This window comes from Triturus cristatus, chromosome 9 (assembly GCF_964204655.1).
Source record: "Triturus cristatus chromosome 9, aTriCri1.1, whole genome shotgun sequence".
NCBI classification, from domain to species: domain Eukaryota; kingdom Metazoa; phylum Chordata; class Amphibia; order Caudata; family Salamandridae; genus Triturus; species Triturus cristatus.
This window is the reverse complement of record NC_140592.1, coordinates 979084826-979229004: the sequence shown is the minus strand read 5'-3', so window position 1 is coordinate 979229004 and position 144179 is coordinate 979084826.

Here is a 144179-nt window from a genome sequence, read left to right as displayed (position 1 = left end):
ACTATAGGTTTCAGGCACGGTATAGTTAGGAATTAGCACTTAAAAAACCTTAGAAATTCACTGAACAAACCATAGGTTTCAGGGGCGTTATAGTTAGCTGGACTTTTCACTCGTACAAACCATTGAAATTCCCCCGTTATAGTTAGTTCAGCTTTTTACATCGTGACGCATCTATGGAGTTGCGTCACGGTGTAAAGCCCTGCACCACATGAAACCTGCATCAGGTTTCATGAGGGCGTTTCCACGCAGGGGGGGCGTTCCGTCGCAGGAACGCCCCTGAAAAGTGACTCAGTGAAATCTAGAAGATTTCACTGAGTCACTTTCCCAACGCTGATGCGTCAAAACCCTGCGCCTGCTTGAAGCAGGCGTAAGGCTTGACGCACCATGTTAGGTATGGGGTAGATTGGAACAGTGCTGAAGTTGCGTCGCGCTTGCGACACAACTTCAGCACTGCGCCAACCTTACACCGGCAGATACATCACGCATCTGCTTGCCCTTGCACCACGATGCACCGCATTGTAAATGCGGCGCATCTGCGGTGGCGCAAGGGCAAACTTGCGTGACGCATCTTCCCTGGCGCATCCATGCTGATTTGTAGGGATGCGCCAGGGAACATAAATCTGCCCCTTAGTGTTTGTGCGATCGGCCCTGTGCCGCCATCTTGTAACTCGTCGTGAGTAATAGGTCGGGTCACAGACAGTGTACATAATTTGATTTTTAAACACAACGTTTGTCGAACTCGGAAAAGCTTCAGGGATCTTATTATAAATGAATCCACTAGGGTTACACAAGAGCACTTTTTTACCATTAACATTCACACAAAGAAAGAAACTACAATAGTTTGTGATTATACTGTTTCACTTGGCCACGCACTGTGACATACCGTATGTCTGAAAATCATGTAAGTCGCAGAAGAAGCGGCGTAATTAAAATCATGTTTATGTAAAACAAGCAACTGAGTCTGGGAGAAGATGACACTGAGCTAGAAGTTAGGTAGAATGCACTTAAAGCCACAGGGAGGTAAATGCAAATAGAACAATTGATGAAGAGAATGCTGCACAATGTCAAACATTCACCCCAGTACAGAGATCTGCGCCTAAATCCAATTATTCTTTTGTTCACCTTGCCGTTCCAGTTCAGACCCAGCCATATAATTGGATAGCACTTCTGGAATATTCCTATTTGTGGGGTTCAGAGTATGTAGTCCCGACGTGTACTCCGTATGGGTGTGGTAGTGCGCAGGAGGTGCAGGCTTTTAGAGCATGTAATGGAACACGATCGTTCCAAATGGCACGAGGGGCTGCTGCTCCTTCTCAATATTTATATAAATTGTTTACATCCATTGTAGGGGGTCTTACCCGATGGCAAGCCGTGTCTGCCTGCACCCGGACCACTGCAAAGCAGAACAGCGTTAGTCTGTCTGCTCAGTAACTGAACCCAGCAGACAGACTAAAAGCCTGCACCTCCAGTGCACTACCACACCCATACGGAGTACAAGTCGGGATTGCATACTCTGAACCCCACAAATAGGAATATTCCAGAAGTGCTATCCAATTATTTGCCAGCCTACCTTTAACCTCACATTGGGCGCCCGGCTGGGTTCCATGTGAGTACTGGTTTATTTCACTACACTCACTGTGGCACTTTCTCTACACTTGGTTGTGCAGACCCAACTTCTGGTGTCTCTCTACCCCCAGGTCCTGAAGAGACCCTACATTGCACACAGGGGCGAAACGCCATCGACTGATTTAAAAAAGTGAACCATTTAAAAAAACAGCACTTATCATTGTATAAAGCGCAGTTTTACACAATGTATATCTTCTAATGGTCGTTTTCATGTGATAAAGGAAACCTTGTACATAGGTCACCAATATGTCACCACTATTTTAGGTTCCATTTTTTTACTGGGACACCACTCACTCATGTTTAACTATTATTTCAATACTATGTATGCATTTGTTCACTCCATGAATAGTGTATAAAAAATTATTTACGGAATACAAATCGTTGGTGTGTTCGGCTTGCTCTCTTTTTGACATCTAATTAACCGTTCTCATTGTCATTGTGCATCAGTTTACTTAAATTAAGTTACTATTAGTCCACAGGAGTCATTGTTTTCTGTTCATAATTTAATTACCCTGGTTCCTAGTGAGTAGGGTTCCCTTGTTGCTGGTTCTCTTCATCCAAGGAAGGCACACCATCGGAGCCCTACAACCCCGCTGCATGAGCACTTCCTCTCACAGAGTAGGGCTGCTGCTCACAGCTTGTCTCTTCCTACAAACAGCCTCAGGTCCGGGGGCATGCTGACCTTAAAATGCACACTCCAAGCGCGGTTTGCCAGCATACGCCAAATCGTAGTAGGTGCACAGGAGAGCGCTACCGCAAAAGCGCTCAAACGTTTCCACTCTCTCCTTTCCTCAAGGAAGACCGTGCACTCGTGATGGAGTCAACTGGATTTTATTTCCTGCGAGAGACCGTTTCGGCACCTACTGCCTCTTTCAATCTTGCCAATAAAGTTGGAACATATTGACTGCCCTTTTAAGCACATCCCCTCCATAAACATAGAGGAAATACACTCAGCATATTAAAGAGATTATTATTACTTTCTAGAACCCATCTTGGCAGCCCCAATTCCTTGGCACTCCCCCCTCGCCAGTTTCCAAAGCAAGGAACCTCGGGGTTTCTTTTGTTGGTCAGATCAACAAACTGACCTTGTCTTTTTTTTTCATGTTGAGAATGTTGAGAAAGATGTCACCCTTTGTTCCCTTTGATAAGCAAAAATCAGTCGTGATCGCTCCAGTCCTAACTAGGCTTGATTATTGTACTACCTTTTATTTGGGTATTAAACAGATGCCACTAAACCAGCTCCAGATGCTGTAGAATGCAGCTTGCCGCCTACTTAAGAAAATGCCAAAGTTTAAGGTACTGGTACTGTTTAACGAAGGTATGAGGTGCCTTGGAGGAGCTAGGTGCAGAACAGTCAACTCTTCCCCTGGTTATGGGTCCCAAATTTGGCACAGAAAGCTAATTGACAGCACCTCAACCATTCCACTCAAAGATATTTGCAGCTCACCACTTGAAGGGGACCTCATGCCTTTCATCGGGAGATCTTGGCAAAGGGGGTGGAGTTTTATGCCTCTTCTTTATACTTAAGTTACCTGCAGTCCTTGTTATTGCAGCAGTTCAGTTCTGTGTCTGATTCCGGGCAATTCTGCATTTATGTGTTTTTCAAGCAACTTTCTTTGAGCCGCATGCAAAACACATGCTAAGCAGTGCTAGAAAGCACGTGACAATGGCATCACTCTGGTAGCATGCACCCTTGATGGCAGCTGAGTATCTGTTCTTCATTTTTAGAGAACAAATGAAATAGTTTAATTACCTAACGTATACTACATGTTCTACAATTTTGCAGTGGTAAAACAAACTTAGATATTGATAAAAACAGATTTGGTTATATGAACCTCTTTACAATAATCTTTGGAGTAATGCTAAATAGAAATGTAATGAAAGATTAAAGGTGGATGCTCTCAAGTTGAAAGAATTTAGAATTACTAGATGTTTAATTACTGCTGTATCGAATTAATTGAAGCAGGTGCAATCAGTAGTCTTAGAGCACCACCAATGATCATTATAACATCCGTCTCACACACAGCCATAGAAAAGCAAACCATTTTGTAGGAGCTGTTTGGTTTTGTTTGTCCTTTAGTGAAGGTTAAGGCATCTCCCGAGTTTACAAGAGACAAGGAAGAGATGCACAAAACTTCTTTAAAAAGATAAGCATTGCATACACGTGTTGGGGACGTTAGACTCAAGCTAGCATCTGGGGACACATAGCCTGCAAAGTAGCTAATTATGCAGTGCCTGCTCTACATTCAATTAAAGGAAGAAGGCAACTGCTCTCACATTCAACTTATTTGGTGCCTATTCAGAAAGGTTCATTTAGCTATAAAGTTTATGACCTCACTTATGTATTCCAGGAATCCATTTGTAAGCCCTTTAACAGGTGCAGAGATCTGCACAGGTAGATCTCACTCCAGGGTTGGGACTGAAGTCGTTACTAGGTGCTGCTAAGGCATGCTTTGCGTGATGTTTGGGAACACCTTTAACCAAGTACGGCTATAGGCTTCACAAACTAGTATAATTCCTCTTTCCAGCCTGGCAAGGATTCTATTTTCACTTCAACTTATGTAAATCCCTTCCAGGGTGGGAATGAGAATGTATTACCCCCAAATAGAGGTCTTATTTATGAGAGCCCTGTGTCACTTTTGCACCACTTAAAGTGGTAAATGCATAACGTAGGGCTCTCATTAGGATTTATGAAGCCACGCAAAGCCACCCTGCATGGCTTCGAGTGGCCTCATAAATCACAAGTAAGGAGATGCAGTGCAAATCGCTATGTCACCTTACTCTGCGCCCAAGAGGCATTCCATGCTTTTGTAATGGGTTTTCCCACACAACACCCATGGAATTTGATCCTGCCTCAGATTTACAAAAACATGCAAACCTGGGGAAATGCCAAATCCGTACACCTCCTGAAGTGGGGCGTTACTAGGAGAAATAATTGTATTTCTCCCCTTTATTCCTCTTTCTATGTGCGCTGCATTCTTCAGCACACATAGAAAGAGGAAAATGCCTCATAGGATTGTTTTTGTGCAGGAAGGTGCCCCTTCCTGCACAAAAACAATCCTGCCTGCAATGGAGGCACCCTTGCACCATGGTGCAAAGGTGCCTATGTTGACATTAGGCTCCCGAAATGGCACCAGCACAGGCAGAAAGGACAGGAATACACCATATTGCTTAAATACAGTGCATTCCTGCCTTTTCATTTCATTTTGTCGCAGGTCAGAGCAGCAAGGTGCCTTGCTTCACTGCCATACACCAAAATGCCATCAATTAGGCCCCCGATGTGGTGTAGGAGAAAACCAAAACTAAAAAAATGCGCATTAGCTCAGGGGATTTCAGGTCCATCTTACCAGTTAGATTCCAAGAGGCATCTGTGTATTCCCCCAAAAATATAAAATCTACACTTGTTAAATATGCAAATGCATATATTTGATTCACTACAATTTGTGTGGACAGGTCTCGTAGTGATCAAATAAGAATGTAGCTACTTGTAGTGTCTGCAATGCGGCAATCATAAAAAGCAGAAGGAAAATAAATAATATTATTTCCATGTCTCTTTTGTCTCATGGTAGAATAGGAAACACTCACAGAACTAACTATAGACCTGTCAGAGTGGACTATATCAGTCAATTAGCATCTGACCCAAGAGATTTTTTAAAGTAATTTTTCAGATTTATGTAGGTCCATGGGATTGTTATAGGTAAGTCACTCGAATTATGCAGCACTGAAGTACAATATTATGTGCCTGGGTTAATTATGTGGAGAGTAAAACAGAAACATATTTTGAATTATACAGCACATTCTACAACAGTATTACCATCGCTATAAAGTCAATTTGACAAACTTTAGTATAAAAAAGTCCCAAACCATATCCAAAATGTAAAGGCTTCTTAAGAATGAACAGTATACACACATTCAGCAGATTTGTTTGAAATATTGTTTACTAACAAATATTGGTTTTGTCCCATATGGAAGACTAGGAGCACCATTTGTTTAATGTCCATTTAACTCCCACTGCAAAATAGTCTGTGTGACTCATTCAGTGCTACACACAGTCGAGAACAAGACTACATATGCACACCTCATGTACTAAAACGTGCGCCTTCCTTGTTCTGCCATGTCCAGCTACGTTTTACAACTGGAGGCATATTTACTAACATTTAACATAACTCAGGGAAGCAAGGGAAATTGCTGCACTCTGTTGTGGGAAAGAGAGAGAGCTGAACAGTACTATATTTACAAAGATATGGTGCAGTTCAGCTCTCTCCTTGCAATGGCACACTTTGTGCTGCTTAGTGACAAAGCAGGCACCCTTGCACCACGGTAAAAGTGTGCCTGCATTAAGGTCTTAATAGTTTTTGTGCTTGTGCAGGAAGGAGTACTTTCCTACACAAAACTATAATTTGAGGCTATTTCGTCTTTGTATGTGTACTGCGGAATGCAGCACACAAGTAAAGAAAAAATAATAAGGAGAATAAAGACATTTCTCCTTGTTACACCAACCTCGGGTAGACACACCTTTTTGGTGTAAACCCATTTTACTGACTTTAGTAAATATGGATTTGCGTCATAATGGATGGGTAGATGCCCCACCCCTATAATGCATCCATGACTCAATGTAAATGTTGTAGACTTGTAAAGCGCACAGCTACCCCAGCAACGGGGTGTCCCGGCGCTGTAGACCGCTGGGGAACCCGTCCTGGCTATCCCTGTGAGATGGTCCCTTTCTGGGTATCTCCAAGGTGAAACCAGGCATCCCCGGCGTCTGTGGGGGGCCGTTGTAGAGATGAGGCAAGCTTAATGCCCAGAGTTGCCGAGTGTGTTCCTGGTTAGAGTAGGTACCGAGGCGAGAATTATCGAGTCCATTTTGACCCTGGTCCACGACCCTGCCGCGTCGGGAATTGAACCCTGGTCCCTGGCCGATTCTCTGCTTACCGGTCTGCCGCCTCTAACTAGTGAGCCACACCTCTCCACTCAAGGTAATACAAAACAACTCTACGCTGTGTGTTATGTTATGCAGTTTTTTCACTAAAGCCACGCAAACTTCCTTTGCATGGTTTAGTCAATAAAATAGATTTTGCTTCATGGCTTTGAATCTAACTACAGCCCCAGTCTAGATGACATCCTTCAAATTCTGGATGTCTGTGTTATCACCACAATCCAACATGGACTACAACTATAGCACATCTACTTCCCCAGTAATTTAAAATTTAGCATATTTATATTACACCTAGTTCACTAAAACAGAAAAAAGGAAATGTAAGTGCAGATTATCTTGTGACAATCATCACTGACTGTCAAATTTTGCACATTACAAAATCCTTACACCATTGAGGTTTACGCTTAAATCTCCCTCTGAACATTTGTACATCATCAGGAACAGCACAGGTTGCAGATCTTTTCTGAATCTCATTATCATCCTAAACCTTACTGGCTCTCTCGAATCTAGACAGACTGCATACATTTCCAAAATATATTACTACTATAATTCTCTTCACTTATATAATGATTAGGCCCATGAGTTGAGAAACCTCAATTTTTAATCCACCCTGGCTTTCTCCCCAGAACCACATGACCCACCTTCCTTGGTACTTCGATTTTCCTGAAAGCGATTAACTATTCATCTAGGATTTTGGACCTAATCATTTTTTTCCAATACTCAACCAGGCAGGATTATGTTTTTAAAGTGACAATCTCCCTTTTAAAATAGAGAAAAGAAACTTTAAAGTAATACTATTGGGAGCTTCATCCCATTACTGAAGCAGATGGAGACTTTTAAATTTCCACTTAAAAATAGTGAATATCAAACAAGTGGAAAATTACACCCAGGTATAGAAGTAGATCTACACATTAGTAGATCAACACAGATCTTCACAGACAAATTAACCGTTGTGTATTAGGCCTAATGTGTATTAATAAATTGAACAAAACATGTTGGATTGTGACATCATGTTAATGCAACAATATTGTCTCAGGATGTCATTTTGTTTTGTAATCACTTTGGTGCTGTTTGACAAATCAGCACAAAGTTTTACAAACATAAAAGGTTAATCCAGTTCATCTCCTTCCTGGAAAGTTTCATGCTGCTCTGGCAAGTGGGGGCCAAGGTGAAATTTCCCATGTCAATAATCATACAAAATGTTGCTCTCTGATGCACAACAAATGTCTGAACAGAATTACACTAACTTTAAACAAAACACTAGAACTTTACTCAGAATGTGTGCTTTATGTTATGTGGTGTAGCTCCCTTGAGCTGTTTTAGAGAAATTTGCACTTAAAAGGGTGCTTGGGTTGGACTTGAAGGGGATAAAAAAAAGTTTGCTATATTTGGAGGGTAGGTCCTGCTGGAGTCCCTAAGTTTTAAAAATAAGGTATAAGGGATACCACGACCCCTTGGCAGGGACTTGTGTCAGGGACCTAGAGTGCCCCCTCATGGATCACCGCCTACTCTTAAAAAATGAAAAGGTATTTTTGAAAAGCATCCCGTTTTCCTTTAAGGAACTGACACCTGTTGGCCACCATCCCTGTAATTGTAGTCATTCACAAAGCAGGTCCATTTGTGACCCACTGCAAATATCTAACAGTGTCAAACACACTGTTGTGCATCCGGGTTTGCGATTTCCTAATAGTGACTCGCTAACATTCAATATTAGGAAGTCACAAACACGTGATTTCGTACATCTGGCCCAGACATTTTTATCAGTGCTCTAGAAAGCTAAAGTAAGTGCACATCTTCTACAAATTCTCGAATTTCTTCTTGATCATTGTCAGAAAAAAGTCTGACATCCTCAGTGAAACATACTTCTAACACAAGCAACAGCCTGCCAGTTGATTCCCCATTGTTCTACTGCAGTGCCACCAGTGTTCTAATGAACAACTAGAGCACTAACATTCTGGTGCCGATTCTGATCCTGTAAAACCCTGGTACAAATGGTCGTATGGAGCGTTTTCTCCGTACGACTCGTACCCGGGAATTCCACCGTACAAACCAGCAAGTATGATTCGTACAGAAATACCATTTCCGTACGAATCGTAAAAAACACCGTAAGGTAAAAAAATACATACAATTCCGATCCTGGACAGCGCGTACGCGACGTCCGCACGGAGTCAGGCAGCGTTTTACGGACCAGCAAGTACGATTCATACCTACAGCACTCCACACAGCTATATTTTTACGGGAGCCAAAAAGTGCCGGAAAAGCTAAGTACGCTGAGATGCACAAGGAAAAGGGGGCCCGCTACGCGACGTACACGCCATCACCCACATCGCACGCGTCATCATGTACGATGGAGAGGGTAAAATGTTTTCTTTTTATATACCCAAACCATTTATATATGTTTGTATTAAAATGACTAATGATTAATCATACTAATTAATGGAGTGTTGTTTTCAAACTAATCAACCTTATTAACCAAGAGAATATACGTGGGAATGCTTTGCATGGCTAAAGATAATATGTAAATTAAGTCTGTATGCATATTAATAGGATAAACGTTGCTTATGTTATGTTATCGTGAATTCCGCTTAAATAAACAAGGCTTTGGATGTGGCATATGGTTAGATAAATGCACACACATATGGGTAATAGCAAGGGAAATAACACTGTTTAACCATTTCAATGTATTAATGACGTTTTTGTGTTTCTTTGCTTAAGTTGACCATATGGGCCTGCTATAAAATGGCCGCCGACTGAATCAGACCTTACGAAGTAAAAGCAATGAAGGGAATGGAGAAACGCGCCTGCGCAAACCTCAGCAGCTGCGACCTGCCGGTGAACTGTCATCGCTGTGCCCATCAAGGCTGCACCAGGTGAAAAGCCAACCCTTCAATACAAATTGTTGCGACCTAATCCAAGAATTGCCAACGTTCCCATACATTCGTTTTGGAACTTTTAGCCTGTGGGAACGTCATCGAATGTTTCCTAATGAATTAAGATGTACTTTGATTGTCCAATGAGAAGCTCTGGAAAAGAAGATTGTAACCTTTGAATGTACATTTTTTAGTATAAATAATAGTAGACTAGAGAGGGTCGCTCTGAACGCACTTCATCATATCCAGTATCCTGATGTTATGCTGACGGAGAGGACGGTGACTGTGCATGATAGAACAGAACTTTGATGATTTAACTGAGGACCAGATTCTGACTTAGAAAACGACAAATAGCCAGAATAGGTAAATATGACAAAAGATGAAATTTACTAATTAGGTTTAACCTGCATTTAATTTAGATAAAGAAAGATTAAATTTAATTCATGTGTTGTGTTGTTCTTTCATTAAAATGTATTATTGATTGAGTCAGAGAATTAAGGAGTCATTAAGCTAATTCCAACTAAATGATTCATCATGTTTGTTGCTTCTCCTTGATGGGAGGAGGAGTAGAGGGATTCTGTTAAGTGATGTTAGCGAGTTCCCATCAAGGGAAGCAGTGTAGTTCGGAACCCAAATGTCTTATCCCCTTTCCTGAATAAAAATATACGGATAGATTGATTAGAATGAATGTTGGTGTTATGGGCCCCACCAGTGTGTGATGTGTATGTGTGTGTGTGACTGAGAAATCACTCTGTCCGTGGTAGAAAGGGGAAATTGAGGAACCCAAACTGCACCACGTACCTCAACATTGCATATGTACGGACCGTACCCCCCCCCCCTGTATGTACGGACTGTACCCCCCACACCCCCGTATGTCCGCACCGCACCCCAGGCGTACCCCCACCCGCATATGTCCGCACCGTACCCAAGGCATACCCTAATCCTCGCGTATGTACGGTCCGTACCCCAGGCGTACCCCCCACCTGCGTATGTCCGCACCATACCCCAGGCGTACCACAATCCTCGCGTAAACCCCAGGCATACCACAATCCTCGCATATGTACGGACCGTACATACGTGAGGATTGGGGTACGCCTGGGGTATGGTGCGGACATACGCGGGTGGGGGGTACGCCTGGGGTACGGTGCAGACAGACGGGGGTGGGGGGGTACAGTTCGTACATATGGGGTTGGGGGTACGGTGCGGACCTACGCAGGAGGGGTGGGAGGCTGGGGGGGCCGTACGACTCGTACTCCGGGCACAAGTGTGCTTGGGGTAGGGCTCGTACAAAGTTCGCTCCGTACGGAGCCTTTTCCATGCGCTTGTGTTTCCGGACGGGCGGTACGGATCGTACTTGCGCGCTCGGACTTCAGTTTTACGATTTGTATGTAAAACTGTCCGGGGAAGTCTCGTAGACTTTTCCCGAGGCGATTCGTATGTATTTTTCACGTACGAATCGTACTTCGCCGTTTGTACTGGACTTGTACGATTCGTACGTAAAAAAATACGGATACGAGTCGTACGGGAAAAAAAAATCCAGGATCGGAATTGACCCCTCTGTGTTTATGACAAGAATGTTGGACACCCTAAGCTGATCTTGGTTGAATGAATGCTGTAAAACACAAAAATTATTTAATCTAGAAATGAACAAACTTCATGTTTGTTCTGGAAATTATGGTTAGTGCTCTAGAAAGCTAGAATGAGGACATATTTTATATAAATTCTCAAATATCATCCTCAGCAATCTCAGGAAAACATTCTGGTATGCTGATTTAAACATGTAATTTCAACACCATCAGCAGCCTGTCAGTTGATTCCCCAGTTTTTTACTGCAGCTTCACTACAGCGTTTTACCTACAGTGCTAACATTCCATGTTTATGGCGAACGTGTGGCTCACCTAAACACCATCTTTCTGAAATCAAAGCTGCAAAACTGAACGGACTTCCTACAGAGGATACTTTGATAAATGAAGAAATTAGTGGTTTCTCTTTGTCATACAAATTAGGAGAGTGTTCTAGAAAGATTAAAGCAGGACACATTTTATGTGGGTTTTCAAATGTTATCTGTATGTCAGTAAAGCATGCAGATTTAAACCTGTACTTCCAACATCAGCAACAGTCTGTCAGTTGACTCCCTAATGAGCAACTGCAGCTACACCACAGAGTTCCTAATGAAAAACTATCGCTCTAACATTTTGTATTCAAGACAAAAGTGAGGTGCCATTTTGCCCTGAGGCGCAGGCTAAAGTAACTTTGCATTGAAATGTTAATGCAGGTAGAAAAAAAGCAGGTGAAAAATGTGAGGGAAGTTATGTGTTTTTAGTAATTTGAGGCATAATGTCTTTTTAAAGTGTGTAAAAATTGTTAAAGAAGTCAACATCTACATGGATACAGAATTATCTTATTACACCTGTTTACACACTCCACCTATCTTCTGCATCACCGGAAAACTCCTTAATTTTAGAATAGCAGTCCAATTGTGTTTAGGTCCCTGCAATGGGATACCTGTGGATAATTGGGTGTAGGCCCAGTGGCCTACGCCCACTGCACATGTCCAGAGGCATAATGCCAGGGGGTAGACCACCTGCTAAGCATTGGGTGGAGGACATGGACCTGCAACCAGCCACCATTGAGGATGGCTAAATGATGTGCACAGCAAAGGTTGGTTGCCAGTGGTGTGTTAACACCATGCTTGACCATGAGGACAGAACCTGTAGCCAACTCCAGCTGTGCAAAGACTTGGTGGTCAAGGATAGACATATGAAAAATCTGGAATTCCTCAAGTATTATTCACAGGAATGTTTATAGATCCCAACAGGTACTATATTTTGATGTTTACGTTTGTATTATTTTTAAGTAAATTAATAAATTACTAAATTATGTTATCAATATTTTATTAATAAAACACCACCCATACCAACTCCCGAAGTAACCAACAAAAACCAAAACAAATTCACACCAAAAAATAACACTAATTAAATTAAAACAGCCTCAAAAATATTATTTTAATAAAACAACACATGCAGTCCACAGTAAATCCTATAATTTATATATCCAAAATAAATGAATCCCTTTTTTTTTTAATAAAAAACATTTGTGAATATCGTATTTACCATAATAAAGTAATGTTATAATTTAAAAACTATTCACTCCAAACTTCAACATAACCTATAAACCATTTAAATTGAAATACAAGGAACAAATAAGAATCAATAATAACTAACTAAAACAGCTTCATATAAAAGAATATATTATTAAACATTTAAACTAGTATATTAATACTAGATATGTTGAATACCGCAATTTTTAGTGAACAAAAGTTTGAATGAGGATAATATTAACAAACAGAAAAAAAAGGCATTCCTTCAATAAAAAGTTCTATGATATTTTTTCAGTCACAATATTGTGGTCCAACACCATTTCCAACCCATGATTTGGGGTTCCAGTCTATGGGCCCGGTATAGAGTTTGGCATACAGGGATCTATGTTACTTCCTTACGGTAAACCCTCTTATACAAGTCCAAATAAGTGTTGGGTGGACCATTAGCGTGTCTTCAGACTTGCCCCTGTTGGATCAATTAAAACTCTGCACTGCCCTCCATTAAGGGGGGGGCAGTGTGATGCCCTAACTGACAGTGCAGTAAAGGCGTGCAAGTGCAGTAAGGATATCACACTACTGACCTTATCTAGGGTTGACAGTCTGATGTCCTTTTTTCAGGTCATATCTGCCAGGAAAAACCTGGTAGTGATGAAGAGAATAATTAAACTAATGACACCCACTCCCGGAAAAAGCTCCCTCCTTGTTGGAGTCAATGGTTATTATTTTTTCAAAACTTAGGACCTGATTACTCACCGAAGTTCAATGTGAGGATTTATCCAAGTTCTTCATCAATAAAGAGGAGAAAATCTACTCAGCACTGAACGTAGTGACAACCAATGTGATGCAGCAAACTAAGAACTTTCCCCTACATCGGGTAGCTCCGCTCCACTGGTTAATCAGACCGCCGTTCCCTCCAACACTTTAGACAATTGGCTGTCTCTGGATACCATCTCTTTTAAACGCATTGTAAACAGCCTTAAATCCGGCTCTCCTAGAGATCCTCTTCCCATCGCCATACTTCAGAAGCTTGAGCCATCATCACTAAAGCTAATCATGGAGTTGCTCAATGCATCCCTGCATGAAGCAGTTGCTCCATCTGAATGGAAACATGCCATGGTCTCCTACTCCTGAAAAAAGCCAATGCTGATCCGGATGAACCATCCAATTTCCGCCCGATCTCTCTACTTCCAGCCTTTTCCAAAATACTAGAAAAACATATTAACCAGCAATTGACACATTTTGTTGACTCCCCAAAAAATTTACATGCATCACAGTCTCGTTTCAGAGCTGGTTTCTCTATGGAAACCACTCTTTTGGGAGTTACGGAAACATTGCGCCACCGCCTTGATATGGGTGAAACTGAGGCACCCATACTGATTGATTTGAGAGCCGCTTTTGATACTATGTCACATACCGCCCTACTAAAAGCTTTACAATCCCTGGGCGTTGTCGGGGCAGCACTCAAATGGCTTACTGATTTCCTGACCGACCATACTTTTCAGGTCTTTTCTCCGTCAGCCAGTTCTAATTCCCATGCTTCTCATCACGGAGTACTGCATGGCTCCATTCTCAGCCCACTACTTTTCAATGTCTACGTCAAGCCTCTGGCTACGATTGCTGAAGACGCTGGGCTGTCTATTTTTCCCTACGCCGATGACACCCAGCTAATCTTGTCCCTTTCCACCAAAGAGGCATCCAAGTCATCTTCTCTCCAGGCAGGGCTAGAAAAATATAGCAGGTTGGATGCAAGCCAACTTGCAAAAAACTTAACGGCAAAAAAACAGAAGTACTCATTTTTGGGAAAAATAAAGATCTCTTGGGCCCCCAGCACAGGCCACCTCAAAAGGGCGCTCTTCCCCAACCTGCGCAACAGGTCTGCAATCTAGGCGTTATCATTGACGACCATCTGTCAATGAGGCAGCAAACAGTTAAGGTCGCCTCAACCTGTTTCACCATCCTAAAGTAGATAAAATAAATCCTTTGGATGTTGGCTGGTCCCACGCAAAGAACTGTGGCCCAGGCTCTTATTACTTCCAGGTTGGACTATGGCAACATCCTGTATTTAGGAGAATATAAGGAGGTGATTCGTAAATTTCAGGTAGTGCAGAACCCGGTGACCAGGTTACTCTGCCAGGTTCCTAGAAGGGCCTCCATCTCAGGCTCACTCTGCAACCTTCACTGGCTTAGGGTGGAGAACCGCATTAAATTGAAGGCCCTGAGCTATATGCATAAAATCAAATCTGGTACAGCACCACAGTATCTGAACGCCTTAGTCCATCCCTACCTTCCACCGCGCCTCCTTCGCTCTTCCACTCAGGCTAGGTTTTCAGTTCCTAGGACCAGACTGTCGGTCATGGGCGGCCGGTCTTTCTCTTGCCTGGGCCCTGCTCTGTGAAACTTACTTCCTACGTCACTTCGGAATGAAACCATCTATACAAATTTCCGCAAATGCTTAAAAACGTGGTTATTCAATCAACCGTTTCCTTTCACTCTGCCCATGTCTGATGGTTCCGGGAAACCTCCGGATAGCTGTCCGCTTTATAAAATTAATAATAATAACAATGGCGGGGAGACAGTCACCGACAGCCTGTCAGTGGTGGTCTCCCCACCATTTTTAACAACTTTACCGCCCGCCACAATTGGATGGCGGGTGGCTGTGTGGTGGTCAGACAGACCGTCCGCCACAGATTCGACGGGCTCAAGGAGCCCAACAGTCGATCGGAGGCAGAGTAATGCCTACAATGGTGGTGGTGCCTACTAGGCACCGCCATAGGCATTACGAAGTTCCATTCCCGCTGGCCCTTTCATGGCGTTGAACCCGCCATGAAAAGGCAGGCAGAAAGGGACATTGGGGGCCCCTAGCAGGCCCCCTTTACCCCCTGGCCACAGACACAGGAACTAGGGGGCACCATAGATGCCCCCCTATCATATCCCTGCACCATGTGGCAGGCACCGCATAGTGCCTGCCATGTAGTGCAGGTATATGTGCGGGTGTATGTTTTGTATTGCGGTGGACACCGGAGAGTGCAGCACCCGCCGCAATACAAAACATGGGCAATGTGACTGCCACAGTGGCGGTCGCATCATAATTAGCCATGTGGGACTGCCAACTTGTAGGCGGGTGGTCCCAAATTCGAAACAATGGTGGATGGACATTATAATCGGGCCCCAAGTTCCCATCATGAGAATTTTGTTTTTTAAACAAGACCTTTGGTGCATGGTCATAAAAACAAATGGCAGCTGTTGATCAAACTATGGTACCTTCAGACAATTGGATTAATGGTGGTCCTCTGAAGGTACAGAGAATACCACTGAGCCAGCTGTGAACTCTAAATTTGATAGGCAGTTTTCCGCCAGGTTGGCGGACATAATGTGCTTGCCACCATGATGGACTGTGGCTGCCAGCCAAAAAATAAGTCAGGCCTATGAGAGTGTATCACTGTATGACTGAAGTCGTGAAATTTTAAATATAAACAAATATGCTTTGCAAACTGCATGACACCCACAGGGAATGCTATATTTTCAGGATAAATATGAATTAAACATAGTTGATGAATGTATACCTCTTCCATCTCAAGAAATAAGCTAGAATTGTTATGTTAAGTTATGCTATGGTATGTTAAGGTATGTTATGTTATTGTTAAACTTATTCAGGTAGAATATGGTCACATCGACGGCAGTTTAGAATGTTGGTATTTTGTTAAAATGGTTGAACTGCAGTTGACAGCAAAGGAGCTCCTGAGTGTGCATCCTCTGCTATCGTGTAGCTCAAATATGATATTAAACTTACCTGAACATCTATGAAGATCCCTGCATGATAACTACAATCTGTTGGTGATGAGCTGACCTATACAATGGGAACAGAAACCATCGCAGTGGGAACAGAAACCCTCTTACCACCGGTCTCCTGGAAGCGCCTGTCATGGTCTACTGAATGCGACCCACTATAATGAGTCCAAGACTGGTATGTGGATCAATGGCCAAGCAACTGATGAGCCCAGGGGGTGAATGCGTACTGCGAGTACTTTCTGCATGTCTGATTAGACGTGTGCACCATCCGCTTCACTGTTGCAGCTGCTTGTTGCCAGCTTTCATGGGCTTCTGACAGTGGGTTTGTGGATGCCATTTTGGTAGTAACTTTTACTCAAGTTACTGTCAGCAGTATCATCTTACAAATGCTTACGTAAACCAGCATCATGCAGTGTCATGGTGACACGCTTGTGTCACGGCGTCAGACGGGCAATTTCTTTTGTACATCTTTAGTCTTCATGCATGAGCATAGTCATTAGTTAGAGGTCTAGTTTAACGGGTGCCATTGCTGAAGTAGTCTGCCAATGAGTTACTGTAGGCAGTGTCAGCACTCAAGCATGTAATTAAACGAGTGTTATGTTGTGACATGGTGATGCACTCCTATCACTGAAGTAGGGGGCTATTTCTCAAGAATAAGTTAAATCCTCGGTTATGAGCAGTGGTCTAGGAATAATTTCTTGTATGCTGAGGAGAACTAGGGCCATCACTGGTTTTAGGGCCGGTAACTTGCTGCTGCTAATTCTTCTTGCTGCTAATTTTTACTGACCGGATCCTCTGTCTTTTACTGTGTTTGTACTGTGTTCTTACTTCGCATACCCTCACCTAAAACAAAACTCTTACTCACCTGCTGCTTAGAGCGGGGCCTATCTTCTCATTGCTGAAGCCGCGAGCGCCATCTTGGATCGGTCTGGATCCAAAAGCTGTGCACCATTTTGAAACGCGCGTTAGCGTTCTTAGACGGGGGAACCATAAAAGCAGAGCAATGCAAGCGCGCAGCTGATTTCTGACACTACGCGCTAGCATTAAGAGTGGACTGCCACGAGGGCCATCACTGGTTTTAGGGCCGGTAACTTGCTGCTGCTAATTCTTCTTGCTGCTAATTTTTACTGACCGGATCCTCGGTCTTTTACTGTGTTAGTACTGTGTTCTTACTTCGCATACCCTCACCTAAAACAAAACTCTTACTCACCTGCTGCTTAGAGCGGTGCCTATCTTCTCATTGCTGAAGCCGCGAGCGCCATCTTGGATCGGTCTGGATCCAAAAGCTGTGCTCCATTTTGAAACGCGTGTTAGCGTTCTTAGACGGGGGGACCATAAAAGCAGAGCAATGCAAGCGCGCAGCTGATTTCTGACACTACGCGCTAGCATTAAGAGTGGACTGCCACGAGGGCCATCACTGGTTTTAGGGCCGGTAACTTGCTGCTGCTAATTCTTCTTACTGCTAATTTTTACTGACCGGATCCTCGGTCTTTTACTGTGTTTGTACTGTGTTCTTACTTCGCATACCCTCACCTAAAACAAAACTCTTACTCACCTGCTGCTTAGAGCGGGGCCTATCTTCTCATTGCTGAAGCCGCTAGCGCCATCTTGGATTGGTCTGGATCCAAAAGCTGTGCGCCATTTTGAAACGCGCGTTAGCGTTCTTAGACGGAGGGACCATAAAAGCAAAGCAATGCAAGCGCGCAGCTGATTTCTGACACTACGTGCTAGCATTAAGAGTGGACTGCCACGAGGGCCATCACTGGTTTTAGGGCCGGTAACTTGCTGCTGCTAATTCTTCTTGCTGCTAATTTTTACTGACCGGATCCTCGGTCTTTTACTGTGTTTGTACTGTGTTCTTACTTCGCATACCCTCACCTAAAACAAAACTCTTACTCACCTGCTGCTTAGAGCGGGCCTATCTTCTCATTGCTGAAGCCGCGAGCGCCATCTTGGATCGGTCTGGATCCAAAAGCTGGGCGCCATTTTGAAACGCGCGTTAGCGTTCTTAGACGGGGGGACCATAAAAGCAGAGCAATGCAAGTGCCCAGCGCGGGCGCGCCGGAGGCGCGCCAGAGGCAAGCCCGTCCGCGCCCCGGACGAGAGCCGGACGCCGACCGACGAGCATGACTCCAACAAGGTACGCCATGTTTATTCCAAAAATCAGCTGATTGCGATCGGCATGAGGGAAAACAGTGGAATTGTTGTTGCCAATGACCTCGATGGCAGCGCCATTGACACAGGGGCAAGCATAAGAAACCTGGATTAGAGTGGATTCTGCTGTGGAGATTGGACTTGCCTGCCCGGATTGATTTAAAATAAGATATAAATCCAGGGACGAGGGCATGGGAGGAGGGGTAGGGCTGATCTTTAGGGAGGAACTTAATTTCACTCTATTACAAGTGGATAGGCTAGAGGGATTTGAACTGATGGCTTCTCGCTACAGGAAGCCAGAGGCAATCTCTTATCAGGACTGCTATGCTACCGCCCTCCGGGGAGTAAAACTTTACAGCAACCGCTTCTTGACACCATTGTCAACCTATCCCTATCACACTCCAACATGATCATCCTGGGAGATTTTAATTGGTGGGAGAACGCTAGCCTGAGAAACCAACTGAGGGATCTGAAGTATACATGTCATAATCTTGGCCTTCAACAACTAGTCAACTCCCCGACTCATCAGGGAGGACATATACTTGATCTCTTATTTGCAAATGAGTCGGAGGTGGAACTCTTAAACATCTCTCCTCAAATTTGGACGGATCATTTTCTGGTACACTTCACAATACGGCTATCTGATTCTCCTGCCCAAGTTAATACGGCCGGGCTGTATCGGGTAGGGAGAAATTGGGCTAAATTAGCAAGGACAGGCGCCCTCCTTACACCACCCACGGTGAGCCCCTTCCAGAGCTCTAATACTGTGGAGGATAACTACAACATATACCATGAGTATATCACGACTCCATTGGATAATTTGATTCCGATGGAAAAAGTGAAAATCAGAAAGAAAATTTCAGCACCCTGGTACACCGATGATCTGAGACAACTAAGATCACAATGCAAGAAGGCGGAAAGGGCATGGAGGAAGGGGTACTCGGATAGGGATAAGGCTACTTTGAAGTCAGCATTAAGCAGATACAAACTACTTATTCTGGAAAGTAAGGCTCACTTTTATGCTCAATCTATCCTGCAAGCTCCAAATGGGATTACGGAGCTTTTTAGAATAGCAAAAACCATCTCAGCTCCAACCTGCTTGGAGAATAAAGTAGAACCTTCTCAAAAGCTATGTGATGAGATTGCCACTCATTTTCAAGATAAAGTGGCTAAAATTGTCAACCTTTTCAAGGATAACGAAGCGACTGCCCAGAATCCCGGTAAAAAAACCAGCAACTAATGGGACTCTGGACCAGCAAAACTCGATGATCGCCTTCCCCACCATGTCGGTCTTTACCTTCGACTCTTTGGTCAGGAGTATCTCCTCCGGCTCACCCCTTGACCCCCTGCCCCAGAAGGTGTGGAAATCATATGGCCATTTAACCTTCCCCTGGCTACGCCAGATCTGCAACCAATCACTGGAAGCAGGACTGGTCCCGGAAAGATGGAAGCAGGCTATGGTTTCCCCTCTTATCAAAAAGCCCTCCCTGGACCCTACCAATCCGGCCAATTTTCGACCTATTTCCTTGCTCCCTTTCCCTATTAAGATCCTGGAAAAGGTTGTGAGCAGATCTCTCTCGGAATTCCTGGAAGAGCATCATCTGCTAGACACGAACCAGTTCGGTTTCCGCCTTGGGCATGGGACGGAGTCGGCTCTGGTCACCGTGCTGGATAACTTGCGAATGCCGGCTGACACCGGGAGCACCGCTGTCTTGGTGCTCCTAGATATGTCAGCCGCATTCGACACAGTAAGTCACCCTATCCTACTGGAGCGACTGGAGGAGATAGGGGTAAAGGGCCGAGCATTACAGTGGCTCAGCTCCTATCTTGCGGAGAGACAACAGATGGTAACGCTGGGACCATTCTCTTCAGGAAAATCTCCCGTAGCCTGCGGGGTTCCACAGGGCTCCAGTATCAGCCCCATTCTTTTTAACATATACCTGTAACCACTATTTGCGGTTATTAAGGCGTTTGAGGTTGAACTGGTAAACTATGCAGATGACACACAACTGGTGTTCTCGCTGGAAGGAAAACAGGCGCCGCCCCTAGAACAGTTTCAAAACTGCATGCGCTTGACCACAGACTGGCTGCGGAGTAACTCCCTGCAGTTTAATGGAGACAAAACTGAGGTGCTGTTCTACTCGCCACTGAGGCAAAGTCATCATCTGTCGATGGAGTTCAGGCTGACCCCGGATGAGGCTCCATTGATACCAGCAAATACTATCCGGAACCTCGGCGTCTTGTTTGATAGCAATCTTCAACTAGATTCACCAGCAAACAAGACAGCCAGCGTGTGTTTCGGGCTACTACGAGTACTCCGCCGGATCCTCCCGTTTTTTCCAGGCAACTCGCGTGCCCTGATTGTAAGGAGTACAGTACTCAGTAGATTGGACTACTGTAACTCCCTGTATTTAGGAGCTCCCCAATATATCCTGCAGGGACTACAGAGAGTCCAATCAGCCGCAGCAAAGCTGGCGCTGAATCGCAGGCGCGATTCCTCCTCCACACAGGCGCTGCGAGAGCTTCACTGGCTACCGGTCAGAGAAAGGATTCATTTCAAGTCCCTCTGCCTGGTCCACAAAGCAATGGGATGGCCCGATCCCTTTGCAGGAAAGATTCTCACGTTACTCCCCTCCAAGACAGTTGCGCTCCTCCAACGCTAATCTATTGTCACAACCCAGATTCAAACGTGCCAGGATGGGTGGGAGGGCCTTCAGTGTGGTAGGGGCCCGACTGTGGAATGAGCTCCCCTGGAACATCAGACAGCTAGACTCCTTATTGGAATTTAGAAAGAGTCTTAAAACCTGGCTTTTTCCAGAAGCCTGATTGCCGTCGATGTCGTCTCACCTCTTGTAGCTTTAGCAATTGATTGTTTTGTCAGAGCGGCAGGATACCCGTAGGGTGACAGTCTGCGCTATACAAATGACAATATAACTTGCTGAAGTGCTTCGGGTGCTTTGGCTTCCGGTGATGAGCACACCTTGTCATTGTAAGCCTTAGTTTGCGCACATGTTCTAACAGATAGGATCTGCTCATTACTTCAGTGTTGCGCACAGCTTTCATTGACAGTGCTACTTGCCTCGGATCTAGTGTGCGTTCTTAGACAGTGATGCGTAGATATGCACAAAATTTGAGGATTTTAGGTTATCCAGTGGTGGTATATTCATCTCCTCATACACTTTTAGTCTGCTCTTCAAGGGATCACTGCAATTCACTGTAAATAGCCATTGTTTTTTAAGCTAAGGGCAGGTATTAATGGTGATGTGCTCATATTTACGAGACAGTATGGTGCTAGCTGTATTTTGTTTTGTGTGTTAAAGACCTCGATATGCACACATGCTCCTTAAAGCTGGTGAAGGCGCAAAATTGTACAAGTGTATCTCCTACAGTGTTCTTCTTGTTTTACTTTATGCAGTCAATCGCACTTCCGTAATTGTTCTTAGATGCAGCAGGGGAACCACCTGTCAGTTGGGGTGCGTGGTTTGATGCTTTTGCGATTTATCTGGGGGTGATTAGTGCATCAAGATTCAGGGCTGAGCGGAAAACATTTCTTTCTGCTCTTGCACTCTCTTGGTTTTTAGGGAAGGTCTGCGTTCAAGCATTTACTAGCATTATTGCAGGATGATTCTGAAGATTTTGATGAATACGTGCAGGCTGTGAAGAAGCTCAAGTTAAGGTTAGACAAACAATCTAGCTTGATGGTTTTAAGGCGCAAGTTCTTTAAATGTAAGCAAAGTACAGAGGGTGGAGGATGTGGATATTTTGGTGCTGTGTAAGCTGATTTCTGATTGTCAGTTTGATAATTTCAGGGGCTAACTCATCAGAGTTCAATTTTAGTGTCATTGTAAGTCAAACAGATTCAACAGAAACTATTGGGCATGGGTAACCCGTCACTGGATGAAACCATCAAAGTGGCAAAAAGCATTGAAATTTCACAGATAGATTTTAAGGAATTGTAGAATAAACCTGTTGAGGCCAAAAGTGTTGTAAAACCCTCTGCAGGAAAACCTCCTCAATCCTCAAATCGTATTGGGAAAACAGATGTGTCTAAAAATGCTTTAAAGAGCAGAGGACATTCTCAGAGAATTCTAATGTTTATCTCTGGTGTGGTAATCCACTGCATGTCAAGGGAAGCAGGTGTCCTGCGACTAATGTCATATGAAATTTCTGCAAAAGAGTTAAGCATTTTACAAAGGTCTATTTCCAAAAGTAAAATATCAGGAAGTCTGTTGTGTGTGTGGCAGATTTGTACTCAGAGTCTTATTATGAGACATGTGGTATGTGAGATATGGCACTCGCCATTGGCGAGGAGTGCAATGGGGAAGAACCCGACTCCATGGCTTATATTTTAGTGGGAAACAAGGTGTTGAGGCTTTTGGTGGATTCAAGTGCCCGAATTGCCAGAATTACACAGCAATGTTTTGCGGAAACGTGGGGTGAGAGACCTCTGATGCCTCTGGATCGCTCCCCTGTTTCTTACAAGGGCCACAAGATTGAACTTGTGGGGTATATTAAAGATGTTATGGAGTTCGATTGTAGGAGGATCAGAAGGAAAGTGTATGTGGCAGTCAGGGTTCTCAATGCTCTTGGTTGATTTCATCAAGGGTTTTTTGATATGATTTTGAAGCCTGGTGCCAATGCGCATGTTCTTGTTGTTTAATACAATGTGCTTGCAATGGAGTGGAATAAGAAGTTTCCTTCTGTGTTTGGGGACGATCTTGGTAAGATCTGAGGGTTTAAATACAGAATCAAGATAAATGATGGAGCTATGCCTGTCAAGCACAAAATCAGAGGTATACCTTTCAGTGTCAGGGAGAATCTGGAAAAGGACCTCAGACTGTTATGCGAGAAGGGAATAATTGAATCAGCTGAATCTTCACTGTGGCTTTCTCCCTTAGTTGTGGCACACAAGAGGTGTGGTCAATTGTGAGTGTGTGTGGACCTTATGTCCCTTAATAAGGAAATATGGGGAGATTCTCATCCATTTCCTAAAATTGATGATTTGTTTCCACGTATGGCTAGCGCCACTATATTTTCTAAACTTGAACTGGCTTCTGCCTATTATCAGGTGGAGCTTCATCCCAATTCAAGACACCTGACTGTTTTTATCTCACCTATTGGCACATTCCAGTACCGATGGATGCCGTTTGGGCTGGCCTCAGCGGCTTATGTCTTCCAAAGAGTCTTGTCCAACTTGCTCAAGGAAGTAGAGGGAGTTCTAGTCTTCCAGAACAATGTGTTGTTGTTCACAGAAAATGTGGTAGCCCACAATGCTGTTCTCCAAAAAGTGCTGGGTTTTTTCAAAGACGACAGAGTTGTACTGAGAAAAAATAAATGCTAATTTTATACAGAGAGATTAAATATTTGGAGCACATTGTATCCAAGGAAGGCTTTAAACGCGGACCTGGGTTAGTGGAATTCAATATTGCTGCTCCACCTCCCTCTGACAAGGTGGGGGTTAAAGCTTTCCTTTGACTGTGCAAGTTTTACTCTTCTTTTATCCCCAATTTTGCGACTATGTTCAGGTCCATTAGCAATTTACTCAAAAAGGGTACCAATTTTGAGTTGTGAGCGGAGTGTTCGGCAGCCTTTCAGCATACTAAATGTTTTCTGAGCCAAAGTAAGACTCTTAAGCCTTTTGACTTGAGTCTGCCTTGTTGCCTTACAGTTGTTACTAGCAAAGTAGGGTGAGGTGTGATTCTCATGCAAAGGGATGGTGCAGCTAAACACACTATAGCTTTCAAATCTAGAGTACTACGGGAACCAAGGTGACAGTACTTGGTGATATAGAAAGAACTGTTGGCTTGCTGGTGAGCTATCGAAAAGTTCTGCATGTACATGTGGGGAAGACGGTTTAAACTGCAAACCGCAAGCCATTTGTTTACATTGTGGGTGGGCCTGGAATTAAGTGTTGTACACCCAGTATTTTAAGACTCTCCGCTGAACTGACAGAGTACCAATTTGATGTTTCCCATATCCCAGGTGGTAGGAACAGCAGAGCTGATTTTCTTTCACGTTTTCCATGCAAAGGGGAAGATGACAGTGATGTAAAGTTGTCTGACTTAATAGATGAAGACTTTGAGGATTGCTTAGTAGCTTCTTTTGAAATTCCATATTTGAAGGTTTGTTCAGAGAGAGAATGGACAGAGGCTGTGAGGTGTGATCAGGTGTTGCTACAGGTCATAGATCTAGTTAAAGGACGTTGGCCTAGAGAAAAGGTTTTGTAGGGTGAGTGGTGAGATTTCAGTTGAGGATGGCCACCTTCCAAGGGCAGACATGTTGATCCCTCCACATTCTGTGAGAAACAGTATAAGTAAAAATGCCCATGAGGGACACCTGGGGATGTCTCTCACCAAGAGATGTATTCACAAATCTTTTTGGTGTTCAAGAATAGATACTGAAATAGATGAGATGGTGGAAAAGTATTGTGTCTGCAGCAAAGCTCTCAAGAGCCTGAAGGGGTCTAGTCCACAACTCATTCCTATTGAATGTTCTTCAAGTCCATGGATCAAGCTGTGGATCGATATTGTGGGTCCATATGATTCTTTGCCTGGTGGTGCCAGATGTATCATTGTACTGGTTGCTTATAGATCGAAATTGCCTGAACTCAAGTTGGTTATAGAAACGAGTGTGGGTGTAAGTGTTTAAATTTTTAGAGACATTTTCATGAGAGAAGGATTTCCTAAATTCCTTGTTTCAGATAATGGCATGCAGTTTATTAGTAAGGAACTGCAAGTGTTCCTAGAGGTGTGTGCTGTGAAACATCTGAGGAGCTCCCTATGCCACCCTCAAACTCATGGACTGGTTGAAAGAATGAACTGAGTGGTGGGTGAGTGCATCAAGTGGGCGAATAGTTGGAATCTGGATGTGGTAAAGTCTGTCCGGAGCATGTTGTGGTTATTTAGAATTATGCCCCACTATACCACCAAGGTTTCCCCCTTTGAACTGCTGAGAGTTCAGAAGACAAATACTAGTGTCTGTCCAGCATGGATGTGTGAGTCAGATATGGACTAGTTGATGGACTTGGTGAGAAAAAATTTGAGTATTACACATGAAAAGCCGAAGGGCGGGTATGACAAAAGAAATGTCAAGTTGATCACTGTGGAGGTTGGGAACATGGTTCTCATCAATTCTTCAGTCCATGTGCCGAAAGGGAGAAGTATGTTCAGTAGTCCTATCACGGTGAAAAAGAACTCTGGTACTGCCATTAAAGTTAGTGGAGGGCACTGGTATAATCTAGCCAAAATTGTTAAGGTGGGTAAGGTGCCTGATATAATGGTGAAGTTTCTCATTACAAAATTGTATCCCTTCTGATAGTCTTGTACACGGCAAGAGATATGAACAGCCAAAAGGACCTCAAGATGACTCTGTGAAATCCCAGGTCAAGCCTAGAGGATTAAGGGCCTGATCTAGATCTTGGCGGGACTCCTGTCGTCCCTCTGCAGCTAAGTTTACAAGTACTTTGACAAGCTGACAGAACCCCGCCAGCCCAATTTAGATGTGTACTGACGAAATAGCCTTCCGCATTGAGAAAGTGTTTTCTGTCACGTAAATGGCTCACTGCTGTTGACACAGTGGTCTTCTCTGCAGGCTAAAATTATTCTGTTGCCATCAGGTTGGCAGGATTGCTCCGAGCCTATTGAGATTTCACAGTTGTGCTGGTGGTGTTCTAGCGGCTGATTGCTGGCAAAGTGATTCTGTTGCGAGATGCGTTCAACATTGGACTGCTCCTGTGGCTGTCGGATGGATGTTACCATCACACACCTGATGTGTTTTGGCCAATTGTGTTCACCTTCATACTACACTATAACACACACTGCATTTCAGACCATGATCCTTTGTAATTCTACTGCACAACAACATTTTCAAGTAGAACATTTGCCATTTAAATTAATTTTTTTAACTCTCTCTGGGGCATATCAGCAACAACCGGCGATAATTAACGCTAAGCGCACTTAGCGGTAGGATAATTACCGCCGGCTAGCGTGTATTTTTATCGCTGAGATAGCGTGCTATTAGCAACGTTTATCTCAAAAGCGATAAAAATCCTAGCGCTAACTGCCTAACGTGAGATTATCGCTGGAAACCCAGCGATAATCTCACGAAATGTGGCGTTAGCTTGTTGATAGGGACTCACAAACTTAGCCATGATATCCTCCTTCCATAGGATATCATGGCTAAGTCAGTCCTGAAGCAGGCGTAAGGAAAGTAGCGATAACAGGGGTTATCGCTACTTTTCCTGCTGCTATGGTTCATAGCGTGGGGCTTGATGATTGGAGAAATGTCGCTTAGCGACATTTCTTCTGTCATGTCAGGTCAGGAACGCCCACTTTGCATCTCATTAGAGATGCAAAGCGGGGCGTTAAGAATAGGTGCGCTAATGCAAGGTTTCACGTGTTAGCGTGACCTTGCTAATTAGGCGATAAAATTATCGCCTATTTTTGGCCGAAAACGGACGCAAAAGCGGCGATAATTTTCTATCGCCGCCTTGTAAATATGCCCCTCTATTTCTTGACCCTTATTTTTCTTCTCATTTATTTACTTCCGGGTTATCACATTTAATTAATATATTGTTTGTTTGATCGCGGCAGGGAGGAAAAATCCCCATTTTACAGAGGAAGAATTGTCAATTATAGAGGATGAAATATTTCAGTAGAGCTACAACTGTTTGGAGCCCAAGTACAAAATACAAACACATCTGAGAAAAGGCAAATGTGGACCAGAATAGTTGTAGCAGGCAATCTGTACACATAGGAGAAAATTAAGAAGAGGTGGGAGAGTACATTCTCTGGCCTCCAAGCATCACCTGGACACCCAGAGGACTGGTAGTGATTCTTCCAGCCGCTCCATACAACTTTTTTCGTGGGGAGAGAAAATCTTGCAGATCCTATTTCCTGAAGGCTTGACAGGAATCCCTGGTGGAGTGGAGACTGGTAAGTTGCACTTTTGAATGTGTCACTAAATTTGTTTTGCACCTTTTGTAAACATATATATATATATATATATATATATATATATATATATATATATATATATATATATATATATATATATATATATATATATATATATATATATATATATATATATATATATATATATATATATATATATATATATATATTACCTACTGGCGGTCGCCAGTAGGTAGTTATAGTTAGGACCCTGTTTCCATAGGAAAACCGCAACATTCTATTTTGAATAACTTTGGCGCCGGTCGACGAATCCTCGCGAAATTTTCAAAATAGGTGGGGCGCTACGCTCCGCTCCTACCCTGAATGTCTCGGGGGGATTCGTCAAGCGGGGGCTCAGATAAAAGGGGGGTCCCAAAACGCGTTTTTCCCATGCATTTTTCCATAGGACCTTTAGACACAGCTACAGCCCGAACGGCTGAACAGAGTTCCTTGAAATTTGGCAGAGAGGTAGTCTACAGGTCAAGGAAGTGCCTTTTGTAGGTTTGGTGTAAATCTGTTCAGTAGATTCTGAGAAAATAGCCTTTAAATCAATATATATATCTGAGCCAGCTTACAGTGCGCTTACCGTGCGCTTACCGTACGCGTACGGTGACGTGTGCGAGCGCGATTCTGATTGGCTGTTCGATCTTAGTAAACATTCGAATCGGTCGAAACCAGGAAGCGGCGGCCGCCATTTTCTCTCTCGCACTCTGAGGGGTGGAGGATTAACAAAGGGAAAAATCATGTAAAGGGGCTGTTTAGACAGCTCCTAATCACATAGCCTTGCTGCTGGTGTCCCCAATGAACCCCCAAGGCCAAAAAATCAATTTTAATTTTTTTCGAAAAATCGTCGATTACGCTTACCATACGCGTACGGTAAAAATTTCCAAAATAAAAAAAAAAATCAACCACACTCTTCCCCACCCCGTGTGCAAATGGTTCCCGGAGCGCACCATTTGTGCATGGCATTTATTACACTTTATGAAAAGTAAAATGATTTCCTTTCGCAACGAAGCGCTTAATATGTCCTCCATGTGCGCACGGTGCGCGAAGCGCATCGTGCGTACATGGCCCATCCAGCGTAACGTGGGCACGCGGTGCGCGTAGCGCACCGCGTGCCCATGCGTGCACGGCACTAACTGCGTAAAGTGGGCGCGCGGTGCGCGCACGGAACGAACTGCGTTAAGTGGGCGCGCATCCCACGAATGGCGTAAAGTAACTTAGCATTTAAAAAAACGTACAAATTCACTGAAAAAACCATAGGTTTCACACACGTTATAGTTAGGAAATAGCATTTAAAAAACCTTGCAAATTCACTGAAAAAACCATAGGTAACTATAACTCACGCGACCGCAATCCTCTGCTGATGACATATGTGTCTTTATGAAAAAAAAATATTTGTAATATATGTATAGCTAAAATTTAATGGAAGAAGACATGGGCAAATAAGTGTCTAAATACAGTATTAGCATCAGCAGAGGATTGCGGTCGCGTGAGTTATAGTTGCCTGCACTAACTATAACGGGGGAATTTCATTGGTTTTTTATCAGTAAAAGTCCAGCTAACTATAACATGTGTGAAACCTATGGTTTTTTCAGTGAATTTGCAAGGTTTTTTAAATGCTATTTCCTAACTATAACATGTGTGAAACCTATGGTTTTTTCAGTGAATATATATATATATATATATATATATATATCGTGAGCAAGGTGCCAGGCGGCATCGAAACGCGTAGATCTGCTACGGCCCTGATGTAATGAAATAAATAGATTTAAACTGATACTTTGGGAGTGCGGCCCGTTTTTCTTCCTGGCCAGGAGGATTGTGTGTAAATTGAGTAGCGGTGTGGTTCAACCGCAGGGTAACGCACCCGCAAGGAGCGCTGCAAACAACCGGCAAACAGGAACCAATGTGGAGGAGATATATATATATATATATATATATATATATATATATATATATATATATATATATATATATATATATATATATATATATATTGTTGTTATCAATTCTTTTGTTGACTTGTTTGCTTGTTTAAATGCATGTTGTTGAATATATGATTACAGGTATCAATGTCCATAACATTTCCAATGATGTAATAGTGCTTGTGTTAGAACTGTGGTTATCTAATTGGAAGAGGCAGGTACCTTTGTTCAAGTAGGGACCCTTGCTTATAGTCATGGTAAGTGGGATACACATTTCAGATAACCCCTACTCACCCCCTTGGGTAGCTTGGCACAAGCAGACACGCTTATCCCAGAAGCAATGTGTAAAGTATTTATACACAAAACACACAGCAATATAGTGAAAACACCACAAATGGACACCACACCTGTTTAGAAAAATAAAGTATCTTTATCTAAACAAAACAAGACCAAAGCAACAAAAATCCACCATACATGTAGTGAAATAGCAGAATAAAGCTTGTACAAAACAAATAGCTCCACCTGGGGCTATTACTACATCGTGACAGCAATAAACTCAAAGTATGGTGCGGACCACGAGAAGCGCGGCATTGGGCACAGAGTCACACGGGCCCCCGAACAAACAGTACCTTGGAAAACGAAGTCTATGGTGATGCACTGTGTCACAGAGGTGAGGAGTTAGTGCCGAGGTCAAGGCCGGCTCCCTTGCTGCTACGGTGTCATGTTTGCTAGAGACAATGTGTTGAATCCAGGACAGGGGAGGTCGGTTGCATCGGCAGTGAGGCGTCGGTTCTGGTGGGGCGGTGCGAAGTCAGCGAGTTTGTGGAGTCACCCTCAGTGGTTATCAGCACCACGATAACTGAATGCAGGCACTGGCTGTGATTAAATTGGTGCAAGTGATGGCGTTGGGAAGGCCGATAACTGCAGGCGTCAGCAGGTGTCGAAGGGCAACGGAGCCGGGGTGCATGCACTTCACGAGCGGTGCCCTTGTCTCGGTACAGGTTGCGGCATCACGGCTGCATCACTGATGGTGTCAGAGATTATTTTTCTTGCTTCTCTTAGGTTTCTTCCAGTTACCAATAGCAGGAACAACCTCCAGAGGCCCAAAACTAGAACAGGCACCTCCTAGCAGGTCAGAACTCTCAGCAGTAGATTTCTGGGAACTGGGGGTGAAGTCTTTGTGTACCTAAGACTCCAGAACAGGTAGCCAGCACACACAAGCCCTTGGAGATTCTTCTTCAAGGAGGTTCCAGTCTTTGTCCTTTCCTTGGCAAAAGAGGCAACTGTAGGCCAACCCCACACAGCACACAGCAAAGGGGCAGTACTCCTCACAGCACTCCAGCTCTTCTCCTTGACAAAGGTTCCTCTTTAGTCCAGAAATTATCTAACCTTATGGGGTTTAAGGTCTTCTACTCATACCTCAATTTGTCTTAATTCTTCTTTGTACCAGGGTTTCTGAGCCCAGTCCAAACCAGTTCTGTCCTCACTGGTGCAGTATGGCCACAGGGGGCGGAGACAGCATTGTGCAAGGGAGACAGGCCCTATTCAGGTGTAAGGAAAAACTCCTCCTACTACTCTTTTTTTTTTTTTTTTTTTTAAATGATAATAGTTTATTCACCGTCATAACTCCATTCACTCAACTAAAATTAAGTATCATGTCAAAACTGTAGAGACACTGCGTATTATCTATGTGAAGCACAATTATCCAAGATTATTCATATCATAAGAAACATTAGACAGTCAGTTAATGAGGGTTTTTTTCCCCACAGTCCTTCAGCCTTTTAGAACGCGAGGTTATCCAACTTTGACAACAAAGTTTCAATGAACGTAACACTTCATGGCCTTCCTCAGGAACACTACTGTTGACAGTGAAATTACGAATTTGCTACAATAGATTTTTGTAGATGGAGAACTTTAAAAAAAAAAAAAAAAAAAATCTTCAGATAATGTGTTACATCTCCAGAATAAACATTTGATGTTTTTTTTTTGTTTTTTTTAAACCGTTTCTTGCACGATGAAAAAGTTACAGGTATGGGCCTACAACCATCCGGCCGGCCGCTAGAGTAGCAAAGGCATATAAAATACATACAGTGAGAGTCTCTTGGCGGCACAGATTGGCAGATCCGGTGACATCAATAGCGTAGGCCGCATAACTCCTAGCCCACAATACGGTTTCCTTTTGTCAAACAGAACAACACAAAAAAACCACACCACACCCGCAAGGCAACCCGCGATCCAAGTGACAGCACGTGCTCCGTAAATGGGGGATCCTAACCAGCAGCAAAACTCTGAAGAGGGGAATGGGAGTATAGCAGGGACTGGGGAACCACGTGCCCACGGCTGAGGGAGGGGGTCGGCTAGGGGGATGGGGCGGGCGAGGCGGCCGGTAGCAGTGGTGGCTCACAAATACCCCCACGGTAGGCGTTCCAGGGGCTCCAGATTTTCACCCACGCCCCAGGCTTACCCCTCGCCACATACACTACCTTTTCACGAAACATACACCAATCCATATGCTCTTTCCAGGCCAACACCGCCGGGGGCCTCTGGGATCCCCACAATTGGGCAATGTCACGCTTCGCTATCATGTATCCCAGAGTCACCCACCGCGTCTGCGGGACCGAATAATCATTTGGTTCCCACACATTCAGCAAGCATCTCCTCGCCTCAGGCAGCAGCGCGACACGCGTAACCACACGCAAGACCTCATGCACACCACGCCAGAATCGCTCCACTTTCGGGCACTCCCACAGTATATGCATGAAATTTGCCAAAGCACCACAGCCGCGCTTACACAATCCGTCACAAGCAAAGCCCATACGTAGAAGCCTCGGCCCCGTCACGTAAACCCGGTGAAGGATCTTAAGCTGGACGAAGCGAAGGCGAGCCGGGATGGCCACCTCCTTTGGAGAGGCCACCGCGGAGATCCAGTCCTCGTCGTCCAGCTCCAGCCCATCGGCAACCCAGGCCTCGCGGAGGCCAGTCAGCAGGCACGATCTGTCATTAATCAGTTTTTTATATATAAGGGAGATCGTGCTGTCTGGTACATGGCCATCCAGCACCCTGTCCTCTAGGGGGGAAGACTCCGGAATGGACGCAACATCCGAGAAGACGGAGGCCAGCGCGTGGCGGACTTGTAAGTATCGAAAGTACTCACTGCCTTGCAGCTGAAACTCCGTTTGCAGCGTCTCAAAAGTCTTGAAACCCCCCCTCGTCCAGAGATCTCCCACCGTGCTGATTCCGATCGTGTCCCACTTCTCGAAGCCCTTCGATGTCCACAGGGAGCCCAACCTCTCAGACGCCTCCTACTACTCTTAAAGCAGCCAAGCTCTATTCAACTCAGCTCTGAGTCATCCAGGAAGGGCCAGACATACCTCAATACCTCCCCCCGGGTGGCTGTCTACAGTGAATGCACATCCCCAGCCCCTGTCACTCTGAAACCAGACAGTCAATTCACAAACATGCAGCAGCATTCAGAATGGTTAAACAAGAAAATTGCTACTTTCTAAAAGTGGCATTTTCAAACACGCAAATTAAAAACAATCTTTATTAAAAGATGTGCTATTAAATTCTTAGTTCAGGGCGCCTAAGCTTTATTTTTCTATCTGGTTCTAATGGGAATTTATACTTGTATGATGTTACAAAGTATCTCCTATGTTAGCCTATGGGGCACATACCCTTTCAATAGTGAAAGATGAAATTGACAATATTTCACTATCAGGACATGGCACACACACTAGTACATGTCTTACCTTTCACATACACTGCACCCTGCCCATAGGGTACCTTGGGCCTACCTGAGGGTTGGCTTACCTGCAAGAAAGGGCAGGTAAGGCCTGGTAAGTGGGTGCCCTTGCCAGGTCAACATGATAGTTTAAAACCTGCATGCAGATGCTGTAGTGGCATGTCCGAGATACATTTACAGGGCTACTCATGTGGGTGGCACAATCAGCGCTGCAGTCCTACTAGTAGCATTTGATTTACAGGCCCTGGCATACTCAGTGCACTTTGCTAAGGACTTACCAATAAATCAAATATGCCAGTCAGGGATACCCAATTACAATAGCAAGTTGGGCAAGGAGCACTTATACTTTGACACTGATCACCAGTGGCAAAGTGTCCAAAGCATCTAAGCCAGTAGAAACGAATCCTGCACAGCATCAACAATACAGGAGGTACAGAGAAAAAGTCAGGGAAAACCAGCCAAAGATGCCCAGTCTAACAGCTTGTAAGTGTGTTTATACCAAATAACATATTCATATTGCATAATGTATTTTTATATTGTAAATGTCTGTTCTTTTGAAACAGCATATTTGCACTGGGTATGTTCAACTTAGAATGTTGCTAATTTAGTTACTGTTTAATTGAAATGACTATAACTACCATGATGCCTTGTTTTTGCCTTGTAATAATCATATTGCAAGGTTACCTTGCTAATTCCCTCTTTCCTATCACATTTTTACACGTCAAAATATTATGTATTGATCAATCTCTATATTGTGCTATGTTTAAAAATATTTTTGTGTTTAATTTTGTATGTTGTCCAATCCCTGATACTGGATGATATTGATGTCATCTGTTTCACAAAACAAAGTTTATTTACAAAAACATTTAAGGTATATAATTTTGTATGCTGAATACAATTGGTAGTTTTTGTAAAATAGTACTCAACAAAGTTCATATGATGACTAATGCTAAATATCCTTCTAAGTTATGTAAAGGTCAGAATATTAGTCGCTGGCCTTGGAATGTTTGAATTCACATTTCACCTCTCTACTGTATTGTGTGAAATGTTTGGTATATTTTATGTATACTTTCTAATAATCTTATTATATTTCAGGACATCTTTTCACCTGCTTTTTGAAGTAGTTTTGTGTCATTTAAACTGTTTGTGTAACTTATTATAATAACACTGAAAGGTACAATCATTATAATATTTTACGTTTTACTTTTTTTTGCTTCAAAATAATTAGTTGTATCATCAAGATCTTTATATTTTGTATTTTTTATTAATTCATAATAGATCTAACACATTTATCTTTCTATTGCAAGTTGCATTTCGAACATTGGACTTCAAACAATTTTGGATCTGCAAGAATAGTTTCATTCACCATGATTGACTGTTTCAATTTTTTTAATATTTTTTCAATTTCTTCCTGTGTTGTTATTTGTTTAGGTATGTTGAATAAAACAAAAAATACAAATTCAAAATCTGTTGTATTTCAATTCACAATTGGTTAATTTTTTTCTGTACATCATCCATATTAAAAGTCATAAATAATTTTCATGTAGGTATGTGTCTGACATGTTTCAAAAATTAGCAAAAATAACATAAAAACAGATAATTAAGTAGTACTTTATTAAATTGGAAGAAATAAATGTTTTTTTTACTAAACATTACAACCAAAGCATAACCCAAATACTTAGTGTCTTATTCTCATTTACAATTCCAGACCTTGTCACCATGGAATTATGGAATATAATCAAATACATGAGATTCAGTAGGCTAACTATTATTGATTTTATGTAATAAGTTGGAGACAGATCTCAACAGGGGTACTGCGGTAAATAACTCTGAAATAAAAGTCCTGCTCAACTCAATATTGGAGCTGTGAAAAAAAGTATGTTTGTGCATGCATTCTTTTCAATGAGAGAAAATGACAATGGAAGGCCACCTGGATGAGTAAATTACCTTATCATTTTAGTTTTCTCCCATTTCAAAGTGTTGCTTTTACAAAGAGCAGGCCCATTACTCCCAGTGGCCAGTTAACACTCTTCCATAAGTATAACAGTAAAATGCAGCTATTTTTTTAATTAAGAGAGAAATTTTAAGTGCAGAAAAATGTTCCATATTCAGAACTTTTTGACAGATTATTAATCTGCACTTTAAAGTTCTCCCATTTAAAACAATCAAATTGTATGTTTGTGTCATTCATGTAACGTGCCACATATGGTGAAAGGTGTATCATGTGCTGCAAGTACATATGACACAGGCTCTAAGTGAGCCATACAAATATGTCCCATTCATACACACACATGTTCATACATCCCTCAAAAAACGCACTCTCGCTGACACACATGGCAGCCCCTTTATAGTGCCCATAATCATAGTATGTTGTTCAAACCATAGTATGCGGCTCTATGGATATTAGCTTTAAAGTAAATTAAGCTGGGTGTGAGGGTGTCGGGTTACAATGCGCAAGGTATTTAGTCTTCAGTAGTTCAAATGACTTTCACTGATCAGAAGTAGCTCTTACTGCAGAAAATGTTGTAGACCCCTGGCCTAGATGATGTCAGTGCCCTGGATCAGGAAGGTAAAGACATGACGAGGCATAAGGGTACTCGACAGGTTACTGCAATTTTGTTTCATTATATTAAAAAAAATTTAAGGAAAAGGCAGCTGGAACTTTTTACTAATGCTTGTGTTGGATGTCACAAAATTGTGTTACATCAATACCAACTAACCAAAAGTCACAAAACACTTTCTTTTTCTATATCCATACAGGTCAATGCTCATCAAAAGAAAGCAATCTGGAAGGCCATCGCCAAGAAGGTATGGACCCTGGGGTCTACAACTGGCGCAGCATCCATTGCAGGAATAAAGGTGAGGACCTACGATGCTGGCCCAAAAAGTCTGCTGAAGTCCAGATTAGCCAGTACTCCCAACATGGCAAGTGTGTGTGCCACACCCTGACCCCCCAATGGACTGCATACTTGCAGTGGCCTATCCCAAGCTTGATGGACATTAGAAAGCCCAACAGCAGCATCAAGGGGGTGAGTTATTGGTGGAGTTTTTCAAGTTACATAACTATTTTTTGTTTCAGCACCAAATTATGGCATCAACATAAAGGTTGACAGACGTCCAATGCACAAGAAGAGCTCTTGGACGTGTAAGTTTTGCAGAAGGTGTGTGATGATGTGTTTTGTATATGAATGTGTGTAAAATGATTCCACTACCTTTCTGTTCAGTACCAAAGGACTGTTTTGAGCAGACACATGCCTGCCTAAACAACAAATATTAATGAGTTTCTTAAGTGTTATAAGGGGCAGTTGTACCAAACAGGCTACAAGTTTTAATTGTGTCAGGTGTGATGCTCTGTCACCATTATACAGTGTTTTACCTTAGCCCTATTACAGGTGACAGCATTAAATGCACTTATGACACAGTGGATTTTCTAAACATTACATTGATGAGTTGGTATTATAAACAAACAATAGTGACCACGTGAGCAATGAAACATAAGATTAAAGGCCTCCATTTTTTATTAAAAACATCTCACAAATACGTTTTTAATCAAAAAACACTGTTTAATTTACGTTAAAAGTGAAAGATTTGCATAATGCCTTACTCCTTCACAAATGTGCATGTACGCCTGTTTGCTTTTTTAACCCTTCGGGTGCTCATGACGGAATGGTTCAGTCATGAGCACCAGTTCTCCTGTGCGTAGGAAGGAACCATTCCTTCATGAGTACAGGCAAGGAAAATTCCTCTGCTGCAGACAACAGAGGGATTTCTCATTTTATTTGGCCTTGGGAGGTGGGAAACAGATTCAACCACCTCCAGAGGCCTTTTAGGGGTTTTTATTGTAATGATGAGTGCACGCATGGCGCACTGTCGTCATTACAATGAAAACAAAACTGAAACTTAGTTTTAGTTTCACAGTTTTGGTGCTTGTGGGGTTATCTCAGCCCCCCGAATCCCTAAACACATGGGAGAGGTATCGTTGAAATGGAGAGAATCTCCCCTTTCCAATGGTACCCTTCCCTAGTGGATCCCTGCTTGGGGATCTCCCTAGGAGGGTGATCCCCAAACAGGGATCCACCCACTAGCACCAGGGATGGGGGATCGGCCCTTTGGGCAAGGACCTTTACTCCCCCCATAGCTTTTTGCCAGAGACAGTCTTTCTGCCCACCCCCCTGGAGAGCAGATTGGGGCAGTAGCCCTCAATCTGCCTTCCCAGGGGGGCAGAAAGTACCTTAGATGCCAGGGATAATTTTTTTATAGGCCAGGAGTGGGGGCTTCCCAGAATAGGCATCCCAATGCCCCCACCCTACCCCTGCAAAGAAGGCAAATGACTTTCTGCCCCCCCCCCCAGGAGGCAGATGGGGCAATAGCCCCTGATTTGCCCCCCGGGGGGGGGGGGGGCAGAAAGCCCAGTAGGCACCAGGGATTTTTTTTTTGTTTTTCCAAAGTTTGGGTTGGGGGCTGCCCAGAATGGGCATGCCAATGCCCCCCCTAAAAAATGCCACTGTCTTTCTGCCCCCCAGGAAGCAGATGGTGGAACTAGACCCTGATCTGCCCCTCCGGAGGTGGCCAGAAAGCCCAAAAGACACAAGGGACTTTTTTTCTTACATGTGTTGGGGTGGAGGCTGCCCAGAATGGGCATGCCAATGACCCCACTCCAAAAACATTGCCACAGTCTTTCTGCCCCCGGGGTGGCAGATAGGGGCATAATCCCCTTATCTGCCTCGCGGGGGGGGGGCAGAAAGCCCAATAGGCATGAGGGAATATTTAGTTTTTATGTAATTCAGGGGTTTGGGCTGCCCAGAATGGACATGCCAATGCCCCCACCACACCCCCAAATATGCCACAGTCTTTTTGCCCCCCGGGGTGGCAGATAGGGGCAAAATCCCCTTATCTGCCTCCCGTGGGGGGGGGCAGAAAGCCCAATAGGCAAGTGGGAATGTTGATTTTTTTAATTCAGGGGTGTGGGCTGCCCAGAATGGATATGCCAATGCCCCTACCACACCCCAAAAAATGACACAGTCTTCCTGTGCCCAAGAAGAAGTAGCCCCTGATCTGCCTCCCAGGGGGCGTCAGAGAGCCTACAAGGCGCCAGTGATTCTGCTGGCTTTTTTTATGTGTGGGGGCTGCCCAGAACGGGCATACCAATGCCCCCACACCCCAAAGAAATAGCCACAGTCTTTTTGCCCCCCTTGGGGGCATCTCAGGGCAAACCCCCCCTCAAATCCCCCCCAGTGTGGCAGAAAACTCACTAGGCACAGACTTTCTTTTAGCAATGTGCCTACCTGTGGATTTTGGGCCCTAGCGCAGCCGGCACATAGGGAAACCTAACAAACCTGTACATTTTTTTAAACTAGACACCAAGGGGAATCCAGGATGGGGTGACTTGTGTGCCTCTCACCAGGTTCTGTTACCCAGAATCCCTTGCAAACCTCATACTTAGTTTTAAAAAAACACATTTTCCTCATATTTCTGTGATGAAAAGTTCTGGGATCTGCATGGATCCACAAAATTCCACCCACCACACATCCCCCAAAGCCTTCCAAAACAAATGGTACCTCACTTCTGTGGGTAGGTCTAGTTTCCTCCACACCAAACGGCCCAAAACACACCGTGGACACACCACATTTTTACAGTGAAATCTGCCCCTTTTTTGCAAAGTGATTAGCTGTAGATTTTAAACCCTACCTCTGCTGGCACCTTGGGAAACCTATCAAACCTATATATTTTTGAAAACTAGACACCCAGGGAAATCCAGGATGGGGTGGCTTGTCTGCCTCTCACCAGGTTCTGTTACGCAGAATCCCTTGCAAACCTCAAACTTTGTAAAACAAAAAAAAGAATTCCTCACATTTCTGTGATGGAAAGTTCTGGAATCTGTGTGGATCCAAAATTTCCACCCACCCCGCATGCCCCAAAGTCTTCAGAGAAAAATGGTACCTCACTTGTGTGGGTAGACCTAGTGCCTGCGACAGAAAACGGCCCAAAACACAATATGGACACACCACATTTTCACAGTAAAACTGACCCTTTTTTTGCAAAGTGCCTAGCTGTAGATTTTGAACCCCAGCTCTGCCCGCACCTATGGAAACTTAGTAAACCTTTACATTTTTGAAAACTAGACACCCAGGGGAATATAGGATGTGGTGACTTGTCTGGCTCTCACCAGGTTCTGTTACCCAGAATCCCTTGCAATCCTCAAACTTTGTCAAAAAAACACATTTTCCTCATATTTCTGAGGTGGAAAGTTCTGGAATCTGCATGAATCCACTAAATTCCACTCACGCCGTATTCCCCAAAGTCTTCCGAGAAAAATGGTACCTCATTTGTGTGGGTAGGCCTAGTGCCCGCGACAGGATACGGCCCAAAACGCAACGTGGACACACCACATTTTCACAGTGAAAACAGACCCTTTTTTTACAAAGTGCCTAGCTGTAGATTTTGAACCCTAGCTCTGCCAGCACCTAGGGAAATCTAGCAACCCTATACAATTTTGAAAACTAGACACACAGCGGAATCCAGGATGGGGTGACTTGTCTGGCACACACCAGGTTCTGTTACCCAGAATCCCTTGCAAACCTCAAACTTTGTAAAAAAAAACATTTTCCTCACATTTCTGTGGTGCAAAGTTCTAGAATCTGAGTGGATCCACAAAATTCCACACACCCTGAATTTCTCAAAGTCTTCCGAGAAAAATGGTACCTCACTTGTGTGGGAGGCCCAGTGGGTGGGTTAAATACCCGTGACAGGCAAGGGCCCAAAACGTATTGAGGAGACAAAATTACCTATCATTACCTATGCTTATTATGTCTGGCACATGTGGATCGTTCTATTACTAATCTGTCCGAAGCCCATACAACCCACTTGTTTATAGAGAAATATGGGCGGGACACCCAATTATATTAATGTACTTTTAATGTGCATTTACTAAAACTTGTTCAGTTTGGCCCGAGTCAAGCATTCTAAGCTGAGCCCGTTCCGTAACTTGATCCTGGTGTCTCCTGCGCTCAAATATTGTTTCGCAAGCTAATTTTTTTAAATAGCAAGTCAATCTATTATGTACGAGTTCGGGTTCTAATGTAGTTACCCTCCTTGGGACAACAAACTAACCTCAAATACCTTAGGCTCACTTTACGATATCGTACACACCGTAACAAACGTACCAGCTATACTAATAGTGGCATCGTACTTAATAATGCTATCTACATTAATGGAGCTGCAAGGACGCCTGATTGATATTTAAGCAGGCAATTCTCTGTACGGGCTTAGGACAGATTAGTAATAGAACGCTCCAAGTGTGCCAGACATAATAAGCACCTCCACATTCACAACACTTTAACTGTGTTCTCCCTCCCTTAACTTTTCTAAAAAACGAGGGAAGGGAATGGTTAATTATTCGGAAGGCATGAATTACTAGGCATTGAGTGCCATGCGTATAAACATAAGTCTATTTCAAAGTGCGCACCTAAACGAATGGATACACTGTGAAGTCCTTAAATGAGATCTCAGGAGTGACAGATTAAAAATAAATGGAAGATAGAGTAGTAGAATATTGAAACTAAATGGCAACAATTAAAAATAATCCCCATTTTTGCCCTTCCTTTGAACTCAGGAGTACATACCGGACCCAATTGATAAAAGGCGGCTGTACATCCTAAATACAGGGAATAACGTACAGATTTTACTGAGACGATTCCCCAATAGAAAGTCTTTGATTTTAGACAAGGATTGGATGCAAAAGAAGTTCCAGAATATTGGTAAGTGGCCATATATATGAGCTATAGAATCTGAGATTAGAATGACAGAATGTGGAATTAAATATACAATTTTATATACAGGAAAAGAAAGACTACATCAATGGCCATCACATCATAAGCACAGTAAAGGAATAGTGTGCAGCACTTGTAAGTAGTGATAACAATTATTTAAGATAAATCTTTGAATCAAAAGGCACTATCTTAATTAATAACAAAAGACATTGTCCACAGGGGAAACATCCCCAGATATTTTGTCTATACTGAGGAGCCAAGATGGAATATCAATTCTAATCAATCGTCTTCACTGAATTTTCTTAGCGAATACAACTAAGGGTAAGACATTTTTATATCTGATGCCCTTTAAGCATTCAGGTGGAAGGGTGACCGAATAATAAGGGCTTATGTACCCAGTCTCCTAAACACATCGAAGTGCTAAACCTCCATGGTTTTTGCTGCCTTGTCACTATCTAAACTATGTAGAGTATGCATTGAACCAAATAATTAAATAATGTTTGCACACGTAATGTTTTGCATTTAATTGTATTTATTATTTATTTTTAGATAATATGGTCTGGTTTTATAAGAAAAATATCTTGTTTTTAATCTGAGTCCTGAAGAAGGTGTTTAGAAACAACAAGACACACCGAAACACGTCGACAGACGGACATAATAAAATATGTATTGTTTTTAACAAATTTTAGATGTACTTTACACACTGTGGCAGAATTTACCGCAATTTAGAATTGTACACAAACTGGTGTGGTTTTGTCAACAACTTGTGAAAAGGGATAGTGTGAGAAAACGTAAATATATGTCAAAAGTGGCAAACAATTCTTGCAATCAGTTGTAAACCAGTGTGTAGAAGAAGGTGTTTTTATATGTATAGTTTATTGACCTAAAATTGTAATGTGTATAATAAAATGACAAGAACACAAGGTTTCTTACGTTGCGTGATGATGTGTAATAATTAACTGTATACTTTTGTTTCAGTGCAAACTAAGGGTGACATCATTATAGGAAATATATAACAACACAGAAGGGAATTTTCTATTTTTTGAACATCAAGTCAAGAGAAAGACAGAGAACAAGTCACTAACAAAAATAAATTAAAAAGAGGACATTCAAATCCATGAAAAATCTGTGGAGACGAATGCAATGAACCATTTTACCAGAGCTGACTGAGGCATTCCATAATACAACAAAGTATGATCTCCATATGACTCATACTGGCGGCACTGAGAGGATAAACAGCTCCATCTTCCACAGGCCAGTGTAGTGTGAGGGTAGCTCCTTCTACAGAGACCGATAGTATTGTATGGACAGCTGCCTGTAACACACAGGCACATGATAATTCTCACTGAATTAACAGAATTTTGGGCAAGAATTACCGAGGCTAGGAAGGACAAATGCCACAATAACACATCCTCTTGTTTCTGATGAAGGCCGACAGCACAAAAGAAAGCTGTAGGCGCCACCACTGCTGAATTCTAATGTGGCCGGCTCCAATAGCAGAGACGTCTGCCTGCGTCTCTTGGGCCAATCCAGATGCTGCTTCACTGCCGTTTATGTTATTCAAACAGCATGGGGGCAATGCCAGGATTAGCTTGAGTGGGGAAATGCAGAACCCTTAAGAGACTGAGAGGCTGCAGCTGCAACACCCCCAGCTCACTAATGTTGTACATAGGAGAAGTCTGAAGTGGGCATGTCAGGATGCACACAGAAAGGCTTACGTCTAACCCGACATGTAACCTTTACTTCAAACCCCACCCTGTGCTCTGACTTATGCTGGTTGGCACCTGGCCTGAAATCAAAGCAACAGCGTGGCTGCCTGGCTGGCTGGGAGGAAAAAAAACTAAACCTTATATTCGCTTCTGGAGGAGGCAAAGGGGCAAAAAACTACAGGGGGCGATGCTCCAGCGCCCTAATAGGGTAGCCGCCCCTGCTATTGACCTCCTATGTAACATCTCTGTAGGCCAGACTGCACTCCAGATTGGCATCCAGGGCCTTAGCTGCCAAATGCAACAAATGATAGCATGCTTGTAAGCCATTCATAGTACTATGTCTGGCTTGCAGAGAGCATTTTCAGGACTAGCCTCCGCACTAACCCTGGGCATAGTGGGCATAGCAGGGCCACGCGGAGGTCCACGGAGTTGAGAACAAACTCCATGGAACTCCACTACGCCACCCGCCTCCACCCCCCTATATTAACAAGTAATTCTAAATTAAAACCACTTACCTGAACTGAGGCATCCCCAGGCTGCCCTCCTCCTCTTCCTCGCCATCTGGATAATCCCTGAGAAAACTGCGCATGCGTGCATGCCCGTTTATGCGCACATGCCCCTGCATTGGCATTTCATGCAAGAAATGCGTGGGCTCACGCACATGCACAGTTTCCTCAAGGATTATCCAGACTACGAGGAAGAGAAGGAGGGCAGCCCGGGGATGGGTGGAGGTGGGGGCTTGCCAACTCCTCCGCTCCGCTCCGCTGCAGAGTGTGCAGAGATTTGCCTTCTCCGCATTCTCTTCGGAACGTGGAGGAGGCAAATCTCCGCACACTCTGCAGGCGGAGCGGAGTTCTCCACCCGGGCTTACTCCTCACTGACAGTAGGCTTCCAAACAGCCCAACCTTGTGGCCCAACTCAGATCCCTTCCTCATTTCAGTTCCAAAGTCTCATCCCTATCTCAAGCACACTCACGTCTTTGCAGGCACCCACTCCAACACACATAAGCAGCTCACGCACACACACACATAAACACAAACACACAAAGAAACACAAGCCAACACCCAAGCAACATACAGACACAATTGACACTACAACCACAACCACAACCACCTCCACACCCACAACCACCACTACCACCACCAAACCCTCAAACACTACAACCATCAGTACACCCTCAAAACAACCACCACACCCACAAGACTCACAACCAACTGCAGAGCCACAACTACTAGCATGACAACCACCAGCACATCAACAACCACCAGCACATTCACAACCACGACTACACCCACAACCACCACAACCACACTAACCACCTCAACAGCAGACTAATCCAAATATACACCTACATGCAAACCAACACCCTCCATACAAAAACACACACACTCAAATACAAAACACCTGAAAAACCTCACACATCCAAACATACACCACACAAACATGCAACTGTAAAACATACATCCACAGACACCACAACATCCACCTTAGCAGCACACTTATGCAAACCAACACCATCGCCTAAGAGTACACCTACACGCAAACCAACACCCACCATAAACAAACACACACAGACACCAGAACAACATACACCTGCCAGGAAAGAAACACACAAACATGCACTACATACAGCAGACCCACATGCAACTGCAAAACCAACAAACACATGCACATCACACACTGCAGCTTCCTTTACCTACTAAACCCAATACTCTCCCACACCTCCTACCCCACCTCTCCCAAGAAAGATCCCTGAGGTGCCTGCTCTGTGACTACTAGATGCCCCTTCCTGAAGAGGTTCCCCTTTGAAAGTCTGTTTAGGAGGCAAGTTTGGGACAACACTCCATTTTCATGTCTTTGTTACATTTACTTTTTGTTACTATTTTATGTTTTGAAATAAAATATGGATTTGAGAGAAGTATCTAAATGTTTAATAAAAAATATTTTAAGTTAACCAATTTTGCCCTGACATTATTTTTTATTTACCATTATTTGATTCCTAGAACTGTTAATGATTAAAATGTGATTTACATATTTTTTCTTCAAATGTTGACAGAATATGCAACCGTTGTTTAATTGTCTAGTTTGTAAAGTCCATACACCAGTAATAAAGTATGTAATGGACATTTACAATTTGGTGCAAGCATTCATTATGATGATGGACCCTTGCACCAACAAATGGACTTGTCATATATTTTTTAAGAGTAAATACAGATGTGTTTATTTGAATTTGATGAAAAAGAACACATTTGCATTGCACCTTAAAATAATAATGACACAAATAACATTTCATAAAATACAGGAAATGCACTAGACTAGGGAAAATGTTAAATTGATAAATATATTAATTGATTAAAGTTTGGAAGTAACATTCATTTTACAGTCATTTAAAAAGATGTTTCACCTTGTCAAGTGTCACTTCTACATTATATTACATTTCTATTATACCAATAATGTGTAATGCATGTTTATGATTTTATAGTTTAGGGAAACTAAGTTAACACACCTGTATGCTTAGTTGTTGATTTTTTGATTGATGTCTATTTTTGTGTAAGTGTCTATTATCATGAAGGCAACCTGCACCAAATGTAAAATTACAATAAAATGATATAGGTGTGTTTCTTTAAATTTTGTAAACGACATTACACACACACATATGCATAACACAATGACATGTTATTGCTTGTTAGAGAGATTTCAACATGCATGAGTCCAGATCAAATGTAAATAAACAAGTCAAAAGGTAACAAGTTATAAATGAAGCTTACCTTCGATTTGAGGCAAATACTGTGTTAATTTGCTTCATTGTCAAGTGTTAGCAGTAAATCCAGGACTTGGATGATTGGCTCCATGATAGAAAAGGATGTGTGAAACAGAAAGAATCTAAGTTTGGGCCTTATATCGTTCCAATACACAAACTCAGTTGTGGAGGTTTCCCCACCACTGGTACGTTGGCGGGAAGGCACATTGTGATTGGCCCGGTGGGCAAACTAGCTGAACTCCCTCTGACAGCTGCTTTTGCATATGGTGTAGTGAATGATAGTTTTTTTATTTTTTTGCAGTTTTATATAGCGCGAACTTGACCCGAATCCAATCAGGTATCAGAGCGCTTTACATAGCACCAGTTACGTTACATGAGGACACACATTCATTTTTTGTTAGGCACAGGCAGATTAAGTGATTTGCCCAGAATCACAGGATGATAAGCGTCATTACCAAGACTCAAACCCAGTTCCCCAGGTCCGAGGTCAAGCGCCCTAGCCGTTAGGCCAACTCCTCTCCCTTCTCTAGTTAAACTAGCAGATTTCATACCTGATTGATTTTGATCTTGGCGGGACCGATTCCGACAAAATCTAAATCAATTTCTAGAAGGATAGTTAAACCTACCAAGTTTCATACCTGATTGTATTTATGTTTTTCAAGGGTGTATGGTTTTGTACAGTGGTGTGAGTATCCTTAATGTCTGTGTTTCCTTTAGGTGTCGTTACATGTTGTTTTGTATCAGTTGTGGAAGAAGTGTAATACTTATCATACAGCTAGAATCTGGTCACACAGAGATTTTACCTCAGAATATCATGATGGGCAGATTAGAATGTTGGGATTATGTTGAGACAGTTGAACTATAGTTGGCAGCGGAGGAGTTCCATTGTGTGCGCCCTCTGCTACTGTGTAGTTCAAATATGGTATTAAACTTACCTGATTACTACAGTTATGTTATGTTTTTATAGTGCACTTATCACCCATGAGGGTATCTAGGCACTTTGTAGGTGGTGTGTGAGACCAGCCCTGAAGGGCTTACTCAGAGAGCCTGGTCCTCACTTCTTGCAGAAGCCAGGAAGAGATGAGGAGGCTCTGATCTGTTGTGGGAGGTAATTCTAGGCTTTTGAAGTTAGGTATGAGAAGGTGCAACCCCTGTTCCGCTTTTATGTTTGCCAGGGTTGTGTTATAGAGAGAGTCCAGCAGAGCAGTGGTGTCTGGAAGATTTGTGGAAATGAATCCAGCTATTCATGTAGGTGGGCCTGTATTTTGGAGTGCTCTGTAGATGTGGTTGAGGAGACTGAAGTGTGTGCACTTGTGTATTAGGAGCCAGTGGCATTCCCTAAGGTGTGGTATGATGTAGCTTCAGCATCGGAGGTTGAGGACTAGCCTGGCTGCTGCATTTTTTATGGTCTGCATACCCCTGCATATGGGGTGTTCTCATAGTCGAAACTGCTGGGGATGAGGCCTTAAGTGATCCTTTTCCTGTTGTTGTAGAGTAGCCTCTTGAAGATTTTCCTCAGCATCCTTGCAGTATTGAGGCAGAACGAGGCAACTGAGTTGACTTGGCTGGCCAAGTCCAGCTTGTTATCTATGAGGATGCTGAGGTTTCTTGCTTACAGCTATGTGTGGTGTGGGTCTGAGGTCTATGGGCCACAACGTGGAATCTCATGGCATGGTGTCTTTACCGAAGATCACCACTTAAGCCTTGCCTGACTTGAGTTTGAAGCAGGTGGATTTCATAGATGTGACCACTTCGGACATGCATGTTGTGAATGTGTTCTTGGTGTTGGGTGTTTTGTTCGAGAAGAACATTATCAGTTGCATGTCATGGCCACATGTGAAGATGTTTATATTATTGGTCCACAAGTCCTCAACCAGTGGAGATATATATGTGTTGAAGGGTTTGGCTGAGTGAGGAGCTTTGTGGGATTCTGCAGGTGAGTTCCTGTGCTTCAAAATGGGGAGATATGTTGATGATTTGGGTTCCTCTGGTGAGGAAGGAGCAGATGCACTCTAGGGCGTGTCCCTGGAAGCCACCATCATGAATTCGTCTGATAAGAATGGGATGGGAGCAGTGTCAAAAGCTGGTGATAGGTCTAGAAGGATTAGGGCTGTGGTTCAATAAATCACCCAATCAGTCAATCAATCAATCAGTATTTGTTAAGCAGGACTACTCACCTGGAGGGTCTGGAGGCGCTGCTGTTGATGATCATCTTGATGTTGAATGTTGCTGCTATGAGGGCGGATTCCATGCTGTAGTTGGGTCTAAAACCTGATTGTGATGCATCAAGAAGCTGGTGATTGAACAGGTGGTTTAGAGGTGCTTGTTGATAGCTTTTTCGGAGACATTGGCTTAGTAAGTGAGGAGTGCTACTGGCCTGTAGTTGACGAGTTTGGTTGTTTGAGCAATGCCTTCTTTACAAGGTGGTTGATGGATACATGTTTTGATGATTCCAGAATGTTGGCTGTGCTGATGCAGATGTTGAGGATGGTTGTAGGGACCTTGCTCCTTTGTCAAAAATGCGATGGGGGCACGGATCTGTTGAAGCCGTAGTGTATGGTCTTCATGGTTGCTGTCTAACCCATCTCAGTTCATGGGAGAAGCAACTTCATTACTGTGTTTTCTGTAGTAAATGTTGATTTATTTAAGCTAGAAACTATTTTTTGTTGAAATCTGCCAATAATGCGCCAGCGAATGGAGAATGTGACAAGTGTGGCAGGTCTATAGTCAGGAGAAAAGTAGGATGGTGGTACATTTACGTTTTTCTAGTGCGCATGATAATAGGTTTCTAAGGCAACTCTGGGCACAAGGGACCAAGGAAATACCTATAAGCTATTCAGATAGGCCAATAACAGAGTGCAATATCTTTGTGAAAGTGGAATGAGTGCAAACCTAATGGAATCAAATGTGGTTAAGCAATAGTCACCGTTCCTTTTGTAATAGCTTAGTAAATAATAATGACTTGAATGACTTGGTGCAATTGAGTTTTAAATGATATTAAAGAAAATCGATGTAGGAATAAGAACATAATGAAAACCACAAATACTCTCGAAGAATAAACGTTTTGAAGTGGGCGAATTTTTAAACGATTTTACTGTCACCGTAGGCATAACAGCTACTGCAATATTCACGAATTGTACATCACAAATGTTAGTTATCAGTGTACCCTTTTTGTCAGTTTCATGCTTGCTTTTGCTTGGAAAACCTACCATTTACTTTATGAAGCATATTGCGAATTCTGTTACCAATTGAAGTAAAAGCATGTATTCATCACATACAAGTACTTCCAAGTTGAAATCCATTGCCTACTGGCAAACGATCTAATCGCTCTGTTTAATGAAATGATGACTATTTGGTGATTTGTTTGTTATTACTAGCTAGAAACATCATTCAAATTGTTATCATTCTCAAACAAAACATGCAATGAATAAAAAGGGGAAAAATTGGGAAACATGGGTCATGTACAAAAATAGCATTTCCAGATTGCACACTACTTAATTTTCATTTACGCCAAAACAAACACAAATGTCCATGCTAAAAAAATATTTAGTGTACAAGAATTGCAATAAATTATCAGCTGTAGGTTTGGCAAATAGAGAATTAACCGTGCAATGAAGGAAACTCTAAGGGGCAGATTTACAAGCCCCTTGCTCCACTTTTGCGTCACTTTTCCCATGTTAAAAGAGACGCAAAAGTGGCGCAAGGGGCTTGTAAATCTGCCCCTAATTGTCTTAAATTTAAAATTATTCAGTCTAGAACAACATCATCTCCTTCACATCAAAATGGCACCAACCCAGCAACAACAAGAAGTACTTTCACTGCATTTACCAGCATCCATCTGTACAAGAATTGACACACAAGATGTTCCCACCCTCCTCATGCTTTAAAACATCTACCTCCAGGAGGGAGTTCCTTGCCTGGCTGTCTCAAGAAAAGGGTAAACAGGACAAGTATATCACCTGCTTGGACCTGTTTAGACTAAAATCACCTAAGGTCAGAACCCCTGGTGCCACAGTAAGACACCCCATAATCACGTGTCTCTAAAAACACCACTTCACACAGCATTCCCACTCTCACAACAAGAAACCAAAAACATATTCCCCGCACTTGCACATCTAGCACAAACAACCTCATTCATACACCCCTCACTAGAATACACACACCACCCATTTCACACCATCATCACCTCATTCTCTTCAAAGCACTCAGCAATAAGTATGCCTCCAACATTGCCGATATCACCATGCACAACAACACAGAAGCTCTGTCCATCACAGAACCCTGGTTCACCGCCTCCTTCACACACATTTTTGAAATCCTTCACTGCTCAGGATGCAAGTTCTAAAATGTAGATGGCACATGCAAAACAGTGGGGTAACTCACAAGTCGACGTGGCCCTGCAACATCTTCAAGGTGGCTACACCTAAGTCTTTTAAGCTTGTCTCCTGCCACTTTCCTCTTACAGCCTGCAAAATATCGTTGTTGCTTCTCCATTGCAGACAAGCCAACACCCAAAGGCACCACATAGAAGAAATATCAGAAATGTCAGCCCTCATCACTCATGCCTCCAGACACCACTCCTTTTCCACTGTCCACAGGGATGGTACAGTGACTCCAACTCTAAATCCTTGAAGGAAGCGCAACTTTCTACTCAACATTCACTCCATTCCAGCTGTCATTCCATCATCACAACATCTAATGCTGTTTACCGCAATAAAAAATCAACGAAGCAGTCAACAGAAGGAAAGCCCTCTTTCAGGACATTAAACAGAGTGCTAACTTCATCCCAGAAACTGCTATCTATATTATCTTACAGATACAACACTGTCAACATCATCTTTGCGAATATAAATATAAAATCAAATCTTTCATCAGCCATTCATCACCAATCCCCACGCTGTCACCTATGCCATGCGTCCACATCACTACCTGATAATCCAGTAACACACTGCACACACTGAGCTCTCCATACTTCTGTACTTATTCAAAGCCAGCTCCTACAAAAAGGACTGGCTTCCTTCTTCCATCATCAACTCTATTTATGAAGAAACTCCTCAGACCACTTCTTATTTTCAATGCCTCGCTTACCCAGAGCACGTGCGTGTACAGTCTCAAGACCGGGCAGATCATCCCCAGGTGAAAAAGACAAAACTAAATCCGGCGGACCTTGCCAACATCAGCCCTTAGCACCGCTACCAATTTGTTTGAAAAATCATGGAGAAGGAAGTTGCTACTGTAGGAAATTAGCTTACTGGTTGATTAGGGTGAAACCCTACTCAAGCAGCATTCACAATCTCTGTCAGGGTGAGACACAAGCAAATCCCAAATTAACCTGTGCTCAACCCACTGGTAGCTTGGCACACGCAGTCAGGCTTAACTTGGAAGCAATATGTGAAGTATTTATGCAGCATTTTAAACAGTATTAATGTGAAAACATGACACAAGAAAAATTCCACACCAATTTGATTAAAATGTAATGAATTATTACCAAAACAACAAAAATTAAATCAGTAGAGAGATATGCAGTTCTAAGGTTTTAAGAAAAAATAGTGCTTAGAAACACAAAGTGCTTACTGTAGTTACACCAGGATGGGACAAAATCACAAGTTCAGGATTACCACAATGGAGAGTGGGCCAGATCAGGGTCCAAGTCAGGCCCACTGAACAAAGTAGCTTAAATCCTTGTTGCAGAGCATTGCAAGATCCCACATCGAGGATGCATTGTGCAGCAACGTTTTTGAGGAACAGCGGGGCTGCAATGCAGAGTCCTGCATCATCGTCAATGAGGCTGTCGATGAGGGGCTTGCAATGCAAAGCCCTGCATTGAAGATGTGTCCTGTGTGGCTGTCGAAGATGCTGCTGATGAACGGCTTGCTATGTGAATGTGGATGTGAATGTGGATGAGTCTCACATTGGCGGTTCTGAGGAGACTGCAGGCTGCAATGTAAGGTCTGGTGTGCGGGGAGCTGCAATGTGCTGCATCAGTTCTGACCACACAACCACAGCTAGTTTGACAGAGCACATTAGGCCCACTTCCAAAGGTCCAGGACTGACGTGGCACAACTTGGGGAGGGGCAAAACACACAGCAGACTGAGTCCGGGTTCTGGGTTTGAGGTGGTTGGATGTTTTTCTGTCCCAGAGAATCTGATAAGGAGGCCAGCCAACTAGCCCTTGGAGTCACTCTGGTGATCATTGGATCAATATGCAGGTCCAGGTCTGTCACTCAGGCTTCAGGGTAGCAGTACAACAGTGTAACAGTGTAGCAGTCCTTCTTGCACAGCAGTCCTTCTTAGTCTTCCACAGGTACAGTGGTGTACTGAAGAGTTGTGTCTGAGGGTCTATTATTTATACCTGGTGCCTATTTTGAAGTAGGAGAATGTTCTGGAGGCTTCCACCCCCAGAGGTGTCTGAAATTTCCTGCATCGCTGTACTGGCCCCACCTAGTCTGGCATCAGAAAGGACTAGTGTCAAACCCTTTGTCAGTGTGATCAGAGCTTTTGTGATGAACAAGTTTGGTAGGTGATAGCATCTCCTCTCATCAAGTCAGAGATTGCAGTCCTTCCAACACCTATTCTCCTTTGTCTCACTGTCTGGGAGCAATTCACAAAGATCAACAGGGACACCTGGTCATGTGACCCAGTTTACAGGCTGCAAGCACCAAATGGTTAGGACAAGCAAATGCTAACTTTTCAAAGGTTGTAGTTTCAGATTTGTGACTTAAAATATAACATTAACATCAACAAGGGTTTTAAATTATAATTCTTTAGACACCAAACATGACACTCCTACTTGCTTTCAAGTTAAGTTAGCATGTATTAAACGCAAAAAGGTAACCCAATGCCATCCTATGGGAGAGGTTGGCCTTGCAGTTGTGAAAGACAAACGTAAGATTTTTTCAATAAAAGTACATGTCCAACTTTTTAAATACACTGCTCCCTGCCCATGGCCTAGTTAGGATGTCACCTAGGGTTGCCTTATATGCATTAAAAAGGAAGGTTTAGGCATGGCAAAAGGTTTATTTTGTAAGGCAAAGTGACAATTTAAACTGCACCCACATGCCTCTATGGCAGACCTGAGACATGTTTAATTGGCTACTTAAGTGAGAAACACAATCCGGGCAGCAGGCTATAAGGGACTTATAAGTAAATTAAACATGCCAATTGGGTGTAAGCCAAGTTTGCCATGCATAAAGGAGAGAGCACACGCACTTTGTCACTGGTTAACAGTGGTAAAGTACACAGAGTGGTAAAGTCATCAAAAAAAGATCAGTAAAATGAAGGAGTAAGGTAAAAAGTTTGGAGGAAGACCATTCTATGTCCTACAAGTCTAACAGCTACTAATGATCAAATGGCTAAGAATCCAATATGAATCCGATATAGCGAAATAAATTGTAATTCACTGACCAGAAACTCTTATTCAGAATAAAAGGTGTCACCCATAACATGGAAACTTTAGTTAATCTAGACTGAACAAATGCAACTTTTGTATTGTCCAGGGAAGTAGGAGCCAGTGCCTGTAAAGGTAACAGCCAGGATATACTTCAAAACTAATAATCTGCCTAATTACGCAGGGGAAACATAACCAAAGGACCATAGAAGGGGAGAACAGAAAACGTGAACACTGGACAGGCTAGGCCAAAAACTACAGCTGTAGTGAACAACCTTTTAAAATGAACAGTTGCCAGACAATCATTGAATGATTTGAACTTCCTTGTGCTGCCATACTAGTGTTGACCCAGAAGCAGAGGTCAAAGACCCAAGGACCTCTACCTCCATAATGCACACTAGATCGCTAACCTAAGCGTAAGGCACCATTTTCCAATTTTCCACAATTTTCATGATATTTGCCCTCACCTAAGTCCAAATACTGAAAAAGCACATCGTTGAAGTTCATTTCAATGACTGAGTAGGTTTGATGTGCACTGATTAGCAGTATCATTTAGTTCACAATGGCACAGAATATTTCAGATTTGAATTTCATTATCTAGAACTTTCTAGAGGGCTAAATCCAGAATCTAAGTTGACACTCTATCCTTGTAATAATAAATATTTAATGATGATAATGCTCCCATTTTATTTCACGATTTTGAATCGGGGTATCTGGGATTCTGTTTCGATTAATTCTTCTCAATTTATCTTGTAGTTTTGATCACATTTTATACTAGTAATTTGTTTAGACCCAGGGATTTCATACTGTTATGTAGGTTAAGATTGGGGAATAAATCCCATGTGGTCTTTAAACTTTCCTCAGGACCCTCCTGTTTTCAATCGGTTTTTGTCTGTGAGTTCCTTGAGCAGCTCTCTGGGCTGTGGGTCCTTTTGTCATACAGAGATTAGAATAGGCCACTCTGTTTACTTAAACCAATGATCATTTTTTAGACAGGTTGAGTGTTAAAGGGACTTGTAGTTACATTTGTTATCACACTTTTGTGTTTTTTGACATATTATTATGGCAGAACGACAGGGTCTCTCGTTTGATGACACAATGGCACAATCAATTCTAAGCACACCCAGTATAGTTGATACCTTTCAAGGAGGGTTACCAGCATCTGGAGATGATTGGTCCAGATTACTCATCCTAAAAAAATCGAACTCTCAGGTGTTTATTCATGGTGCAATCATGACAGAGTACCTGAGGGGTAATTGTGCCCCTACAGGTCTCATTGTCACGAATGCCCCTCCTCTATTCTTGGAGGATAAATTGTTTCTTAAGGATTGGTCTTTGGTGGCCTGGCGGTGCACTCGTGACTGGTTAATTTTGATAATTAACACAGCAAAGTGCATCGCATTGCAGACACTATACTAATTGAGATACGGGCCTTGGAATTTCAAATTAAAGTAACTTTTTCTGGTCCTCTTTTCAAAAAACAAAATGAAGAAAATAATAAAAATAACAAGGAATTTAAGGACTCTGTTTTGACAATCAAGATCAATAAATTCAAAAAGGATCTTGCTCGTTTCTCAATGGAGAAAGTCTATCCTTATACCAGCGCTGAATATGTTCCACCGAAATACAATCGACAAGGGAAAAGATATGGATCGAATTATTCCACGTCATCGAGTGATGAATGGTCGAGTGATTCCGATACTCCTAATCAAGGATACCCTATGAATAGAGGTAATAACCGCAGGGGTAGAGGCCAGTGGAGAGGCTATCGGGGTGGTTTTTTACCATTTCCACCTTCTCAATGGGGGCCCCCTGGCCCCTATGGATAGCCCCCTATTCCACCACAAGGTCACGTTTTCCCCTATCAACCTCAACCTCAGTTGTACCCTGATCAGTCTTTTTTAGGGTTGGCCGAGGAAGGTCCTGAGGCAAACGCCGGAATCAACAGGCCCAAGTACATTGGGCAGACAATCCACCAGCTCGGTCTACCAGGAGCATGACGGAAGCACAGGCGGGAACGAGTCACGAGATGACTTAGTCATGAATCTTAGTAGCAAGATCCTAACTTCAGATGAATTAGCCCTTTTAAATAAAGGACTAGGCTTTGTTCCATCGTATCGGGGTGACTCTTTTGAGATCAGACAGGAGATTGCTCAATTTTTTCGCAAGATCCGTCTACATTTTTATTTCAAGGACAGATCAGGGGTGGATACTACTGAGGCAGACATTAATACTGGACTTAAGAACAAATCTACATTTAATCCTTTATCCAACCAAGTACCTCCGCAGGTCCTGACCTTTGAAAAAGCAGTAATCTTGCAAATTGATAATATTTGTACCAGCAACACGAGACAGTTTCAAAATCTAACGAAGAGGGAGCGTCAGGCTATGCTTTCCTTGGCATCTGACCACACAATAACGATGAAACCTGCTGATAAGGGGGGAGCAATTGTCTTAATGGACACCTCCTCATATCGCACTGAATGTTTAAGACAACTGGAAGACCGACGTTACTATCAGGTATTACGAGAAGATCCTACTAAGCGACTTGAGAATGAAATCAAGATCATGGTGGAGGAAGCACGTTCCAACTGTTGGATTACTGCCAATGAGGGTAATTTTTTTAAATTAAAGTCCACCCAATAGTCACGTATTTTTATACACTTCCCAAAGTGCATAAGGTTCAAAGACCTCCTCCAGGACGCCCAATAGTGTCTGGTTTTGGTTCCCTCTTGGAACCCCTTTCCACCTTTGTGGACTATTTTTTGAGACCGTTGGTATTAGATATGCCAACTTATTTGAAGGACACAAAAGATGTTTTAAGGTTGGTTGAGGAGATCACGTTTGAGCCAGATAAGAATTTCTTGGTCTCTTTCAGTGTGGAATCCTTATATACTTTTATTCCACAAGACGAGACCCTCTCCACCATTGAAACTCTTTTATTGAATAGGAATTTGGATTCAATGACTCCGGTATCTTTCATTGTTAATTGTGCGAGACTTGCTATGAAAGAAAAAAAATTTGAGGATCGATTTTTTCTCCAGGTGTCAGGTACCTCGATGGGGAGTGTTTTTGCCCCAAGCTTGGCAAACCTGTATGTGCATAGTTTTGAACAACAACACATTTTTAACATCAATAATTCATTTAGAGATAATATCCGGTTATGGAGAAGATACATCGATGATGTGTTTGTGGTATGGAGAGGAACATCTACTTCAATTCCCGATTTTAAAGCTTGGCTGAATGTTCAGAATTAATTTTTGAACTTCACGTGTGAGTACAGTAAAATCCAACTACCATTTTTGGATATCTTGATTACTCCCCATGATGGTGGCTTGAATACAGAGCTATATAAAAAACCAATGGCAAAAAATTCATTTTTATCATATGGGAGCTTTCACCCCCAGGCCTTACGTGACAATTTACCATTTGGCCAGTTTTTACGCATTAAGAGAAATTGTTCCACCACTAGCAAATATCAAGAACATGCAATGAAATTGGCAGTTCAATTGCAAGCTCGACAATATCCCAAGGACCTTGTTAAAAGGTCAATGAAATGTGCTGCCAACAACAATCGGTCGGCTCTTTTAGATACCGGGGCTCCGAAAACATCATTGGGCAGATTGACATGTGTACACACATTTTGTAGTTTCTCTAACAAAATCAAAAAGAGCATCTTGTCAAACTGGAAAATTCGGAACATTGGGGAGACAGTATTACCCCGTCCACTATTTGCGTTTAAACGCAGCACTAGTATCAAAGACCTATTGATACATACACGTCCACGCCATGACAAGATCAAGTCGCAAGATACCCTGTGGGGTTTACCCCCGGCACAGGGGCATTTCCCTTGCTGCTCTTGCACAGCATGTCCCAGTACCTCTCACACTACTGAGATTGACATTGGTTCTCCCAAACCGTGGCTATTAACACATCACACGAATTGTAATAGTGAAAACCTTCTTTACTTGATTACCTGTCCATGTGCCCTTCGTTACGTGGGCATGACCACACGTAAAGTGAAGGTATGAATTCTTGAACATAAGAGCACTCTTAGGTGCAGGAAATCTTCCACGAAATTGACTCATCATTTTTTGTCAGCTCAACACAGTCCTTTGGACCTTAGATGGGCTGTGTTAGACAAACCGTATATTCCATCACATATTACAGATGTGAACTCTTTTCTATTCAAACGAGAACAATGGTGGGTCCATAAATTGAAAAGTGACAGGGTGGGTCTCAATGATGAGATCCCATGGGTTTCACTACAATAGATGCTCTATGTACATCTACCCTCGTTTCTGTTCTTTAATCTTTGATTGATGTTTCAGAGGTGTATGATGATGGAGATACATTGGACAGTGTGTTTGACCCTTTAAGTAAATGTGAGAGTTACAATATTATTTACTTATGAGCTACTTTCTGTGGATATCAATATCACTATAGGGGCCTGGATTTAACTACTGATTTATCTATGTATGGCTGTGTCTGAGTTCTTGGGTTTCATGAGCATTTAAAAATAATAAGATGCTTATAATGGGGAGTTTTAACAATGATTTTCCTCATTTCATGCGTTAACATTCTGTTCTTCAATGGTTTACCTCTTTTCCAGCACTTCAGGGCAAAACCATTGTTGGTTTAATAAACTTCGAACTTCCCATACTCTGCGTAGGTGCGTCTGTACAGTGGTAGTATTCTGATGCATGCGCGATATAAGCCGTTTTTCGATCATAGCGAGGCTTAATCTTGTTTGGACATTATTGCCACCTGTAAGTGAATCGCTGTTGTCACATGATTGTAGGAAAGGTAGCGATGCCTTAATCAGATGGTATCAAAAAGATGATGTTGTTACATTTGCGTGAAAATTTAATTTGATAGTCATTGTTATTGCGCATGCGCGGCGGATTAGTGTCACTTTTTCGGTGAGTGCGCATTATTTGCGTAATGGCGTAATGAGCACAGCTGCTGTCGATCTGGCCATAACACCAGTATACTATTTAAACAGGTTGTGGTCTTGTTGTCAACTCACCTCCGGTCACCGGCTCAACTAGACACGGAGTACCGACGGAGAGGTGAGTTGAACGCTGTTGGGTCGATCTGTTTTTTGATCTTGGAGTTCTTTTCTCTTTGGTTTTCTGTGCTTTATCAATCTGGCACAGTTTTACGGTTGCGCTAAGAGCACCCTTCTAATCACTGAGGTGTGATTTCTTATGGGGGGACTATTCAAACAGTTGCATGTTAAATCATGGAGCCCTTTTGTTATTTAGCTCTCCTTTGAGTCCCTTGTAGTTTTTTAAATAATAGTGTGTGTAAGGATTGTAAAAGCTATATGCTTTTTTGATATTCTTCCTTTTCACACATTAATATGCTTTAACAATATGATTAATTGAAATGTTGGCTTGTTGGCCAAATGTTTATTTCTTGTTTATTTATCTCGCAAACCTGCGGCTATCGCCATAGGCTTATTATGACTACTGGCCTTACCACTCATGAAGTTCCTATTCAATCCCTGTTTTTTAATTTTGCTTTGATACACATGCCTCACTGATTTTCTATAGGAATTTTAGCTTATCATAGGCAAGGGAGGACATGCTTCTGCTAACGACATTGTACACCGTTTTTTAGAGCGGTGCCCCCTTCCTGAGTAGCTGCCAGGCTGAGGTGGGACTGAGTACCCAGCAGTTGCGGGTAAGATATTTAATTATCTTTTATATCACAGAATCACAGCATACACCAGTGTGTGCAACATGATTATCTTTACTGATTGTTATTTTCTTATTCTTATTTTTAGGTATACTCTTCCTTGTTGTGACAGATGTACTGAGGATTGAGTTCATATACTGATAAAAATATGTCCTTTTTTGTTGCACTGATTCACATGTTCGCAGCAGCACCTTTTTGAGGTCCTGATGAAAGCCTGACCCACGTGTGGGTGATATGACTGAAACATGTTGACCAATTCTTTTCCTCACCGTAGCGATTATAAATCCATACCGCTGGTGCTCTGATTTTAATCCTGGCAGCAGGTGTCTTTGAATAAATTCGGAATTGGACACCCCCTAGCTAGTTTCATTTGCACTTTTTTCACTCTTTTTTTGCGCTGCGCCCTCACCCCTAGAATTCTTTGCTCTTCATATGAGGATTTAGAATTTCCTTTTCATTATAAAAACATCCCTGAGCTCCTCTCTCTTGGTGAGAGGGTTGTAGCCCTCAAAGGAACTAGGTTTTTCCTTTGTGAGGAGAGTCCCTATGATGAAGCATGTCACCTCGTGATGAGTGAGGGACTTTGTCCTAAAAAGGGAAATGCCCACTGTTCTAGGGGTATCTGTGATTCTGTTTCGATTAATTCTTCCCAATTTATCTTTTAGTTTTTATCACATTTTATACTAGTATTTTGTTTGGACCCAGGGATTTTGTACTGTTATGTAAGTTAAGATTGGGGAATAGATCCTGTGTGGTCTTTAAACTTTCCTCAGGACCCTCCTGTTTTCAATTGGTTTTTGTTTGTGAGAACTTTAATTTAACCCACAAGAGCACCACATCATTCAAGGCCTCTACATTCACGTCAAGAACATCACCACTTTCTGAGCTCTTTGACAAACGTGAGGAACTTGAATCTTTTGGCACTGGTGTAAAGGCGACTGGGAAGCTCCTTGATACCTCTGAAAATCTTGCAACTTATTTCTCATCATGGTAGTTAAGATTTCTGTGACTTTCTAATACTTGGCTGAGCTACCTACAGGCCATTTGTGATTGCCACCTGGAAACAAGATTTAGCAAAGCTGATGATATCTACTGTTCACATTAATTGATATGTAGCCAGTAGTCATCTTCCAACCCTTCATGATATCTGAAGCAACATAAAAATACAGAGAACCGCTGTGTGTGAACAGCTTACAGCTCCAAATGTTACTTGACATTCATTAGCGCACACTGCTTAATGCAATGGGCATGCCCCTGTCCCCAGAAGACATGGTCAATAGGTGGTCCAGTATGAGGTGAAAAAGTTCAAAGTCAACTGGGCACACCCAGGGTATTGTATCAGTCGAGCCCACAAGAGGGAAACAAATTGAGGTGGAAAATTCTGACCCGAGTTCAGCATCATGTGATAGGGTTCCTTATTTATTCCCTTAACATTGCTCTTGGTCCCCACCCTCTCCCCACTCCTGTGACAAGCAGGGTACTCTATACATAAAATTAAGGACTCAACTAGGCATAGCATACCCTAGCCTGGCAGACTATGGCCCTGGGCCTGGATAGGCTAAAGGCTAAGGGTCTAAATCAATCAAACTCAGTGAAATTAGCTTCTATTTACATTAGTCCATTGTTTGCTTTTTCTTTCATGCCTTTTTCCATTTTCCATATTTGTATACTTCATTAAGAATAATACACTCAAATAAAACAGTTGGTTGATGATGAGCATTTGGATATCGTCCACCGATTTTGTAGCGGGTAACTATGGTTACCTATGAGTGGGGGAGAAAGGACATAAATAGGATACATCCTCACATTGAAATTACTCACTACACAATGAAGAGAATCGTATTTGATCGTTAGCCTGTAGCACTGTAATTTGTGGAACAACAGAACATGCAGTAATATGTGATGCATACTACAAATTACAGTGCTACAGGCTAACGATCATGGATGTACTCCAGCCACATGACCATAGTTTGTCTCTTGTTTGTTTACACATGTCCATTCAGTAGTAGAAAGCACAATTTTATAAGATGATGTGTGATCACTGAATGGGGTGTATGGGATATAGCACTGCAGAAGTTGACAAATTACCTGATACCAATATGTTTCATTAGCATACTTTTTGTTCAGGACCCAAGACATTCAAGTCTTTAGAGAAGGGCATATGAGCCCTGTGTATGTTGCATGTTTATGTTTACATGTGTTGTCCATGTTATGGACTGAATGGAAATCGACTGAATTGACTGACCTGTGAATGACATTAATTGGGGGGCACCTATTGCTTAAGTCCCGATAAAAGCCTGGGATCCCATGGGCCATGCAGTTTAGGGCTGAAACGTTGACTTTATATAGGGTGTAGGACCATTATCTCCAATACACCCAAATTCATAATTATTTTAATCATACCATACTATAAAGAGATACCGAAGTGTTTCGAGGTATTTTTACTATTCTCTAATGACCCAGTAGGAGATTATCCAAAGTGCTCCCTGGAACATGGTTGAGCCCGTCCTGGTTTGTAGGGACCGGGATGATACCCGATGATGAAGCATGCCTCAAACAGAGTGGGCGAGGGTCTAACTAACAAAATCTAGTCAAGTAAAGTCAAATAACTTTATCTGAGCAAACTAGTGCCATAAATGTATAACACGAAAAGTAGTACAGTGTGAGTTACAACAACATTAAAGTTCACAAGGCAATGCAATCAATATAAGCATTACTATAAATAAACATTTCATAATAAGATAAACACCATCACTGGATACAAAACTAGTTCAGTTCAGTAGCATGGTGAAGGTCATGATTCAAAAGGGTACAATAGATCTCACGGATATTACTAAAAATAAGACATAATACACAAAGTGCAAAAATACAGTAAAGTGCATTAAATATTAGACTGTCTCATGTACAAAATGGCCTCTGGTGATACTAAGGGGAAAGCAGCCTTCTTCTGATGAACCACATGAGGCCTGGAAATTTGACAGTGGGCAAGAATCTGATCTAAAGATTCTCAATCCGTGCTATGACTAGCTGCTTGCAAAGAGGCTTGAGCCATGCTTGGTGTGGGCCAGTGTAAACTGGGCAGGTGAACAAGACATGAGCTATGGTTTCATCAGCATTACTGCAGACAGGATACAGAGAACAGTTGTCATCAGCCGTTCATTTACAGCCAAAGGTTTTCAATGGGAGCGCCTGAATTGAAAGTAGAGTTTCCTGTCCAATGGAACAGTTATCCACTGCCAATAGTGTTCCAAGACACTAGCACTTTTAAAATCAACAAACGCCCCTGCCAATGTGGCTCTGGCAGCTGTAGCAACATTACCCTGTGTGAGCCAAGACCAATATTGCTTTTTCAACATCATCTTTGAGAGGGCAGAGTTTATTAAATCTATCAGCGTTCATAACATTCTGCAAAGCTGTGGCATAATGAGTACGTTCAAGAGTTCTCCAAATCCTACTCCAAAATAGCAGTGGGTGCAGCCTGGCCTTGTCATCTATCGCCTTCCTACCCATATCAAGCAATAATTGAAAGGTTGGAGTGCTTTGTGGAAGGAGAATCGAGTTTCTTATTAACTGATTTTCTGATTTTACTAGCCCACTGATGTTGGAGAGGCCCCATAATTCATAACCATACAGGGCAGAGCCCACACCCTTAGCTTCCTTTACCTGGAGAGCGGGGCTATTGGTTTGCTAAAGAAGGCACGATGTTCCTTGATAATGCACCTGTGATCTGCTTGTGCTTAAGAGTCATTTTCTCAATGTGAGCCTTCTAAAACATGGATGAGGACAATTTGATGCCCAGATTGTCAAATGAATCCAACCTCTCAAGTGTTGTGCCCCTTAGCAGTATCCTCCCTTTAAAGGTTTTTTGCTGATTAAAAAACAAAAATCATACATTTTGTCTTTGACTGCATTGATCTTCAAACCACAGGCTATACATACCCCTGAAAATAGAATAATTAGTTGTTAGAGCCTACTCGGGGTTTTGGCGCTCAATAGGGTGTCATTGGTGTTTAACAAATTAGGTGTCTTCAGTGTCCCTAGAGTGGGGGGATCAGGGGTGTACTGAGATAAGAAGTGGACTGCATCATTAAGGTATAGGGAAAACAAGGTGGGAGCCAGGACACAGCCCCAATGGACTCCTTTGTTTACAGGAACCCAGTCCCCCAGTGGATTACCCTCTTACAGATGGATGACCAAAGCTAGGAGATCAAGGGGCATACCCAGTTTGCAAAGTACATTCATAGTTAAAATCAGGGTTTACCAAAGTGGATCCTGGAGGGTCGGATCCATGCCAGATTTTTAGTATATCCCCGTTTAGATAAATGTAGTTATCTTACAAATCTGGCATGGCTACGGCTCTCCAGGACAAACTTTGGAGAACCTTGGTTAAATCGAGGGACTAGGTTGAATGCTGATTTGAGATTGACGAAGGAAACATATAAGCTGCCTCTGCCGATATGAACCATCCTCCAAAGTATCAGAAGGAATCAAAACACCTGGTCAATAGTGCTGGTTTTCTTGCGAAAAACAGCTTGGAAGGAAGACAGTATCTTGTATTCTGCGGCCCAGTCATGGATTTTGATGCGCAAAAGATGACAAATGATGTTTTTAATACAGTCTATGAGGCTTATCAGTCTATGGTTGGCAGGTAAGGATCTGTCTCCCTTTTTAAAAACAATAATGACCTCTGCTCCCTTCCATGAATCCGGGATGGAAGCTCCCCTCGCTATGGGATTGGCTATGGCAAGAATATACTTGGACCAGTTTTCTCTATCATAGACAAATAAGTAAGCTGTTATACCGTCTGGTACAGAAGCTCTACCAGTGGTAATAACATAAAGAGAGGTGGAAATATCGTCTAGGTTGAACAAGGGAGCTGAAGGAATAAAAGATTCCACTGAAGGAAGCGCTCCCTCTGCAGGGAATGGTGTTACATCACAGTATAATTTTGAAAAGTAATTGGACCAATCAGACAGAGATACATAGTTCGTAGGAGGAGAAGGTGAGCCATTGCCACCCCAAGTGACAAGCGACCAGAACTTGATGGTGTCTTTTGCAGAGCAGGCTGCTTTAAGGTCCGACCACCTCTGTTCATCCCATTCCTGTTTAGCTTTGGCCTAAGTGGACTTATACTCATTCCTCAGGGACCCTTTTTGCACAGTGTCCTTAGATTTTATAGCCAGAACCCTGGAGACTTTGCACATTTTCGTATTTGTGAGTGTTAGGTAATGGGGCAGAGAAATATGTCAATGTGTGTGCAAAAAAACTATTGTGTAAGTCATTGGCTAGACTCATTTCACTTTCTGAGTTTAGAAAGTTGCCCAACTCAGCCAAAGTAGATTGGAAGGTTAAGCTAATGGTTGTTAGTGTGTCTGGGCGAACAGCTACATGGTGCCATTTTAGCCGTCACATATCGCTGGAGGGCAATATTCCCCTGGCAGGGGAAGAGGGTTGAAGATCAAAAGGATGACTCCCACAAAAAGCTGAGAAGCTAAAACAAAGGGTTGTGGTCACATTCCATCCTTTCCTTGACAACCATGTCAATGACTTTTGGCCATTTTCTCAGGTCGTCTAGAATGTAGTCGAGTAACTCATATGGAATGGTTTAATGAATATAATAGCCCCCTGCAGTTCAGATTTAGACCGTCAATTGAAAAGCCCTGACCCCAAATTCTAGCGATAGCGCTTTAAGCTGTAGAGCAGCTAGAGTTTGTCTTTTTATAGGGGGAGGTCAACTTTAGGAATAGCCATATCGAATCCCCCTCATGAGATAGACTAGCACCATTGCAGTCCAGGGGTTCACAGGTGGTATTAAAGTCCCCTTCTATGATGAGTTGAGATTGGCCGTTGGGCCTTCCAAGATTTTCTTCTAAGTACTGAACAGTTTGTGAAGCTAAGCCACCCTTAACTGGTCTAGAGTAGACATTATAGACTTTAATACTAGGGAACATGTCACTAACTAGCTGAATTGCTAAGATGTCCGGGCAATCAATGTGACGTTTTTGAACTTTGCACTCTAAAGTAGCTCTAGACCAGATTGTTAGTCCATCAAATGTTCTCCCAATTATACATGCAAATCGCGAGTGTGTTTACCATATAGGGTCAAGCATTCTGGATACTTTAAAAAAATAGGCCAGGTTTTTGGCTTTGATAGCATGTAGGACACTTGTTTTGTGATGAACATTTGGAGCCAAAGGATGAAGTTAACTAAAACTCTTTTGAAATCATACCATAGCCATCTTGTCCTCAAAGGATCATTATGTGTTTATAAAGGTAGGTCAAGTTTGACTTCAAAACCCACATATGAATTTTTGCTGTGGTAATATGTTAATCACTCTAGGTCACTGTGTCTCAGACTTTCGTGCTGTTCAATAAAAGCAAGGGTCTCGAATACTACCAATCACAAACTCTTCCGTGAAGCTTAGCGATTCCTGCACACCAACAAGCACAGAGTAATGACACACACAACATGATGATGCCGGACAATTGGACTCCAAGGACCAGATGTACGAAGCCATGTAGCAGTCACAAGTGTGGCAGTTCACTAGTTCATAGATTATGTGAAGAAATGGCCTTTTGGAATGTAGTAAACCCATTTTGCGATCTCAAAACAAGTTACTGAATAGTATAATGGTTTTAGAAGGGCACAAGAAATTGAAGGGGCATTAGTATGGCTTCTATTCACAAAGAACGCTTTGTTATAGTCAGACTGCACCAAATCGCCCATATTTGCGTCAATATGTCCAAGAAAGCCATTGACCCTCAGCCCAGCTGTAACTGTTTTCCAATATGAACAGCCAGGTAAGAAAAGAAAGGCTGATGCTTTCCAGTGTTTCTGGTGCAGTAGAGGGAATTAATGCAGGAGAATGTGAATAAAAACAAACACATGATTGACAGCAAATACAAAGAATCTGATGGAGCATGTGAGCAGACGCGTTGGCAGGTGCAGGCAGGCATGGCAGTGTGCTTCTGGGATGCATAAACTCGTGAATCCTGCTGCCATTATTTGCTTGCCTCAAATATAGATTTCATGCACTGCATTTCACAAGATAAACATTTCCTTTAATTACTTCTGTCAAGATGAAATCTTGTTTTTTCTGGTGAACTGACTATGTTTATCAAAAGATACTAAGACCAACCTTTCTCAATGGAGGAACGATTTCCTCCCTCCTTTGTATCCTTAAGCATAGTACTTCAGATCCCTTCCTCTCTCCTCCAACCTCGTCTCCCCACTACCACAAACTTCAGAATAGGCTCAATAAAGGGTAAGCAATTCACGCCTTTTTATTTTGAATCAATTTTGCACAAAATAGCACAACCATAATGCCAGATCTGCTGTGTTGAATGAATGGGACCTCTCTTTTGAATTAGAATTGTCTAGTCGGCATATGCCTTCATTGAAGGCAAGTCCCAAAAGCTCTGTTTCCAGGTTCTTTCTAAACTTCCAAAATGGAGTTTTAGAAAGGGGGCGGGCGACATTGAATGCGTTTTGCATGTGTAGAGAGCACATTTCTCAGTCTGTACGCGTGCTACACGAGAGTAGTGCTACTTGTAAAAATTCTGCAGTTTGTGGGATCCCGATTTTCACCATCTGTTTGTGAGGATGAAGGGCTTCACTTAAGCCCCCCTCACAAAACTATACTATCAGTCATAGGCCACATGTACTTGCATGCACAAGGCTCGAGAGCTTCCAGTACCAGGTGTTACTCTGTGATCTGGAAATTGGGATGGTGAAGGTTTCTAGCATAGGACATGACACACATCTTGTTTCACAGTTCCTGCAAGATATTTCTGCATCAACCAAGTCTCCTATGTGAAAAGCCATGTGGTTGGTATGATTGAAAGGTAAACAGAAAATTATGCGAGCTATGAGAAGTCATATCATCTTGATTTACTTTAGATTGTATTTGCATTATAAAATAAAAAGCAAGTTCTATTCAGAACATTTTAGATGGACGATTTTCGGCAGAGGAGCAGAACATAATTTGCATTACACATAATTGAATCTCAAAGGCAGGGAAATAATGATTTCCTCAGAATCAGGCAACCTTTTACCAAAGGCGTAATTAGAACCCTGGTCACCCACTAAAATATAGCTCCTTCCTGAAATTGTTCACATTTGCTTGTTTCAAAGTACACTTTGCCAGGCCAGAGTGATAAGGCCCAACTCTGGTGGGGGACCACACCTCATGACTTCATGATTTATTATTGCCCCAGTCGTCCCATTGAATCTCTCTCCCATTGATGTGACAAGCGGTAGAGGTGCCCATATCTTTATTTGCATATCTTCACTTGTTCAGACAGTAGCCTGCTTAGACTTGCCACTAGGTGGCACAACTAAGCATATGTGTAAATGCACCAAAACTCAATGCCTTTCAGAGACTGCTGATCGCCAATTGATATATTGAGATAACAACACTTCAAAGTCTCAAACGTTACCTATCCACACGTCAGACCATGATGGATTGTGATCAATTCCTGGCTTGAGCAAGTTAAAACACAACCAGACACTAGCATAGTAGGGGTGCCATCACCCCTTATCCAACAAAGGGAAATGCCCCCGAAATCACAAGGTTGGGTAGTTGCTGATAGTCACCACTGGACATCAGAGTCCCTCCACCAATGTCTCTGATCCAAAGCTGTAGAATTTGTTGCTTCAATGTCAGCTGCACGCAGGCAGCTACATCTCTGCGAGGGCGACAAATCACTTTTTATCTTGGAAATCTCCTTATTTATTTAGGGCCTCATTTAAGATGTGTTGGCATGGGTCAGTGCCACAGGCCTTCCTGCTGTGCTTCCCGAAGGCAAATGAAAAGAGCAGGAATGTGCTGTATCTATCAGATACGGCTCATCCCTGTTATTTTCCCCAGCACCGGCACACAATGGGCTGCTGTGCGCCAACGCAGGCACCATGGTACAAAGCTGCCTGTGTTGCAGGGATGATTCTTTTTGTGCAGGAAGGGAAACCTTCCTGCACAAAAACAATCACAAGAGGCCACCATTCTGCAGCACACATAGAAAAAGGAAAAAACGTGGAGAAATAAAGATATTTCTCCCCGTTGTGCCTCCCTTGAGGCAGAAGTGTTTGCCGCTGCCTCAGATTAACGATTTCTCGTAAATCTGGGGCAGTGTCAAAAAGCCATGCATGTTGCTGGGAATGCCCCCAGCAACATCCATTGCTTGACCCCTTTAACACAGAAAACAAAGTTAAAGGGAACAATATTTACGAGTCAGAATTAATGCAAAAGAAAATGGCTTAGTGCTGCCACATAAATATGGAGCAGGCTCCTGCGCCACGGAACTCCACAAAATGTGATGTTCTGGCGGAGCAAGGGGCCTCATAAATGAGCCACATAGCATGCATTTTGTCTGCGTAATTGCTTGGATTTATAAATGTAATAGTTATATGAATAGCACAAATTTTAAATCTTTTGTTTATGCAACAGACAAATGAGTCTAGGATTTTATCAAATAGGCAATAATTGAACTATTATTATGCTTTTTGCATGAGCAGTCTAAATAGGACACCAGGATTTAAACACCAGAACCTAAAATACTTCACAAACATAGAAGTATCATATCATATCCGGTTGTATTTGTAGAGCGCTGCATGTCACCATGGAGGGTCTCCAGGTGCTTGCAGCTGGTCTCAGTCGACCAGCCAGATGTTGAGTTCCTTTCTGATCTCGATCAGTGGTGGTGCAGTGCAGAGGTGGAGGGGTGGGGTGTTCTGGGTTTAGGTGGCGAGGTGGAAGAAAAAGCGTCCTCCAGTGCGGCTGCAACAAATGTGTGGAATCTCTGCGAGGTATGCTGAGCGAGTGGCGAGTGGAAGTGTAGGCGCTTGTTCAAGAAGGTGGGTCCTTGGTTATGGAGGCCTTGTAGGCATGGGTCAGGAGCTTGAAATGGCATCACTTCTGCATAGGGAGCCAGTGGAGGTCCTTCAGATGTTGTGTAATGTGGGTTCTTTTGGGCAGGTTGAGGATAAGTCCAGCCACTTCTCTCTGGATCGACTGCAGTCTTTCCATGAGCTCGGTGGTGCATTGAGTGTGTTGTCATAGTTCAGACAGCTGGCGATGAGTGCCTGGGTTACCGTTTTCCTGGTGTTGATGGGGAGCCACTTGAAGATCTTGCAGAGCATGCGGAGCTAGTGGAAGCAGGCTGAGGAGATGGCAAATAGGACATCAAATGTGCATCCACCAAGAGGAATAGAAACTCTTATTTGAAAGCATGACAATCAAAAACACAGACACTGAGGCACTTTTTATGCGGTGTCATCTGTGTTCATTCATTTGCATTCAGCAAGGACCTCAGAACTAATCCTGCCCTGGAACACATTAAAACTTGCTTTCTCTGTGTCTAGTCGGCCTTCTAACAAAAACGGCCTCATTTACTGAAATTTGTCGGCACAAATAAAGAAAAAATGAGACGGTCACGGATAATCCGGGACGCCTGGTCACCCTAAATCTAGTACAGCTGTGGCACAATAGAGGAGCCAGGATGTCATGCCTCCTAATGCAAGTTTGGAAATTGTGCCCTCCGTCTCTGGTGTGGTGGTAAAAATAGCTAGGAATTAGAGTGCAGTGGGCTCCTTACTCACTCGGGCCCCGTTGTCACTGCACCTGCTGTACTAATGATAACTGCGCCCAAGATGTGACTCGGCTGCGTTGTTGCCAGCAGTTCAACGCAAGTTCAGTGGTGCACAGAGGTACGTAAGCGTGCCTGTTGGGTCTTGGCAGACCTCCTTGTGCATAAAAACATACACGTCTCTTCGGTTACAATGATTGCATGGCATGCACAATGAAAATCGATGCACACGTCTCATTCCCCTCTGCGAGCTCCGCTCCCCTCTGCAGGCTCGGTTTAATTTCACAGCGAAGCAGGGCGAGGTGCGTTATTTTAACATGTGCTAACAGACGTACAAAGCCGAAGTCCAACTGTCCTAGTTATGCTGTACAAGAAACCCCCTGGCAGAAGCTCTGCTCATCTGGATGCAATTGACAGTCTCAGATCCCTTCCAAAATGTTCCATTCGACTGTAACTTTGTTTTTAAATCTTTCATCTGCCCTCCCCCGCAAACATTCATGTTTTTTGGACTAGAACTTCTGAGGAGCTGAAACCACGAAAACATCTTTTGCAGGGGTCATTTAAAATTGTTTGGCTGCAAAAACAAATCAAAATAGCGCACTCCATAAACTGGAATGTTTTCTTTGCTCGGATGTGTAGAAAGAGTAGGCAGAGGAAACAAGTCTTACAGGGAAAGGCCACAGTAGGTCTTTCAACTTGGATCTGTGACCTCTAATCTCCCAGGAAGAGGCATGACCTGGTGTTGGAAGCAGCAGGTGTGAGGCGAAAGCCATTAAAAGTTCTCCCCATGTGGCGCGCTGACACTCTGAAGATATTTCTAGTGCAATCTCGGAGGATGGCTCAGGGAGCTCAGCGTTTGAAAATCTTGAATTCCTGGCAGACAAACCATTACATCCTCCCGGGGGTGGTAAATTGAGGTGGTAAATGGAGTATTATTTAGGAAATAGCAAAACACAAGTTACTATTATTATACTCATTAGCATTAGCATGCTTCTAGAGCCTCAGAAACCTAACCATATTTTCTAATATTTAGGGGAGATCCAATGGAGAAGATACCATTATATATTGTAAAACATTTTCTAATTAAGAAGTGTAGCAATAATAATGATAAAAATAATAATAATAAAAAAAATAATAATACTGCTAGTACTACTACTACTACTACTACTACTACTACTACGACTAATAATAATAATAATATCATGATCTTAGAGAGTAATTGCATGTCCATGTTATGCGGCCATACAAATCCTACAGTCCTTTTCAGCATGTCGTAAAATCAGTACCACTGGAATTTTGCAGCGGGAGATGACCAAATTATGCGAAAAGGTAGACTAAATTATGCTGCAAGAAAAGGCAAATTATACTGCTTACTTTGGCATGTTTTGTTATAGTATTACTTCATTATTTAGACCTGTACAAATACTTTCACACTAACTCTCCTTGTAATCTTCCCCGTGTGCTCCTTTCTATAAATGAGCCTGTAAGTTTTGTTCTTATCTTGTCACATTTGCTATGGATTCAGAGACAGAGGTCAAATGTCAGGCTCTGTCTTCCAAGGGAGCTTGGTGTTTACTTTTCTTTCTCTGACTTCAAAGTGAGAGGATTTATGTCACAATCTTGCTGGATACTGGTGGAAGGAAAGGCTTGTTTTCTAGCACACAACAACATTTAAATTAACTGTGCAAGTATTTCAAAATATATCAGAATTAGGAAAGAACAAATGAAGCACATTTTAGTTAATTCTGAAGTGTGTTGAAAACAAATATTTTAATATGATCAAAACAAGTCAATACACTAGGCGATTCTATTTCAACACATTATATTTGTGCATAGATTTTTCGTAAAACTGCATGTCTGTTTAAATGTAGTGGTAATTTCAATTGAAAATATGTTGTCTGTAATGGCAGTTCCACTCCATGCATACTCACTCTACACCACTCTATACTACCTTGCACCACTCCACTCCACTGCACTCTACTCTGCTCCACTCCATTTTATACCACTCCACTCTACACCACAGCACTCTGTGCTACTATCCACTTCACTCTGCATCACTCTACTTTCTGCCAATGCACTCTACGCAACTCTACTCTACACTCCTGCAGTCTTTGTCACTACACTCTACACCACCCTAGTCTAGGCCACTCTGTTCTACTCTGCGCAACTTCACTCTACGACACTCTGCAACACTGCACTCTTCTCCACGCACTCTTTTCCAGTACACTCCATTCCAATACACTCTACCCTGTACCACTGCACTGTAAGCCCGAGCTCTATCCACTATACAGCACTCTAATCTACTCTGCACCACTGCACTTTATGCCATTGCACTGTATGCCACAATACTCTACACCACTGGACTCTACCCAGCACCACTTCACTCTACCCCACTTTACTCTTTTCAGAAACATGCAATCTACTTTGTACCTCAGTAGTCTATGCCACTGCTCTCTACACCACTCTACACCACTGCACTCTATGATGTCCTACTCTGCAACACTTCACTCTCTGCCAATGAACACATCACTCTACTCTGCACTACTGCTCTCTATACCAATGCACTCTATGCCACTATACTTTGTGTCACTGCACTCTCTGGCACTGCATTCTGCAGCACTGCACTCTACACCACTGCACTCTACACCACTCCTCTCTACACCATTATACTCTACTCTGCACCACTCTACACCACTGCACTCAATGTCCCTCCACTCTCCTCTACAAAACTGCACTCTTTGCCACTGCACTCTACATCACTACACTCTACTATGCACCACTCTAATATGCACCACTGTATATACAGCACTGCATTGTATGCCACTGAATTCTATGCCACAGCACTCTATGCCACTATACTCTGTAACACTCTATGCTAATGCACTCTACACCAGTTAACTGTACTCCAGCCACTTCACTCCACTGTATGCCACTGCACTCCATTCTGCTCTGCCCCACTATATGGCGCTGAACCCTAAGCCACTGCACTCTACACCACTCAACTCTACATCACTGTGCTCTATGCAACTGCAATCTATGCATTGCATACTACGTCACTGCACTCTATGCTACTGCACTCTACTCTGCACCACTGTACTCACTGCTACTGCACTCTATGCCACTCTACTTTACACCACTCTGTGCCACTGCACTGTACGCCAATGCACTTGACGATACTCTGCCACACTCCACTCTATGCCACTGTCCTCTATGCCACTCTCCTCTGCACTACTGCATTCTATGCCAGTACACTCCACATCACTGCCCTCTACACTACTCTACTCTGCATCACTTCACTCTATGCCTCTGCACTCTGCAGCACGCCATTCTATGCCACTGCACTCTTCAACACTCTATTCTATGCCATTGCACTCTATGCTACTGCACTCTACTGCACTATACTCTACTCTTCACCACTCTATGCCCCTCTACTCTGCACCACCCTATGCCACTCTACTATATGTCACTCCACTCCACTTTGCATCACTACACTCTATACCACTGTACTCTATGCCACTCTACTCTCCTCTGCACTACTGCATTCTATGCCAGTACTCTCTACACCACTGCACTCTACGCCACTCTGCTCTGCATCACTCTACTCTATGCCTCTGCAACATGCCATTCTATGTCACTGCACTCTTCAGCACTCTATTCTACATCACTGCACTATACTCTACTCTTCACTTTATGCCACTCTACACTGCACTACCCTATGCCACTCTACTATGTGCCACTCTACTATACTTTGCACCACTATACTCGATGCCACTGTACTCTATGCCACTGTACTCTATTCTAAACCAGTGCTCTTTACCCCACTGCATTCTACTATGCAACACTCTAATCTACTCCACTGCATTCTATGATGCTGCATTGTGAGCCGCGGATTCTATGCAGCTGCACTCAACGCGATTGAACTCTCAGCCACTATTCTCTGCTGCACTCCCCTGTACGCGACTCCACTGCATGCCACTCCACTCTAATCCACTCTTCACCATTCCACGCTATGACATCCATGTCACTCTCCTCTACACCACAAAGTTTTTATCCATGCTGAACAGCAGCCACGCTGGTGTACAATATGACTAAAACACATTGGCAAAGTCAATAGCTCTTTTATGGGCGAGACCTATTGGCTTTGTCAAATCTTGTTTAATTTAAGACATGCACTTTCTAACAGTGCATGTGTCTGCAGTCTTTCCACCCTCTTCTGCTGTCTGTACTTTTCCCGACTCCCTCCCACTTTCCGTCATCTATGGTCTTGCCCAAGCCTCTCTCCCCATTTCCCCTCGTGTTGTTTGCCCCCTTCCTGCTGCCTATATCCTTTGTGCCCCCTACCATACGTCTCCATTCTTCGACTTCCACCAAGTCCCTCTTTCAACCCCTTGTGTTGTTTGCCTGTCCCGCCCTGGTACCCGCTCCCACTGTCCACCCTCCCATGCTCCCTCTGGCCCTCCCGTCCTCCACACATAAATACATTAACAAAGCCAATTAGCTCTTTAGGAACTATTTAGCTTTCCTAATGTTTTTATAGATGTTGTACAGCAGTGCTGGCTGCTGTGCAACATGAATTAAAGTAAATAAAATACGTGTTATAACGTGGTCATTGCTGGCTGCTCTTTAATGCTTTGTTTTTACTTACTTTAAGCTTTGTTGCACAGCAGCCTGCATTGCTGGGCAACATATCTAAAAACATTGACAGAGCAGTAGTTCTTGTATAGGCGAAACCTATTAGCTTAGGCTATCTGGGCAAATATTTCAACTTGTTACTATCAATTTAAGTCTTAAATACGGCAACAAACTATTGAAAGATAGCCAATTAACCTCTGAGAAGGACTATCCACTGTAAGTAGACAAGTGTCCCCACGTTTTAAGTTTAGAGTGTGTGTGTGTGTGTGTGTGTGTGTGTGTGTGCGTGCGTGCGTGCATGCGTGCGTGTGTGTGCGTGTGCGTGCATGCGTGCGTGTGTGTGTGTGTGTGAGAGAGAGAGAGAGAGAGAGATATTAAGAGAGAGAGGAAGATAGTGAGAATTCTATTTGTGATTAAAGATTTTTTACATTTTATATTGATTAGTCCAGGTATTCCTTGAAAGGAATGATGGCAATGTTAAATAAAACAAGGAAGAAAAGGTGAAAAGTAGGATGAAAGGGTGGAAAAGTGAATAAATCAAATGGTGAAAGAATTGGTTGATGGAAGAATGGAAGGATGGATTGATGAAAAGAAGAAAGGATGGAAGTGTGAAAGAAAGAATAGATAGACGATTAAACGGATGGATGGAGAGTGAAAGTATTGATAGGTGAATGGATGAAAGGATGATAGAGAAGAGTAAAATACATAGGTGAAAATGGATGTATTGATAAGTGGATGGGTGACAGAACAGATGTATTTATGATACAGTGAAAATATAGATGGATGATTGCAAACGCGAAGTGAAGAATGGATGGCTGAATGGATGTAAGTTTGAAAAAGTAGATAGATGGATAGAAGAAGGAAAGTCTCAGGAAGGTCACACTCACTCACTGTGCGTGATTAGAGGTACGGATCAACTAGGGGAGATTTGAATTTGCTGGTTTCTCCCTTGTGTTGGAGTAATGCATAAGAGGGCCTCATCCCATAGGGTCTCTAAACGGTCTCTAAAGAATACAACTTATGTGGTGCCCAGCCACCGACCTCCCAAATTTTGACCAAACTAACCACTTACCAATTAGAAATAAATCTTAACTAATATTCTCTCCTCCTCACTCCATTGGTAGAGCCCTCCAATCATCAAAATATTTAAACAATATATCAGGCAGTCTGCCATCCTCTCCCCAACACCCTCAGTGACAACTTTTCCCTTCTGGTCTCAATATTTAAAAAACTGAATTATTCACATCCTGCCTCAATTCCCTATCACCCTCTGTGCCTTCAAACTACCCTTCTAACTGAAGCCCCACTATCTGCTCTCAATGCAAAATTGGACAAAGGCCTTGTAAGAACCATTGCCAGGACAGAAGACCGCACGCAATTCCCTGTCAGCCATGGGTGTTATCAGAGTCGTAAATGACAGGAAAGGTGGCGGCTGGCGGTTCCCTTCTCTGTCTTGCCCATCCCCATTGTGACCTGAGAGAAATTAAAAAAGGTCTTGGGTCTCTTGAGGCTTAGAAAAGATGGAGGCAGAATGAGAAAAGGATTGTTTCATTGTGATGATGAACCTTCAGTGCTTAATTTCAGACGGTGATTGCCGGTGGCGGGCACCAGCACTTATTAATGGGGACTGGCACTTATTTTTCTACATCAGATGTTCCCCGAGAGCAAAAGAGGACAAAACACACAAATTGGAAAGATGGAGCAAGCATCACAAAGGGAGAAAGTATGAACCTGGAAGAGTCAGATAAAGGTGCATGGGGGGGCCTGGTAGTGAATTCAAGAGGGCCACTTCTATTTGCACGTGCCACAAACATCTGAGTAGGACCTTCGTGCACCAGCACTCTTTTGTTAACAAATTAAGCACTGTATACAGTGAAAAGCAACTTTTGATGTTCACTGCTGTCACTTAATACCATTCATTAATCAGACTTCAAAACCAGCACTCACACTAATGGCTTCCAAAGAAAAACATGCACAACAATATTTTATTCATAAACAAAGTGACCTTTGTCTTGTGTACTTGATTTTTTGAAAAATAAGCTAAAAGTCATGGATGTAAAGATTTGATTTCAACTTTCAAACCAGAGAAACACTGTGGCCTAATGTTGGAAGCTTCTGCTTTTGAAAGTGACTTTAAATGCGAATCTCGCTCTATTCTTTTCCTGCAAATAAAATATTGCAAATGTAAAAATAAATGACTTTGAAGGTTACATATAGGGCAGCGTGACATTAGCAACACAAATCGTTCAATGCAGTAAACACAATTTTTAGCCTAAAGCAATGTTCACAATGTCATGAGTGTGAATCCCATCAAGGCTACCTAGGCTTCCATCCTGTTGAAGGTATACAAATTGATGAGTTATTTAAGGATCTTAGAACAAATTAGTGCTTAATTTGTACCAGGATTGCTGGTGCTTGGGAGTCGGCACCAGCACCAATTTAGAAAAACTGGCACTTAATTTTGGTGGCACTTAGTGGCACTGTCTTGAATACGAGCAAAGACTTTCACAGTTTCATATACTTCTAAAACATAATAGACTACAGCGTCTAGAAAATCCTTATAGCTCCAGATGGCCTGCGATAATGCAAAATGTCACACTTCTATTAGTGTGATGTTAGTAGTTAGATCTGGAACTGGCATTTGGCAAACATAGCCGGGGAAGTGGGTAGTGGGAGCCCGTGTGACCTTCTGAGAAACATTGTGGCACTTACTCTTTTACAAATTACAAAGGTTATTTTACACGCTTGTGTACGATTAAAATTGTTTTAGAATTCACAAAACTGCATTTTAATAGTAAGATTTTGAGTGCAGAGACTCCAGAGTTGGGACGGAGAATTCTGCACATACATAGATAAGCCTGTCTTGACCCCATGAGACATAGGTTAAATCATACTGGGGCCATTCATTCTCCCATGATTCTGAGGTTGATAAGATGATGACCACTGAGTTGGGAAATAACAAACATATATTAGTTGACAACAGTGCCTATATGTCTCTCAATCAAATGTGTGCTCTGCAAATAAACATATCTTGTTACTCAGTTAGGTGTTTTAGGTCCCCAACAGGCAGCTTTGCATTCTTGTGAACTAAACTATTGTTCAGGATGCAAAGACATTGAGAAGAGAAAGGTTTTATGCTATGGGAAGGTCTATTAAAGCAAACAGACAGATTTTAAGGTAGAAGCCCTGGTTCCTCTAGCATTATGTGCTCTCTTCTGAATCTTGTGCAATTCCTCTGTCAAAATGGTTGCTCTCATTTCTTCTTTAAAGCTGGTAACTGTGCCCCAACACATTTGTTTTAAAAAAGAAAGCTGGTAACTTGGAAAGTATCCCAAGTTCTAGGATGGGTTCCTTAGATAGGCACGTTTCAACTACCCAGATGGTTTTCTTCAATTTTTCTTTCACTTGAGCAGCTCCACTTGGTGGTTTATCTTCTCAGGGCATAGCAACAAAGGCTCAGAATAGAGACAAGATTAAAAAGGCCTCTGTAGAAGACTTTAAGAATGATTATTTACTCAACTTAGAGCCAATGTAGAGATTTTCTAAACTTGTATAAGAAAAAAGTGGCAAAATGCACACAAATTTCAACCACAGCGAAACCTCCCTCATTTCTCCCAGAAGCTATAAAGCATTTAATTCGTCAAACCTTTGACTAGCACCCGCTTTCTCTCCTTGTCTGCTTGTTTGAACGTGTGATGACCTTGCTCGCCTTCTCCTTTTGGAAATCATACATTGAAGGCATTCCAATGACAACTCAATAATGGAGAACTATTTCCCCCCAAAAAAGATGCCATGTTATCGGCAGTGCAAGATCAGCAGGTGGCCTGTGACTGTCTCAGCATTGATGTCAACAAGCAAAATAGGCAAACTCATCTTCAGCAACATAACCCCTGGGTATATTCCAATAATGCCAGTCAATGCTACCTCGTGCTATTTCATTGAATTAAAGATACAGAACTGCTGGTCTAGTCCACGTGAGGACATCTTTTCAATATACTGGAAGGCTGCTTTCTCAACAATAAATCACAGTGATAATCACACTTCTATAATCGGGTGTACTGTCATGAGACCTTGGATCCCAACACAGACCCTAATTCTGACTAGCTGGGGCTCTCATTTAAAATATCTGCAATAGTTTGCAGCCTATAGAAATGATTCATTAAATGCCTGATGACTTGTCAGAAAGTGTCAGAGAGCTCATTCTCCTGAAGCTGGACAAGATACCGAAATCCATTACTCCATCCATCATGCAACTGTAAGGAGATGACTATATGATCTTTTGAGAGGTACTCTGTGACTATCAAGACAAAGTGAACAATTTCAGTGCATTTGTGCATGAACTTGTTGAAAAGTCTTAAACCACATTCTCTAGAAGGTAGCTGGTCCACTCCACTATTGAATCACCTGGTATACACAGTGTTGGACCAGCCCCTTTCTGCAAGGTCACCCCTAAACTTTTTGCCTTCGTCCTCCCTTTTTTCTGACCTCTTTTTTGTTGTCTTTAGAATTCTGGGCACTTTACCACTGCTAACCAGTGCTAAAGTGCATATGCTCTCTCCCTAATATGTAGTAACATTGTCTTATCCACAACTGGCATATTTAATTTACTTGTAAGTCCCCAGTAAAGTGCACCATATGTTCCCAGGGCCAGTAAATTAAATGCTTGCAACACTGATTGTACCACCCAATTCAGTAGCCTCTAGCCATGGCTCAGGCCTGCCACTGCAGAGCCTGTGTGTTCAGTTTTAACTGCTATTTCGACCTGGCAAGTTATCCTACTTTGCAGGCCCAAACTTTCCTTTTTATGACATGTAAGTCACCCCTAAACTAGGCTCTAGGCAGCCCATGGGCAGGGTGCAGTGTATTTAAAAAGTAAGTAGGACATGTACTTTTAAGTTTTACATGTCCTGGTAGTGAAATACTCCTAAATTCATTGTTCACTACTGCAAGGCCTATCTTGGAATAGCCTATCATTGAAAGAGCCTTAAACATCTTTTAAGTGTAATTTTCAATTGGGAGTAGATAGAAATTTGGTGTTTGTGCACTCAAAATATGGAATCACAATTCATGGTGATGTTGGAATTTAAATTATATGTCTGAAATTGCCACTTTTAGAAAGTTAAAGACACATAATTGATGGATGGCATGCAGAACAAATCGCTCTCCCCGACCCCTCCCCCCTCTCACCGAGCATTTATCAGCTGTTCTTTGGATCTGGCAAGTGGGACGCCTTTCTGCATTTTTGCTGTGACCTGGTTGGAGTTGGGAGCTTGGAGTTTGCCATCAGCCATCAACCCACTTCTTGCGGAACCCGCTCCGCGGGTCCCGCTGCGCTTGGAGTGCTGCCTGCCATTGTTTACAGGGGGATGCTGAGGGAAGGATATTGGTAGGGGCTGCGAGCGAGCGCGCGCGCTGCACTGGGACTACATATCCCAGGAGCGCCCGCCTGCCTGCCTGACTTGCTACACCTGGGCCGCTCTCCCCGACCCCTCCCCCCTCTCACCGAGCATTTATCAGCTGTTCTTTGGATCTGGCAAGTGGGACGCCTTTCTGCATTTTTGCTGTGACCTGGTTGGAGTTGGGAGCTTGGAGTTTGCCATCAGCCATCAACCCACTTCTTGCGGAACCCGCTCCGCGGGTCCCGCTGCGCTTGGAGTGCTGCCTGCCATTGTTTACAGGGGGATGCTGAGGGAAGGATATTGGTAGGGGCTGCGAGCGAGCGCGCGCGCTGCACTGGGACTACATATCCCAGGAGCGCCCGCCTGCCTGCCTGACTTGCTACACCTGGGCCGCTCTCCCCGACCCCTCCCCCCTTCTCACCTATTCGTGCATATATTACGGGCTCTGCTCCTCCGCTGCGCGGGAGCGCGCGGGAGGGCGCCGGGAGAAGCCCGGGACAAGGGCGGGACCGTCTGTGGCCGTCAGGGGCCAAAGGAGGCCGGGCTGGGCCACCCCACTGATGAGTAGGACTCGAGATCTGTTTCTTGTAATTCGTTGTTCTCGGGACTCCATTGATCCATTATATTGTGTGCCCCACTGTGTTTATGTACTCGTAAAACCTACCAATAATGTCTCACATGTTAAATACTACCAGCTTACCACCTCCCCATTCTGAGGGTGGTACGACCATTCTAGGCCCCTTGGACAAATTCTTTTTCAATCGTTCCAATCAAGATATAGACAAAGAGATCTCACTGGCGGAGAAACGTGCAGACCGTAGGCTGTCCATTGAGCTTCTTAAAAGCTCTATGGAAAAAAGGTTGCCGCAAGCCTATCCGGCATTGGTAACCCCTCTGTCCTCTATAACTTTGCCTGGGGTGATTGAAATACAAAACACTTCTCCCTCTACTTTGGAGATTGAGGACGGCCCACTACAAAGATTGGACAATGCCACTCTGTCCACATCTTTACCTTTAGACCCCATTGTTCATTCATCTATAGTGAAAACCATAATTAAAACTAGTATGTCAGGCCTAAAACCATGTGTAAAAAGGAAAAGGATTACTGCCCCAAGGAAACTCCATCCTTCCAAACCCCCTAACAAGGTAAGGAAAGTGGTAAAAAACCCTTTATTTACACAAAAGGCACACAGTGGGGTAAGTGGAAGTGGCGACTTATTAAATGAGGGGGACAATGTAGTTATAGAGAGTTCTAATCCACTATTTAGTGATCCCCAGGGGAACGGGTTGGCTGCGAACATTCCTCCAATAGACTCATTGATACCTGAGCTGGAGAAATTATTAAGGTTGCTTCTGACACCCATTGAGGCCAAAGTAAATAAGCTAATGGATCGATTAGACCACTTTGAGCAGGCCACCTTGGATAATTTTTTCCATACTAAGTCACTAATTAAATTACAGCCCAAGATAACTGAGTATAGTAGGGCTGAGGAAATTTCAGAAAAAGCACAAGATCTGCCTGTTGTTGTAACACTCCCCCAAGCAGGCTGCACTATAAGTAAGACCCAGGCAAAGGGACCAAGTCAACCGCTTATTTCACCAGAGCAGGTCTGTCCGAGCACTAGTGCAAGGGAAAAAGCATCTAAGGTCCAACACCCTATGGTAAAGGACAAGAATAAGACGGGCCTACAAAACAGCAACACTGTTGCAAGTAACCATCGGCCAATGCCAAGTATTTCCAATCCCGACATAAATATTGGAGCAGAGGGCCTTAATGGCCCCAGGACAACTAAAGCTTTATCCACAAACCCTCAGCAAAAATCAAATATCCCTAACCCTTGTCCTAGTGCCCCGGTTAATAGACCACCACCGACTTATTTGGAGAAACAACCCCGAAAGATTCCTCCTGTGAATCTTACCCCGGATTCCCACCCTTTCGTGGCGGTTCTCACTAATGTTCCACCTCTTTTAGTCGGTCAAGGAGAAAACTTCCAGATGCTCAAAAATAAAGTAATGCACTGGTTGAAGGAAAATAGACCACTCCCGGGGGGGCTGGACGGGTTGATAATAGGGGCAAGGAGGATCGACTGGATTGGGTACACCAGTAAAAACTTGGGGGGTGACTGTATTATCATCAATTTTCAAGACCCCAGGGTGGCTGGTTGGATTACAAGGCAGGGCTGGGGTATAAGTAGTGGTGGAATTGGTATCGTGGATCTTTCTTTTTTCTACCCAAGACAAACATGCTTATTAAAAGGTGGGCCCATGAATCTAAATAGTTCCACCAATCCTCCGTTGGTAATGATTGCACCCTCACCCTCTACCCTACTGCAATGGCAACCCCAAAATATTGGTTCAAATTATAATAATCTGGAAGGCACTGAATGTTTGAACTGGGGATATTGACCAAAGCTTAACATAAGGGGATGCCTTCCACACCAGAAGCCAATTTGGGTCCCCGAAACCCCGGAAATGACTACTGATGCTGTGTTGAAGGTAATAGAAGGCGATGAAAATGTTGCATCTGTAGAGGAAATTACCGGGGATTTAATGCAAAACATGAGTGGTGAGGTGTTAATGGAACAGAATACTGTGGACAATGCTCACAATTTGGGAGATGAGGATGATGGACAATTGAGTCCCATGGGATTGCCCATTTCTGATATAATGGGTAGTGATAGCCCTGCTATGGAAAGCTTTGTATCTTGGAACGTTGCAGGATTGGGGAGTAAGTTGATGTTACAATCGTGGGCCGACTTTATTAACGGGTTTGAACTGTGTTTCTTCCAGGAGACTTGGGCCTGTGATCCTATTTACCTCCAAGGCTATCTAAATTTTTCAATCCCGGCATGTCGAGGTCCTAGGGGTAGACCCAAAGGAGGCCTCACAGTTTGGATTAGACAGAGTTCCGGACTTACTGTGAAAATGTGGGACTTGGGCTGCAGAGATATTCAAATGCTACGAATTTCCTCAGTAGAGTGGGGTGTGATAGATTTATATAATGTCTATGCCAGAGGTTGTAATAATGGGAGTTCCCCCACTTTAGAGGCTCTATTTAATTTTCTGCAATCAAAGTCCCTTGGAAACAGAATAGTAATAGCTGGGGATTTAAATAGGACTTTTGAGCCTCTAGACAGTACCGAAAACCCATTAGGACAGGAAGAGGACAATCTATGGGGTGTTCCCTCCCTGAATCTTGCCCCTGTCAAACGTTGGTCAAAAGATATTCTTTCCTTAAATGCTATGTGTTTAGAATATGGGATGCGTGCCCTCAATGGTAGAACAAAGGGAGATAAGGAAGGTATGTGCACATATGATAATGGTCATAATAGAAGCAGGATAGACTACGTTATTTGTAGTCTTAATCTTTGGCAGGGGGTTTGTGACATGGAAGTTAAGGGCAGGATAGAAAGTGATCACAACCCCCTCTGTGTGACCCACACTTGGTGGAAGCACACTCAGCCTTATCTACATGCTAGTAATGGGTTGCTCCCAGACATGGCGAATAATATGCGTAGATTGAAATGGCCCTCGGTATTGGCGAATGCAGCCTCCATGGATTTTATTGGGTCTGAAGTGGACAAAGCAATTGTTTCCATGGAATTAGCTAGTGCAACACTGCCAGGATCTAGGGCGATCACTGAAATCCATAACAATCTTTTCGCCACCCTAAAACCATACTTTATGAGAACATGTAAGGGTAATCGCACAGCTTCCTCTAAACCAGCAGGGTGGTTTAACAAACAGTGCAGGGCAGCCAGATTAACACTGGGTAATGCTATTAGAAGCAGGGACAGTGTAGCAATCAAAACTGCCAGGAAGCAATACAATACTAGCATTTTCTTGGCCAAAAAAGACTGGGATGAGAAGCATTGGGAGGAACTGAAGGAGGCTTCTGGAGCAAAGGATTCCAGGCTTTTCTGGAAGATAGTAAAGTGGGGCAGAGGCGGTACCCCAAACAAACCGGATAATAATGTTGCTGAATCCGATTGGGTGAATTACTTTAGGCCCCAATATGCTGAAACAAAGGAGTGGGGTGGTGGGGATGTAATCTTGGCTGTATTTTCTAAGGATGATCTGTTTTCCTCCAAGGAAGTTGAATTTGTAATTAGCTCCGTTCAAGGGGGTAGGGCCCCGGGATTAGACGGGATACCCTCGGACGTTTTTAAAAATGATAAAGATAGGTGGGGCAGATATGTGCTCCTATTGGGGAACGCAATTGCAAAGGGTGCGCAAGTCCCGGAACAGTGGAGGGGAGCCATCATTATACCCGTCCACAAAAAAGGAGATCGATCCCTTCCAGCTAACTACAGGCCCATAAGTTTGATTGCCACCGTCCAAAAAGTAATTGGGAAGATGGTGGTAAACAAACTTATGGACTGGGTGGACGAAAATGATTCTCTTTCCCCTTTTCAGGCAGGCTTTCGAAGGGCTACCAGTACCATCGACCAGGTGTTTCGCTTCACTATGCTACGGTGGGGGACGGTTCTTCTTGGTGGGGGCAGCCTGTATGTCGCTTTTGTCGACCTGCGGGCTGCCTTCGACCTAGTCCCAAGGGGTAAGCTCTGGGCAGTGTTAAGTAAGATAGGCATTCCCGCAGAATTGCTTACTTTGGTTATGAGGTTGCACGAATGCAATTTTGCCAAAGTACAGTGGGGGTTAAATGGCCAATCCTCTACTGACTTCCCTGTGGAGCGTGGGGTGCGCCAAGGTTGTGCAATGGCGCCCTTGCTCTTCACATTATATATCAATGGGATAGTGAGCAGGATGCAGGACGCTAGTGTGGATGCGCCTTCGTTGGCGGGCATCAGGGTTCCGATCCTGATGTTCGCTGACGACACTTTGATAATATCCAAAACCCCAGCTGGATTGCAACGGGCCCTGAATGTTTTTGATGACTTTTGCCAGGAGCATGGCCTGGAAGTAAACATAGGTAAGACCAAGCTGATGGCTTTCTCCCAAGGACAGAAGCCTCGCCCTAGGATACACTTGAATAATATCGGGCTTGAGGTCGTAAGGGAGTTCACCTACTTAGGGGTACAAATCGCAAGTAATTATGGTTGGTCCCACCACATAGAAAAGGCGGTCCTGAAACATCAGCAAATATCGGGGGCCTTACGGGTGGAGCACAATAGATCCAAAACAAAACCCATAAAACCTGTCCTCGCTGTATACGATGCTAAGGCAATAGGATCGGCCCTATATGGGGCGGAGCTGTTTGGCTTTGACAACTTAACCTCATTACAGATAGCTGAGAACTGGTTTCTTAGGGGCATTACGGGATTGCCCCAGAGTACACCATTAATCCCCCTTAGTCTTGACCTGGGAAGAAGATCGGTAACCGACCGAGCCAGACTGCGTCCCATCTTATACTGGAGGCGACTTTGGTCCACCCCTGAAATTAGGCATTATGGGGAAGGCTTCCTGGCAATAATCAAGAGTGATACATTTCATAAAATATCATGGCTAAAAAACTTAAGGGTATTGCTAGGCGAACTAGGTCTTTCCAACCTTTGGGACAATCCGTCGGGGGAAGTGTTCCCAAGCAAAAATATACTTAAAGCACTATATTGGGAATGGATAGATGAGAGGCTTTGGAGAAGGGTTAAATCTGACTCAATGGGAGGTCGCTTTTTGGAAAGTAAAATGTGTCCTGCTTTAGAAAATTACTGGGACAGTATAACTGTTCCTATGGACAGAAAGTTGTTTTTCCAATTAAGATCTGGTTCCCTCCCGTTGAGAGATCTAACAGGCAGGTGGAAGAGTTTGAACACCCAGTGCTGCCCAGCATGCGGCGCAACTAAGGAAAGTGTGGGACACTTCCTATTTGCTTGTAAGGCTTATGCCTCCCCAAGAAGGGTCTGGTTAACCCCTATCTGCAAGAACCTTGGGACATCCAGTGCGGCTGAGGCACAGAGAATTATTTGCACTACTTCTGAGGAGCCTATTGTTATGGGAATAGCAAAGTACCTGGGGTGGGCTTGGTCCATTAGACGGAGAGCCCTTTCTGTTTCTCCTAATGTTTCTTGATTATGTTTTATTTGTATAATGTTTTGTTTTACAATGATTAAGCTTGCGCAACTGTTTTAATGTATTGAATGAAATGCCCTGATTAAGTGTGATGTTTTTATAATATGCATGTTGTGCTTTTATGAGTTTATAACTCGAATAAAGCCTTCTACTACTACAGAAATACTCCTAAATTCATTGTTCACTACTGCAAGGCCTATCTTGGAATAGCCTATCATTGAAAGAGCCTTAAACATCTTTTAAGTGTAATTTTCAATTGGGAGTAGATAGAAATTTGGTGTTTGTGCACTCAAAATATGGAATCACAATTCATGGTGATGTTGGAATTTAAATTATATGTCTGAAATTGCCACTTTTAGAAAGTTAAAGACACATAATTGATGGATGGCATGCAGAACAAATCAAAACATTCACTCCCAGTCAAGAGATCTGGGTTAAATCCTTCATTCTTTTGCTCACCATGCCACCCCAGGTTAGACCTGGCCATATGCAAATCAGTCTTGACCCTGTCCCTCATGGGAACAGTCTTGCCCAAACTGCCAAGCTAGGACCCCCCTGGACTGGAAACAAGCATCCTGGGACAGGTTTCAAGGTAACAACCCGCAGCAGCCATGCCAGCTTGAATCCAGTGGCAAAGTGAGCAAGGGACCCATGTCTGGGCATACCCTGCCAACTTAGGGCAAACAAAGCAAACGCAAGGAGATTATGGACGGAGCGTTGACATTTTTTAGATGCTCACCCCCACTCACAGGTCTTCTCTTGAATCCATCATCGTTCTTGAGCTCACTTCGCCACCCCAGTTCAAACCCAGCTATATGCAAATCAGTCTTGACCCTGTGCCTCATGAGAACAGTCCAGCCCGAACTGCCAAGCTAGGTCTTCCCAGGACCAACTGAGGGAGACCATCGCGTCTGCCCACTGTGCTCTTTTAGCACTATAACTGCATGCATTATATTAGTGTTCATAACATGAGAAGTATTGATTGGATTTTTGTCATTTTGGTATTGTTTTACTCAGATAAATATTCTCTAGTTTTACTAAACTGGTGTGTAGTCTTTTTGTGGTGTTTTCGCTGTGGTACTGTAACTTAAGAATTGCAGTATTGCACAAATACTTTACACATTGCCTCTTAAGGTAAGCTTGACTGCTCTGTGCCAAGCTACACGAAGGTGGGCACAGGTTAAGTTAGGTTGTGTATCTGACTTACCCTAACTAGGATTGTGGCTCCTGCTTGGACAGGGTGTATACTCTGCCAACGAGAAACCTCAATTTCTAAAACACAGGTTCACTGGAACGGCAGTGGTAAGCGTTAGATGCTTGTAGGTGCTTTATGGTTTGAGGCAGTAGCGCAGAGAGTTCTATCCATTTCTTGATCTACTTGTATTTATTGTGGACAAGAGAAGCAGACAGCATTCTGAGTAACAAAAAAGGAAAGAAAGTATGATTTCCTAATAGCAAATACTTTTGACAGCGGTAGACGATATCACTCCTCTGGACCGATAAACAATACATGCTCGCTCATGCTACACAGGAGAAAGATATGATATCAAAAGTTATGGCCTTAAATGTTTAATGTGTAATAAGCTGTCCAAGTTGCCTTCAGGACATACCAAAGTGAATTAATACCCCAGTTGCAGAGACATTAATTCACTTTGGTCTGATCGGTATGTAAGGTTAGGAACATGGGTCAGACAGGAAAAACAAAGCAATGGAAGAGTAAGAGTTTTTTCACTTGTTTTTGTCTTCTGGGGAAAGGTTGCATTATGCAAAGATCCACACCATGTTTGTGTTGTTCAGTGATATGCATTTAGAGGATGACAAATTATTGTAAAAAGCAAAGGCAAATAAGTATTCTGATAGTCCTTAACGATAAGCAAGGAAGATCTCTGGATCCTCCATTGACCACACCCAAAGGGGCTTGCACTGAATGCTCCAGCTTGAAAAATGGTGTAAGTGACAAACCGCAACTCCTTATAGATTGCCCCATTTAAAAAAGCAGGAATTGGGATTCCTGTCTGCATATACTCACATTGTGGATGTGATTTCTGTCAGTATTTCTGTAGGGATAGCACTTCCCCGACCCTGAAGAGGGTTTTGAAATCTTTTACGAGGTGAATACAGTCATCATAAATATGACGTGAAGGTACCTGCACAGAAACACATAGTGACCCATGATCTGTCACTCAGAGGTATATTTACTAAGACTTTGCACCATGTTTGCATCAGAAAAGGTATGCAAATAGACACAAAATCTTTTTTTGCAAATTACTTTCCAGTGCAAAACGTTTTCACTTGAAAGTAGCACAAAGCAATTGTGCTAATTGTTCAGTTGGAAAAAAAATTCTTTAAAAAAAAAGAAAGTAGCACAAAACTGCTCCTAGTTCCAGTTTGCATCACTAATCTCCAAGGGGACGTTAGATGGGCGATGCATGGCGTTTCTATGCAATCACCCATGTTTTTTGATGCAGAACCCTACTACTAAAAAAGTAGACAGTGTTTTGCATTAAAAAAACTTTTTGAAATGGGTGCTATCAAAGAGAAATGCTTTTTTTTCTACTTTCTTTTGTGACTATGCATGTGTGCTGCATTCTACAGCACATATACAAATTGTGTAGCATTTAAATGTATTCTAAACATAGCATTTTGTACGGGAAAGGTACCCTTCCAATGCAAAACCTATACTAGACTCAAGCAGACTCTAAGGTGAAAAGGTGTGTGCGTGGCGCTCGGCAGCATGATTGTGCACTGGAGCTAGGAAGAGAGTGGCATATCACTGTAGATGTTGAATTGTCCAGCTCTCTCCTTCTCACTCAAAGCAGTGCCACAATTTTGGCTGCTGCCCTGCATTGCATGAGAATTTTATAAATAGACACCTCAGTGTTTAAATACTATGTTGTTGCCAATTCCTGTGCTGGATAAAACAAAAATTTAAACAGCGGGTCACACAAACAGTCAGCACCAAATGCAAGCTGGGGCAAATCGGGACAATAATGCCCTGTAACTGTAATTTATCAGGGACTATATGTTTCAATCAGGGTAGGATCTTATCGGCCGTTAGGTTATTTCCAAGATTGCTAAATTAGGTAGTGACAATTGGATATGGCTATAATAGTCATTTACCGCACTAAGAAACCACATGGCAGAATAGAAAGACATTCGTAAAGTATTAGGACTAATTATAAGCTAAGAGGAGGCAATCATTTCAGACCTTTTTTTTACATCTGGTGTTAGCCAAGATCTCACTTCGTGCATTGGCTAACTTTACTGTGAGCTTCAAGCATCTCATCCACATGCAAAGTAGTTCCATTATGGGCAAGGGACTACTACGGCAAAGTTTGCTTTTTGACACCTAAAGAATTTTATTGATGTTAGCAAACTTTTTTTTTTTAGATTGATGAGTGATTAGTAGCTTTTTCATCAATAAAGTTTAGCAAAAACCATGACAAAACAAAACAGGCATTGACAAAGACAAAAGGCTAGCAACCAATGACAGAGCTAGCTTTGCTAATGCTTGTTCAGTTATTGCATGGCTGAATGATCTTTAGCACGTACTGCCAAATGAGAGCCCGCGGCTACCCTAATGCTTCAGGTACTAATGCATCATGTTTGTAATGCGTCTGAGACAATTTCGGAAACCACATTGCCACATTGGAGTTTGCACAGTGGATGGAGGGATGAAAATCGACACCAGGGCAGATTTCGATATGGGCTTGTTGGGATCAAAATGTCCTCTGCATGCTAGAGTACGTGTTACCCCAACCTTGTACCCAACTGCACTGTTGTCTGGATCCCTAATTCTGATTTTGGTTGTCATCGGCAAACACGCCATGGTATAGGCCTCTCTAACAGATTGTGATCTTGTTTGATCAGGAGGGGCGCCTAAAGTGCTAGCATAGTGGTGGGAGTATACTACCTTCACCAGGACTTAAGCGGCATGAGCAGGGTGGTGGCAGCATACCGTACAGCAAGCAGTAGAAGTGAACAGGTTCTTTTTAATCTATGTCAATAGAGTGACACCTACAGGCCCACTCACTTTTTAAAATTCAACGGCTGTGAGCTAAATTCGCCCTTTGGCCTGCGTCAGTTAGATGTAAAGTGCTGCACAGTGCAGGAGAGGTGACTTTGCACTGGTTTTATGTGTGCCTGGTAAAGGTATAGTACAGGGATTGAGAAGTTCTATGCAGTGCGTGTATACAGTGTGTGCATGGTGAGTGCATGGACTGGGTGTCTGTAGACTGGCAAGGGGTACAGTGCTTGAAGGATGTAGTGCTGTGCAGTGCTTGCATGCATGGTTTGTACATGTACAGGGTGTATGTGTACCTGCTAGTAGTACAGTAGATGAAGGGTATAGTGTTGTGCAGTGTGCATGGTGAATGTGTGTGCTGGCTGCATGCCTGCGTCGAAGTGGCAACACAGAAAGGCTGCAGTACTGAGAAGTGTGTGCAGAATGAATGTGTGTGCTGAGTGTATGTGTACCTGTAGTGGCACAATTCATGGATGTAACAGCAGTGTACAATGTGTTTGCTGTGTACATACACTGAGTACAAGGGAGCCTGTAATGGTACATTACATTGAAGACCCTGGGTTCCATTTGGGAGGCTCAGGCCTGCATGGTGAAGACATGAGGAGTTAGAGGAATCCCCCAGACAGATTTGTGCAATGCTGCATTCTTGTGGTGATCTGTGTGGAACAAACTGGAGAGGGAGAGTGAAGCTCCCCTGTACACTTCAGAGGGTGCTCTTTAATTCAGCAAGAGGTCACAAGGAATGGACTTAGACACATCTCAGATAGAAGATGGGGCTGAAAAACTAATCATAAAGAGTGGCGCTAGGAGCTCGGAATTAACCTTTGATGCACATATTACTGTGGCTGACATCCGGGTGTGAACTCTAGTCACTCCCATGGCCTGTGTTGTGGGACTCAGCTTTGGAGTCTCTCCTGCTGTGACAGACAGCTCTTCAAGAAGGAGAGGAAAAGGGTGTACTTCAGAAGAACCAGAACCCCAACATAAAACTTCAAAGTTCTAGCCCTAAATCACATTTGGTGTCTGGAAATGGAGTATAAGAAGGGGATGTTGAGACCGCCAAACAATTGACATCTGCCAAACAGCCAGATGGGATGTGTGAGGAGGGGAGGCTCTGCAAGACTTCTGCCTGTGACCAAGATTGGAGGCCAAGCCCTGCTAATATCCCTGCTGGGGAAGGGGATATTGCCCAGGGAAACCAAGACCATCTGCTCTGGAGCCTGGAGCACCAGTGTCTGCCAGCTGCTTGCCAAGACCAGTGTGCCTTGTGATTCAAGGTGTGAAAAGACGGCTGCAGCATCGATTGGGTTGTTGCCCATGTTCAGACTTGTATGCCAGGAGAGGGTCGTCGTGAAGATAGCTGTGTAAAGGTTGCTATGCAGTAAGGGCAGAAGTCTGTGTGGCACCATTGTGGCAACCCCGTGTTCCAGGAGGAGCTGCAGTAGAAAGGACTGCCTTGTGGAGAAGGGCAGAAGCCTCTGCGACACCCTAGCGGCAACCCTGTATGTTAAGAGGGGACACCTTAGTAAGGTATGCCGTGCGGCAAGAGCCAAAGTCCTGTGTGGCAGTGGTGCGGCAGCCTTTTATGCCAACAGGGCCTGCCAGGAATAACTGTGCTGTGTGGATGGAACAGGAGCCTGCAAACTTCGAGCATCAGTGACCCGTATGTTACCAGAAGTAACGAGGACTGCGTCTGACCTGACCCTGTGAATCGAGTAAGGATGCTGTAGAAGCATTGCCGCCTAATTAGGATCAATATCAAAAGTACTGAAGCATGGACACTTACCATGCAGAAGGAGCATGGAAACAACTCAGATCGCTGCTAGAGCATGACTGTGTAGGCTCAGAGGAAAGCCGGCACCTCCTGAACACAGTTGCGACATTTGTGTGCAGCCAGCTCACCTGAGGAGGAGTGGAGCTGTTGAAAGTGCCCGCAGACCGGGCACCCTCCAGGACTTTTCACGTTTCATCTCTGCCAGAGCAGGTACGTCTTGTTACAAGCCTACCAGGCCCAGCAAGACAAGCTACTAAAAGCATTATGGAGCTTAGACAGATTTGACTGTAATAGAAGAGTCAGAGTGGACTCTTAAGTTAAGGCCTACTGCAGAGCACTTTCTTGATACGGCCACCATCAAATGGGGAATAACCCCAATCACACTGCACGGAAGAAGAGGTACAAGGACTTCCCAATGAAACACTAGAGCCCTGACCTCAAGGGGGAAATGTGTTGCTTGTGAATGCCATAACTCTCCTTTGAATGAGTAGACTTACAAATAAAACACTTCTTTTTATTATAAATGTTTGACTGGAGATTGATTTATTGCTGCTGCTGTGTGCTCTTTGAGTTATGAACCATGTTTACTAACCTGTATCCACACCTTCACCTGAGGGAGCCTTAGACAGCTCTTTAACATCTACCACTGAGAGTCAAATGCAGAAGGGGTACTTGGTCCAGTTGCTCATGATCCATATTAGGCTGGGTCCCTGACCATCAAGAATAAAAAGCCCCAACTCACGTGGTTGGGCCCAGTAGCCCCTGCTGGCACCATTGCCCCCTGAAAGGGGTCTGACAATTAGTGGCAAGCAGTGGGGTGAATAAAGATTAGGAGCCTGTGTACAAAAGTGACACTTGCCAATTCCAATTTGCCCCGCTAGTACTATAAGTCCTGATTTTCTTTCCTCTATGCATAACCGCGACATGCATCAACAATAGAAAATACAGGGTTGGGAATTAACCTCATGTCCATAGATCAGATAAAGGACAGAGGGTGGAGGTTTCCCAGGAGGAGGGACAGAGAGGTCCTTGCTGATCTTACAGGGGATCAGTTTGAGATACTGGGTAATAGGGCTAAAGCTGTAGTTGACTCTGGGGAAGGAACCATGGTAGGAACCCAGGAAGAGATCACTGTGGATTCAGGCTCTAGGAACTCCTTAGCACAGATCTATCAAAGACACACGCTAGGTGTATCCCCAATGTCTTCTTCAGAGTGTCAACAAGACACTCACCACCTTTACTTTGTATAGTGCACCAGGTGTGTACAACACCTCGAATTTCTCGGGTACCACTGTCACCAATTCAAGGAGTAATTCCAGTTGGTGAGTTGAGTCTAACAGGACCCTGAGCTTGCACTTGCCACTTCAGAAAGCTAAGGCTGAGGAAAATAAGAAAGTCAGAGAGTTTGAGAGAGAATAGCTAAAATTAGCTCACCGGAAATAAGAGGAGAGGAGGTGGCAGAGACAGGAGGATTGGGACCAGGAAAGAGATTTCAAGAAGTGGAGGAGAAACAGAGAGTAAGGGAGGACAAAATTAGAGAATGGGAGGAGAATCAGAAGGAAAAGGAAAGGGAGCTGGAAAGGGAAAGAATATCAATTGGGAGAGGGAAACTTAGGATGGCAGCAATGGCTACTCTACCTGAGCTAAGTGACTCTAGATTGAATTCAGGCCAGAATGTGGCCAGAGTCCCAAAAGATCTAGTGCATTTGTATGTGGAAAGTTAGGATATTTTGTAATGGTTTGCGAGCTTTGAAGTGGTTTGTAATTCAAAGGGCTGAAATGAGGAGTCTAAAGCAGTTGCCTTAATGGGGCACATCCCATTGGAAGTGACATCCGTCAATAGGAAAATGCCTGTGGCAGACCAGATGGTCTATGAGCAAATGAAGGACGCTCTCATTATGCGGTTCAGGCGGAAACCACCTCTATACCTGCAGAGATTCCATGTTTGCAAGGGAGTGGATGGTGCTCTCTTTGAGACTTGTATTCATGGTGTATTGCTTGATTAGAAAGAGTGGGTAAGAGGGATGGAGGCCATAGATTTTCAATCCCTTAACCAGTTGATGGTGACAGAGCAACTCAAGGAGGAGAGTTCTACCCCACTTAGGCAACACCTGTCTGATTTGACAAGAAGGGAATCCAACAAAACTTGCATCATTAGCGGATAAGTGGTTAGCTAACAGGGTTCACAAAGGGCTAGAGCAGCACAGATATAAGCCAAAAGGGGAGGAGAATTCAGCACAGACTGGTTCCAAACTGGAGGGTAAGGGCCAGACCAATTCTCATGGGACATGAGGAGGGCCGAGAAAACATGGAATTGCTAATGGTGTATTCAAGAACGAGCATCAGGAGAAGGGAATGTAAGGAAACCCTTCTAAGTCCAAGGCCGTGACTTTCTTCAAGTGCCATCAGGTGGGCCAATTTAAGACAGATTGTCAGGTGAAAGAAGCTGACCCAGTGACACCAGTGACAACAAGCATATTACACATGGAGGAAGGTACCCCAGAAGGACTGGTTGCGCTTAACATAGTATCTATGGGCATTTGGGAAAGGGACCCAGATGTTCCGAAGTACATTCATCCTAACATAATGGGATTTGTGCAGGAAGTTAGTATCAATGTGAGGAATGTGCCCGCCCTGAGGGATTCTGGAGCCTTCTGCACTATGGTTGAGGAAATAATCACTGGAACCAAGGATAAAGGATTGATAGCCAGTGGCTAGGGCATGGATTATCTGCTTGCCTGAGTTGACAATGTCAGGGTAAGGGAAAAGCAAGGAGCTGGATGTTTCTTGGGCAGTAATTTGATTGCCAAAGACTAGATGCCAGGACCAGAAGCCTTTATGGCTTGAACAATGGCAGCTGTGTTAACTAGGGCACAGGCTGTACATCAGTCTCAGAGTGGAACTGATATCGTGTCTGATTAGCAGGGACCAGGACAGGGTGTCATGTAGTTGCTAATAATACATAGAATCTGCGTGTTTAGAAAATGTAACCTAAGGGATTGGTGTCCAAATTGATTCCAGACACCCCCAAAGGATATGTTAGCCTGTAGACCAGCTAGCTCACTGTACCACTATAAGCCCCCTAACCTTACCAAGGAGCAAATAGTGTCTGGCAACTATTGAACATGACAACCTTTGATCCTTCAGGGATTGAGGAAAGAGTACAGTACTTTTCAATCAGTCACTCGTGCTCACTTCTTCTCAGAGAGATACACAGAATAAACGATGGGGACGTTTATCAACAAGCATTTATTGAGCCAGCGTCATTCTAGTATAAAATGCCTGGACTGCGACAACCATTAGAGAGAAACAGATATATATGATTGCAAGCACAAACAAAGTAAATAAAAGGTAGAATTCTACCATGGCGCTAAAACAGTGAATATATGCAGGCATATAGATACATGGCAATAATCAAGCGTACTCCTAAGATGCGAACCCTAGCTAAGTGTACCCAAGTGTACCTAGCATATATGTAGTTGTGAAGCCAAGAATCCCCCTAGGAAAGAGCCAACCCCATTACCTGATGGGAAAGAATGAAAGACCCCATCTTGGTCTCGAGTTGAAAACCCCGCAAGGGATGTCAGACCACTGCATGCTGGAGGTTCTGCATGTAGGGACTCCAGCGTCTCGTGTCAGCATGGAAGTTTTTCCTCTGGTTTGCCCAGAGAAGATGTGGTGCCTATATACCCAAAAGGTACCCTCAGGGGGTCTACCTAAAATGGTACTGTGGGCCTGTCATTCATGGATGATGATAGCGGTGACTTTTCTACTGAATTAATATACAGAAGATAGTAATACTGCTCTGTGATACTAAGAATCCTCACGCCTAATAAATGAGGCTAGTTTCCGAAGAAAACCACACAACATTTATTCAGCACATAACTAGGTAAAAGGTCAGCACCAGAACCATTATGTAGAGCAAGGTAGGACAAATGTAGGCAAATGGTTGTGCATCTGCCTATATTGGGGTACATTGGGGCCCATAACAAGGGTAGTTTGCAGGAAATGGCAGACTCCGGGCAGGCAGTGGATGTGGAGGTCCTTGCTTCTGCTCCAGACAGAGGGGAGAATGAGACTCTGGAGGGGTACCAAAACTCTGGGTTCCTTCCAGAGATGCAGGGTTTGCTAGTTGCTGAGGAGCTTACCAGGGAATTTTTACGCAAAGGCACAGGAAGCGTGCACTACAGTTGTGGGACTTCGAAAGGAAGCTCAGGAGCAGGTCAGCAATGGAGTGGTCAGGAAACACTGTGTTGGCTGGGAGGATGGTCTGCTTTATAGTGAACCAGTAAATCATGAGTCAGGTACTAGCAAGAGGCTAGTGGTTTCATTAATGCATAGGAACATCCTTTTGTCACTGGCCCATCAAGTACCCTTAGCAGAAGAGTTATGTATTTCAAAAGTCCAGGATTGTTTGAACCAGGGATGCTCAGAGAGACAGAGAGAATCTGTAGAACCTGTTCTGCTTGCCAGATGAGTAGTAAGACAGGAGGGAGGACTAAGACACCGTTAGTGCCTCTACCAGTTGTAGGTGTTTCATTTGAGGGGGTCGTAATAAACATAGTTGGTCCTTTCAATCCTCCTCCTTGCAGTTAGGCAACAGGTATACCTTGGTTGTGGTGGATCATGCCAACAGGTAACCTGAAGCTGAACTTCTGAGGATCATGCCTGTCAATGTTGTAGCAAGAGCTTTCCTGGGGATATTTTCTAGGGTCGGATTTCCAAGAACAGTAATTTCTGACCTGGGAACCAACTTCCTCTCTTCTTAGATGAGACAGATGTGGAGCAAGCTGACGTGACATACCACTTCTCCACGATATACCACTCACAGACCAATGGTTTGGTGGAGCATTAACAAAACACAGAAGAACATGATGGTGTCCATGCCAGGGAACCTCACGAGGTAGTGGGATAATATTCAGCCATGCAACTTGTTTGCCTACTGAGAGATTCTGCAGAAGGGAGTGAGGTTTAGTCTCTTTGCATTTCTGTGTGGACACTGGGTGCAGGGTCACTCACCTTAGTCAGTGAGGGGTGGGAAGAAACCTCTGAGTCTTCTCAAAAGGGTGTGGTGGACTATATTATTGGCCTCAGTAAGCTGATGCAATACATGAGCCTGGCAATGGAAAACCTTCAGGGTAGCTAAGCGCTGATGAAGGAATGGTATGACCAGAAAACCACGCTGAGTGGGTATCAGGAAAGTTAGAAGGTGTCAGTGCTTAAGCCTATTTGTCCAAAGACTTTGGAGGGCAAATGTTGTGAGCCATATAAAGTAGTTCAGAAGGTTTCTGTGGCAAACTACTTTGTGGGCACAGGTACCACAGGGGGAACCCAAGAATGTGTTCCATGTGAACAGGCTGAGGCCTTACCTCCAGAAAGACAACACAGTGAATGTCATGGCTATAGCAGAATAAGTTGAGGAAGACAGTGAGCCTCTTCCAGACATGTTGTTTAGAGACTAAGAATGGCACTGTGAAAGTGGTTCAGTTAGCCCCTGATTTAACCCTGATCAGCAGAGATGAGAAGCGCTGGCCCGGTTCGCCAACCTCTTCTTACATTCAGTGAATGATGTAACTTTCCTTTGAATGAGCAGAGTTAGAAATGAAAATAAAACAATTTGTTATGAAAGTATTTGACTGGACATTGATTTATTGCTGCTGCAAGCTCTTTGAGTTATGAGCTGTGGTCACTAACCTGTATACACATCTCCCCGAGGGAGCCTTAGACTGTTCGTTCGTGTCTACCAATGAGAGTCAAGTGCAAATGGGCGAATTGGCCCAGTTGCCCAGGAGCCATAGTAGGCTGGTCGCCGGGACATCAGGAGTAAAGGGCCTCATCCCCCATGGTTGGTACTAGTAGCTTCTGCATCCCTGTGGCCCTCTCAAAGGGATTCTTACAGGGATGCAGCCCTTTCATCCAGTAAAAGTAGCAGCTTTAAGCTAGGGTAACTAGCAGCATCAAACAATGGAAGAAGGAACACAGCAAATTGTTCACTAACATCCTAAAGAATATTTCTCCCAACCAGTGTATTACTGCTTAGCACCTTCATTACTTCTTTTCATATTTCTTTGTCGATAACACTCTTTGAAATTGATAGATTGCCCAGGAAATGAGGCGTCATGCAGTACTTTACCACCAAATGAACAGCATTACGTCTAGTGCTGAAAACTGTGTTTCAGATAATTCACCATGGAATTTCTCCAAACCCTCCCCACAGGCCCCCGTCCAACTAAAATATTCCAGCTTCCATTTCATGGCAGCAGAGTTCATTGGGTGGGTAATATAAGCGCGTTCTGCTGCACACGCAGGCCCAGGCGCCGCACCATTACAGGAAGGGGGTCAGGGCTGCCAAGCGGGGCCATTGTTAATGTCTGCTCGCAGTTCAGCACAGTGTGGAATATTCTATGTAACACTAGAATTCAAGGACCACAGTGAGGCTCGAATTGCAGTCCCACAGCACTGGATGGACTCAAATCTTGTTAATCAATTTTAAGTAGCCATCTAATGTGTTTTACATCAGAAGCTGGTCAATGTCGCAAGCATACATTACTGCTCGGATTGAATGAGAGTCCTGGAAATCTGCAAGGTGATACGATTGACAAATGATGGAAGATGTAATTATTTACACCCAACCAACTGATAACACAACTCAGGCAACCAGAATTCAGAATCTGCTCTGTGATGGGCTTCAGGAGACCAGGTAGAGAAGGAAAGTATGACCCCGACAGTGCTGTGAGGTTACGGTAATGAAGAACACTTGCTGTATAAATAACATAGTATGGCATAGCACAATAATATATAACATGGCATATCATGGCTTATATCACCATAGCAAAACACAGCAAAGCATAACTTATATGCCATAACATGGCATAATATAAAATAGCACAACAGAGAATAGCACCCCACAACGTAGGCCAGCATAGAGCATAACTAGGAATTGGAAGCTACATTTCTTGTGTAAGGCACAGCAAGATTCTTCACCCGAAATCTTTCCACCTTACTCCTGGGTGTGTATCGGTGGGCATCTGCCAGGGTGTAAACTCACACATTCCGGAGGTTTAGCCACTGAATTCCAGTGTGAATTCCCCAGTCCAAGGATTGACAGCTGAACAGGCCTCTCCTGTGTTCTTGTCTGCAATTTCAGACAAAAATAACACGTGCCACACAAACATGACTGAGCAGCAAACGGTGTTTGATGTACAAAGGATGAGCCGGCGCCTGATTGGCTGAAGCGCTGCCCATGTGCCTTCCTGGTCTTCCTTGTGGTGTAAAATGAACCTCTTCATGGTAGAGTGCGGTTGTCATGACTGTCTGCCAAGTGCTGAGTAAAATTTTGGCACTTCTGTTGGGAAGACAGGTCCAGAGGATGAAAGGAAGTCCTTCCTTTTATCAGCTGCCCATTGCTGAAACCTAGCAGAAACAGCAGATACAGAAAATACAAAGCATTTGAGGACTCCGTGCTTGCAAAGTGGAAGACAAGAGGAAGCAAATCGGTTCCATGAATTCTTTGCTAATACCAAGATGTAGTCGAGTGTTGGTTCTAATTAGTAAATAGCTGAATGGGTCAATTTTCAATGACTGCAAAATTTCATTGCTATGAAGTACTGTTATTTCATATTTCACTTTCAATTTGACCTTGCCACCCAAAAATGTTTGCTAATATTTGCAAAACAATAGAAAACCATGACACTAACGAACTAGTAGCAAATTGGAAGGCAAAGTGCCACGTTTTGCGTCATTTGCAGAATGGAACTTGTCAAGTGACATCACGATGAAAACAGGATAAGAGCTCACGATTTAGCCACTTAATATTAGAAAGATCGTCCTTCATTTGTAGTTCATCCAATTTCAGAAACAGGCAGAAGGGCAGGGGACGCAGAGGGCACAAACACATGCGCTTCTTGAAGCTGTTAGCAACGCAAACCCCGAAAATTAAGAGGTTAGAGCGAAAGATTAAAAAACAAAGGGGCATATTTATGAAAATAGTAGGGCAGGGCAGCCCCTGCGTCACTTGAAAAGGTCCGAAATGCACCGTATTTATCCAATATGGCGCAGTCCTGTCCTTTCCCCTGCGCTAACGTCATTTTGGCAGTCTAGTGCCAGCTAAAGCACCCTTGCACCATGGTGCAAGGGTGCCTCTGTTGTATGCAGGATTGTTTTTGTACATGAAAGGGCACCTTCTTGCACAAAAACAATCCTTAGAGGATTTGAAAAGAAGGAAAAAAGGAGAAATAACAATATTTCTCCTTGTTGCGCCTCACCTGTGGAGTCATAATATCTTGGCGCATTCCCATGTTTGCAAGTCCTTGTATATCTGGGAATGCATAAAAAAAGGGAGTTGCATGGGAACACCAACGGCAACGCCCATCAAACTCCTCCCTTGAGTAGAGTAAGGCAATGCAGAGATTTGCCCTGCGTTGCCTTACTCCTGATTTTTGAAGTCATTCAAAGCTATGCAAAGTGGCTTTCCGTGGCTTCATAAATCTGATTTAGAGGCTTGTGCCACACATGTACTACTTTGCGTGGTGCAAACGTGATGCAACCTCTCACAAATATGCCCCAAAGTTTTGGGCAGGTTTCTGAAAAGTGATAGGCACTGTTTGATCTCAAGGGTAGATGCATGACATGACATACTTTGAAGAGGCCAAGAAGAGGCCACTTAAAATCTAGGGATAACTTTAAATCTAGGGATAAGATGAAACAGGTCAGCCAACCGTAAGTTTCTACCATGGCTATAGCAAGAATATCAGGAGTCTAACAAGGTAGAAATATTCTTGCGAATGACCATGTTCAAGGTGGACGTGGAGTTGATTATAAGTCTGTTTTTTATGGGGAACCAAGGAAGCGATATCAGAATTGACATAATGTTGCCCAGCACAACCAGAGATGGGGCAGGCTGCCGCATTTTGCACTAGCTGAAAATGTTGGACCAGTTTGGCTGGGGAAGTTAAATAAAGGGAATTGGCATAATCAATTCTAAAATGGATTAATTAATTTACCACAAGTATGTGAAAATCAACGTCCCTAAAAGGGAGGAGCGTTTTCAACGCTTTAAGCAAGAAAGAATCGTTATTGGCCAACTTAGTGGCTTGGAGATCCAAAGAGAGGGAGTAATTGAGAAAACTACCTAGATTTCTTACAGTGTTTGCAGAAGCAGGATGCAGGCCCATTGCTGCCGGCTACAGATCTTATTCTATAGATCAGTACTTAATGGGGTACCCATAACTACTGTAGGTGTAACCGTCAAAAAGTTGGCAGACATCCACAACTGAGTGATCATATAGCAGCTATGTGAATTGTCCTAATGGAATGAAATCAGATGATTGAAGCTTTTGATGCCAGATATGGTAAAAATAAACTGTATGCCACCTGCATACATATACATTTACACCCTGTGTTGCTGGAGTAAGATGGCTAGAGGGAGCATTTAAAGGTTAAATGGCCGGAATATAGTGTGGAACCATGGAGAACACTAAAGCTTACCAGTCTTTATTTTGTCCTGAAAGGAGGAAAGAACAAGGTTGTGCCTTACTGGTTAAGAAAGATTGAATGCATTTCTGTACTTGACTGGAAATGCTGCTATCCTCTAGGGCAGTGGTTCTTCACCTTTTGACTTCTGAAGACCCCCACTTAATTATTACTGGAAACTGGGGACTCCCACTGAATCATTATTGGAATCTGGGTACCCCCACTCAGTCATTACTGGAAACCAGGGACTCTGGGCTGAGCATTATTGGTTATTTGAACTGAAAAAAAATACACAAAAGATACAGAAACAAGCATTTGTTAAATAAATACACAAACTATGAAATATTTTTCCAATTCATAAACTAATATATATATATAAAAAAGTTTAATTTTAATAGGAAGGTTGCAGCATTTCTAAATTCAACTGAGGCCACTCATTGTCCATACTATATTCTGTTTCATGCGCTTTCACTGCTCCCACGAATCAATCAATCTACGGATGCTAACTTAAATTTTAGCCTTAAATTTCAAATCTCTTGATATTTACAGACTGTTTTAAAATGTTCAATTATACAATTTGCTTATTTATATACATTTTGTTAATCTGTGTTGAAAATTGCCATTTTAACCCCAAACTTTTTGCCTTCTTCCACCTCTGTTTTTGACTTTGTTTTTGCTGACTTTTGGACTCTGTGCACTTTACCACTGCTAACCAGTGCTAAAGTGCATGTCCTCTCTCCCTAAAATGTGGTAACAATGGCTTATCCACAATTGGTATATTTGATTTACTGATAAGTCCTTTGAACAGTGCACTACATGTGCTGAGGGCCTGCAAATCAAATGCTACTAGTGGGCCTTCAGCACTGATTGTGCCACCCACATGAGTAGCCCTTCATGTCTCACTGCGGAGCTTGTGTGTGCAGTTTTAAACTGCTATTCTACCCTGACATGTGAACCTACTTGTCAGGTCTAAACGTTCTCTTTTACTGCACATAGGTCCCCCTTAGTTTAGGTCCTTGACAGCCTATGGGCAGGGTGCAGACTACTTAAAATGTAGAACATGTACCTTTCAGTTTTGCGTGTCTTGGAAGTGAAATACTCTGAAATTCATATCTCACTACTGCAAGGCCTATCTCTCCCATAGGTTTACATTGGAGCTGCCATGTAACATTTTAAAAGTGAATCTTCCAATTGAGAAGATATAGGAAGAGTAAGTTGATGTCTTTGGACCCACAATTTAAAAACACATCTTTTGGTGAAGTTGGTTTTGACATTGCAAGTCTAAAAATGCCACTTTTTAGAACGTTGGCATTCTCTTGCTTAACCGTTCTGTGCCTTTTGTCTGTTTCTGGAAATCACGTCTGTGTTGGGTGACAGCTGGGCTTTGTGCATTGCTTTTAGACAGTCACACACAAAGGGAACAGAGGTGTGTCACTCACATCCTGATGGCCCATCACCAGACTGATTGGTCTTCCTGATAAGACAAGGCTTAGAACCTCCTCAGAATTAATCAAACAATACATTTCCTATCACACTTCTTTGAAGGTATGCTTGGCTGAAGGTATGCTTTCCTATTATTTTTCTTACGTAGGGTAATAGTAGGATGAGACCGAAATTATTAGTATTGTCATGCAGAGGGAAGGCTTTTTCAGCAGATCACCACCTGCTTCTCTTCATGTGGAAATAAGCAAAGGGGGAGAAAGCAGTTGAAATGTGACAGTAAGCCATTTTTGAGGATAGGACAGGGTGGATTCTTCTGTTTTGCTGGGCGTAGATGTGGCATTAGAGCTGTGGCTTTCCAGGATGGTATCAGTTATCTGTGATTCAGTGATGGGACCAAATTCTAAGCGTTGGACCTGTGATTCTGGATGTGGGTTCACTAAATTGCTTTTGCCTGGGGTTGAATGACTTTATTCGAGATGGCATTCCTAATAGAGGTTATCTTATCTTCGAAAAAGAGGGAGAGATTGTCAGCGGGGATGAATAACATAAGTGTATAACTTGGAGACTGAAGTTCTGTGACAATGCAGAAAAAGTTTTTAAATAAACTTGGGCCAGAAGCAATCCACCGAGAGAAGTATGCTTTCTTTGCTTCCTGTATTGGACCTCTATTTTCAGCCATCTGTTTGACATAAAGGTCTGTAAGTTCTGTAGATTAATGTGTCCTCCATTTCAATTCCGCTTGGCGTGTTTGTAGTTTTAAAGTGTTTAGCTCATTTGAAAACCAGCTCTCGCAGGCAGTGTCATTATGAAAGGTTTTTTTCTAAACCTGGAAGCATTTTATTTAAAATAGATCAAATGCTGCATAGGTGACTAACAAAAGCAGTACAATCTTCAAAGCTAGTGGTGTCATTAACAGTGGTCAGTGCTTTCTATACTTTGTGACCTACTGAGAGAGGAAGAAGGGATTCCCATTTTCCTTCCATACAGTGGAAAGTGACCAATCTAGTGGAATTACATTGCTTCCTAAATTAGTTTTGAGCTAAGTAACCTAAATTAAATACTTCAAGATCATAGTGAAGTTTATGGCTTATTGGAGAGGGAACCTCGAGCCATAGACTGAGGTCACCAAGAATGGTAAAAACATTTTTCCCGTAGCAAGAAGGTGGATGGCATTAACTAGAAGTGAAAGGTTGCAAGTGGAAGAGTTTGGAGGACAGTTTATTAGTATGACGTCCAGTCTAAAACTGTTAACTTTACAACAGAAAGCAAGGTTCTTGCTATTGGAAATAGAAAGCGTTTGACTAATATTAAGTCCCAAATATCAAGAAGCTATTATGTCAACCTCCACCCCTGATTCTAGTCTAGTCTCTCTATCTGTACAGCGGATCTGGTGGTAGCTGGAACTAGTTCAACCAACAAAAGGGTTGAATCTGTTTCCAGCCATGCTTTCATAATTCAACAAAAAAATGTCAGGGGCATGAGTGTCAAATTGATTAACGATTGGTAATCTGTGTTCGACTGCCAATCTGGTGTTGCACAACATATATCTAAATCAAGTCATGTGGAACTGCAGCCAACGAGCGAAAGAGGAAACTGTATTCAGAATAAGGTGACTGTCATCGGAAAGCACAATAAGAGAAACTGAGGAGAATAGACTAATTTGACATTGTAGCTTGAACTGACCCAGGGACCTTCTTGGGTGACTGTTGACCAGTTAGCTGCTGATTGCCTCAGGTTGGCACACCATCAGCACGCCCACTGTGTAGGGGATAAGGTCATCATTGTCGGAAATCAAGATATTAGAAACTGAGGTGAATAAACTAATTTGACTTTATTACCTTGAACATCCCCAGGAAGTATCTTGGGTGACTGTGGACCAGCCTAGATGGCTGACAGTCGTTCCAGGACATGGATGGTGCAAGTGGCTTGCCATAAACGTTCCTTCGACAGGTCTGCGACATGCCCACTGCACATAGCCAATACACACATCAGCTGTACTAGTGCTGTACAGTTGAGTTTAAGTACTCCACAGAGGTCCTGCTCATGATAGTTGTAAGAAACTAGACTGCAACAAAAGAAGATGTTGATCAGTAAACGCGCAGCAAGGACGCACTCAAAATCGCATCTGGGCCAACTTTAAATTTTCATTGGTAAGACCACTTAACAAATCAAAGTTATGCTCCTTATAAAATGTAATAATGGAAAAAGCAAAAGAGTTCACCAAAAAACACAGGCCAGCTCACAGAAAAACACAAAAGGAAACAATAGTACCAAAGGTGTCGAAGAAATTCATAAAATTGTACTGAACAAGCTAATGTACCAAACTAGGGGGCAGATTTACAAGAAACTGACACATTTGTAAAGATGCCTCAGTTTCCCTGCGCCAGCCTGCCATACCCTTGCGCCACCATGGAAGCGCCATATTTATAATATGGCGCACCATGACAGATGCGTCTGAAATTCTGATGCATCTGCTTCCCCAAAAGTAACGCATTGCTGGAGTCGCAAATCCAGAAATGCATTTTGAAGCCTATATTTATTGTACTGCGTCACTCCTTATGCCTGCTTGAAGTAGGCGAAAGGTTTTGACGCAGTGGCGTCCTAGAAGTGGCACAGTGAAATTTTGTAGATTTCACTGCGTCATTTCTACAAGGCTTTTCTGCGTGGGAACGCCCACCCTGCATACATTATACCTGATGCAGGTATAATGTGGCGCAGGGCCTTACAACATGACACATCTCCCTAGATGTGTCAGGTTGTAAAAGAGTTGCATTGTTTACGCCGTCGATGCATCACAAAAGTGACGCAACGGTGGAGCAAAAGTGTTGCAAGTGGCTTGTAAATCTGCCCCTAGGTTGATAGTGCAAAGTGTCGTAGGCTGGTAGTGTTCAAGTGTGCGGCCCTGCACAGAATAGCCATCTGATACTATACTGCAATACAAGATAGCAATTGGGAATGACTAGGTGAGGATGCACTCTAAATGGTGTCTGCGTTTGGAAGGTTCAATTATAAATTATAAAAGCCCCTGAGCAGCAGCTTTCACCAAAACCTGCAAGCCGGCTGATGGATAAAGACAAAAGGAAATGATAGCACCAAAAGTGGCGAAATTATCAATAAAGTTGCACCAAACAAGCTGTACTAAAACTCTAGATTAGTTGAACAACATATTGTTGGAATATACCATTTATCTTTCAATATAACTTGGAGAAACATGGTTGAACTTCTCTGGCATGTCGGAAAACCATGGGGCCTTCAAGAAAGTGATTTTATCCAGAGAAAGCAGATTCAACTTCCTAAGATGATGTGTGAAGACACTCAACATCTGACACTCAAAATGAATCTGGATGCCATATTCTAGACTACCCAAAGCTGCTGAACCATAAAATGTGTAGAGCTCATATAAAGACAATTAGCATAGTCTTGATGATAAGAGATTGTGAAACTGACAACTTTTTGACTGTATCAGTAGGAAAATGAGGCAGAATTTGCATAAGTTCCCAAAGTGTAGAGAAATGTAAGATTCACTACGGTGCCCAAATCAAATTTGATCCCAGGTTTACAAATGAAAAGGGCCAGAGCAGGTGGAGGGGTTAATTTTGGGGTTCAGGCAGAAGAACTACTATCCAAAATCTTGACCTCCTCTTTCCTAGTTGAACTTTCAATCATTATGATTCATTCACAGAGTACTCTTCATCATACACCTTTGGAATAGATTTGCCACTGCGTCCGTGTAACTGTTAATCCTAAGGATGATCTTTGTGTCATTTTGCTTAAGAATAGATATCAAAATCACAAGGTCTAATAAATGCTCCCAATGATGGCAGGTAAGCATTATTGAGCACAGGGATCAGAGATGAGTCCTGTGGAACACTAAAAGAGCATTGTCCAAATGAAGACATAATTGGGGTAAGAGAGATTACCCATGATCGATATGCCAGACATTGGCAGCATCTACTCAAAGCTATGTCTTGACTGTCCATCACATTAAGTTTAAAAACAAGGGTAAACTGCATGTTTGTTTTGAGTACAACTTGGAATGCTAACAAACTCAAGGCTGTGGCACCTTTGACATCCAACACACACTGCTGGGCATCTAAGCCAGTGATCACGACAAGTACAGTACTGCTGGTGAAAACCCACTTGTTCTGCAGAAAGAATATCTTAGCTCTCTATGAAAGGACATATTTTGTCATCACCGTTTTTTCCAGATGTTTTGGGGGATTTCAGAGAAAATAAATTGGATGGCAATTTGATGTGATTTTAAGGTCTAAGAATGACAGTGAAGTGCTTGGCAGAGGACATTTTTTCTGAAGCAGGATCACCTCAAGAAGAAATGCGATATATAGGGTCCTTTTGAAACTGAATTATGCATATAGGGACGTGATGGGAAGCAAGCAGAAATATTTATTGGGATCATAGGATAAAGATTTCATACCTCTAATATATATATACATAGACAACTACGTCGTAGCTTAACATTAAGCTTGGGCAAGGTACTCACTTTTACCCACAAATGTTTTGGATCAGCGGTTTTCTATGAGCAGGGACAGCATTTTGGGACACAACCAAGGGGAGAAAGAGGAAAGGTACTCACCTGGCGAACTTTCAAAGTCCTCTCTCTATATAAATAGTGCTGCTCCAATGAGACTCCTTGATGTTGTACATATGCAAACTCCCGCGAAATTTAAAAAAATTCACAGTCAAGCGCATTACTGGCAGGAGGAAGGCAATCGCCGAAACGCGTCCCAGGCGCGAGACTGATGCCCAACACGCTATAATTTTGGTGCTGGAAGGTGAAAAATAAAGCCTGGCTGTCTTAAGATCCCCAGCTGTGTCAGACCTGCTTTCTCATTAGGAGGTGGGATTGGTGGTAATATATATATATATATATATATATATATATATATATATATATATATATATATATATATATATATATATATATATCATCTACTGGCAGTCGCCAGTAGATAGTTATAGTTAGGACCGAGTTCCCATGGGAAATCTGAAAATTCTATTTTAAATAACTTTGGCGCCGGTTGACTTATCTTCGTGAAATTTTCCAAACTAATGGGGCGCTTGCCTCAGCTCCTACCCTGAAAGTCTCGGGGTGATTCGTCAAGCGGGGGCTGAGAAAAAAGGGGGGTCCCAAAACACGTTTTCCCCATGCATTTTCCCATAGGACCTTTAGTCGAAGGTACAGCCCGAACGGCTGAACAGAATTGCTTGAAATTTGGCAAAGAGGTAGTCCTCAGGTCAGGCATGTGCCTTTTGCTTAAATGGTGTAAATCCGTTCAGTAGTTCCTGAGAAAATCAAAAGTAAAATCACATATATATCTGGGCGGAGCCTAACCACACATCTCATCGTGAGATCTGATTGGCTGTCAGCACTTCATCCAAGAAGTGTTGGCAGCCATCTTGGGACCAATATACATGATATCACCTCATTAAAAAGCATTGCAGTTAATAGAAGGTTTTAAGACTTTAGTTACATTATAAATCATTTGTTGATGGTACCATACTCATTTTAGGAATTGTGGTGTGTTCTAAGGTGATTTTACCATGTGAAAAAGCCTTCTGCTGTGATATCATGAATCATGTTTGAGAGAAAACTATTTTCTCATGCTTTTCCCACAGAGGGTTGGAAGGTGATCTATAAGCTAACTGAGAGCATATTTTCTGTAAATTCACATTATCTTTCTCAGTCATGTGAGAATGAAGTCTGACATTCTCAGTAAAACATGTACATCCAACAAGGGCAGAGACTGTCACTTGATTCCTTTGTGTTCTACTGCAGCTTCCCAGAGTGTTCTAAAGAACAACTAGAGCGCTAACAGTCCTACTTATGACAAACGTATGGCACACCTGAAGCCATCTTGGTTGGAATAAAGTGGTAATTCTTAAAACATTTAATTTAAAAAGGAACAAAATGAGGGGGTTCATTTTGCCATAGAAAGTATGATTAGTGCTGCAGAAAGAAAAATTAGGGCACATTTTGAGTGACTTCTCAAATCCTCTTCTATTTCATTAAAAAATTCTGACATGCAGACTGAAACATGCACTTTCAGTACCAGCAGCAGACTTCCCTGGTGAGCAGTAGCTTTACTACAGTGATCTAATAAGCAACTAGAGTGCTAACATTCTGAATTTATGGCAAATTTGTGACACATCTGAATGCCTTCTTGATGGAATCACAATAAAAAACTGAAAGTATTTCCTACTGAGGAGACTTTAGTAACTGAGGAAATTAGGAAACATCATAACAAATAAGTCTCCCAAAATGGCCACCAGAGATAAAAGAGCCCAAATGTAGCCCAAATATCAGCCAGATGTAGCCCAAGTATAGCCCAATGACAGAATGTCCCAGAGTGTTCTAACGAACAACTAGAGCGCTAACAGTCTTACTTATGACAAAAGTATGGCACACCTGAAGCCATCTTGAATGGAATAAAGTGGTAACACTTAAAACATTTAATTTACAAAGGAACACAATGAGGGGATTCATTTTGCCATAGAAATTATGATTAGTGCTGCAGTAAGAAAAATTAGGGCACATTTTGACTTCTCAAATCCCCTTCTATGTCATAAAAAAATTCTGACATGCAGACTGAAACATGCACTTTGAATACCAGCAGCAGACTTCCCTGGTGAGCAGTAGCTTTACTACAGTGATCGAATGAGCAACTAGAGTGCTAACATTCAGAATTTATGGCAAATGTGTGACACATCTGAATGCCTTCTTGATGGAACCAAGTAAAAAACTGAAAGTATTTCCTACTGAGGAGACTGCAGTAAATGAGGAAATTAGGAAACTTCATAACAAATAAATCTCCCAAGATGGCCACCAGAGACAAAAGAGCCCAAATGTAGCCCAAATATCACCCAGATGTAGCCCAAGTATAGCCCAATGACAGAATGTCCCAGAGTGTTCTAACGAACAACTAGAGCGCTAACAGTCTTACTTATGACAAAAGTATGGCACACCTGAAGCCATCTTGATTGGAATAAAGTGGTAACACTTAAAACATTTAATTTACAAAAGGAACAAAATGAGGGGGTTCATTTTGCCATAGAAATTATGATTAGTTCTGCAGAAAGAAAAATTAGGGCACATTTTGACTTCTCAAATCCTCTTCTATTTCATAAACAAATTCTGACATGCAGACTGAAACATGCACTTTGAATACCAGCAGCAGACTTCCCTGGTGAGCAGTAGTTTTACTACAGTGATCTAATGAGCAACTAGAGTGCTAACATTCAGAATTTATGGCAAATGTGTGACACATCTGAATGCCTTCTTGATGGAACCAAAATAAAAAACTGAAAGTATTCCCACTCAGGAGACTGCAGTAAATGAGGAAATTAGGAAACTTCATAACAAATAAATCTCTCAAGATGGCCACCAGAGACAAAAGAGCCCAAATGTAGCCCAAATATCACCCAGATGTAGCCCAAGTATAGCCTAATGACAGAATGTCCCAGAGTGTTCTTAAGAACAACTAGAGCGCTTACTGTCTTACTTATGACAAAAGTATGGCACACCTGAAGCCATCTTTATTGGAATAAACTCTTTAACACTTAAAACATTTAATTTAAAAAGGAACACAATGAGGGGGTTCATTTTGCCATAGAAATTGTGATTAGTGCCGAAGAAAGAAAAATTAGGGCACATTTTGAGTGACTTCTCAAATCCTCTTCTATTTCATTAAGAAATTCTGATATGCAGACTGAAACATGAACTTTTAATACCAGCAGCAGACTTCCGTGGTGAGCAGTAGCTTTACTACAGTGATCTAATGAGCAACTAGAGTGCTAACATTCAGAATTTATGGCAAATGTGTGACATATCTGAATACCTTCTTGATGGAATCAAAGTAAAAAACTGAAAGCATTTCCTACTGAGGAGACTGCAGTGAATGAGGAAATTAGGAAACTTCATAACAAATAAATCTCCCAAGATGGCCACCAGACACAAAAATGCAGCACAAATATCACCCAGATGTAGCCCACATGTAGCCTAATGACAGAAGTGTGCAAAACACTTATTTTTTGTGTATTTGCAGTTTTATATAGTGCAGACTTGTCAGGTATTGGAATGCTTTACATGAGCATTGGTTACATCATACAAGATCAAATTCATTTTGGTTGTAGACGTGGGGAGATTAAGTGATTTGACCACAATCACAGAATGTTGAGCTGAAGCAGAAACTCCAACCTGCTTCCCCAGTTGCAAAGTCTGCAGCTCTGGAAGTAACACCACATCCTCTCGCCAAGGTGCAACATTTAATCAAGTGGTCAACTGGATAAAAAAACATAAAGATTACAAATAATTTAAAAGTTCTTTGTCGCTATTTGAAAAGTCAGAAAATATGTCCTCATTTTAGTTTTAAGAGCACTAACCATAATTTTGATGCAAATAAGACCCTCCCATATATGTAATTTCTAAAGGAAATACTCTAGGTATTACAGTTTTGATTACTTCAAGATGACGTCAGGCGTTCCACACTTTTGTAATAAATATAGAATGTTAGCAATCTAGTTGTTCATTAGGATACTGTTGAGAGGCAGAGGCCAGGGGCACGGACTCTGAAAATTGAAGGCAGGTAGGAGAGTGCAGAGGCAACAATTTGACTACACTGGGCAGGCAGGAAGGGCAGTGGCAGCACAACAGACTATGGACGGCAGTGGAAAGGGGGGCAGGGGCAACAAACCAACAATACAGGACTGGCAAGAGAGGCTGTGGCAATATAATAGACCATTGTGGGCAGAAGGAAGAGGCAGTGGTAGTACAACCATACATGCCAACAGACCCGTTTCAGCCAGGAAACGTCCAATGTTTTTAAGCTCAAATGGGCTTTACTTGATCTGTCTCCTGTCTACAATCTCCTCTTTTTCAATGTAACTCAAAGGGGAAAATCAATACCCCAGTTTTTTTTTAAAATCTCCCTCTTACCAAGTTCAAAAAGTTCGCAAGTATGGTACATTGAATCATGGTAGGCAGGAGGAATTGGGGTAGGGACATAGACTCGTATAACAGAGAACAGGAGGGACATAGAGAGGTGCACCAAACTGACCCTACAGGGCAGGCATCAGGGTTTGCAGCAGCACAATACACCACACAGCGCATGCGGGACGGGAGTGCAGCACAACAATCCATAGAAAGCAATAGGGAGGGGACAGGACCATGCACATGGACAACAGAGAACAGATGGGAAAGAGGCAATGGTAGCTAGCTGACCATAATGGACAGACGGGAGAGAAAACTGCAGCATAACAGACCATAAAGGGCAGGAGGGACGGATCAGGGGCATTACAATGGAACAGACAAGCCAGGAGAGAGGGAATAGGGGGTCTGCACATGGAAACAGAGGGCTGGGGCCAAGGTGGCAGGGCAGGAGCAGCAAGATGACCATGGAGGTCAGGCAGGATGGGCACTAGAAACAAGACACACCATGGAGAGCAACAATGAGACTATGGTGGCATACACACAGACCATGGAGGGAAGGTGGGAGGGGGTCAGGGGCAGCTATCTGACCACACAGGGAAGGTGGGAGGGGCTATGGCAGCACAGAAGACCATGCATGGCAAGCAGGAGGGTTAGTGGCAGCACAATAGCTATGATGAGCAAGAAGGAGGGTGAAGGGGCATGCACAAAGGACCATGGAGGATAGAAGGGAGGGTCAGGACCTGGGCACAGACAAGAGAGTTCAGGGGAAGGGGCAGGCAGGAGGAGCAGTTTCAGCACAACAGATCAGGGAGGGCAGAAGGGTGTGGCAGTAAAATGGACCATGGAGGACAGGAGGAAGGGGATAGGGGCATGGCATGTGGACAGGCAGGGTGGAGGTGGCAGGGACAGGTTATAGTCATCTGACAATGCTAGGCTGGTGGGAGGGGAGTGGCAGCTCAACAGAACACTCAGAGTAGATAGGAGTGGCAGGTCCATGGAACATAGTGGGCAAAAAGGATGGAGCAGGGTCATGCACAAAGACATCGGAGGGCAGGGGAAAGGAGAATAGGGGCAGCAAGCTAAGCACAGAGGATAAGCAGGAGGTCAATGATGGTTCATGGAGGGCAGGAGGAGTGGACTGGTACATCATGCTAAATGGAGGGCAGTGGCAGCACATCAGACCATGCATGGCAGGAGGGAGGAGGCTAGTCCATGGATTCAGACAACAGAGGATAGGGAGGAGGTGGATGGGGCAGCAAGCTAACTGTTCAGAGAAGGTGGGTATTAGGAACTTTATTGTTTTTAAAATGTGTGTCTATGCGAACTACTTAAAATATGAACAAGTATGCAGCATAATCTCACTTTTATTCAGGAAGAAGAGGACGTTTGTGACTGTAACTCCGGGCTCACTTGGCAGAAACACCCCTTGACCCTCCACCCCCATCGCAAAATGTAATGCCCGTGAAAAGGGTAGGTGGACGCAGTGTTATATAGAACATAGTCCTGAGAGCACGATTGAAAATGAAAACTATATGTAGTATATGGTATAAACTATGCACCAAAAAGTGTGATATAAGATGAACCGGGGCGCGAAATATAATATGCAATATATTGTGCGCAATGACAGATTAATTGGAGAGCGCGAGATAGCACAGGCACTAGCGCGTGCTATGCGATATGCGCCTTTGAGTGTAATATGCACAGGGCAGTGTTGTGTAACATAACTAGTCTCTAAAGTTGTAATATAAAATATGTGCTGGGGAGTGTAACGTTGCATATGCACTGTGACAAAGATATGGATCCCAGATTGTAATATGTATGGCATAGCGCTGTGTGTTATAACATACACATCGAGGAAGGCACGTTAGATGGGGCAATATAACCCATGTGAAGGCAAGTGTGGCATGACATATTCACGGGGTGGTGTTACAGTGCACATGGGTTAGAGAGTGTCATAGCATACGCACTAGCTGGTGGAATACAACACAGAGGTGTGTGGCACTCGGCGGGCACTGGTGGGTGTGACACAGCATTGGGCTCAGCCAGGGGCACGCTGTGACTCTCAAGTGAGGTTCGTCTCCTTTCCAGAGAGTAAAATAAAAAGTATTACACATCCGGCGTTGGATTTGTGTTTTATTAACCGTGAGGGGGGTTTCTTGCATAGTTTGGTCGAATTTTTGTCGAATCCCCTTTGAATGGCTTGGTGTGCGTGTATATTGAATGTGCCCATCAATAGCTACCCATGTTTGTATAAATAAACGACAAGGGTGTCTACTTGGAGAGTACCCACCGGCGGGGGCGCCGGGATTAGGCACTGTAGGGCGTCAGACACGGTTGTATGACATAATTTCGACAGACAGAAAATCGACCTACAAATATATCGCAACAAAAATATCGATGTCAAGAATATCGACATCCTATCTACAACATGGTAAGTACAAAAATATCGAAAATTAAATATCGATGTCAAAAATATCGTTATTAAAAATATCGTTTTTCTTTTACTTTAAAAATATATGTAAAATAAACCAAATTATACTTAGAAATTAAATAAACATAATTAAATATATTGTATAATATTTAAAATGTATAATATATATATAATTTAATAAAACTTTAATTAAACATATACATATAATATATAATATATATACTTACTTAATAATTAATTTTACTAGTAATTTCTGTAACGTATAAATTATTAAATGTTTTTAAAAATTACCAATACATCTATACACATAAAATAATAACATTAATAACTATTTAATAATTACATATAGCAAATAATAATCAAAATTTTTAATGTGAATAATTTTTATTATTAATGATATATTACAATAGCAAAAATAATACAAAACATATGAAATATCAGACACAATAAAACTACTAGTCCAACTCCAACAAAAACAACAGTAAGGAAAATGTTGGATACCGTAGGGGTAAAAATTACTATTCCAACTCCAAAGAGTGCAACAGTAGGGAAAGCGTTGGATAGCGTAGGGTTAAAATTACTATTCCAACTCCAGAGAGTGCAATAGTAGGGAAAGCGTTGGATAGCGTAAAGGTAAAAATTACTATTCCAACTCCAGAGAGTGCAACAGTAGGAAAAGCGCTGGATAGCGTAGGGGTAAAAATTACTATTCCAACTCCAGAGAGTGCAACAGTAGGGAAAGCGTTGGATAGCGTAGGGGTACAAATTACTATTCCCACTCCAGTAAGTGAAACAGTAGGTAAAGCGCTGGATAGCGTAGGGGTAAAAATTACTATTCCAACTCCAAAGAGTTCAACAGTAGGGAAAGCGTTGGATAGCGTAGGGGTAAAAATTACTATTCCAACTCCAAAGAGTGCAACAGTAGGGAAAGCGTTGGATAGCGTAGGGGTAAAAATCACTATTCCAACTCCAGAGAGTGCAACAGTAGGGAAAGCGTTGGATAGCGTAGGGGTACAAATTACTATTCCCACTCCAGTAAGTGAAACAGTAGGGAAAGCGCTGGATAGCGTAGAGGTAAAAATTACTATTCCAACTCCAAAGAGTGCAACAGTAGGGAAAGCGTTGGATAGCGTAGGGGTAAAAATTACTATTCCAACTCCAGAGAGTGCAATAGTAGGGAAAGCATTGGATAGCGTAAGGGTAAAAATTACTATTCCCACTCCAGAGAGTGCAACAGTAGGGAAAGTGTTGGATAGCGTAGGGAAAAGAATTACTATTCCAACTCCAGAGAGTGCAATAGTAGGAAAAACGTTGGATAGCGTAGGAGTAAAAATTACTATTCCCACTCCAGTGAGTCCAACAGTAGGGAAAGCGTTGGATAGCGTAGGGGTAAAAATTACTATTCCCACTCCAGAGAGTGCAACAGTAGTGAAAACGCTGGATAGCGTAGGGGTACAAATTACTATTCACACTCCAGTAATTGAAACAGTAGGAAAAGCGCTGGATAGCGTAGGAGTAAAAATTACTATTCCCACTCCAGTAAGTGAAACAGTAGGGAAAGCGCTGGATAGCGTAGGGGTAAAAATTACTATTCCAACTCCAGAGAGTGCAACAGTAGGAAAAGCGCTGGATAGCGTAGGGGTAAAAATTACTATTCCAACTCCAGAGAGTGCAACAGTAGGGAAAGCGTTGGATAGCGTAGGGGTACAAATTACTATTCCCACTCCAGTAAGTGAAACAGTAGGGAAAGCGCTGGATAGCGTAGGGGTAAAAATTACTATTCCAACTCCAAAGAGTGCAACAGTAGGGAAAGCGTTGGATAGTGTAGGGGTAAAAATTACTATTCCAACTCCAGAGAGTGCAATAGTAGAGAAAGCGTTGGATAGCGTAAGGGTAAAAATTACTATTCCCACTCCAGTGAGTCCAACAGAAGGGAAAGCGTTGGATAGCGTAGGAGTAAAAATTACTATTCCCACTCCAGAGAGTGCAACAGTAGTGAAAACGCTGGATAGCGTAGGGGTACAAATTACTATTCCCACTCCAGTAAGTGAAACAGTAGGGAAAGCGCTGGATAGCGTAGGGTTAAAAATTACTATTCCAACTCCAGATAGTAAAACAGTTGGGAAAGCACTGGATAGCATAGGGATTCTATAAACATAATAACCAATTAAATAATTAGTTATAAAAAATAGCATATTAATAATTAATTTACAAAATTTGTATTATTAAATACCAATTATTTAAAAAAAATATTTATATAAATAACATTAAATTACATCCCACACTATTCCCCCTTTAACACACAACACACTACACATACAAAATACACAATACATTTAAATATCAGTTTATCTATTATTAACAATTAATAATACATTCTTTATAATTAATATACTTATTATTTACTAATTTATACATATTAACTACCAAATTACAATTATTCGCAAATTAATTATTAATTAACAATACATTAATTAGCAATAACAACAAATAACATGAAATAATAAATTATTTATATTTACTATATTTAACGTACTAATAACAATTAATTACCAATTCATAATTAATTAACAATTAATTATTATTAATTACAAATAAATAAAAATTATCAGTAATTATTTGAATTTAATTACATCCCACCCTATTCCCCTATAAACCCACAACCCACTACACATAAAAATTCACATAATTAATTTAATCATCAATTAATCACTTAATAAAATTAAATCACCAATTAATTAGTAATTAACAATTAATTAATTAACAATACCAATAAATAAATATTAATATTAAACTATTTATAACTTATATAATTAACCAATTAATAAAATTAATTTACAATTAATAATTATTTGACAATTAATTAATCAATCAATATATTTAATTAACAATTAGTAATTAATTAACAATTAATTAATCATACATACCAATTAAACAATACATATTAATTAATTAATTATAATTAAATTACTTACCACCCTATTCCCCTATAAACCCACAACCCGCTCTGATACTAAAACGCTAAATTATATTTTAAATAATTATTAATCTCTAAACATTTATTTTTAAATGTATTAAAATACATTACAATAATCTTTAACATACAAATAAAATACATATTAAAATACATCACACTAATAAAATATCGATATTCTTGACATCGAAATTTTTGATTACGATATTACTTACATCTATATTAATGACTTCGATATTATTAACTTCGATAATACTTACCTTGGGGTCGATATTCTGTCCATCGATATTCTTGACTTCGATATTCTTTACCTACGATATTTACAACTCGATATACTTGTAGGTCGAAATTTAAAACTCTATATTTAGACTGCTCACCGTCAGACACATCAGAGCTTCACTAGCGGTGTAAATACATTCCATGTGGATTCATTCTATGCATAGTCGCCTTTTAATGCATATCACGCAAATCGTCATGGTGATAGGTAGATACGGTTTGTCCAGCATGTCCTAGGTGTTTCTATAAATATATATATTTTTAAAATGATAAAAAACAAAGGCTGGCCCCGGGGGATGGGGTCCCCGGAGCCATAATTGGCCTGAGGAGGGGGGCAACGCAGCCCCCTCCTAAAGAATTTAAATTAAAAAAAGGCCATGACCCGGGGGTTGGGGTCCCTGTGGCTGATTAAGGCCTTGGAAGGGCCAAATGTATTTTTTTCAACAAAAAAAATTAGGGTGCAGGCCCTGGGGGATGGGGTCCCCAGGGCCAGTAAATTAGAAAAAGAAGGGGGGAAACACAGCCCTCCTTCTTGAAAAAATAAAATAAATAAAAGACCGGCATCGCGCTGGAGGCCACGCCCCCTCCTTGCAGCACTCTGCAAACGCGCCCCCTGGCCAGTTGTAAGTTGGGAAATTAATTCCCCTTCAATACTGAGGGTCCCTGAGGGCCAACTAGCCCAAAAGGTGTTCTGAGGCCACGCCCCTTTTTACACCTCTATGCAACGCAGCTCTGTGGCGCTTACTGGAGGTACCTAGTGGGCTAGTTTGACCCTAGGGACCCTTAGGATTCAAGGGGACTTAATCTCTCAACTTAGAACGGCCACAGGGCGCGTTTACACAGTGGTAAAGGAAGGGGACGGGGCCTGAGGTGACGTGTGCAAACACGCCCTGTGGCGCGTTTTAAGTTGGGGAAATAATTCCCTTTCAATCCTGAGGGACCCTGGGGGCCAACTAGCCCACCAGGTGCTTCCAGTAAGTGCCACTGCTCTGCGTTGCAGAGAGGTGGTGCAGGCCGTGCCCCTTTTTACACCTCTCTGCAATGGCGCTTACTGGACGTACCTAGTGGGCTATTTTGCCCCTAGGGATCCTCCGGATTCAAGGGAACTTAATCTCCCAACTTAAAAAACGGCCACAGGGCATGTTTACACAGTGGGGAAGGAAGGGGACGGGGCCTGAAGTGACGTGTGCAAACACGCCCTATGGCGTGTTTTAAGTTGGGGTAATAATTCCCCTTCAATCCTGAGGGCCCCTGGGGGCTAACTAGCCCACCAGGTGCTTACAGTAAGCGCCACTAAGCTGCGTTGCAGAGAGGTGGTCCAGGCCGTGCCACTTTGAACACCTCTCTGCAACTCAGCTCTGTGGCGCATACTGGAGGTACCTTGTGGGCTAGTTGGACCCTAGGGACCCTCAGGATTCAAATTAACTTAATCTCCCAACTAAAAACGGCCACAGGGTGTGTTTACACAGTGGTGAAGGGAGGGGACGGGGCCTGAGTTAACGTGTGCAAACACGCCCTGTGGCGCGTTTTAAGAGGTAGTTTTTATCCCCTGCCCTATTATATACTAGGGGCTTACAGAGGAGGTCATGCTGATCACAGGGGGACCCCAACGCATAGTGTTCCCTAGTGTATGTAGGTGTTTTCACTGTATTCTGAGTGTCTTTTAACATAGCACTGGCTCTAGGACTGGTTAGTCAGAGTCAGTTACCACCAGTATCCGTCTGAAAAAGTTGAGGGTACAGGATGATTTTGCAAAAAGGCTTCTTTCTTCTCTTCTGTTTATTCTTTCTGCACGTTATCCTTCTTCCTGCACTTTTCTTCGTCTTTGAGGACTTCTGTTGCTTCTTTCTGCATTTCTTTTTTTTCTTTCTGTGCGTTTTTTTTTCTTTCTTCACATGTCCTATCTCTGTAGGCATAGTTAGAAATTAGCATTTAAAAAACCTTTGAAATTCACTGAAAAAACCATAGGTTTCAGGCACGTTATAGTTAGGAATTAGCATTTAAAAAACCTTAGAAATTCACTGACAAAACATAGGTTTCAGGGGCGTTATAGTTAGCTGGACTTTTCACTCGTACAAAACCATTGAAATTCCCCCGTTATAGTTAGTTTAGCTAACTATAACTCGCGCACCCGCAATGCACTGCTGATGACGTCACATATTACATCACTCATGACATGGTCAGGGACATCACTCATGACATCACTGATGACATCTCAAATGACATCACTAATGACATCACTGATGACATCATCCTTGTGATAGAGTGGCAGACCTCCTCTTCCCCTAATATAACCTTTGATATACACATTCAAAAATAGAAACTACAATGTTCAAAACAATGGACATACCAATACCAGTTACAACAACCTATTCAGTAATTCTAAGATCCACATACACATCCACTCATTCACCAACAGTCCTATACAGTCACTCGTACATGTACTCACTCATCATATGTACTCACACACCTATACATCCTGTTACACAACACCACTCATCCATAGAGTTACTCACACACATAGTCACTCATGCTAATAAAGAATCAAACATCCATTTACTTGCATATAGTTATACACACACCACCACACTTACTTCTACAGAAACTTACACATACTAAGGTGCCGATTACGATCCGGTAAAAACCGGGTACAAACCGTCGGTCGGAGCGTATTCTCCGTCCGACTCGTACCCGGTTGTAAAACATTACAAACATGGAATTACGATTCGCACGGAAACACCATTTCCGTACGAATCATAAAAAACACCGACCGACGAAAATATGCATACGAATGTGATCCGGGAATGCTGCGACGTGACTTCGGGACGCTTCCAGGCAGCGTTTCACGACCCAGGAAGTACGATTCGAACCGACAGCAGTCCGGACGGCGATATTTTTACGGCACCCAAAAAGTGTTGGAAATGCGAAGTACGGCGCGAAACGACCAGAGTAGGTGGCCCGGTAAGCGCCGTACCCCCCCCCCAGCCCCCGCATGTACGCGCCGTACCCCCCCAGCCCCCGCATGTACGCGTCGAACCCCCCCCGTGTATGTACACCCGAGTACGTGTCGAACCCCCCCGTGTATGTACACCCGAGTACGTGTCGAACCCCCCATGTATGTACACCCGAGTACGTGTCGAACCCCCCGTGTATGTACACCCGAGTACGTGTCGAACTGTACGTGTCGAACCCCCCCGTGTATGTACACCCGAGTACGTTCGAGTCGTACCCCCACCCGTGTATGTACACCCAAGTACGTGTCGAACCCCCTGTGTATGTACACCCGAGTACGTGTCGAACTGTACGTGTCGAACCCCCGTGTATGTACACCCGAGTACGTGTCGAACCCCCCGTGTATGTACACCCGAGTACGTGTCGAACTGTACGTGTCGAACCCCCCCTGTATGTACACCCGAGTACGTGTCGAACTGTACGTGTCGAACCCACCCCTGTGTATGTACACCCGAGTACGTGTCGAACCCCCCCGTGTATGTACACCCGAGTACGTGTCGAACTGTACGTGTCGACCCCCCCGTGTATGTACACCCGAGTACGTGTCGAACCCCCCCGTGTATGTACACCCGAGTACGTGTCGAACTGTACGTGTCGAACCCCCCCCCGTGTATGTACACCCGAGTACGTTTGAGTCGTACCCCCACCCATGTATGTACACCCGAGTACGTGTCGAACCCCCCCGTGTATGTACACCCGAGTACGTGTCGAACTGTACGTGTCGAACCCCCCGTGTATGTACACCCGAGTACGTTCGAGTCGTACCCCCACTCGTGTATGTACGGTGCGTACCCCCAGCGCGTATGGGGGTACGACTCGAACGTACACGGGTGTACATACACGGGTGGGGGTACGACTCGAACGTACTCGGGTGTACATACACGGGGGGGTTTGACGCGTACATGCGGGGGCTGGGGGGGGGGGTACGGCACGTACCGGGCACCTGTTTGGACGTCTCCATGGTTGTTATAGGAGTTCGGTGCGGACGGTCTTTTAACCATACGGTTGTACATTCGGACGCCCGGGACGGATCGTGATTCCCCGGTCGGACTTCGCTTTTCACGTTTGTACGGTAAATCGTCCGAGGACGTGTCGGACACTTTTTCCGACCCGAGGACGTGTGGGGAATTATTCCCAATGCGACTCGTATGGGCTTTTTACCATGCGAATCGTGATTGCCAGTTTGTACGGCACTTGTACGATTCGTACGGTAAAAAGACCGGATACGAGTCGTACGGGAATTTTTTTTACCAGATCGTAATTGCCACCTTAGTCTTTTAAACGATCACTTATAGAAACACATACTTATTCATATAGGAACTCTTTCAATCTCTCACTCTCACATATACTCACTTATATACACCAATAGTCACATATACTAGTTTAAAACATATGTAGTTACTCATAAAGACACTATTGAGACAGTCTATCACGCACTAACACACTCATGCACACACTCATCCACCCATACAGTCCTGCACACATGCTGTCTTCCACACATCCAAACAGTGAGTGACTCATTCATGCACCTATGCACTACGTAATACCCCCCACCAAACCATACAGACACTCAGACACTCATACTGATACTCAAAAACCCAACTAATAACCTATATAGACACTCATGTAGCTACTCACCAACCCATGCAGCCACTTATACACAAAGTGAGAGACTGATACAGATATTTACACATTTAAACATTACTCACTAAGCCATGTATTCACTAAGATACACTTAATCAGTCAGTTATACAATCAATTTTTCAAAAACAAATCATCCATTTAGACACTTATATACCCATTTATTCTTCCATCGACCTTGAGATATACATATATAAAACATATGTCATTTTCAGAAAAACACACATTCACTGCATGATGTCATCAGTGATGTCATTTGAGATGTCATCAGTGATGTCATGAGTGATGTCACTGACCATGTCATGAGTGATGTAATATGTGACGTCATCAGCAGTGCATTGCGGGCGCGCGAGTTATAGTTAGCTGAACTAACTATAACGGGGGAATTTCAATGGATTTGTACAAGTGAAAAGTCCAGCTAACTATAACGCCCCTGAAACCTATGGTTTTTTCAGTGAATATATATATATATATATACACATTACAATAATTTGCAACATTGAGAGAGAGCAAAACAAATATTTGTAACAATGACACGTTTTATGTGTTAAGTTAAAAAGATGGAAGTAGAGGACAGATTCTAGGTTTTGAGATCAGTAACTTAGTCACTACTGGGATGGATAAGTCCTGTGCATGGTGAGAGACATGTACCGCTGCCCGAGTGCCCAACTGTATTGTTGTCTGGAACACTAATGCTGATTTTTTTTTCCCATAGGCGTACATGGATCCTATGTGTGCGTCATGACATAGGTCTGTCTCACAGATGCGGTCTTGTTGGACCAGGAGGGGCTCTCTATGCATTTCAAAGGACTCTTTGATTCAGTGACACATCACAAGGAAATGGGCCTGGACACATCTCGGGAGTAGGGAGATAGGATTGATAAGAGAATCATGAATTGATTATTTGATTGATTGATTGATTGATTGATTGATTGATTGATTGATTGATTGATTGATTGATTGATTGATTGATTGATTGATTGAAAGGGTAGGGCTGAGGGCCCGGGATTAGACCTCAATGCACATGTCACTGTGGCTGACATCCATGTATGAAATTTGGTCACTTCCATCAATCTTGTTGTGAATAATCAGCTTTGGAGTCCTCCCTGCTGTGATAGACATCCTTCAGGAGGAAGAAGAATGGGAGAGATGTCCATTTTAAGGAAGAAGAACCCCAACATAAAACTTCAAATGCCCAGATTTTAAATCACATGTTGTATTTGGGAAAGAACTATAAGTAGGTGAGTCAGAGACCACAGTCTTTGTCATCTGCCAAGCAGCTAGCCAGGATATGTGAGGAGGGGAAACTCTGCAAGACCTCTGCCTGTGGCCCGGACTAGGGGCCCCACCTGCTCATCTCCCTGCTGGCATCACCTAGGGAAGCCAAGGTCACCTGCCCTGGAATCTGAAGCACCAGTGCCTGCCTGCTCGCCAAGACCGATGTACACGTGAGGAACAGGAGAGCGTTGAAGGGAGTGAGGTCCAGAAGAGAGCCCTGGCATGAGGACTCTCTGTGGGAAGAGTGACAAGTCCAGCCCTGCATCGACCGGGCCGTAGTCTGTGTGTTGGACTTCATTGGGGACCCCGTATGCTGGGAGGGGCCACCGGGGACTGAGTTAGAGGAGCACAGTGGAAGAACCCCACACCGAGTAGGCTGCTGCCCATTTGCCAAACTAACTGTCTGACCCTGCATACCAGGAGGGGCCACCATTGCGCAGATTAAAGCCTGTGGTGGGAGGAACCCATTCCCTCACCGATCGGGCTGTTGCCCATGTGCTCAAGTGGCTGTTGGGTCTCCTAATCAATCTCCATATTGCTTCCCCCACCTGGACCCTCCTTCTCTATCATGTATTGCTTTTTCTTCCCACTCATGTCCTCCAGGTTGCTTCTGTCCCCTCTAAGTTGCCTCCAGTAGTGGCTGCTACTAGGTAGTAGTGGTGGGGGGGGAGTGGGGGAGCTTAAAAAAAGAAAAGGGGAAAACAAAATAAGATAAAAATGCCCTTACCTTCCCAGTGACCGCCTCTCCTTCGTCCGCTTCGGTCAATGAAGCAGGAAGCACCAAGGCTCCTGACTCCCCCAGCCAATCATGACGGTGCCTTACAGCAGTGTTGTGATTATTCTGAGCACTGTGGTTCAGTGCTCAAAGAGGGACTGGGAGGCTGGGCATGTTCTCCACACAGGCTGTTCAACACAGCCCGGTGGAGAACATGCCAAGTGCGCATGACAGTTTGGCTGGCCCAAGACAGCCGGCCAAATCATCTTGATCATTTAGGAGAGTCCCACCACTCCTCCTGCTCTGGAGGAACACAGCCCCGCCCGCACTTTTATACAGCCAATAATGAAAAACAAAATGATAATTACATTGTTATTATCATTTTATTTTTCCTGTGTGGCAACGCTCCTCCACCTTAGTGGAGGAGCTGCCCCTGGTTGCCTCCCCCAACCTGCGATCTCCTTATTGCTTCCTCCTACCCCAGACCTATGTGTTGAAAAAAAAATGTGTTGTGCTACTTTTAAAAAAAAATTCACAGATTTCATTTTTTAGGTGTGCGCACACATACAAAATTAAATGACAACTTCATCCCAATTCCTTTTTTTTTACTTTGATATTTTTTTTTTCTTACTCCGGCTGCACAGCATTGGGAAAGCTGTACTGCAAGGCAAACAAGCATTAGTAATGTATTGGTTTCGCCTATGCAATGAATAAAGAAAGAGGGGTTTTCTTCAATCATCCTCCAGGACAAGGAAAGAGCTCCCTGACAGATAACAGGGACTGGATTGCATGTAGCAGTGGCAAGAGCTGCTGACTTGAGACCTGGGGACCATGGTCTGAGTTTCAGCAGCACAGCACAACATCCTGTCATTCTAAGCAAACCTCTTAATCTCTCCAGGTGATAAATTGTTATAGAAATAATCTGCAAGAGTAAAAGGCAAAACTTTATAAAAATATAATTCTACCAAAGCGGATGATAACAGTCTTTCGGCATTGGGACACTGATGAGAGAAGCAGACGTGGAACAAGCATTGGTAAATGCAGGAAAATATTCTACAGCCTATAGAAATGGAGGAAAGGTAAGTGGCAAGCACAGGAACCAATGAGAAGCCAGGAAAGTCCCTTTTAAGTTTATATTAAAAACAATAGATCTGAGCTTTGCAGGTGAAACCTAAAAACCCCTGGCAGAGCCAAACGGTCCCAAAGGTAAGAACTGTTAGCTTTGCCAATGCTTGTTCAGTAACGGCATGGAACTATGCCATTCAAGCGCTTAAACCCCAGGGGGCAGATTTACAAGCCCCTGCTCCACTTTTACGTCACTTGTCTAATAAGGCATGCATCATCTTGAGCGTTTGCACTGCTACTCAGATAACGCAGGAGAAGCCCATTGGCTGAGCTGCAAATGGCACCCTGCTATTATTAACGCCGGTTTAGCCGATACGGTGGTGGTATAAAGGGAGCATCTCCCCGGCCCTCAGGAGCAACCTTGCCCATAGCCAAGTGATCTGTCGCCTGGAAGGCGAGCTAATCACATTTTCATAGCGGTACCGAGCAGACTTTATTGAACAGAGTGTATGCTTGTTTCGTAGCAAGCAATACTTAGGGTGATACATCTATTGTCAGATGCGGACCATTGACGAATGCCTGGGGAGACACCGAATTTTATTTTATGCAATCTCATTTCATGCAAGGCCTCGCAGGAAGAGCGCGAGCCTAGAATTCAGTAGATTTTTTACAGGCGATCTTTTTGCGTGTTATTTATCATGTTATTTATTTATTTATTAAGCGACCCTTCAAAGTGCAGTCAAAACACATACATCTTCGCCCCTAGGCGACATGCTTTATTTAAATTAACAGGCACTCCTTAGATGCGAATGCCAGTGTTTACCCCTCACCGAGGATACGCTTTGGTGCAAAAAGTGACTGAGGTCCAAACAGGTAAAAATGGAGAGGGTTCTCATGATCATCAAACAAACATACAATTTGCAATGAAGTTAGTGATGCTGACCCTGCAATTACTAATTACATAGGGTACTAAAAAGGCTGTCACTGTAATAACAAGTAAATGTAGCCGTATCATATGGCCAGAATGAATGCTGAACAAAAGGACAGATGGATAGGTAAACACCAAGAAACATATGTTAGGAGATTTCTAGCCCTGGCTGTGCATGTCATCAACTGTAAAAATGTGATCTAAGGTACCTGATCGAACTATGTATGCCAGAATGATTTGGAAGGACTGGTGCATGCAGGGTCAGTGTGTGAATGAGGAGCGAAATGGGAATTGGCAACAAAAATCATAAGGCCCTTGAACTAACTCGTACAGATTCAGGAGGCTTCGACTGCCAGCCTACCTCAAAACCACATCAGAAGAGAAGGGTGACACAGAAGCAGAACTGTGGCTTCTTCAGTAACACCAGGCTGTTCAAATTATGATAGCTGGTAAAAGCAAATGCATCTCCTTAGAAGTGAGGAATAGCTCTGATTAAAAGTACATCAAATGCAGTAAAAAATGATGCCAATCCACACTTTCTTTAATGCAAAACGAAAGCTAATTTATTTTATGCATAAACTCTAAAAATAAAAGCTAGCCATACATTTTAGGAGAAGGCAACGTTGGCAGAAAGATGAATGAATGTCAGGGTAAATGCAAATGGCAGCAAACCTTGATAAGGCATTTCGGCTTTTGTAAAGTGAACATATTTTCACAAGAATCATCAACATTCGCATCACAGATGCAGGACTGGCAACTACAGAGGACTCTTCCCTAACGCACAAAAAGGCATGGCACAGCTGTCAACAACAGTAGCAAAGAAAGATTCCCTCACACAAAAAATATGTGCAGTACGAACAGAAATGCTGTTTTCCTAACAATGCAGACAGACACAACTTGAGGAGAAGTTGGGAACCTTCTATCACGTACCAGAAAGCTGAAGGAACAAGCAGCAGCAGCAGCACAGGTCCCTGTTGCACACACAGAACACAATGAGAAGGGGGAACAGAATTGAAAACTGGGTTACTAGTCAAGAGGGATGGAACCATACTCAAGTAGCAACCAAAATCTCTCTCAGGGTGGAGTCACAAGCAAACCCCAAATTAACCTGTGCTTAGCCCTCTGGTAGCTTGGCACAAATCAGTCAGGCTTAACTTAGAGGCAAGGTGTAAAGTATTTGTGCATCACTTCAAACAGTAGTGAAGTGAAAATACGACACAAAAAAATCCCACGCCAATTCAGATAAATAGAGTAAAATCCAATGATTTATTTGAGACCAAAACAACAAAAATCCAATTAATATAACCGGAGATATGCAATTTTAAAAACATTGCCTAGAAGCACAAAGCATCAAATGTGGTTATCTGGTCACGCTTGACCAGGACAAAGTCACAAGTTCAGGCTGACCATTTTAGAGCTTGGGCTGGATACAGTGACCATTTTAGGCCCTCTGAAAAAAGTACATTAAATCTTGGTTGCGGAACATTGCGACATCCTGCATTAAATATGCGTTGCACAGCATATGTTCCGATGAGCTTCGAGGCTGCGATGCAAAGTCCTGCATAATCATTGAGGATGCCGTCAATGAGGGGCTTGCAATGTGATGTCCTGTGATGAAGATGCGTTGTCACTTACCAGCGGTTCTGAATAAGCTGCAGGGCAGCGGTGCAGATGCTGTCTTTTCACTCAGCAAAACACAGAAGATGATGGACGGAATGTTACACATTGGCAAAACATTCACCCCCAGTCACAGATCTGGGCTTAATCCATCGTTATTTTGCTCACCACAGTAGCGACTTATCGGGATCCCTGCATTTGCCGACGAGATTTCCTATCCGTTCGCATGCGCCACGAGATTTTGGTAGCCGGCTGCACGATCCCGTGAGAGTGTGCGATCGCGAACACGTCATTCAGACGCGCCATCGGACATCCGGCGGAAGTTCCGTGCAGATCGCAATGCCGAACAAGGCTGAATTTGCAATCTCGAGAAGAATATCTCTTGAGCAGCATAAAAACTTCTCAAAAATGATGATTTGGATTTAAAAAACTCCTCAGACTGACATTTGGCTGTACTTTAGTATGCAAGGAGTCCTTTTTCTTAAGAGGAAGGAAGTGCTCCAGAGTCTCCAACTTCCTATTCCCTTCCAGCAGGCTCCTCCCAGTGCTTTGCCCATGTCCTGTTCACTTTTTATTTAGATTTGGAGCTGGAGGGATCACTCTTTGTGCCTGCTGCATCATATATCATTGGATTTGAAGACTTTTGGATTTGAGATTTTACAAGTAAGTTGGAGAATTGGTATATTGCACCTACATTTTTTTGTACTTTACATACTATTTTCTTAATTTATTGTTGTGTGTGGCCTGTAGATTCAGTAGGGGCCTAGTTGTTTTTCTTTGTATGCAATTTTTCTACTAATTTTGTTTTATAAAGGAAACATGTTGCAAAGTTCACTACATTTTCTGCAACTTCTGCAATCAATTTGCAATGTTTATTTATTTCACTAGCCCAGTAGTCTCGCCCAATAGGTCTTTCAGCCAGTAGGCCCAGAGCTACTCATGGGTGCATGAAAAAACTGTTTCTGTGGTGTCTGTTGAATTTAAACATTATTTAGGGCATGGATGGCATTGGATTGAATTGCAAAATGTGTTTTTTGTGGTATTTCACTTTTTTGGTGTGTGTTAAATAAATGTCTTTGTTGGATGTGTGCGTGTGGTGTGGTTGTTGTGTAACTTGCAAACGTTTTTTAGCCCTGTGGATTTTTGTTTTTGCTTTAAAGCGGTGTTGTTTAGCATGCCTCCTTTGTCTGGCGATATTATAGGCCTGCTTGAGTTGATTGTTTTCCAGGCCTCCTGCTTGTTGTGACTGTGAGTGACCATGTGGCTGTTGGACATTTTGTGGTGGCAGTTTAGTAGGGTGCTGCTTTTGCCGTATAGGCCTGCATATCTTTCCTTTGTTCCTCTTGGCTTATGCTTCTTGTTGTTGTGGCCTAGCCATGTAGCTGCCTGCCATTTTGTGAATGCACCAGGCAGTGTCCCTTTGCATAGGCCTGCATTCTCTATCTTCCCTTTCTTGCTGTTGTGGTGTCCTGGCCATGTGGCTGGCAGCCATTTTGTGAAGCCACCAGGCAGTGTGCTTTTGCCATAGGCCTGCATTGTCTGTCTTCCTTTTCTTGTTGTGGTGATGGCCTGGCCATGTGACTGGCGGCCATTTTCTGGAGCCAGCCAGTGTGCTTTTGCCCTAGGCCTGCAAGCTTGTGGCCTAGTCTACCAATAGGCTTTCAGCCAGTAGGCCCAGAACTACTCATGGGTGCCTGAAACAACTGTTTCTGTGGTGTCTGTTGAATTTAAACATAATTTAGGGCATGGATGGCATTGGATTGAATTGCAAAATGTGTTTTTGTTATGGTATTTTACTTTTTTGGTGTGTGTTAAATAAATGCCTTTGTGGGTGTGTGGGTGTGGTGTGGTTGTTGTGTAACTTGCAAACCATTTTTACCCCTTTGGATTTTCATTTTGCATTAAAGCTGTGTTGTTTAGCATGCCTCCTTTGTCTGGAAATACTATAGGCCTGCTTAAGTTAATTGTTTTCCAGGCCTCCTGCTTGTTGTGACTGAGAGTGACCATGTGGCTGGTGACCATTTTGTTGTGGTAGTTTAGTAGTGTGCTGCTTTTGCCATATAGGCCTGCATGTATTTCCTTTGTTCCTCTTGGCTTACTGCATCCATCCCCTTTGTCAGCTGCAGCTCCCTGAATGACGTGGCACGCATATTAATGCCAAACAGGTTCCACTTACATTACATTTGTATTTTTGTTTTTGCTCTTCTTCTTTCCTATCCTTCCTGAGTGTACACAGTATACCATGAACGCTCTTGTTGTCAAAGTCTCACAAATGGCTACACTGCTGTTATTTTTTTTAATAAGTGAGTTAATAACATGTAATAATATAACACTAACAAGTGTGACCACCACAAGTGTGAGTTATATATTATATTTGTTTGTTTGTACTTGTAGTAATTGAACCACAACAACAAATGCCACATTTCACTGATGTTCTTCTGGCTTCTTTGCTTTTAGTTGCACAAAAGACTGAGGAGGAGGTGTTATCATCATCACCTGTTGTACTGCCAGACAGATGTCCTGCTGCACACGACGTCACGTGACATGTGACCACAGACAGCTCTGCAACTTGTGCAACTGCGTCCTGCTGACATCTGAAGAAGATGGCCCCAAAGAAAGGTACCAGGTCCTCCAGTACCAAGAAAGTTGCCAGTGAGAAGAAGGAATAGAAGAAGGACGTGGCACTTACCAACACTGGTGGTGTGCCACCCAACTTTTTTGGGGGGAAACAAAAAATTAAGCCTACAACAGCAGTGTCCGTGGAGCAAGCTGGGAGCAGCACCTCCACATCAGTGGGCCCACCCCACCAACCTAGGCCCAAGCCCATGAGTGTCGCAGATGCAGCCAGTCTAATCGCGAAAACGCCAACGAGCAGTGATGTTGAAATTGAATTATCGTTATCGCAAAGTAGTACCCAATCTACACAGGAGGAAACTCAGCAGATAAGTGGGCAACAACAGCTGCAACAAAAGCCGCAACAACAGCTGCAACCACCACCCACAATAGTAGTTGTTCCTCCCAAAGTAGGGGCTGTTCAGGAAATCGAGCTTCCTGCAGAGGAAGAAGAGAGCAAGTAACTCTTCCAGAAGATCCATTTTCTTCCAGATCCCAAGCATGGAAAAGGAGGGTTAGTCCATCAACCTCTTCTTCAAGCCCCCCTTCTGAGGATCTAGATGCCACTTGGAAGCCACCACCTCAGTCTAAGAGTGAGAGACCCAACCAGACAAGACTAGGGAAAAGGAAAGTTCCAGAAAGCCTTAGAGTTATGGAGGTAGATGTAGAAGAGGAGGATGATGACGAGCCAGTCATCATGAACATCACTCCTTCCCCAGTGGAGATGGAGACCGACATTATTACCCCATCCCAAATTGCTGTGATGGATGTGGCACAGATACCACCAACACAGGTAACACTAACACCACCTCCAGCTTCCATATTTGCATTGGCAAAGGCCCGGCAGGGACCTACATCCAGAACAACCACCACCTCAGTAGGTAGTGGTACTGCACAGAGTCGAATTCCAGGCACACCCTACAGTTCATCTGGCATTGCAAGTGGCATCTCCAGCAGCGCAAGAAAGTTCACCTTGCCAGTTTGGGACTTTTTTCGGTTAGCAGCTGGGAGGAGAACATTGCTATATGCTCAATTTGTCGACAAGGTGTTAGTCGGGGTAAGCTTGGTACAAACTATGGTACTGGAGGCCAAACAAACCATCTGATAAAACACCACTTGATCCAGTGGGAAGCGCACCTTAGCAGCCTAAAAACTGCACCCATTGCTGTCGGGAAGGATGAAGAAGTAGAAGAAGATACGATCGCGGTGGAAGGTGAACAAGAGGGAGACGTTTTCTCTGGTACACATACTAGCCCTGCCCCCAGCAGTTCCCTGGTACCACTACCGCCCACATCGTCATCATCCTCAGCAACATCTCAGTGGCACCGTAGTAAGAGTCAGCCTGAGACACCAAGGCAACAGAGTACTGCAATGTAAAATAGTGCGGCGTTGAGCCTAATACCATTTGGGTTCAAGAAGTCACCTGCATCAGCGGCACCAGAAAGGAAAAAAAACAGCCTACCATTCTCAGCATGCTTAGGTCAGAGGCGCAGTTTGAATGCAACCACCCAAAGGCACGTTTGTACAATGCGAAGCTGGCGAAAATATTAGCGTTGGACCTTCTGTGGAAGGGGTGGATTTTGGGGAATTTGTAACAGCCATCTGTCCAAAATGGAAGGTTCCCAGCAGGTCCTATTTCGCCAGAGTTGCTGTTCCAGCACTACATCACGACGTGCTGGAATTGCTTTGACAAGCTTTGCAGCAGAGTGCTGTTCACAATATCCACCTGACAACAGACATGTGGACCAGTTGCCAAGCCACTGATTACATGTGCATCACTGCACACTGGATCTCTTTTGTGGGGGTTAGAGAAAAGATATCTGCAGCAGGTGTTGTTGACACTGCTGAAATTTTTAATGCCACTGGTAAACATGCAACTGTAGCCATGTTCGCCATGAAGAAATCTCATACTGCTGCAAACATTTTGGAAGAGTTTAACATCAAGGTCTTTGAATGGCTGCACCCAAGAGGGCTTAACATTGGTTTTGTTGCCACGGATAATGGCAGTAATATAGTTAAGGCCATGCACACTGGTGGCTATTTCAGGGTCCTGTGTTTGGCACACTGCATTAACATCATTGTTCAAAACTTTCTGAAAAAAGAAGACCGAGTCAGCAACTTACTGACCACCTGCAGAAGAATTAGCACACATTTCAGCCATTCTTTTAAAGCCCTGAAGCAGCTGAAGATTATTCAACGTGAGCATAGAATGCCAGTCAAAGCATTAGTCCAGTAGGAGCCAACACGTTGGAACTCAACTATTTACATGCTTGATCGTCTTTTTGATCTGGACCGACCAATCAATGACTATGTCATGCAAAGACTAGGAGATGCTGCTGTGAAAGGCATGACTGTTGAGGAGGACCAACGGGGCCTTGTTAAATGCCTGACAGAGATGCTACTTCCTTTCGAGCTCTTCACACGTGAAGTCGGCAAGGAGAACTGTACTATGGGCCAAGCTATTCCATTGTTGCACATGCTAGAGCTACAGCTGAAGGCGGTGTCTGAAACGTACTCAGGTGTGGAGGAAAAAAAAGAAGCATATGAGTTGGTGGAGAGCATAGCCCTTCGCTTAGCTGAAAATACAAGGGTGCAAACTGAGATTGTGTCAGACAAATATTACATTTGTGCAACAATTCTGGATCCACAGTACAAATCAGCACTGAACACTAAGACATTAATTCCTTTTTCAGAAGTGGATGTTGCCCAGTACAAAACGTGAATAGCTGAGGAAGCCAGTGACTTGGAAAAAGATCGGCTGGTAAATAAAGGCCCGCTACTTCAACCCACAACAAGTACTGCAGCAGAGCATCCGTGTCAAGTTCAACTTCAGCGCCTGAGGGCAGTGCGTTTGGCTCACAGCAGTCACCAACACTATCAACAATAGCAAGAACAGGATCATCAGCCTCAGTAAAATCAGCACAGGATTGATATCTACAGCAAGGGCTTGTTAGATCCAGTGCTGATGCAAAGGCAAAAGATGCCCAGCAAAGCGGAGCACCATTGAGCGGATGGTCCAGGCCTATTTGGATGACCCAACAGAGGTCTACGTTGATCAAAACCCATTGGTGTATTGCTATGGGAAAAGGCGCCAATGGCCAGACCTCAGCATGCTGGCGATAAAATATGTGGCTTGCCCTGTCGCAAGTGTCTCTTCTGACCAGGTTTTCAGTGCTGTTGATGCCATTGTAACAGTGAAAAGTGCCAGTCTCTCACCCAAAAACGTGGAGAGGTTAACCATGATCAAAATGAATCAGCACTTTATACCACCGGACTACAAAATACGTGAATCACAGCAGGAAGATGAGGAAAGGGACTTAGGTGACAGAAGTAGTGTGTTATATTACTTACTTCTGGTTGAACCACCAGAGTTTGAGGACGAGCTCTACTTCCCTGACAACTAGGCTTTCAACGTGTTACTTTCTTTCTTCCTTATTTACTTTTATTATTTGTGTGTGTCTCTGTCTTTCACAACAAATCCATCACCACCATCTTCTCTTTTTATTGCCATAGTGGAGTTGCAGCTGTGTGCATTTATTAAAGAAGTCCACTCCTCCGAGTCCTGTTCCATCCTCCTGACTTGCCCTAAATCCATTATTCCACTTCCCTCAAGCCAGACATTGGATGGAGAATAGTACAAGAAATGTTGCCTCGTCGAGTCCCTCTAAAAGAAGTGGAACATGATGACTATAGCTATCCTCCTTTCTGAGCCGAGAGGGACTGCCCCTTAACTTAAGATGAGAAGGAACAGATACTCTGTGTAGTGGTGGAGTCGAGTCACAAGTGTGGTGGCGGTATGACTGACAGCCAAGCATTGATTTAGTTACTTTGGAAAATGCTATGTTGCTGTACATGTGTGCTCTGTCTGGCTCAGTCAAAATCTAAGCGGAGTTTGGGTGGGCACAATGGGCCTGTTCTGTCCTGTTGCTGTTGTTGTAGGTTGAGGCTGGAAAAATACTGACCACAGAGTAGACATGATTTAGCCATGCCGCCTCTGAAAGTGTTTGCACTCCTCCGTAATTTATGCTTTTTTCTTCTCCTTGATTTTTCAATATCCCTTTTATTTTTCCATCTTCACTTACAGGCCGGCCTTTACTCCATGCTAAACAGAGAAACACAACTCACACTCACCTACCAATCCGCATCCGCCAGGCAGGCAGTGGCACCCAAGATTGACGGACGCAGCATCCATGAAAGGGAGAACCAAGAGGAATGCCGAGATGCAACTCCCTAATTTAACCAGGATAACATACAGTAACTTTAGTATCATTCATCATCTTTTAAATAATTTGATTTTTTCTCTCTAATTATTACGACTGTGTGTTGTTGTTATTATGTTTGCTCTTTGCTATTTTTAATATTCTTTGCTAGCTTTAAAAGGAAGCCCGGTACAACAGAACATAAAATGTATGTAATTTGGTTCTCTCAGAGGGCAGACAGGCAAGGCAAATTGCATAATAATATACTGCTGCTCTGTACTGTCTACTAGTCTAGTTAGTAAGTCCTACTTATCATCATTAACCATCAAGTCATCATCATGTATGCATTTCCTTTTTCTGCCTCTCAGATATATGATGGTAGTCTGACAAGATTGTGTGTGTTCAGTTGTTGTTGTCCATGTGTAGTGTTTGTCGTTGTCAAACCTTTCCCTCAATTACCCCTTCCCAACCATTCATCAAACCCTAACCCTCTTCCCCCCGCCTGTGTGATTTATATTGAGTTGTGACTAAATTAAATTTACACCAATAATTGATCACACACTTGCTGGAGCGGATGTGGTGAAAGCAACACTAATTCAATTTCAAAGCAGGTCGAGGATCTTCTGCTTGCCAACCCATGCACAGTATATTTGCAAGGTATTTTTTTTCCAAAGGAACATAATCCATCATAATTAATTGCCGGCATTGATTGGATTCATCATCCTCCTCCTTACAGCACTAAAGGTTATGCTTGTGTCAAGTGACTTGAGCCAACTACAGTTTGTAACTTGTTGCACTAGGCTATCCCCGCCACCATTATGTTTTTTTTAACTTTAGCATTGGAAATCATCATTATTATGGTTTCTTGCTTGGCAGTCTTCTTGTGTACTGTACTGTACTTCGTTCTACTACTCCTTCCAGAGTCTCTCTCAGGCGACTGACTGTCTCATTTTCTTTTTTTGCAAATGTTACTGCCAGTGTCTACTACTACCATCACAACCATTTCATCTTGGGAAACCAAACCATCATCACCATGCAGCAATCACTCTGCCTAAGTTTAAACATCAATCACAGGTAAGAGAAGAAGTTTGGGGAGGCATAATTAATAATGGAAATTAATTCATTAATTCACACAGTAACACCCTTTAGTCCAGTTGCACACTGCATAGACTAGGAGCAGAGACTGACAGTACTAGTAGGACAAGTCACTCAGTGAGGGTACCGAATCTATCTGTTTGTGTGTTACAAAATGGGCAGATTATTTAAATCAAAAACTGGCTGTGGGCCTGCAGCAGCAAAGGTAAGAAACCATGTGACGTAAAAGAGTAACCCCCCCACAAAACATTTACATCGTATGTAAAGTTTATGGATAAATATAATTGAATCCCCTAACAAAATAAACTAATGTAAACAATTGCACAACACCTGACCCACCCCTCTCCCTAATCCCAATCAATGTAAAAAAAGATGAAGAAAGAGTCCAACCAATGTTCGTTAAATTAAAAAATAAAATTGTCCATAAATAAATAAACCCCAACTTTTCCCCAACGTACGCCCAATGCCCACCTACCCAAAAAAGTTATAAAAAAGGGGCAATCCAATGGGATCTCTATCGGCAGGCTCGCAGTCGCCGGTTAATCGCCAGGACCCCCCTTACCAGCTCCTCTAGGCGTGTCATTCGGAGGAACATGCAGCGCTTAAAAGCTCAACAGTTGCATCCACAGGGGGGGCAGCAGTGTTGGCTGAAGTGCGCCGGGCGGCTGCCAGACCGTGGCACAGTACAACTCGAAGGGCCTGGCTGGGGCCGGGCGCATTGGAGGATGCTGCAGCTGTTGCCGCCTCCTCCTCCGCCAGAGCCATCAGCCGCCGATATTCCATGTGGATGACCTCCAGCTTCCGGCACCGGTCCATGGCTGCCAAATCCTTCCTGTCTCGTTTTGATTTTTTGGTTGGGAAGGAGTAGCTATATCAAAAAAGAAAAAAGACTATTGTAAGTTTGTAACCAATACTGTTAGCAAAACAATAACATAAAATTAATTCTACACATAGTGGCACAGTAGCACTAGCAAGCACAGTACATAACAATTGTGGTATCTATCCTCCCACTTCCTCGGCCTCTAACATTTGTGGGAGTTTCAGGCATTATACTAGCACTATGGACTCGAGTACACCAGTCTTCTTCTTCTCTCTTGTTTAGCTAAATTAAGTAACCTTGTTGTAGCCGGCATGCCAGCTCAGTCAGCTTGCACCTAAGACAAACATACTTGTGACGCAGACTCACGTTATTTTTATTTACTACTGTCTGCTGGTGGGGAAGATAACTACACAATCATCTTATTTTTCTATTATGGGTGGCACTGGCCATACTCTGCTACATCAAGGGCAACTGCTCAATTTCACTTTCACCCTGCCCTGACAACTACAACAAGGCAAATGACATCTGATCCAAATGATCATTGCTTATATATGGGATGACATGAGGTACTTTGTTTTGATTGATTGTGTAACCAATCATGCAGCTGATAGGCCAGGCCACCCATGGCAGGCTGAAACAGTCGAAAATAAATTAACATAGGTAGGGAATGGGCCTCGGAGTCGGAGGGAGGCGCTTGATAACAACAACAGACATTACATACACAATATATATGCTGTGCTTGCAAACTACTGTGCGTCAAAGGGGTATTCTGAAAATACAAATTCTCCTTTGCTTTGCTACTCTGGCGCGGTTTATTTTCGGTTTACATTCTCTTCAAATACTCCTCATCCACTGACAGTTTCCGCCTATGCTGTAATGAATACCATCCAGACATCCATCCATTCAAAGTAAACATGTCTATCATTCTTCTTAATCTCTCAACAAACCTTAGTTTGTTTCACCAACAACAAACATTTATTATTTTTCCTTAAACCACCAACAATGCATCCTTCCTTCCTTGTTTGCCTTTGAGTTTGACCCATGAAACACCCCAGAGGATTCTTGCTATCACCCAAACAGTGTCACCCACCCAGGCAGGCATCTTTTCTTTCACCTTCCACACATCCTTCAACCACCCATGCATCTGATTCCTATCAGCCACCTATGCATGCATCCCATGTATCCTTCTCTGCCAGTTATACCAGTCTTCTTCTTCTCTCTTGTTTAGCTAAATTAAGTAACCTTGTTGTAGCCGGCATGCCAGCTCAGTCAGCTTGCACCTAAGACAAACATACTTGTGACGCAGACTCACGTTATTTTTATTTACTACTGTCTGCAGGTGGGGAAGATAACTACACAATCATCTTATTTTTCTATTATGGGTGGCACTGGCCATACTCTGCTACATCAAGGGCAACTGCTCAATTTCACTTTCACCCTGCCCTGACAACTACAACAAGGCAAATGACATCTGATCCAAATGATCATTGCTTATATATGGGATGAAATGAGGTACTTTGTTTTGATTGATTGTGTAACCAATCATGCAGCTGATAGGCCAGGCCACCCATGGCAGGCTGAAACAGTCGAAAATAAATTAACATAGGTAGGGAATGGGCCTCGGAGTCGGAGGGAGGCGCTTGATAACAACAACAGACATTACATACACAATATATATGCTGTGCTTGCAAACTACTGTGCGTCAAAGGGGTATTCTGAAAATACAAATTCTCCTTTGCTTTGCTACTCTGGCGCGGTTTATTTTCGGTTTACATTCTCTTCAAATACTCCTCATCCACTGACAGTTTCCGCCTATGCTGTAATGAATACCATCCAGACATCCATCCATTCAAAGTAAACATGTCTATCATTCTTCTTAATCTCTCAACAAACCTTAGTTTGTTTCACCAACAACAAACATTTATTATTTGTCCTTAAACCACCAACAATGCATCCTTCCTTCCTTGTTTGCCTTTGAGTTTGACCCATGAAACACCCCAGAGGATTCTTGCTATCACCCAAACAGTGTCACCCACCCAGGCAGGCATCTTTTCTTTCACCTTCCACACATCCTTCAACCACCCATGCATCTGATTCCTATCAGCCACCTATGCATGCATCCCATGTATCCTTCTCTGCCAGTCATATATATTACATCTTACCCGTCTTTCCTCCTTCCATCCTTCTTTCCCTTTTTGTTCAACTCATCCATCAAGGTCATCTCATCTGACTCCTAGTCTTCTCCATAAAACTTTCCCAGCTGAGGTGAAGTCAGATAGAAGAGGCCATTAGTTACTCAACTAATACTCCCGCAGGGGCGGCTGGTGACATTTGAAAGTGGTGTGCGTTAAAATGATTGGCATACTGCACCGTAGCGAGTGAGCGTAGCGAGCGAGCCCGAACAACCTAAGGGGGTTAATAAAGCAATTGTGAAAGTGCAGTTATTACATTTACAAAGAGATGTCATATAACACAGGTAGCCGCTTATTCAGTATAACCACAGAGCTTCATAAGAGACTTCAAGATACAATGCATTGCTGAGAATATCAAAGGAAGCATTTTTTCATTAGCCACAGTGCTGTACCAAGACTCCAAGAGGCAATATGGAGACAAGAAAAACATGAAAAAGGATCAAGGTGCTGAAAAAAAACCTTGAACATAAGCTTCCCAGCCCAGGACATGAGCTCAGCAGCACCCACATGTTTAACGGGCATACCTGCCTCACCCAGGGAACTGGAAACCAAACACTGGGGAGTATTACATGTTTAACACGCCAGAAAACCAGCTCCCCACCTTCAGTCTTCATGCTGAACAAATCAAACATTCACCCCCAGTCACAGATCTCGGTTAAATCCATTTCTTTTTCATGCCAGAACTGGAACAGGCCACTTGAATAAAAGAGGTCAATTTCACAAAACATAATACATCCCTTGCACCTACCTTACAGGTTAAACATATGGCTCACTATACATCATTGCATATCTAAAAACCAGCCTGAAAAACACAATGACAAGGCAAAATTACAAATTATACGGAGAAAAAATCTCGATCTTACTTATAATAGGTGCACATGACAACAGTAATCGCCATATCGGTGAGTATGAGGGTTTAGGGGTCAAGGTTAGGCGCTGGACTAGAAGTGGTTGGCATCAGAACTAAGTGTCCCTAAATTGACACCCTAAATTCTCCCAACCGAGTACAGATGGATTCCTTGGCGGAGTGCGCGCATGGAGTGACATTCGCTTAAGACCCGCTGGCAGGTTTAAACCATGCTTAAACAAGAGCTGCGTTACTGCATACAGGATGCACTCTGAGACAATGCATAAAATAACAAAAACCATAACACGTCACTGGATGAATTCCAGCCATACTTACCCCCGTGGTGTGGGCTCGCCCCCCACGACGGAGGGCATCTCCTGACAGGCAATATGCAAATGTGGGCCACTCAGTGATTTGAGGACAGGCAATAGGCAAATGTGGGCCACTCAGTGATTTGAGGAAAGGCAATAGGCAAATGTGGGCCACTTTTTCTCAGCGTGCCCGGGTCGATTTTTAATCCCAATCCAACCCTGTCAATGACGCTCAACTTCAGTGAGTTATCTGAAGATGCTCACCTGGTTTACCCAAGAATCAAAACCTCTAGTTGTGATCTCTGAAGCTCACGTTCACTAGGGTTGAGAAATAGTTGAATACGCCACGTTTACAGCGCAGTTCAATTTTGATGGGGTTAGTGCCTTTACAGATGGAGGCGTTACAGTCGCTATCTCAATGGCTTCCAGCGAATACTGCATCCTTTTCCACATGGTCTTGCCCGATACAGGGGACAAATCTGTACAGATGTACCTCCCGCTGTGAGTAGGTGGTAAATCTGAGTAGAGGCACACTGGGTGGGACGTGGGCGAAAAGGGGGTAAGGAGGCAATATGTATGTGTGGGGGGGAGAAAAGCAAAGTCCTTGTGTAACGCCTATGTGATTTTGCAAGGATGGGGGCTGGGCCGGGATCAGCCAGCAGTCTCCTACCCATTCGGCAGAGGTTTCCCTGGTGTGGAAATACCGGGGTTTGGAGATGGGGGCGGTGGGTTTCCAAAGTGTATACCACTCTAGCACTCTCGTCATGGAGGCTTGAGGACGGATTTCTTCGATGAGCAATTTGCATCCCGCACGAGCAACAGCACGTTTTATTTTTACTGCTATCTCGTTTTTAAATAACCTAATGATGCTACATAATACAACTAAGTAGAACTCAGTCGCGGCTCGCGAGGGGCGGTGTTGGGGGTCGCGCGCGAGGCCCGGGGGAGATTAAAATAAAGCAGCATGCAGCGTTATTTACAGAAAGCAAACTAAACTTACCGGGTCTGCGAGTCCTGAGTCCTCTGAGTCCTGGGCCGGGGTCCAACTCCCGTGTTGGCGCCTTGGCATTGGCAAGTAGTACAGCCAGGATTGGCTTGAACAGAAGTGCTTATGTTCTGTTTAAAGATTTTTGTGACCAGCCCGGACATGCGCACTAGGCTGCTCATTAGAAGAGCGGCATGGAAAAACCCTCGCTCTTCTAATGAGCACCACCTAGTGCGCATGTTCGGGCTGGTCGCAAATTTTTTAAGCCCTTACCACAGCATGCGCGCCGCGCACTCTTGGTGTTGTGTGCTCTGCCGACCACCTAAAACCTGTGGATGTCAATCATTCACTTGCAGCAGCTGAACTCTGAAGTGCTGCCCCACCCCCTTCTGAGCCAACTGCCTCCGGTGGCCATAGAATGCATTGATGATTGCATTGTGTGATACAAGACGAGTCAGAGTCTGACTGTCGGCAACACTCAGTGGGGGGGCAACGCCCAAGCGCCCTAATGGATGCACCGCACCTGCTCCCGCCACTATTGCTATTGCTCTAATGCTAAGTAAAGGGTGTCTTCTTCAACCGTTGTTCACAACAACTTAGTCTCTCTCAACAGACAGTGGACACCCTTGCAGCAAGTGTGTAACTATTGTCAACAAGTAAGGAATTTAAGTATAACTTACTACCGCCCGACACTGCTGCTGGCTCACCCACCCCTGTGGCAGTTGCCGCATCCACTGCTCACTCCTGGCTGGCTTCGCCTGCCCTGCCGCTGGCCCCGGCAATGGTGGTCGGTACGCCTAGAAAAAACATTGCACATTTTTTAGATGCTATATACACCTCCCCCTATTTATTATTTTTCACTAGCAATCAAAAATAGTAAAATATCTGGTTGGTTATTTTGATGGTGGAAATTGTCAAAATGCCTCAAGATTAAGAAGACTAGAAGAGGACAACCCAAAGGACTGGACTCAGTGGCTAGAGCTATTGTTGAATCTGACCTTTAAAATAAAAATAAAGAGTGGCCACCTGGGCAAGCTTAGCTACAGACAGACTAAAAAGTAGTAGTACAAAGAGTCGTAGCAGAGACAGTTAAAGGAAGGGATAACAAGAATTTAGACACAGATAGCCTAGATCGAAGAAGATTTGGTAAAAATAGAAATCGGAAACGGAAATAATAGTTCGGAAAAAATAAGGTGCAGTAAATGTTAGGGAAATATAATTATAATATTAACAACTGGAGGACTTACTGGGGCCAGCAGCAGAGCCCTCGGTAGAGGAGCCGTCCTGGCCCTGGGAGGCATCTTGTCCTGCTCCAGCCGACTCTGACCCAGTCTTCTTGCCCCTGGTAGCTGATCAGGTAAGATATAATAAAGAAAGAGACAAACATTGATGATTGGTGTGAAAAAAATAAAATATTTTTAAAAACGCTCAAAAAAACATTTTTGGAAACAACAATTGCAATAAAATTGACCTATCTTATCTGATCGACTAGTAGTATTGCGGGATTCACAGACCGTCTAGTTATTATTTATGGATACTAATGCAGTGTTCTATTCTGATTCCAGAATCCCATCCTAAGTCTAAGTACCACATGACCTAGCCTACCTATTCCAGACGGGCCAATTGTTCACTAAGTCTGCATTTCCATTTATTTTAGTGAAGGTGGAATCTGACTACATGGTTGCCCCCAACTTTTTGCCTGGTATTTGGATGGCTTTTGACTAGTCTGGCTGGGATCCTGCTATCCAGGACCCCAGCCTATCTGCTTCCTCCCTAAAACTGATGTGAGTACCCTAGGTACATTCCCATTGGATACTGAGGATACCCTGTCAGCCCTTGTAGATGGTAGCCTAGGCATGGGTCCCTCAGAGGCCTCCCAGGGCTGCAGCACTTATTGTGCCACCCTGGGAAAGCCATACCAAATGACACCACCAGACCACTACTGTAGTCTGGGTAAGGTGGTGCTTGCACCCCCTTACAGGGATACAGGTACCCAGTATCCCACCTATGTACAACACATGTATTCTCATTGGTCACCTCTCAAGCAGGCCTTGCTAATCCTACAAGGCAGGGTGCTGAGATATGTGTGAGGGGGGACCCCTACCTGAGTAGGGCCCCTCTGCAACCCTCGTAAAACCATTGCTGGGTTGTTTGTAGTGTAGCCATACCATATACTCTTAACCGCATTATAAGTATATCGCAATAGCGTGATAACTTGAGAATGGCTACACAGAACCGTATCGTGTTTGGTGCCAAACCTGTAGGAATCATACCCCCAGTCCAGTCATGGACATGAGAGCATGATTCCCCCCTGCTAGAGGGGCGATATGGGAAAAGCGGCAGAATTTAGACACCAATTTAAAAGTGCACACATATCACAAAATGGATGCTACTCGCCACCCACACGACTCTGGCTGCCTGTTGCTGGGGAAAATCCCAGCCTCAGCAGCTGGACAATAGGGATCCTGTTGCAGGGAGGTGCCAGCACCTTCCTAGATAGGCTAGGTGGATTGGAACTGGGTGGGTGCACCATAGGATACTTTTCAGAGTTGTACGTAGGCTGCCACAGTGCCTACATTCTGCATACACCGCCTGGAACCGGTTCAGGGGCATCCTGCCCCTCGCCCAGGCGGGAAACACACAAAGGGGAGAGGGTATAGCCACCCTTTCCCGCCTCAACTACCATTGGTGGACACTGATCTGGACACTCCCCTAATCTTGTGGATAAAGGTGAGTCAGATTAATCCTGGACTTCACAGACTTGACTTTCGATGAGCTGCTGCCCAGCTGACTGAAGAAATCTCCCTTGGGGTAAAGGAGTTACCCCCCTGCTTGGCAGGCACCTGAAACACTGCAAGTGACCCGGTTGGAACTTCACTGCTCCTTCGGACATCGACGACTCCTCTCAACCTTGAGGTGGGTTTCCTAGCATCCCAGAGGCCAATGAGCGTGCCCAGCAAGTCTGAGCACCGTGGACCATGTGGGTGCCGAGATCCCTGATACCCCAGGACACCAGCCACCTCTTGAGTAGCACACGACCCTGACCAGTGGGGAAGTTGTGCTTTGGCCCAATATTGAGCCAATCTCTCAGCAGCAACTGTGCCAAAGATCAGTGCCCTAGCTTACTCCGGTGGCCCGTGGGCACCCTTTTACGCACTCCAAATTGCTGCCTTCTGCGGTCCCTTGTCTCTCGACTTGTGGGCCCTGGCAGAGGACAATCCTTACTTTTAAGAGTTCCCCTGATTGCTCCAGGCCTGCTCTACAGTCTCCTTGAAGGAGACCTCTCACAGACCTCGTGGGTCTGCACCAGTAGCTGATTTGTTCATCTTCCGTGGGTTGCGGTTGCCAAGGCTTAGTGGATCCAATCCGGACACTAACACAGCAGCGACCCTCATCCAACGTGGGACAGTCGCCCTCCAGAAGCTGATCTTTCTTCCTTGAAGCCTCCCGGAGCCCGTGGCTGCAGATCCAAGCTACACCTTTTCCACTTGAAGCACCCAACATTGAAGGGCTCTTTTCCATGAGCTCCCTGGTCACTGTGCCGTGACCCAGACTCTGTCCCCTCTGCTTTCAGGTTCTTCTCTACAAGATCTACATCTTCAATCTTCACGGCATCATCAACGCTTTTGGCTAGCAGCAGTTTTGTACATTTTCCCATTGAAAATCAGCCCGCGACCGGACATCGAAAACGACCTATGCACCCGGCTTCCCTGGGGCAGGTAACAGTGGTACCTCAGTACTCCCGTGGTAGTGGGCTCCTCAAAAGCTTAACTCTAAGTTTTTAACTTTGAACTCCTGCTAGAAGTGTCTTTAATCTGTTTAACTCAAACCGTGACATTCTCCATAGGCTTCAATAGAGATCCCGATAGCAGCTATTTCCACTGCACGCGCCTCCCGTGGGTCCCCTTCCTCATAACCTGGGGTGGATTCTTAAGGGGCCAGCGATCCTAAATGCCCTAGGCATTGTCTATAGAATTGTCGTGGTTCTTATACCACTTTTTTAATATATGGTTTGGTCCCCCCGGGGCCCTGTGATTCCAGTGCTATTTATCTATAAATGCTTGTTTGAATTGTAACTTTACCTCTAGCCTCATAAAGAGACTTGTGGGATTCTGTTTAGAATAAATACATATATTTTATATATATACCTGTGTGGACTACTCTTTCATTTGGTCATTCAAGAGGTTATCTATGGTAAAACAATAAGCTTAACACTCCTTCAAGACTTAGCCTGAAGGCTGCTCTCCACAGCTACCACTAGGATAGCTTTCTTTAAAGGTTGTCTTTTAAACCTATTACCTTAAGAGTCGAATTGGACTGGTGCAAGGTGGCCACTATAACTAGTGACCAGCATATGCCAGGCCAACTTCTCACATTAGTCCTAAAAAATGCATATATGGAGGATGCATACATATATTTTTGTATACAGGAAATTGTTGGTTGGTTGC